The sequence below is a fragment of the Callorhinus ursinus genome, unplaced genomic scaffold (assembly GCF_003265705.2).
Source record: "Callorhinus ursinus isolate GAN/ISIS: 27379988/994484 unplaced genomic scaffold, GSC_fseal_2.0 scaffold3, whole genome shotgun sequence".
Classification (NCBI taxonomy): Eukaryota; Metazoa; Chordata; class Mammalia; order Carnivora; family Otariidae; genus Callorhinus; species Callorhinus ursinus.
The window spans coordinates 32,544,521-32,685,900 of record NW_027397065.1 but is presented as its reverse complement, the minus strand read 5'-3'; the positions used below and the strand labels follow the sequence as shown (position 1 = coordinate 32,685,900).

Below are 141,380 nucleotides of genomic sequence, written 5' to 3'. Positions count from 1 at the left end.
CAGGCTTGAGACCTTGTCTCTCCCCAGAGAGACTGGACATACAGTAAGTGTGGAATTGGCCAGTTTCATCTGCAACCAGCCTGTTAGGATGACAACAATGATGATGTATGGGATGACAGATATTTCTAACTACAGAGATGCTCATTACTGTTGTTATCACATACCTTAAGCGTTTATGGCACGTTTTCCTCTCTGCAACACTTTTTTTATCCACCCTCTCATTTGATTCTCAGAGCTTTCTTGGGCTAGATTATTATTTCCCTCTTGATAGCTAATGAAACTGACACAGAAGCTGGCCTGAGATCGCCAGGCAGATTGGGTTGTGGAAGTGCAGGGGACGAGAGTCGACGCCACCAGAGCCCAGTCAGGGGTCATGTGGGTGGTAGCTTGGCCACATAACTGCCATTTCCCCTGCGCTCTTTGGGGCACGGGAGCTCAGGGGCTGTGGAAATGGAAGGACTAGAGATGGGAGGTAAAGAGCCCAAGGAAAGGCAAAGTGTACCATCAGCTGAACGCAGGGGAGCAAAGCTTGTTTCCCTGCCACTTGCCCAGAGTAGTGCAGAAACCCCAACCCTGGCCTTCCTCCTTTAATGTCACCCGCAACCGCATGCATTCTACTTGTCCCCAGAGGGATCTTGCTTAAGTGCAGATCTAAGCGTGTCTCTCCTTTGCCACAAACCCATCACAGGCTCTCCCTTCATCACGATGAAGTCCAGGCTCCCCAGCATGGTCTACCAGCCTGGCCCTGGGGTCTGGCTTCTCTGGCCCCCATCTCTTCTCTCCTGTCACACTCAGTTTTTTCCCAACCTCCTTTTGCACTGCTTTCTCTGCCCAGAACACATTTATGATGCTCTCCTTAAACTGAACCCTCTCTGTGGAATCTTCCCTGCCTTCTCCCCAGAGACCCAGGAGCATCCCTCCCTCCGCTGCTAGCCCACTGCACTTGGCCCAGCCCTATTTCTGGCTATCTGTCTGCTCTGTGCCCTGCCCCAAGAAGCTTCTAGCTCCTCCAGGGCACAGGTCACGGTCGATGCCTGTTCTCTGACCTCTCTTAGGTGTCTTGCAGACTTTGAACTTAAGAGGATACATTTGTATGTACATGTAAAAGTGAAGCGAGTGAGTGAACTAGTGAATGAAGAACAAATGAGCCTGAGCCAGCAGGAAACAGGACCTTCCGAGGTCACATGGAATGTGTCCCGTTTCTCCCTCCCTCTGAGAGATGCTGCCCCTCCATAACTTGACCTCTAGTGAAATGAGAGGCAAGAAGGAAGGTGAGCTGGGCTTCTACCTGGCCACTTGCATGGAGGAAAGCATACCAGGATTGAGAGGCAGAGACTGATCCTCTTAGCTCTGTAACCTCTGATTTCTACCCACCCAGAAGGTTCTCACTGAAGCTTTTGGTGGTAGAAACTCTTCCTCAGGGCACTGGGAGTCTTGGCCAAGAGTTCCAGCCTGCAGCATTATAGGCTTGCAGAGTCAAAGCTCTTTGTCCAGGAAGAGCCCTCACGGCTGTTGGCACGACATAGGGGTAGAAGGTGAGCACATGACAGACCTGGGATTGGGGGGACCTCTGAGCCAAGGTCTTCATTTGACTCTGTCTTCTAGATGATGTCTGTCCTCATGAACACCATTGTCTTTGAAGACTGTCGGAACCAGTGGTCAGTATCCAGGCCTCTCCTGGGGCTCATCCTGCTCAACGAGAAGGTGAGTGTGATTGCGGGAAGGTCCACAGGAGGTGGTCCCTGGGAGGAGGGAGAAGCTGTACGCCAGGCCGAGCTGTGACAAGAAGAACAGAAGGAACAATGGAGCTTGAGCTGGAACCTTGAACTCTCTGGGGCAAGGCCATATTCCCCCAGAAGGCCCTTCCCCAAAGGCCTCACATCTTCTTCAAGTAAGTGAAGGCCTCAAGACCAGCTCTTCTGGAACCCAGAGCCCCCACACGTTGGGCAGGTGGTTTGCTCAGTAGTGCTTCAAGTTCACCCTCATTCCCCTACCCCGTTTCCTGTGGAATTCCGAGCTACAACTCGGCTCCTCTTATATTTGGGATCCTCACTGCCCTATGTGGTCGTCGTCCCTTCAGGGACTCACTGCAGAGCCAGCACCCTCCATCTGAGAGCACAAGTCTCCAGCTCATAAGTGCACTCACCACCTGGGGCGGCCTCCCAGGCCCTCCAGCTTCCTCCTGGACGCACCCCCATCTCCCCGGCATTCAGCAGGAACAGTGCATTACTGCTCGAGAGAATGAATTGTCTATACAATAAGATAGTACTGGGGAGAAAGACAGTGAGATTAGAGGCAGCCGCATACATTAAAATTCAAACTGAAATCCCAGCCTTGGAAGGAAACTAATAGAAGAAGAAAATATATCAAAAAGAGAAGAGCTGTCTCATCATTCACCTGTGCTGAAGTATCCAATTTTAGCCACATTCAATAGCACTGTCATTCATCTTCCCTCGGTGTTATTGTGATTTAAATCCAAGCTCTATAAAAGAGAGCAGTTCTTTTAAAATGATTGAGAGGGAATAAGGGCAAATTCAGTGTTTAGAAAAAGCTTATGACATCACAATATTATACTTTACTGATGGAGGCAATATTTCATGGTTTGGGATGAAAAACTAATAATTTTCTATTTGGTGTGAGTCACTGCATCATTATAAAAGGGAAAAATAAGTAGTTTTGTGCATTCCCAATCTTGTTCAGGAAGACATTGTGGTTTAAGTGTAATGCCTCTGATATATAGTATTTAAGTATTAGTCTGACTACATATTAATTATGTGTGTTTTTGATGTGGGCTGTTTTAATGTATGATGGAAATTAAATATCATGCTGTTTGGGCTTGGATAAACACATGACTGGCAAAACGTTGTCTTTGTGCTGAAATTAAGCTGTTTCCAAAGATGAGGAGCTGTGTGTCGTGTGAGAGCTTGTGTGTGTGTAGAAGCCTGCAGACCCCAGCAGAAGAGAGGGGCTGTGCAGCTCTTTGGGACCAGGCATGACAGGTGTATTTCTTAGTGCAGGAAGGCCCTCCCAGAATGAAGCAAGCCCCTTTAGCACCCTGCCTCAGCGGCGGAACAGACCCAGCCTAAGCCATCGGACAGGGACTTGGGACAAAGTCCGGGGTTGTGTGAGGAGTCAGTCACTAAAGCCATGGATGATGCTGTAGCCTGAGAGAGGACCCTGAGCCTTTCCTCCAGTCACTCCAAGTTCTCCCTGTTAAGTTCTTCCCCTCCGCCTCAGAAGGGAAGAGGCCCTTCCTCTTTTAGCCTTTCTGAGATGAGTGGAGGGGAGAGTCAGGAAGACCTTCACACACTCGGTCCCCCACAGAGGACCTAAATTGTTCAGTGACGGTAGAACAATTATCACAAGAGATCTTTATGAGAAGGGATAATACAGTTTATACCTCGGAATGTATCTGTTGCCTTGGCTTAAAGTTCAAAGTGGTCCTGGACCGAAGCTCCTTTGAGAGTGAGGAGCACTGAGCGGATGGAGCAGGTCGAGACCCTCCCCCACAGCTCTCTCGGGGCCCAGGTTTGGCGTCAAGGCCCTGAGCTGTTCTGTCTCCCCACAGTATTTCAGTGAACTGAGGGCAAGCCTGATAAACAGCCAGCCTGTCCCCAAGCAGGAGGTCCTTGCCCAGTGCTTCAGGAACCTGATGGAAGGAGTGGAGCAGAACCTGTCCATCAAGAACAGAGACAGGTAAGCACTGCCCAGTAAGCTTAACATCTCTGGCTTGTGGAAAATAACTGGATCGTGCTTAACACAGTTCACATATTGATGTGACTTTTCTGTTACACCTTGTAACTGTAGACTCAGTTTCTTTCCATCCAATAAATATTACTAGGTACTCGCTTTAAAAAAAAAAAAAAAAGATTTTATTTATTTATTTGACACAGAGAGAGAGAGCACAAGTGGGGAGAGGGGGGAGGAGAGGGAGAAGCAGGCTCCCCGCTGAGCAGTGAGCCTGATGTAGGACTCAGTCCCAGAGCCCTCGGATCATGACCTGAGCTGAGGGCAGACGCTTAACCGACTGAGCCACCCAGGGGCCCCATTTGCTTTTTTTTAAGCACCACGCTAGGCATTACATAGGGATGCAGAGATGAATAAAATGCAGCCTGTGCCCTTATGCACTCTATAATCCAACAGAAGATATGAAAAATAACTCACTGAAAAGGTCAAAAGAAGGAAAGCTCAGATCTGCTACGAAGGATGAGGGAAGGCTTCCCGGCATTTGAACAAGCACAGGCTTTGAGGTTAACCGGACTCCAATTTAAATTTTATCCCTGCCTTCTACAGGCTGTGTGGCAGTGAGTAAGGCAGTCAGCTGCTCTGGTCCTCAGTTTTCTCACCAACAAAATTGGTTGTGATATTGAAATGACAGAATGTTGTAAAGCATGGTACCTAGGACATACGAGCCATTAGCTCTTCCTCTGCCCAACCTTTAAGAGTGGCTGGTTTTACAAAAGTTGCCAATGAGATCTAAATGAAAGGAACCCAGACTTATCAGGTATGCTTTCATCCGTTCATTTATTTAGAGTAGAAAATTTTATTGAGCATCTACTATGTGCCAGGCGTTGAGGATACCAGTGGTGAACTAATTGTTCAAGGTTTTTGCTTCACAGAGCTTCTGATGGAGGAAACAGACCATAATGAACAACGTAGACAGAAATTGTTTTTCAGGGGGTTGGGGTGGGAGGCACTGCCTGCACCATCCTTTTATAAAAGTGACAACGTTCAGATGCTTCACCATTTGAAATGCGAGTCATCAATCATCCCAATAACCACAGCAGCGTGTGGTGGAGTCACCAGTCTGGGCTCTGGCAATAGAAGGCTAAGTCCCATAGGCTCTGCAAACACACGCTTGACTGCTCGTCCCGTGCCACGATCCTCTGGCAGGCAGAAGAGATTGAATGAATGGGGACTCTGCAGGTGCCTGTTGGGGGGAAGATTGCATCACTTGAGGCTTGGGAATTTGAGGACCCCCTCCTGAGCTGCTCTGTGAAATGATGCCAGACTGCCCTCCCATTTAAGACAGTACAAATGCTTTCCATGTGCTGTGCACTAGGTCGAGTACTTACGGGCATTGTCTAAACTGATTCAGTAAATTCTCACTTCCCACAATCTCATGAAGTAGCTACTCCAGTCGAGCACCAAGACAAGAGGTTAAGTGTTCATCCACGATCACTCTGCTAAGTGGTGGAGTCAGGATTCGAACCCAGGTAATCTAGCCTGGTTTTCTCATCTGCAAAATGAGGATACGAATACCTGCCTTTGGGAAGACTTGTGATGCTTAGATGAATTTATATGTAAACTCAACCCAGTGCCTGGCACATAAACTTTGAATCATTTCTTTATATTCCTTACCATCTGTGTGTAGTTTGACTTTTAAGAACAGTTTTTAAATAGTACGCCCACCAAATGTGCCCCTTACAATGGTCCAGGTGTATCTGGTGGTAAGCCTTGTTTTCCAGGAGGGGAAGGAGGGAGGGGGTGTTGGTGGCAGAACAGTCGTGGGGCAGTGGAGGTGGGAGGTGGGAGCTTGGCCAGGATCTGGGGCTCTCTCCAAGGTCCTGAGCTCCGCAGTGGCTTTATCATCCAGAGGCTCACACCACCTCGGCCTTGCCACTGCCCCCCGCCTTTCTTCCTTTCTCCCCAGGTTCACCCAGAACCTGTCCGTCTTCAGAAGAGACGTGGCAGAGGCCCTGCGCAGTGATGGCAGCACCGAGCCGTGCAGTCTGGACATGATGAGCTGACCGCCTCCCCCGACCATGTGCCAAGCAGCCTTTACCGAGAGACTCTTGTGCGTCTGGGTCCCAGGACAGTGATGTTGGCTAGCCCAGGAGAATCTATTTTTCAAAACAAACAACAACAAAATCCCTACCTTTTTATAAGTCTGGCCTAATTATAAGAATTTATAATAGTGCACAATGTAAATTCAGTCTTTGCTCTGAGAAAGCAAAAGATGGGTTTTCAGTCTTTCTATAAAATACCATTATCTTTGTTCTTATAATGCTCTGAAAGGGTGTAGAAACAATATTTAACCAAAGAACTTAATAAACCAGGTTTGAACCTAAGTCTGTACTAGTTAATGGTACTCTGTAATCAAGGGGGTGAATGTCTTGGAGCTACAGCCTTCAGCGTGGATCCTGAGTTGAGACAAATACCATTTGAACCCGTTAAATTAGTAGTTTGTTACGAGTCTGGAAGAGGCAGCGTTGGGGTCTCTGAGCTGTGGGCCTTTAGAACGAGCCTGGGAGCACTCCAGAGCATCCCACAGGACTGCGCACAGCCCTCCTGGCCTCAGCAGCATCTGATAAAGTTGAGAGACAGTAACACAATTAAATGACTTACAAACAACGTTTGCTTTTCACTGGCATAAATCTGAAGTGGTTCAGTCTAGAAGGATTAAGCCATGCAGTTACTGGCTGCAGAGCTATTCCCTCCGAAGGCGTTGGGCAGCCCTGCAAGAGGCGCTGGGTGGGGCGGCACCCAGTCCTTCCGCCTCCATCTATCAAGGTGCCTAGTTATGATATATATTCGAAGTGGCCCTGCCTCTTGGGGCCACACAAAACAGTGCTAGGTGCTAAAGTTCAGATTTTCAGAGGACGAAGAACAGCTGGTTTCCATCCCTTCACAAAAACTCTTACTACCGTGGGGGTTGCAACTTAACCCAAACCCCAGGACATGAATGAAGGAGGCCTTTCCAGTTTGTGGTAGACTGTAACTAGGCTATTAATTTGAGACTGCCCCTGTCATATGGCTTTTGTCTCTTACTGCTCTGTCCTCATGGTTCAGGCTTGTAGTAAATATTGTGCCCTTTATTGCTAATAAGACATGAAAGGTTGGCCTGACTGGTGAAGAAGAAGTAAATCCACAGGCTCCTGTTATAATCACGTTTCCCAGACTAGTGTTTCTTGAAACCTTTCTTGATAGTTGAGTTTAGCAACGGGCTTGTCACATCAAAGCAAAGTCACCCAAGTTTATCTCAAAATGTTTCTCTTCTGTACATGAGGCCAGGAAATCAGGGAAATGTGTGTTACAGAGAGGGTTGCTTCTGGTATTCCGTAGATAAGCAAGCCTTGGCCTTACGCTATACTTCATTAGCAGTGGGAAATGTGATTTTCCTTGAGAAGGCAAACTTTAAATTTATAAAACATCAACTATTGGAAGAAGTCTGACTTGAGAATTTCTGTTTCTTATCCCACAAAAATGCTTCATAGATGGCCTACCCCATTCTGACACTCCTTTACAAAAGCACCACCCCGTCTGCATTGAAACACTCACAAGAAAATAAGAGTGTGCCCTTGCTTTTCTTTGCCACACTGCCGAAGGCCACCTGGTGGTTTCACCCCAGCCAGGGAAGGCTCCATCAACCTTGGCGTTGGAGAGCTGCTCCTACAGGAGGACTTACCAGGCCTGCCCCCACCGCTGACTGCAGCCTGCTCGTTGTCATGGGGGTGGGGGGGGGGGGGGGTTCCAGGGCACGCGGCTGGGCCGCACACAGGCTGAGAGCAAACAGCACACACTTAACAGAACACCTGCCATGCCCCTTACATACGTTCTCTCCCTCGGTCCACGCAAGAGTCCTGTGAAAGGAGACACCATTACACCCACTCTGCAGATGAGGACACGAAGGCCCAAAGGTGGTACATAGCTTGCCCAGACCACACAGGTGAGATCCGAACCCATGTCTCTCTCACCTCAAAGCAATTCCTGGTTTCTTCCAAGAAGACGTGTATTTCAGAACGGTGAGTTGAAACCAGTTAATATTTACATCCACTTCTATTTGTTTTTCTGAACCCTGTCACTACATAACAAATTACCACAAAATGTGGTGGCTTAGAACAACATTGATTATCTCTCAGTTTCTGAGGGTCAGAAATCTGTAGCTGGGTCATCTGCTTAAGGGTCTCTCTCAGACTGCCATCAGTATTGTTGGCCAGGGCTCAGCTGGGCAAGGACTTGCTTCCATGCTCACTCGCAGTTAGGAGTCAGTTCCTCATGGACTGGCGGTCTGAGAGCCTCAGTGCCTTGCCCAATGGGCCTCTCCATAGGGCAGCACACAACATGGCATCTTGCTTCGTCATAGCGAGCAAAAGAGAGAAGAGACGGTGCTGCAGTCTGGAAGTCCAGCCTTTTAGCTAATCTCAAAGGGGGCGTCCCCTCGCTTCTACTGTGTTCTGTGAGAGGTAGCTCACCGGGACCAGCCCATACCCGAGGGGAGGGGTTACACAAGGGCGTGAATACCCGGAGGCAGGGGTCTGCGGAAGCCATTTTCAAAGATGCCTGCCACAGCTCTCTATCCGGTCTCTGCTGGAGAGGTTGAGTTTGGCTACCCGTTTCTCCTTAGACACCTGGAAAGGAATCCTGATTTTCTTTGGAGGGCTCAGTTCCATTCTGTGCCCTAAGGACAAAAAGGGGGTAGGGAAGCTGGGATGTTTCAGGAGCACATTATACTGCACGTTGCGCCCCAACCGAAGCTGTGTGGGAACCACGCCCCCACCCACCACCTGTCCCGGGAAGGGCTAGCGGGGACTCCTGGGCAAAAAGTTCTCCAGAGAGACACCTAAACTGTGGAATCTACACAAAAGAGAACCAGGTGGATCTGTTATGTGCTCGAATGCGTTCACACGTGTATGTAACACATTCAGCAACAGAAAGAAAGAAACGGTGCAGGCAGCTCTGTGGGGCCAGAGTGGGGGTGAGGCAGGAGGTGCGAGCCAGGCCGGGGCACCTCGTTCGCCGGAGGAGTCTGCTGTGCAAACATGCGCGAGGGCGGGGCTCTAAATCTAGCCAACTGCCCTAGCTGATACTCGAGCAAGAAACAGTGTGAAGGGCGCCTGGGTGGCTCAGTTGGTTGGGCGACTGCCTTCGGCTCAGGTCATGATCCTGGAGTCCCGGGATCGAGTCCCGCATCGGGCTCCCTGCTCAGCAGGGAGTCTGCTTCTCCCTCTGACCCTCTTCCCTCTTGTGCTCTCTATCTCTCATTCTCTCTCTCTCAAATAAATAAATGGAATCTTTAAAAAAAAAAAATCTTAAAAAAAAAAGAAACAGTGTGAAGGTGTTTTGACTTTGCTCAATGTTTGCATTCCACACTGACTTAAGAACCTGACCCTGAGAAAGCTGTATCCTGCTTGTGTTCTAGATGTTTCCATTTTTCTGGGCTTTCCATTCAGGCTTCTCTTGGTTAGGGGGGGCAGGTAGAGATGAGGGAGCATGATGTCCCTGCACCATGTGATGATTCCCAACTGCCCAGAAAAGCCCTCTCAGCCCCTAGACTCCCCAGACTCGCTTCCACTGGCCCTGCCAACCTGGAAGTGCTGTTGGGTTATGGTACTGGAGGTCTCTTTCAGCATGCAAAACAGGCCTGGTGTATAGCCACCAGCTGAGACCCCTGACAATTAGTTACCCACCAACAGAGAGTTGAGCATGAGAACAAAGAATAGGATAGTCTGGATGAGAGAAATTGGCGAAAGTGAAAAATCTGGCATATGGGAACCCTATCTAGATGGAGGCTAGTCCAGCGGTTGGGAGGGCAGTAGCATCTGGGAGAACTCAGCTCCTTACAGTGAGGAGGGAAAGAGCACCTGGAGAGGAGAGCAAGGTGAGTAGAAAGGGAGAAAGTAACAGCTTCAATGCGAAAGTTGAATGATTACAGCCACTATATCATTTATTGAGCACGCCCTGAGCACTGCAAAATTGCCATCTCATTTAAATTTAATGTTTCCCAATAAGAATGTCAAGTAAGCAGTAGTATCCCCATTTTAGAGATGAGAACACTGAGGCTGAAAGACTAACCCAAGGCCACAAAGCTAAAAAGTGGACAAGCCGGGATTCAAAGTCAGGTCAGCCGGATTCCAGAACTCATGCGTCTTTTCCTCTCTCACCCCTGAAGCTGGGTACATCACCACGGGGCTCCAGGGACAGTGGGTGGGGAGGTGGGCCCGGAACCCTCCACGGCCCCCAAATGAAGCTGGACACTCTCAGAGAAAGGCCAGTCCAACACCTGGGCTCCTTGAGTGCTGTGTCGATGGCTTCTGCCACCGATTCATACTCCTCCCTGAACTTTATAAAATCATTCTTGAGACTTTTTAATGTTTTATTGAGGTGCAAGTTTACGATGACAGCAAACCTTTCAAACTACAGCAAGAGTAACCTGCCTCCTTGGCATATTAAAAAATAATGGCGGTGTCGGTTTTTACGTCCCATAGTTTGGATTGCTGATAAGAGCGCTTCCTTGACAAGATTCTTTTTGAGGTTTACAGAAAGCGTAATAAAATATGTAAGTTACATTTCCACAAACAAAAGCTATAACATAAGTTATTTATAAGCGTGAGATACAAACAGTATCACGATAAATAAACCATAAAGGGTACCTGCAACATCCATCTTAATGTAATTTGCCCAACCAAAGTGTTGAAACGAAGTCAAATTTACTAGAGAAATCTGTCAGAAAGAGAGGAAAGGTGTAGAAGATGAAATGGAGAAAATGGCTGCTGGGTGGTGGAGGGAAAGAGCAGAGCATGAGGTCAGGGGTGGGAGTACTTCAGAAGGTCCCTGCACGGGGCCACCCTCGGTGCCCGTCCTCGCCCCCCAGTGCCTGAGGGCCCTGGCCAGTCCCTGCCCCCTGCACACGCGGCCATCTGCGCACGGTCCCCGCTCACACGCCCCTTCGCAGCCTCCAGCAGCCCCTCTTCCTCCCTGTCTCACACGCACCCTCTGTCCTACCCCCAGCCCCCCGGCCAGTGTCTTCATGTGGCTGCCGGCCACCCTGCCATGCTGGGCCCTCCTCCCGGCCAGGGCCCCGGTTGGACTCAGCACAAAGATCCTGGGAGTCATTCATGGCTCCACCATAGATAAAGCCGTGAATGAGACAAAGTCTCTGCCTTCAGAGACCCGCTGAGCAGGATAAATAAGAGGGGTCCCGCAGGTGAGGGAGGCAATGATGAAAATAATCAGGGATGGAGAGTGACAGGGGAGGGGGGCTGCTTTGGAGGGTGCTGGACTGCGCACAGACCTGGACGAACTTGGATCCCTTTTCCTCTCCCCTCATCTTGCTGTGTACTCTTCAGTTAAGCACCACAAACTCTCATGATGATCCTCCAATGGCCCCAGCCCCAACACATGGAATCAAATGCCGCCAACACTCTTCTCTCCTGAAGGAAATCTCAGGCCAGTGGGGGTTGGGGGGGGGGGACAGAAGTGAGCCCCTCCATGGCCAGCCCTCACCCCTGCTCCTGAGCTCCTTCCCCCAGCTCCTCCACAGATTTGCCGTCCCCACTCAGTCCAGTGCCTTGGAGCCTTACTACCTGCTCCCAGAGTAGAAATGGGAGTATGGGGTAAAGGGAAAAGCATGGGCTCTGGAGTCAAGACAGTCCTGGGTTCAGATCCCAGCTCCAGCCTTCCCAGCCGCATGCCCCTGGACTTCACTTCCCTAAGCCGACTGTCCTTTGAGTCTCACGACCTGTGCTGGGGAGGCACAAAGAGCACACAGTACCATGTGGCCTCTGCCTTTCCTCCAGCTGGCAGAATCTTGGGCCCTTGAAGGCCTCCTCTGGAAGGTTCTTCCCCTAGTATCCCCATCGTGGGAAGGCAGCAATGAAGAGCTTAAACTGCCTTACTCCCACTATCAGATGGGGAAATTGAAGCCCAAAGTTGGGACATGGTCCAGAAATGTGCATAAGTGCTCAGCACATAGGTGTTGAATAAGTGGATGAATGAGTGAATATATTTGGGCAGGTGTCTTTAGAGCCTTCCATCCTGAGAACTGCCAGTGCCCCTAGAGATTTCTTAAATAGGGTGTGCGAACCAAGAATGGAAGGTGGACAGGTAAGCAGCCTGTGTCATGGTACGTGTGCCAAATTATGTGTTTGTGTCTTTGTCTATGGAAGTAGTCCTCAGTACTTTCATCAATCTTTCAAATAGGATTGCGGACCCAAGTATGCGTAAGAGCCCCGATTCAATCTCTACCCCATTTCATAGGTAGGGAAATGGAGTCCAACTCACAGAAGAGGTCGGTGGAAGAGCAAGACTGAACTAAGCTGGCCTCCTGCCCATGTGCAGTTGGGAATTCCAACATCCTGTGTCCCATCCCTGAAGCCACCCCTCTCTCGTCTATGTCTCCCAGCAAGGCCTCCAGCAGTTCTTCCCTTCCTCCCAGCTTCTCCATGGGGAAAAATGGACCATGCACCGCATTCTGGAAATCTTTCTGGCCCCCACGGCCCCGGGATCTCAGAATTTTCATTTTCTGATCTCCCTTCTGGTGCGTGTGCATGTGTGTCTGTCACTGTTCAGTTGATAGCAGGCAGGAAGGGACAGCAAAAAATTACAATCTCAGGAACATCAAATGCACATCAAAATGCATTTGGGCAAAAAGTGCTTAGAGGTAAATGTATGACCTTAAATATATTTATAAAAAAAACAAGAAATATTGATAGAAATTAAATTTTCACCTCAACAAACGAAGAGGAAAATAATTAATAAAAATAAACATTCCGCAAAGAGATGGCATAAAAAAAGAAGGAACTAAAAGTCTTCTCTTTAAGACCCATAAAATAGACAAACCTTTGGTAAACATGATAAGAGAAGGCACAGCTCAGTAACACTGAGAATAAAGAGCAGAGGACGTTAGCTCAGATTCGCAGGAGAGTTTGGAACTATGAGAGCATCTTCCCACAACATTATAACAATGAATTTGAAAACGTGGATGAAATGGACACTCTTCTGGGCACTGGCTGCCAAATGTGAGCGATCATCAGAATCACCTGGAGGGCTTGTGAAAGCAGATTGCCTAGCCCAACCTGGAGTTTCGGATTCAGTAAGTCTGGGCTAGGGTCCAAGAATTTGCATTCCTAACAAATTCCCAGGTGCTGTTGCTGCTGCTGGTCCAGGCATATACTTTGAGAACCCCTGTCCCAGGGACTACTATCTGCCCCCATTTACGCCCCTTCCTGGGCTAACAGCTCTGCTCCGTCTGGGCTGGAAAAGAGTAGTTTGTGATCAGTGGCCCAAAGCGCCTACTGCTGGAAGACGGTGAAACCAGGCATCTCAGAAAGCTGGGACCCGGAGAGGGGGGGGTGCCGCTGGTGTGAGGCCGACTTCTGTCCCATGTCTGGCGCTGCTGGGTGCTTTCACCCAGACGGGCTCATTTAATCCCACAACGTTGGTGCTGTTGCTTTACAAGACTAGCAACTGAGGCACAAAAAGGATGAGTGATTCCCCAAGCCCACAGCTGGTAAACAGAGGTCAGAATCTGATCCTTACGCACTGGACCACTCATCGTGTGTGCTCTCGGAGCAGTGTTGGCCACACCACCCACTTCTCTTTAATTCTATGCCCACATACCTGTGTGGGGTGCGCCTTGTTATCCCAATTTAACAAAGCCAGGAAGTGGGGAGGACAGGCCTGGAACCCGGGGCTTGAGAAGCCAGAAGGGAAATAGATAGAGCTGGTCAGGCGCCTACCTAGCCCTGGAGAGCGGGACTGAGAGCCGCGTGAACTCTCTGACCCAAAGTTCCTTCATCAGGTAAAAAATGGGATCAATAACAGCCTTTCCTCACAGGGTTGTTGTGAGGAATAAGTACGTGCTCAGCCCCCTGCCTGGCACACACTAAGTTCTCAACCTACCGTGGTTCTACTGCTGTCATTAAAGTTATTATTATATAATCCGGTTTCTCACAGGCTTGTCCACAAACCTTATCTCATTTACTTCTCACAGCCACCCTGGGGATAGCTATTACCCTTCCTGTTTTACAAATAAGGAAAAGGAGGCTCCAGGAGAGGCAATGAGGGACCAAACAGCCCCAGACCACCAGTGGCAGAGCCTGATTTAGAAGCAGGAGGCCCCCAGCATGGGAGTAATGCCGTCTCCTCCATTTGAAGGTCCTTGGATCCCCAAAGGAGCAAAGGAGGGCTCACCCCGGGCCGGGGCCGGGGCCGGGCACCCTCCCTCCTCACCTCTCACTCTCCAGTAGCCTCATTCTCTCCACCCAGCAAGAGCCAGCAACTTGCCCAGGGTCACACAGCAGGACGGTGACCTGACTCAGGAACGCAGGCCTTAAGATTGCAAATCCTGAGGCCTCTTGGTCATTGGGGGCAGATTATTAGGAAGAACCCCCAACATGCTGCCTCCTGCCCTTCCGGGTCCTCTGGGACTGATCCCACTGGTAGACAAATACATTTTTCTCTTCAAGATACTGAGACTCTGCAAATAACATAAAACTGCAAATAAATAAACAAGAATCATCAGAATAATAGGTCAACCATCCCCTTGGGGGTGGGGGTGGGAGGGCAGCCAGGCAGCTCAGTGCCTACTATGTGTCAGGCCCTAAGCCCTGCGCTCTCTTAGTATCTCATTCAAGGCTTACTGACAATCCTGCAATGCACACACTGCCCATTTTACAAACAAGAAAACCAAAGTCTAAAGATAGGCAGTCACTTGCTCAAGGTCACGGAGCTAGAAAGTGACCGACCCAAATGAGAACACTCAGTTCTGGGTAACCCTGTCTCCGAGCTCTCACCACATCCCCAAGACAGGGTGAGAGTGAGAGGGGCCCGGCCAGGGGTGCAGCAGTCAGTTTGCACCTAATGATTTTAGAATTCGTGGGTAGACAACGATTCTGTTGTCTCCCTCCAGGGTAGACAGCCGAGGCTGGCGCTGGGGTGACCGCCCAGCGCGCGGTCCTGTCCCGTCCTGTTCACGGTCCCCCTCGCCGGCCTGGACAGTCCCCGAGGGCGTGAGCGGAGCAGGGAGGGAGTGGTCCCAGCGCCCAGGCTGGCCTGCAGCGGGAGAGACTCGCTGCTCCCGTTACCCAAAGAGATGCTGCTATTTGCTCGAATGATGAGCCGCCCCCGCGCCTCGCCCCTCAGGGACCCCAGGTCCCCACACCTGCCGTGCCATGGGCGGGTTCCCACTCGCGACCACAGTCCCCATCCATCCTGCAACGAATTTCGAGGGGCTGGAGCCCCGCTCCCCACCGGGCGACCCTGGGTCCCTAGACCAGCCGGGCCCCGCACGCGTGGGCACCTGCGAGTCACACCTCGGTCCGCCTGGCGGGGGCCAGGGAGTGTCTCCAAAGTAGCCCGGGCGGGGGTGAATTCTCCCCACGCGGGTCGGTGTCCTCGGGAGCGCGGAGCATGCTGCAGTGCTCCCCTCACCCCGCGCGCTGGGAGCGCGGAGCTTGCGCCGGGTGGTGCGCTCCTTTCGTTGCTCCCGTGGCGGTGGAGTGTCCAAGAGGCTTCCGCGGATTCCACAGGGTCGTTCCGGGCTTGCAACTCCATTACAATTGAAAGGATTCACATGGTTTGGGTTTTGCCCAGATGAAAAAAATTTGGAAGAAAACGAAACACCCCTCCGCAAACGACAATCTCACCAGCAGAGCACCCTGGCCCGCCCCGCGCTGTGGCCGGGTAGCGGCCCCGGCCGGGAGGAGCGGGGAGCGTCTGCTAATTGCAGCTTCGTTAGATTTCGGGTTTGGGAGGCTGCGGTTCGGGCGCTAATATCCGCCGCCCATTATCCCGGCTAATAAATTTGACCTATTGTTCGTTTGTTAAAATGATGTCACCTTGGAACAGTCCCTAAGCTCCTATTTCCATGAATTAGGCCTTTATTGAAAGCCGGGAGCCAATGGGAGGAGAGAGGCTTGTTGATCGCAGCCAATGGCTGCGGCGGGAGAGGAATTAGCAGCGGAAACTCCAGGTTCGGTTCAAGAAAGATGACACAGAGCCTGTCGGGCCCGCGCACTCTTGGCAAAGTTTCAGTGCAACGAGAGGCGCCGGGCGCTCCATGGCCGCGCCGTAACAGGGACCCAGCCGCCTCCCCGCCCAGCCCAGCCCAGCCCTTCCGCCCGCCCAGGATGGAGGCGCCCGCCAGCGCGCAGACCCCGCACCCGCACGAGCCCATCAGCTTCGGCATCGACCAGATCCTCAACAGCCCGGACCAGGACAGCGCACCAGCCCCGCGGGGCCCCGACGGCGCCAGCTACCTGGGAGGTCCCCCCGGGGGCCGTCCGGGCGCCACATACCCGTCTCTACCCGCCTCCTTTGCCGGCCTGGGCGCGCCCTTCGAGGACCCGGGATCTTACAGTGTCAACCTGAGCCTGGCGCCCGCCGGCGTGATCCGAGTGCCAGCGCACAGGCCGCTGCCCGGGGCTGTGCCACCGCCTCTGCCTAGCGCGCTGCCCGCCATGCCCTCCGTGCCCACGGTCTCCAGCCTGGGCGGCCTCAATTTCCCCTGGATGGAGAGCAGCCGCCGCTTCGTGAAAGACCGCTTCACAGGTGAGCAGGGCCAGCGAAAGGCACCGGGCCTCGGCCCTCCCGGGGCCAGAGGCGCCGCGCCCTAGGTGCTCCACTCTGGGAAACGATTCCGGAGGCCCAAGCGCGTCGGAGGCCTCAGCGCCCGGGGCCCCGGGCAACCACAGGGGGGTGGAAATCAGGGAGTTTCGGGGAAATAAGCCTACGCCCAGGGGAAGAGGGGGGTAACTCCCGCCCGGCTTGGTGCCGCTGGGGACGCGAGGGACCAACGAAATAGCGGAGCACTCTGCGCCCCACCGGGCGGCACGGGGTCCGCATGGGGCCTGAACGACAGTGGAGCCGGGCTGGGCTTCAGGGGGCCTCCCGTGTCTCCGCAGCGGCGGCGGCCCTCACGCCCTTCACCGTGACCCGGCGCATCGGCCACCCCTACCAGAACAGGACGCCGCCCAAGCGAAAGAAGCCGCGCACGTCCTTTTCTCGGGTGCAGATCTGCGAGCTGGAAAAGCGCTTCCACCGCCAGAAGTACCTGGCCTCCGCCGAGAGGGCGGCGCTCGCAAAGTCCCTCAAAATGACGGACGCGCAGGTCAAGACCTGGTTCCAAAACCGGAGGACCAAGTGGCGGTGAGAGAGGCCCGGCTCGGCCCATCTTGCACCCGCCCTTCACCCGCCCCGCGCCGCAGCCTCGCGCTCTCCCCATTCTGTGCTACCCGCTACCCGCCCTCCCAGGGCTGAGCCTCCCCCGCTCCTTCCCAAATTTTATCTCCCTTCTCTCCTTCCCGCCGGCCTGCGTATCTCTCTCCTCTCCCGCGCCTCGGCTTCTCCTCCATTCTCATCCCTGTGTCGCTCTCGTGCGCCTCTCCAACTCTCGGTGTTTTCTTCCGTCTCTGCGTCCTTTCGGTTTCCTCTCACCTGCACCTCCACCAGCAGCCGCGCCACCCCCCACCCCACCCCGGGCTCTCTCGTACTCCCCTAATCCCTCCAGCTTGCCCTCTGGGATTTCCGACAGTCCGCGCGGGCTCCATGTTCCCCCTCTGGCTCCTCATCCTGACTCCAGCCCCGTTATTATCCGATCCCTATTTCCATCCAACCCGTGAACGGCGAAGCGATCGCGTTTTTGAAGAGAGGTTCGAGAAGGGCCTGGGAGAACTGGATGAGGCTGACCCGGCCCAGGGACACCGCGCGGGCAGTTGCAGAGCCAGCCCTCCCACCCGCGGACCCTAGCGACCCGACTGTCCTCAGGGCCGAGTCAGTTACACACACGCCCTGTCCTTATCCCGCAAAAGAAACATCTTTGTTGTTGGCGAAGCCACAATACCCGGACGTGCAGGTGGGCAGCGGGCTGAGTCCCCTCCCCGCGACCGCCCGACACACAACAAAAACAAACGATGCCAACCCACTCCCCGGACGCGCGGGGCTCGAGCGCACAGCGCCGGCAGGGGTGCAGACGGGTCCTGCGCCTCGAGGCTCCCGGCTGGCCTCCGGCTCTCGGGAGGGCCGGGGCCCCGCCGGCAGCCCCGCAGTGCCGGGTGCATGACGGTGCTGTCCCTCTCCCTCCCCCGGTGCAGGCGGCAGACGGCGGAGGAGCGGGAGGCGGAGCGGCAGCAGGCGAGCCGGCTCATGCTGCAGCTGCAACACGACGCCTTCCAAAAGAGCCTCAACGATTCCATCCAGCCCGACCCTCTCTGTCTGCACAACTCGTCGCTCTTTGCTCTGCAGAATCTGCAGCCCTGGGAGGAGGACAGCTCCAAGGTCCCCGCCGTCACCTCTCTGGTGTGAGCCACCAGCGCGCACAGTGGCCAAGGATCGCCGCCCCCACCCGGCGGGGCGCCCCGGGCCCCCAGCCGGGCTGGGGGGGGGGACCCGAGGCCGAAAGGCACAGGGGCCTCCGAGCTCGAGTAGGCCCCGGGGCGCGGCCGCATCCCCGCCGGCCGCGGAGGGGGGCTGGGCCCGGGCTCCGCGCGGCTGCACAATCCGAGCCCCCGCCCCGCGCCCAGTCCCGCCCCAGGCCGGGGCCTGACAAAGAAAGCGCCTTACGTTTCTCCGCCCCTCGCCCGCACCCCCCGGGCCGGGCGCCTGTATTATACTTTGTACTTTTGCCCAAACGTGTAAATAATAAAAGTTTTGGCTTTTTTCTTTAGAAACCGGCCACCTGCTTCCCCTGCGGGGGCCGCTGGAGGAGGGGCGGCCGACCAGGTGGCTGGGGGGAGCGCCAGGGCTGGAGCACCCTGCGTTTAGGCTGGGTCCACTCCTCTCCTTTTCCGTTCCTTTTATTTAAGTCGTTTTATTTAATAAAAAAGTTAGCTATTTCACTTAACGCCGCTTTTATTTCGTTTTCGTTCCAATAATGCTCGGCAAGCCCGGCCCTGCGCCCCACCCCATCGGCGGTAGAGGCCGAGCCGCGGTGTACGGGGGCGCGTCCACCTCTCCAAGCTTCGTCGGTTTTCGCCTCAGCTCCAACCCCGGCCCGGGGCCCCGGGGAGGATCCGCCGTGCAGGTCAGTGCGTGCCGGCCGCTGGCAGTTTGGGTGCCGGCGGGGTGGGGCGGACATGGGAAGGGCACTCAAGGCCCAGAGGTCGAAGGTCGGCGCCAGGCAGGGTTGGGGATGAAAGCTCCCCCCAAGCCCGGCGGGTACTTAGGTCGTCACAGGCCAGACCCAACTAGGGGGTGAAAGGCACCGTGACCTCGACCTTCTAAGAACTCGGAGCCCTTCCCCTCCCCACCCCCCCACAACCCACTGACCTCCTCTTTTTCCAGTGAGGCCTCAGGCCCTGGGCGGACCCAAAGACTGGCAATAGGGGATCTGGGCGCACTGTGGGCGGGCGGTGTGCACAGAACCGGCGCACGTCCTGGGTCTCCAAACGCTCGGTGTCTGAGGAGTAAGCGCGGGGCACAAACCCAGAACATGGGCACACTCTTGGTTTACGTGGGACCGCAGTTGGGGCGTGACGTCAAGCGACGTCACCGCAGCCTGGCGGCGTCACTCTTCAGGAGAGGGGCGGGGCGCCCCGAAACCCTGGAATACCGAGCCCAGGTGTGAAAGCAGGGAGGCCCAGTCCACCCAGCTTTATCTCGGCTCGAAAGCTGGGAGTTTTGGGGATCACGGGACGGGCGGTGGGTGGTCCCTTCCAACAAGACACACGCCGGAAGCGTTCGTGAACATTTCCTCTTGCTCCCTCATTTTTTCCCCCTTTTATTCGGTCTTTTAATTTTTTTCTTATTTCTGGCCTCTCCACGATGTTCTCTATTTTCTACTCTATTTGTTACTCTGGGTCTCCGTGCTACTATAACTTTTGCTTTTCCTTTACAGTTTTATGTTTCCCTGTATAGTTCGTTCACTGTTGCTTTTAGTTTCCCCGACACTTGCTTTGTCGTATCCTGCCGCCCCCCGCCCCCCGCTCTCTCCATTTCTCACTCTCCCGTCCTCTGTCTCTCTCGGGGTTTCTTTTCCTCTCTCTCTTCCTCCTTCCCCCCTCTCCTGTGTCCTTTTTGTTTTCTTTTTCTGCTCTCAGAATCTCTTCGCTTCTCTTCCTCTGTGTCTGTCTCTGCCACCCCCTCCTCCTGACCGGCTCCCATTAGCTTCCTGAGGCGAAACAGTTCGGGGGCTGTCCCACAGGCCCTAGGGCCACACACCCCCACCTCAGCACACCGCCTTCCCCCCCCCCCCCCCCGGGCCAAGCGCCACCCTGAGGGCTCGGGGATTTGGGCGCCTTCGTTTTACGCGGGCTGTGGGATCGTCTTCCCTGGCAGGGCTCCAGAGACGGGAGGGAGTCTAAGAAACACAGGCGGAGCTCCCATGGTTGCTGCCTTCACCTCCACCTCCAAGCCCTACCCGCCCACTTATAGACACCCCCAGAGAGGAACTAGAGGGACTCAGACCTTCAGGTCCCTTCCGGCAGGTGGTTTCTGGAAATGCTTCTCTTTTCTTCGCTAAAAAGCCCGATGAACGCCCCTATCGGGATGGGAAACCTTGGCCTTCGGGCCCGGGACTTAAACATCTAAGAACAATCTTTGCCTTTGCTGGCTGAGCACCTCTTCCCCGGGGACTAGCGTTGCTTTCCAATTTCCCTCACTTTTTTTTCTTTTTCTCTATAATAAGGCATAGTGGTTTTGTTTTTCTAAATTATTTTTGTTGTTTTGCCAGGATGACCCTCAATTCTTGGGCCTTTTCGGGGAACACACACACATCTTTTTCTTCCTTCCTGGTGCCTCTGGTCTCTGACCCGGAAGCTCGCCCGGGGTCTGCGTTCAGCCGAGCTCCGGGATGGGGACCTACACAGTCTTGCTTCGGCTCTCGGGGACGTCAGTATGTTTCCCTACCGGGTGCTTCTGGGGCTTTTGCCCTCTCTGAGCGCTTTGCCCCAATCAAGCCTTGCCCAGCCAGAGACTAAAAGAGTCCCTCTGAGTTAGGGGGCTGAGCCCACTCATGTGGGGCCGGGTCGCGACTGTGTGGCGCCTATGCCCACCCAGAGCAGTGTGGGCGCCCCCAGGGGGTAGGACAGATTGCTGGACGATGCAAGGGTGTTTAGTGCCGAACCCCCTCCTCCCGATGGGCAAGGCCTGGAGGTTGCCATTTCCACTGTGGCTGTGTGGGACTAGAGCCCCCGAACGCCCTGTTAAGGGTCACAGCTCCTACTCCCCACCCCCGGTAGGCTGTGAGGCAGAGTGTCGGCGCAGAAACATCCAGATCAGGATGTTTCTTAGCTTACACTAAGACTGAGTGTAGGGGAGAGAGAATCTGGAATAGGCTGGGAAGCCCACCTGGACGCTTTCTTGGCGATCCCCTCCCGATATTAGACCCCACCTCTGCCGGAGGAAGTGGCCTTGGCTCCAGAGGCAGCAGGCGCGTGTGGACACCCAGCCCCACCATGGAGGGAATTAAGGACCAGAAGCAGTAGGCCTCTGGGTGAAGGCTGAAGACCGATTCGCCGCCCTTCCCCAGGGCCTTCCTTAGCCTCGGTTCAAGCGTCTCTAAAGCCGCGCCCATTTTACAGATGTAGGACTGGGAGGCAAGAGTCAGCTTGTCAGCCTGTGCGACCATTCTCCCGGGTTCTCCTCGCGCGCTGGTTTTGGGCAGGCAGGGAGGTCTGGACCCCAGGCGTCGGCCAAGAGAGGTGAGGCTGCCCTACCCAAGGGCGAGGAGTTAGGCTGTGCTCAGCTTTCCCTGAGAGGCTCCAAAGCCGGTAGAGTCTGCGAGGACACACCGATCAGAGAGACAGACAGACTTGCACGTGCGTGCGCGCGCACACACACACACACACACACACACACACACACACAAGCTCTGGGGCCGGCTTCTCACTTCCCTCAAGTGGGAACGATTCTCCTTCAGCAGCAAGCAACCTATACAGCACCAGCTGGGGACAGCGAGCTTTGCACGCAGTGTGGTTTAGGATGACCCACACAACATTTCTGCAGGGTTTGGATGCCCCACACCACTTTGCAGTTGGAAAAATGAAGGATCAGAGAAGTCCAGAAATTAGTTCTGGGTCGCGCGGCTGCAGCGGACCCGCGCTCTCGTTCTGCGCCCCCCCCCCCCAAACCAACGCTCTCCTTCTAATACTTGGGAGGAAAGGGGGACTTGGCCTAGTGAGGGCTGGGGCGACGGCCTAGGGTGCACCTGCAGGCACCCCGACACGAGGTTCGGGGTTATCAGTGGAGCCGAAGGACCTTCCCACCCCGGCTTGGGCGCTGGACTGCGCGCGTTCCAAGGGCACCAGCGCCTCCCGCCTCCCAGGCTTGCGCACGTTTGCCCTCGAAGCAGGAGCGGGGAGACTTAGCCGCTGCCACTCCCAGCTCGGCGGTGAGACTCCCGAGGCCCCGCAGCGCCCCTGGGCTGGGCGACCTTCTCCTGCCTGCGGGGCTTCTCAAAAACCTGCGGCCGAAGGACGCAGCCTTGTCCAGGTCGGGCCGCCCGCCGGCTGCGCCTTTTCGGCGGCCGAGGCCGGTGCAGCAGAAGGCGATGCGCGTCTCTTACGCGGCGGTCTGGCTAGGCGCTCCGGGTTAGGGGCCTCAGAATATGGCCTCTCACCTCCCATCGAGACCGCCAGGCCCAGAATGGGGCCCAGGCTGCGGCAGCGCTGAAGGTTTCTGGGAACCTTCGCCAAAATCTCACCCTCGGCCTCAGCGCAACTAAAACACAGGGCGGCGGCGTGGTGCAGCCGCCTGCATTCTGGAGTGGTGAAGGGTTCTCGACACTCAAGGCGGGTTTCCTAGTGGGAAACCCGCCGGTAGCGGCGACGCCCCACATTTGCAAGCATCCTGTCTGTTTTGAGCATCTCCTCTTAGCGACGCCCAGACCCAGTCGCACTTTCTTGTGGCTCAGAAACTCGCAAAATCCTCACGGACTTGCCACAGTGATCGGTGCCTTCCCTCTTACCACCCAGCCGCGGGTTGGACGAAGTTCTCCGCTCAGCTCCGTCGCTCTCTTTCTGTATGGCCCTGAGCGAGTGGCTCTGACTCTCTGCGCTTTGGTTTCCGCATCTGTAAAATTAGGGCTATATAGTCACTAAGGAGTCTTCCAGGGAAAATAAAAACCCGTGGCTTATAATACAACTGATTACCAGCTTATTATGAGAATAAAAGCATTTTAAAAATATATTTATGGATAAGAAATCTAATTAAACACCTACTAAGAATGTAGGTGTTTAATCAAAGGTGTTGCTTTTAGAGAGGAAAGGGCAGGAATAGGGCAGTGTCCCCCAACTACAGACATTCTGCCTGTCATCACTAAAGGTGGAGTCGTTGGCTGAGAAGTCATCCCGGAATTTGGGCCTGGCTCAATCCGTTAGACGTGTCAGTATCCTGGTGTTACCTTGAGATCAGTGGCCATATCTGACTCTTGCTTCAGTTAAAATGATCAGATAAAGTTGTTCTCCTTAAGTGTCAGACCGGCTGCCAATTGATAAGTTAGTTATTAAACCCCTCTCCCAGTTGGTGTGAAGAGGAGGTGGGGTGGAAGAAGAAAAAATACATTTGAAGAGAATATTTGATCGGAGGTTTTCCCACCTTCCAACATCCCAGTGATCCCCCAGAACAGTCCTGTGTTCCTATTCTACAAAGAAGGGAATTGGGGAGCAGAAAAGGCAGGAGACTCGCCCAGGCTCACCTTGGGCCCCTGGAACTCGGCTCTGGACTCAAAGCTCCTGACTGCCTGCCCAGCCGGCCACAGATCCCACAGATCGCAGCCTGTTAACGCTCCACCGGCTACCGGGTCATTAGAGAGATTTGTGCTGACCCAGACTCCCCCGATGTTAAAGAAGCCAGCCCCCACGCTGGCCCGCTACCTGCAATGTACTGGTTTCGCTATCAAGCCTTATTGATCGATGGATTTATCCCAGACGCACTGAAACTCCGGAAGGCCTGGAACCTGGGGGCGCACCCTTTGCTTCCTTCATCCCCTGCCCAGGAAAAATTCACTCCTTCCTCCTGCTGGCAGAGATGCAGCCAGCAGGAAAATGCAGAGCGCTCCAGGAAAAGACGCACCCCTCTGGCAAAGGTCTGCCCTGGGGGGGGGGGGTGCGAATAGACAAGACCCGCTGAGCCCCTGGGGCTGTAGAGCGCGGGGTGGGCTCAGAGGGGCACCCTTGAATATCCAGTATGCTAAGCAGCGCGTGTTCGCACCTGCTGTCTGGGGTGCCACAGCTGGCACACTTTTGTTCCTAGGAAGTAATGGGACTAAGGAGGAGGGGGTAGGGGAGAGCCGAGAGGACACCCGACTCCGGGGAAGACGGGCAGACACAGGGAGAGGGCCCTGGGAGGGGTCCTCTTTATTAATGACTCTAGCCGCAAGTTGGTTTGTTGCAGGGGGTGGGTGGGCACAGTCTGAGCAGGGATGGGGTCCTACACCCACCCAGTCCCCAGCCCCTGGAGACCCCTCGGAGGCGCAGCCACCTGTACTCTCCCATGGTGGCCAGGCTGCGAGGGCCCGGCAGCTACCATCTGATGAGAACGTCTGGTGGAATCCTTACAAGGACGCTAGGAGATAGGTACTACTGTAACCCCCATTCTACAGATGAGGAAACTGAGACTGTGCAGAGTGTGACACAACATTCCCAAGTCCTCTGATGCCAGGACTCTAACCCAAGCGGACTGAGTCCGGCTCACTGGCTTTTACCCAAGAAGGTCCCTCAAACCTCCTTGTTATTAAAGCCAATGTCTTCAAGACTGTCAGAGGGAATTCTGGCTGGCTTGAAAATTATCATCCCCGAACAGCTTCAGATACAAACCAGAATATCCTGGGTTGTATTTGCAAGAGTATTGTAAACTGTTATTTCTCTGTGGAGCCCCTTAAAGGTGGCTGGAAGGTACTGGGTCTTCCACTTTCCCTAAGGGATTCAAAGGTCTTCCATGGACCTCTCCCCAAGCCCAGGCTAACCAAAAGAGTCCAATGAGCCTCCCACGGGTGCTGACGAGCCATGGTGTACCCCTCAGCTGCTGGACCCTGAGGACATCCGGCCGAGGAAGGGAGGTGGCACTGGTATGTGGTTTGCCTCCTGTACCAAGATGCCCACAGCATGTATGCAGCTTTCATTGACCTGGGTTAAAATCCCAGTTTTACCGCTCACCAGCTGTGTGGCCTTGGATGAGTCACCTTGCCTCTCTGAGCTTCAGTGTCCTCGTCTGTACTTCATAAGGATAGATCTTCCTCACAAGGTTGTTTGAGGATTAAATGACACAACCCATTGAGCATTTCACCACCAGGAGCCTGACGCACAAGAAGCCCTGAGGTACATTCACTATACTTATTTTCAGTGGTAGATGAATTTTCACAAGATAAGTTGTTCTTGTTCTCCTCCTAGAGAGAAGAAAGCAAACTCGGAGAAGATGAGTTGCTTGCTCAGGGTCAGACATTAAGTGATGGAGCTAGAATTCAAACCTAGTTATGTCAGAGTTTAGAGCCCTGACTCACTCTGTCTGTGTAATATCTCCCCTTTAGAGAATCTTCTAGACTGTTGAAAATCCAGATTATCCTAAGTAAGAGTAACCAGGTTCTCTGCTGCCTTCTGGGGCTTCTGTTTACTTGGGTCGCTGATGATTGGCACACTGCAACAGCCCAGTATGTGCCCAGTACATGTTTATTAAATAATAACAGTAAGTAGCGTTTCCAGAACATCTGTGGGCCAGGCAGTGGATTAAGCATTTTACACAAGGGATCTCATTTAACTCTTAAAACAGACCTAGAAAGTAGGTCCCATTTTGATGATAAGGAATTTGAGTCGGGGGATGTCAAACAACTTACCGACATCCAACAGGGTGTGGATTGGAATCCAGATGTCTGGACTCCACAGCAGCGAGAAACCCAATCTGTGCCGAGTGCCTACCAAGTGCTAAGCATCATCCTCGGGACATCACTTCTATTTTCTCACACAGTCCTGACAATCATCTTTTAAAACAGTTTTGGACCCCATTTTACAGATGAGAAAACTAAGGCTGGATAACTTTAAAGTGTGTTTGTCCAAGGTCACATAGCTGTCCGACTACAGCGGTTCTCTATTTACTGGCCCAGGATGCTCCACTCTGTTTCAAAGTTGAGGTCTTCAACCAAAGTTGGATTGCTCTATGGAGATGGGGGCAGCCATGGCTATGGGAGGTGTAGTTCTCACACGAAATAGGAGAAGTCTCATGGCTTTTCCCACAAGGAGGCCAGGCAAACTTGCTATTTCCTGACTCTCTCTGAGGGAGGGGATGTCAGTGATATATTGTGAGCAGACAGTGTTGAAGTGTCTGGAGGTAAGATGAACATAAATAGATAAACCGGGGTTGGGGTGGACAAAAGGCCTGCAGGCCTGCTCCTGGCCTGCAACTACACAGCCAAGAGCCTTGCTGGGAACTGTCCTTGTTGCTTTCAGCTTCCCCTCTCTCCTCTCCTAGCCTCCTACCCCGCTGCACTATTGGAGTCCACCCCCCACCCCACCTTCAGAAGGAGCTGCTTTAGATGAAGACCCAAGGCCCCTTATACCTTCGTGTTCAAAAGCAGGGCAGGGAGCATCTATGTTACTCAATTGCAACTAAGATTTAAAGATCAAGTAAGATGGATTGTTTTGTTTTTCCTCAAATTCATCAGGTAAAAAGCAAAAGACCTTGAGCCTGGAGTTACAAAATCCTGAAGGTCAAGGTCTGCGCTGACATCTTGGATTTGTTTCTTCCACATACACCAGGTTTAGCCAATCTCACCACGCACTGTACCAGACAAGCTTCTCCTGGGCTCCATAATGCTCAGCACACTGGGCACTTAGTAGGTGGTTCAGTGAGTCCTGGCGACCGTCCTACCCACAGCTTGAGCTGAGGGGCAGCCAGCAACCCCGCCCCATCGGGCCGTGCTTGGTAAGCAGAGGTCAGAGTCTGAGTCCTTCTCTGCAGGAAGGGCACCATGAAGAGAAAGTTGAACCTACACTTTATATAGTTTAAAAATGATTTGTCAATGGTGACAATTTACAAAAATATATTTCTGTTGTGGCAGCTCCCAATCGCTGGGATTTATGGCTTCATCTCTTGGATTTGAAAGCATACCCGCATGCTTTGGCAAATGGGAAAATGTATGAACAATTTGTTGGCTTTTTTTTTTTTATCAAGTTTCCCCAAATATGTAAACTCTGAAAGTGCCTTATTCTTTTTAAATGATCATTCATTTGTCTCCAGACTCTATCTTTTGGCACAATTTATTACTCTCTATTTCAAAAAACTTAAATGCATTTTGCATATTAGCACGTAACTCTTGTTCCTGTCTCCTCAGTTGTGGAAAGGGCTGGATTGCTTTTATAAAGAAAAAAATGGCTAATAAAATTGGCCTCAGCACCATTGCTCTGCAATTCTTATGAACAGTAAAGTGGTACTTACCGTCATTGATGTTAAAAGCTATTTCTAAATTATGGTGCCATTTATTATCTCTAGTGTCCAAAGTAAGTTTAAATGATGCTTATAATTCATGTTTTACCAAATTTCCTTTTCCCCCCGAGGATACCTCTGATTAACTTATGCACATTAAAGCGCTTTTTAAATTCTTCTTTTATTGCCATTATGCTCTGAAAATCTCAGCGATTCTCAAAAATGGGTAATAAACTTGAGATAAAATGCTACAGTTTTAGATCAATGCTGACATATCACTGTGGTGATTTCTACAGAGCTAAAGTGATAATGCTTCATATTTACGGAATATATACTAGGTTATTACTACAGTATTACCATTTTGTTCTAAGATGAAATGAGTAATTTACCAATTTATTAAACTGTTACATTTAAGTATTGCTTGGGACATTACCACCCCAATCTGTTTACTTAGCTTGAAGAGTTACCATTAAGATACCCTGTTTATTTAGGTAAAATTTGTAATCATCATGCCTTCCATTAACCAACTTATTTTTCTGCAAGGCTAATTGTCTGGAAATGAGTTTCTTCTTATTTACTGTGCTACATTCTGCTTAGCTGGCTAAAAACGTCACCCCAGCAAGAAGTGCTAGGGAAATTAATAATACATACAGAGAACAGTTTTAATTAGTATAATACCAAATGTTAATAAAAGATTTATGACGCCGTTAAAAAGTTCTAACAGAAGAGATCTTAACAGCTTCGGGCTTAATTTGTCAGGAGAGGACGACCCTCTTGTGGGAGGCCAGATTTGGGAGATTCTCAGAAGCTGCTGGAGCTCCCGGGAGCACTGGATGGAGGTGAGAGGCTCTGCCTTTAGAAGGGGTTTGCTGGGAGCTGAATACAATGGGTGCTGAATGCCAATTCTAACTTGAAAGACACCAAGTTTTGTGGAGAGTAGGAGAGGAATACAGGCCAGCCTGGGGCCCTTCAGAGACATTTCCTGGGGCACCATCGTCTTTAGGGAGTTGGGCATAGGACCGTGAGAGACTCGGATGTTGGTAGCTCACAAGCTACGGGAAAAACAGACCAACGTGGAACTAGGGAAAGCACGAATGATATTCACCGAGTAGGGTGTGCCCTTTGCTTACATACATCTAATGCTTACAGCAGACAGCTAGCATTATCCTCATTTCTGGGCTCAGGATGTAAAGCCCTTGGAAGGATAAGGCCCTCACCTGAGGTTATGCAGCTAGGGAGTAGAGCAGAATTTGAACCCGGGTCACTGGGAACCTTGCAGCACTGACTCCTGCCAGGCCAGGCAATACCAATGTGAGAGGCGAGCAACCCCATTACTCCTCTGCACCTTTGTGCACATGATGTCCGTCAGGTGGGCATCCAGACGAGCAATGGGTTGTTTCCATTTTCATCTGGGTGGGTTGGTGCGCACTCATCCTTCCTCTGTCCTGCTGCCCCAAAGGAGCAGAGCTCTTTCTTTCTGTGCTCATCTTCCCTACTGTGACATGAAGGCAGGAGCCATTTCTTACCTTCTTTAGATCCTCGGAGCCTAGTACAGAATAGGCTTTTAAAAAAGATTTAAGGGACCGGGGGGAAATGAAGTGAAAAGGAGAGATGCATACAACTTCTGTTCATAGAGCTCCGGAGAAATAGTGACCCGAGAGAGAGATATTCTGTCCGATTGTAGGACATCATGCATCCCCCGCCCCGCCCCCAAGCCCACACAACCCCAGCTGAAGTTTAAGAGGCTGTTTTCAGTACCCACTTTTCCAGCCCCCAAGAGCCAGGTCTAGGAGTGGCAGGAATCCTTTGTAGGGTGAGCTGGTTCTTTCCTAGCACGCATAATAAAAACTTGACCAAGCTAGCTACTTTCCTAACACTCTCCAATTTGAGAAACTCCATGTGATGAGGCTCTTGCAGGCCACTGATTCTTTTATCTTACTCTTGGTTAAAAGAGAAAAACAAAAAACAAAACCAACAATAGTTCTTGGACAGAAGTTCTCCAGGATATGCAGCAATCAATACAGCCTGGGCTCCTTCAAGAAAAAGAAACAAAAGGGGCACCTGGGTGGCTCAGTCTGTTAGGCATCTGCTTTCGACTCAGGTCATGATCTCAGGGTCCTGCGATGGAGCCCCTGCTTCTCCCTCTCCCCTGCTTATGCTCTCTCTCTCTCTCTCTCTCTCTCTCAAATAAATAAATAAATAAAATTTTTAAAGAGCGAGGGAGAGAGAAACAATATCTGAGACCAGCGCCAATATCTGAGGCTCACCTGAACCCCTTGCTCTTCCCAGCTGTTCCCTCTGAGAAGGGGTTTTGGTCGTTCAGTGGATGAATGCATAAACAAATTGTGGTCTATACGCACAAGGGAATATTATCCAGCCATCAAAAGGAAGGAAGTACCCATACACCCTACAACCAAGATGAACCTCCAAAACATTGTGCTAAGTGAAAGACCTCAGGCACAAAACGTCACATAGTCTATGATTCCATTTACATGAAATGTCCAGAAAAGGTAAATCCCTAGAGACAGAAGAGAGACTGGTGGTTGCCAGGGACAGGGGAAGGGAGGAATTGTGAGTGATTACTTAATGGGTTAGGAGTGTTTTTTCTGGAGTGATGAAAAGTTCCAAAACTAGAGCGAGGTGGTGGCGGTACAACATTGTGAATACGCTAAATGCCACACCGAATTGTACGGATTAAAACAACAGTTAACTATATGTTATGTGAATTTCACCTTAAGTTCTTTTTTTAAAAAGGCACTGAAGGGGGCGCCTGGGTGGCTCAGTCGGTTGAGCCACTGCCTTCAGCTCAGGTCATGATCCTGGAGTCCCGGGATCGAGTCCCGCATCGGGCTCCCTGCTCGGCGGGGAGTCTGCTTCTCCCTCTGACCCTCCCCTCTCTCATGTTCTCTCTCTCTATCTCATTCTCTCTCTCAAATAAATAAATAAATAAATCTTAAAAAAAATAAAAATAAAAAATAAAAAGGCACTGAAGGAATACTAGTATAAGTGTCCAAAGCTCCATGTACCTGCGTGTTCATCACAGCAGTGGTTGCGAGAAGGAAATGCTAGAATAATCATATGTCCATCATTTAGAGATTGGTCACATAAAATAACATCATTCATACTATGGAATGAAAGACAACCATGAAAAGAATGGGAGAAATTGATAACCACTAGCATGGAGAGATGTCCAAATGCACTATCAAGTCAAACAACTGAGTTGCAAAATCATATGTATGTGACATCTCAGTAAAAAAATGCACCTGCTGGTGTGCCTTATATCAGCATAGGAGAAAAATCTGAGACGATTTGCTCAAGTCCCTGTTGAGGAAAGAATGCCAGAGTGGGAGGAGGCTTTCATTTCTCAAGGTACTGCATGGTCATTTACAACTTAAAGATTTTTGGAAGATAACTGTTTTGAATTAAGTCAAAAGCTACAATAATGTCTAAGAGGTAGAAGAGCAGTAAAGGTAAGAGAGAATGACCCGAAGCCCTGCCACCTAAACCTTTTTTTCAGTTTATATGGCTCAAAGTCTTTTGATTTTTTTTTTTAAACACATAGGACACCAAGATTTAAAAAAACAAAAAATGATGAAACACGGGAAAAGTAAGACATCAAAAGATGACAGTGGAGGCTAAGCAGGGCCCGACTGGGCCTGTGGTTCTTCTGAAGCCCGGCATCGTGCCTTGAAAATGATAGGCACTCACTAATGTCCAACTCCCCAATTTTTTAAAGACTTAAAAACGTACTCCATTTTCTGTCAGAAACCAGCATGGACACATTGAATGTAAAACGTTTATGAGACAAAACGGTTGTTACATGTGCAAAGTGTGAGGACGCTTTTTAACTAAGCAATTCTGGAGGATGAATGCCCAGGGAAAACCTTCTTATCTCAGTTATTGGGTATTTGCTTCAGAAATAGTTATTCTGAAGTTATTGCTTCAGAAGGTATTTTTACCCTAAATGACTTGGGTAATTATCTCCAATCTTTCACTTTGTTTTGACTAGCTCTGCAGACTGATTTGAGTTCAGAGGGATATCAGTTACTTCAACGAAATAATCTTTGAAATTCATTCTGCAACTCATGATTTTGTTTTGTTTTGTTTTTCAGTGGCTTTTCTCAAACAGCCAACATCTTAATTTCTGCTGTCTTATCCCTTTTCAAAAGATAGTGGTCTTAGACTCTGGAGAACGGAATGGACCTCAGTGGGTCCATTTTGTGTGTGTGTGTGTGTGTGTGTGTGTGTCTGTGTGTGTGTGTGCATGTATGTTGTGTGGTGGCATATGCATGTACCATGACAGCCCCCATGTCAAATTTTTGATGCAAAAGACAGCTAATTTTTCTCTCTTATTTTCAGTGTATTATTTTCTGTGGGCTCTAAATAATTGATAAGGAGGTCCCTTTCCATAATTAAAATGGATGTCCTTACACGTCAACACCAATAGCTTTTCCAGTAATGAGTGAATTTAGATACATGTTAGGTCTGGATGGGTTGCTGTGCAGAGTGTGCAGAGTGGGGACTAGGGGCTGGTGGGAGACACAGGGCCGGTGCAATGCAGATGACAAGAGAGCAGAAAGGACAGAAGCCTGGGAGATTACCTGGAGGAAATTCCCTGCCTGGCCCCAAGGTCACCTTGAACAAGTAGGTGAGCCAGGCATAGAAAGGCATTGTTAGGGCAGGAAGTTTGAAAACATACTTGGTGCCATTTGGAATCTGTTCAGTTTCTTTTGTCTTTCTTCCAACCCTTAATGCCCTCCCAGTGTTTTACCTTCTTACTGACATCTCCCAGTTGCCCCTTTCCTTGATCAAAACCTGCTGCTGAAATCTTCCCTGGCAAGGCAGTGTGTGGGGGGTGGGGGGTGTGTGTGTCAGTAGAACCCTTCTAGGTGTGGTTACCATCTCACAAACATCCGAGTCAGTTCATTCACCTTTGGGTTCGACAGACACTTCCTCCTCCCCCACCAGGGGCCCTATGCCGCTGCCAGTGCTGGAGACATTACGAGAAAAGGCTCCCTGTCCTGGAGGAACTCACACAGAGGATGGGCAGACAGACGGGGCTGGGGGGAGCAGGTTAGGTGCGAGGACCGGGCGCAGGGGACACAGAGGGTCCCAGAGGATAGACGCTCTGTGACCGTGCAGGTGGGGCTGACCCAGTAGAAAAGCTGCCCCCCAGACAGGAAGTGGGCAGGGTGGCCGGACAGCGTGTGGAAAGGGGAAGAAGATGGCAGACAGCTGGGTAGGCGAGGGTCCATTCATGGGGGTTGAATTCCTTGTTTAGGAGCTGCAACAATCAATCTGTGTGTGTCACTAGGCGTGGAAAGACTTTACGCAAGGGGGTGTGTGTGTGTGGTGGGAGGAGGGCTGTGGAACTTTAGGGAAGTCCCTGGGGGCCCAGGGAGGAGGGTCTGGAGGTGAGACTAGAAGCAGGACTGAAGGTTCAAGCTGTGAAAGAGGGGCTCCCAGAAAGGGGAGGTAGGATGGCACTGGGCTCCTGAGACCTCCTCCCAAGTGAGAAAGAGAGAGGAGAGGTGCGGCAGGCCTGAGTGACAGAGACCAGGCGACTGAAGAGGACGGTTTGCAGTCCAGACCTCCCTGAAGGCTCCAGTCACAGTCTGACAGGGAGGCGGGGCTGGGAAAGAGATGGGGCAGGTTCCAGCCCCAGCACCCGGCCCCCGGAGCCCTGTGACCTGGGGCAAGTGACTTCACCTCTCTGAAGCACAGGGTCCTTCCCTGTGATTTGGGCATTACCATACCTGCTTTGCTGCTCTCCGCCCACCACATCCTCGCTGCTGGATGCAAAGCAGGGCCGATTATTTTCTGGAGGCGGAATAGGCCATTCTGCAAATGCACTTACAGAGGAGCCCACCCACCGGCTTCTAAGTACAAGAGCTGAGGGTGGGCTGGGTCCGTGGGGGGTTCACCACCAAGCTCTCCTGAACAAGAACTTTGAACAAGGAAAGAGAAAGCCAGTCTGGATACACTCATTTCGAAGCAGACTCTTGTAAAGCAAAAAAAAAAAAAAAAAAAAAGGCGGCAGGGTGTCCATGTCCATTCTGGCAGAAATACCCGAGACCACAGATGCATTTGCCCGCCTGCCCCCGCTGTTCTCTCTGTCTGTCTCCCTCTGGCCTCCTTCAGACGGTCTTGGCTTTGATACCGCCAGCTGACTCCGGAGAAACGACAGGCAACTCAGAGCAGAGGGCCATAGGGGAAGGAGCCTGGAGATAACTCTGGGAAAGGGGGCCCGTTCTTGGATGGTACCAAGCTCTCGGCTCCGAGAACAAACAGGGCTGATGCTGATCCAAACTTTGAAAAGGCTTTTTACAAAGCAGCCTTGCCGACACGTTAAAGATGCGTAGCCATTTATTTGATTCATTTAAAATATGCTTAACGCTCCAAGGTCCCTAGGAAGATTTTCCAATGGAAACAAACAAAAAGATCACCATTTAAAGAGAATTTCGGCATCCAATTTTTCCTTTAAGGAAAAAGACAAAGAATTTCTTGCCTTGGCCAAAAGTGGGCCTTTGGGGAACTGCAAGAGCTGTGGCGGATGACACACTTCTCCTGAATGAGCCCGCAGGTACCACGGAGGGGATGGAAAGACTGTTATTAAGGGTGGATTAGTCATGGAGAGGTCAGCTGACTAGCTCTCAGAAATAGGAGCATTGAGTTAGTGGGCGACTACAAGCGTTTTGTCTCAACAGAGAAACTGTTAAAAGGGGGAAAATCTTCATGGCTGCACCTGCCAACTTCTGTGTAATATATGGCCTACTTGCAAAATATTGCACAAGAAATCTGGCAAAGACCCCAGGCTGTTCTTTCCTTCCTTGCTCCTGTGTATAGCCACCTGCCCCATGCCCCCACCTCCGGCCCCAGCACAGGCATCCACCACCCTCAGCCAGCAGCAAGCAAACCCCGAGTCTTCCATTCATAAAGCAGCTCAGACTGTGTTTGCCATAAATTTAGCTTCAAGAGCAAACCAAGCAAGAGGATGCTCACCCTAGTGACCATGACACTGCACTTCCGTCCTTTGTATCACTGCTGATGTGAATGCTACCACCCGCATGAGCTTACTGGTTCGTGTGGCGGCTGACTCTCTGAAGTGACTGCAATTGTGCGCACAGGGAGGTGAGTGCCAAGGGGACTGGATGTGGGTACGGGGACACCAACAGCTTGGCTGTGTCATCTTTCTCTTTTTTTTTGATTTTTTAAATTCTTTTTTCTTAAGATTTTATTTATTTATTTGACAGAGAGAGAGAGAGACAGCGAGAGAGGGAACACAAGCAGGGGGAGTGGCAGAGGGAGAAGCAGGCTTCCCGCGGAGCAGGGAGCCCGACGCGGGGCTCGATCCCAGGACCCCGGGATCATGACCTGAGCCGAAGGCAGACGCTGAGCCACCCAGGCGCCCAAGTGTCATCCTTCCCCTTGGGACCCACACCTGTGCCCCTCAACCTGCGGGCTCTTTCCCTGGCCATGGGAGCATGTGCCCTGTTGCCCTCCAAACAGGGAGCTATTGCTTATTGCCCCCAACCAATAATGGGCAGGGCGCAGATGGATTAGTACTCCAGCTGCCTGGCCCTGGGTCGCGAGGCATATTCTCTTGTCTCCTAGAGGCCCCCAGCGACGCTGAACTCTGGCTGCCGCAGTGGGAACTAGCGTGCAGACACACCTTTCGTTGGCTGACTTCCCTTCCTGTCTCACCTCCCTATTCTCTTGCCGCTGTCTCCTGGGATCACTGTCAAATAATTCCTTGTACCCCTATTGTTGTCTCACGGTCTGCTTTTGGGGGAACCTGAACAGAGCAACATGGGGTTCCCTACACACAACCCTCTGAAACTGCTGTCTCTGACCAGAGCAAGCTCATATGGTTTCAGTAGTAATTGTTCGTGTGTAAGCTCTTTCCTGAGGTGTCTGATCTGACGTCCACGAGCACAGGCGTAACCCTGTCCGTGAAGCTACAGGCTGTGGGCAAGAGCAGTTTGGTATGTCCTTTGCCGTGTATGTTTTCCTCCCCCGATGGACAGCTCAGGCTTGTCATTGGTGATGATTACTTGGCATCCCATTGTTCTCACTCTCCCTGTAGGCAGAGCCAGGGCCATGGGCTGGCAGCCTGTCAGGGGCCCCACGCTCGCAAGAGTCCTGCACTTGGTTTTAGTGCTTGACTGTTGCCATCTTGGAATACTTAATTTTTCAGCAAGAGGCTCCTTATTTTCACTGTGTGGTGGGCCCGCACATGGTAGAGCTTCCTGTCTGCATAATTTAGATGATCCTGACTGTTGAGCATTCCCCCACCTAATATTCTTCCTCTTTAAATAGGCCAGTGCCAACAATCAAGGAAGACAATATTATCCAATTGGCCGAGACCAAAAGTGATGCTCTACTATTTTGGCAAGAGTAGGGGAGACAGGCGTTCTCATACACTGCTGGCAGGAGTGTTAATCGTCCAGCCTTTTTGACAATTTGACAATATCGTTACTAATTTAAAATGCTCATTCCTTTAATTGACTGATTCCACAAAGAGGTCTTTATCCAATAGATACACTTCTATGTTTCAAAGAAGTACATACGAGGTAATTCAATCCCAGCACCATTTAAAAAAGCAGTTGATTGTAAATAATCTAAATAAATATCAATTGGGAATGGATTCAATAACATAGGGAATAATGACATCATTGAATACTACACAACCATTAAAAAGATGGACTGATAATGTAACCATCTCCATATACATTGCAGAGTGAAAAAGCAAGTCCAGCACGAGGTACATGCCAACTTATGTTTGTACAAAAAAAAAAAGATGAGAAGGACTAAACATTTTTAACACATGCATAGGCTGACTCTGGAAGGAAGGAAGAGCTAGTTTCAAGACTGCTGTGAAGAGGGAGCTGGGGAATGGGAGACAAGGAAGGAGGACAACCGACTGTTGACTCCTTGGACTCTTTTTTTGGTGTTTTAATTTTCTTTTCTTTTTCCCTGTATTTTTGAAATCAATTCCAAACATTTGCTACTTTACAATGTTAAAAAAACGAAGGGGGGTTGGGGAGCCAGCAAGAAAGTTAGCTAACAGGATGCCCAGCTAGCCAGGCAACCCTTCTGCTCTGACTTCAAGCTTGTGGCCCGGAGCCACCAGGACTCCAGAAAAGCCGCAGCTCATTTCTGGATTGCTCTGTCAACTTCCTCCGCTCTCCCTCTGGGGCGGCCCCTGTAAGGTCCCAAGCGACAAGTCTTTTGAAATCCAGAGGAAATGAAAACCTTTTTTACCGTTCTTGATGAGTTGGTACACTTTTCTCTGCTTTGAGAACAAGTGTGTAAAGTGATTGTGTCTCCTTTTAATTTCCCCTCTTTGGCTGCCCGGAAGCTCACAGACAAATTCTGAGCTCAATTACATGTTAGCCACATGAATGGTAGGTTAAAGGCTCTACTCTCCTGGGCGTGATTTTCTACCCCTGTGATATGTTCTTTGATCCTGATTCTCTATTTATATTTGGATTGATTTTATTGTAAATGGGCAAGGATAGTATTTTGGATTTTCAACTGCTCTTTTTTCCTCCCTGTATGTCCTTGTGGCTGTGCTCTCCCCACCCCCTCCCTCATTCAGTCCAGAGCAAAATAAGCCCAGGTGGCATCTGTGCCTGAGGGAAGGCATGTCACAGTAGGACGAGAAAAATCTCTTTTGAGTTTCAAAGCCCAAGCTCTGTGGGACTGTGGGCCCGAACAGTGGATTTGAGAAGGGAGATAATGAGTCCACAAAGCCAAGCTGGCTGAAGCTTCTAGGCTGGAGCAAGAGTGAGCAAAAGGCAGTTGAGAGTTAAGGGAACAGCAGAAAACCCAGAGTGCTGTGGGAACTCTGTCCCACGGGACGCCTGGACCCTGCTTCCCACTCAACTTACAGAGAAAGCACATCGTGGCCGAAGTGGCTGTGTAGTTAGCTAGATGGGCCTGAGACAGCCTCGCAGAAGGGCCTGCACCCCAGAGGGCACAGGAACCGTGCCCAGGTGGGGGGCACCTGGATGAGTGTGGTGACAGGGTAGGAGGGCAGCGTCTGTCACGAACCCAGGACCAGCGTTGGAGCATGGTCATCACCCCCGGTGCTAGCCTGCAGGACAGGGGCTGAGGACAAGCGTCTGGCCAGCCTTGATGCCCTGTAGCCCCCAGATCTGAGAGCAGCCCAGAGAAACGGTGATCTGACCGAGATGAACTTCCTGCCATAGAGTGGGACTGGGCTCCTGAAAGAAACTGAGTTGCCTGGTAGAGAAACTGTCCCCAGTCTGCAAAATGTTGAAACTCTGAACCCCTCAAAGGAATGCGAAGGAGCAACAAATGAAGACAGCTGAATAAAGCCTTATCCTAAAATGAATCCTTTCCAGACCCTTCTATACAAGGGAACCTGGGACAGGCTGCACCCCCCTCCCCCCTCCAGGAGCCCTAGGGTAGTCCCTCTGATAAAGGTAGAACTTCCAGGCTGGGGACACAACTGGATCCGTCTCCCGCATTTTGATGGGCCAGGAAGCAATCTGACTCATTTCCTACCCTTCCTCGATAACAAATGCTTTCTGAATAAACTGGGCTGCCACCAAGCACAGTTAATGGCCTGGAAGCTTCCCAGGTGCTCCAGGAAAGAAGAGGCCTTTTAACCACAGTTTTTGGCCTTCATAACTAATGTCAGCCTTAAATGCTCTTTGGAATAACAAATGAATGCCTGTCTGAGTCTGAGAGCCTTTGCTAACTGTGCTCCCAAGCTTTATTATTTCGCTGATGGAGACTGCTTTTGTCATCTGGAGCAGTCTGACCCTTAGTTTACCTGTCTTTCAAATGAGCAGAAGAATAATTTCTTCGTGGGGGACTGATGCTGAGCAGATGTTCGCAGAGCCCCTTAGGATCACCGGACAGGTCTCCCAGTAGAATTGAGGTTGTTGTTATGGAATCATTTTCCTTTCTAGTTTTGATTAAAAAAATGATCCATGTGCATCGACGTACACAAATGTGTCACTGTGGATGTGGGCACGCACATTGGAGCCACCACCACGCAGATCAGAGTAGAAGCAGGGTGTCGCCACAGCAAGGCTCTCTCGCAGCCCCAAATTACACAAACGGAATACCTGGTGGGGGGGGATCTCCCCCCCCCTTTTTTTTTAATGGAGATGTTCCTGACCTTCGTGCATCACACATTTGTGGTGAGAGGGTGGGAGAGGCAGCCTTATTCGCCGTGTGGCAGTCTCTAGTGCCCTCTGCTGTTATTTGGGAAACAAACCCTTCTTTAGGGAGTCATCAATGTCTACCGCAAGGAAGGAAAACCAACCAGAGTACTGGAACCAACAAAGTTTCCACCTGAATTTGGTTGGCCCTGTTTGCAGTTATTTGGGTCGGAGCACAGGGATCCCCCACGGAGCCTAAGGTGTCCTGCTACGCCGGCCTCGGTGTTCACCCCACAGATGGAACTGCCGTGTCTGGGAACGGAAAAGCAAACTGACCAAATACCAAGACTCGCAGGGACTGGAAGAGCGTGCCTGCATATTTTTGGAGAGATCGTTAGGAGGGTAGTCTTGGCTGGCTTCGATACAGCCCAGAGCTGTTGTGTTCTGAGGGTTATTTATTCATTTTAAAATTTGCTTTAATTTTATTTTTTTGTCCATCAGGCAAGGCAAGGACACTAATTTGGCCCCGTGGTGCAGCATTCTTCGCTGGATGTGCCCCCCTTCGCCTGTGCCTCTCTGTAACACCTGGGTATGGCCCAAAGATCAAGTGCGCATTTACTCTGGAAGTGAACAGGATATTTGCCCATTAATTTCCACTCCAGTGCTCTAAGCCCCATATAAGGCACGGTTAATATAATCTCACTTTAGATGACACTCGGAGGAGCAGGAAGACAATTTGTGGGGGGAAAGGAATAAGAGGCAGTGCGCATTTAACGGGAATGTTAATATTTACTCGTTGCCGCACTTGGTATCTGGGAGGCTGCAAAGTCACTAAGTGGGGATTACATCTTCAATTAAGTAGTGGTAGCAGGGGGAGTCAGTGATGTTTCACAGAGGGAAACTGCCGAAATCATACTTTAAGGAGAATAATTTTTTTAAAAGCTACAAAAAAAATTGAAATAAAAGCCCGAGGGGAAAAAATAGAGGGAACATTTCTGTTTAGGGAATCCTAATATTTTGGCTGAGCACATTATGTAAAATTAAATACTATTTTAAACCAAGGAGATATAATATCTAATTAAGTTTTTGTGGTTGATGGGCTGAGAGAGGATTGTGATTGTTGCATCCATTGCACTGAAAGAAGTAGAAAAATTAAATAACACTGTTCTATAGTGACTTTCACCCAGACATACAAGCAGACTTCCATATTTCGCTTTTACTCTGCCCCCTACCTAGGACTCACTGAAGGCATGAAAGAGAAAATGAAAATGTGCACAAGGAGCTCATTAAGCCTTATAAGTACCCCAAGGAGTAGGAATCAAGAGTTGTTAGCCTCATTTCCGAGCTGTGACCATGGGTTCTGTGGGGGCCGAGGGATTCTCATCCAGGGTCATCCTGTGAGTCCAGGGGTGGAGAAAGAGCAGAACCACTAACATCCAGCTGTACTTGGAACTTCTGCTCGGGAATGCTCTCTGCTCTACAGTAAGAAGAATGTCAAACTTTGGGATGTGGAGCCTTCTGTTATTGATCAGAATTACCAAGAAGCACTAAGATTTTAAGGCTATTTGGAGTCTTACAGGGATTTCAGTGTAAAATGTGTAGAAACCAAAGGCAAAAGATTAGTTTTTAAAAGATGTTGACTTCTGAGACTAATTATTCCATTAGGATATTCAAATACTTAATAAAATAGTTTTAAACATGAGATATATGTGATTTTCAATGGGTGATTTTTAAAAAAAAACTTAGATTGAAGATTTATTTATTTATTTGAGAGAGAGAGAGAGAGAGAGAGCGCTCCTGCAGGAGTGGGGGGAGGGGCCGAGGGAGAGAGAGTAGGGAGCAAGGGCAGAGGGAATCTCAAGCTGACTCCCCAGTGAGCAGGGACCCAACATGGGGCTCAATCCCATGACCCTGAGATCATGACCCAAGCTGAAATCAAGAGTTGTATGCTTAACTGACTGAGCCACCCAGGTGCCCTGAATAGTGGGCTTTCTTTCTTTTTTTTTTTAAAGATTTTATTTATTTATTTGACAGAGACAGACACAGCGAGAGAGGGAACACAAGCAGAGGGAGTGGGAGAGGGAGAAGCAGGCTGTCAACTGAGCAGGGAGCCCGATGCGGGACTCAATCCCAGGACCCTGGGATCATGACCTGAGCCGAAGGCAGACGCTTAACGACTGAGCCACCCAGGCGCCCCAATAGTGGGCTTTCTTAAACTGAATTGAAATACCTACAAAATACCGAAAGACAACGTAGACAAAGAACTCCATGTGCGAAGACTGAATATTTCAATCATATTCCTTAGTTTTTCCCTTAAATTTACCATCACAGATGTACAATTATGGTATAGAACTATCCACCATTTTTTATTTTATTTTAAGATTCTATTTATTTATTTTTTTTTGACACAGAGAGACACAGAGAGAGGGAACACAAGCAGGGGGAGTGGGAGAGGGAGAAGCAGGCTTCCCGCGGAGCAGGGAGCCCGAGGCGGGACTCGATCCCAGGACTCTGGGATCATGACCCGAGCCGAAGGCAGACGCTTAACGACTGAGCCACCCAGGCGCCCCATCCACCATTTTTAAAAGTTTAACCTTTGGCAATATCTATTTTGTATATAGTTCCTGAGATAAATTAAGCAGGGCCACATTTAATATTGGGGGGGGGAAGAACTCTCGGGACATCTTCATATCAAGTTGAAAGAAATTTGGTCAGAAGGCCATTTGAAAGGAGAATATTCAAATTACAGTTCGGCAATAAAGAAGTAGTTTAAATAATTGAAAATAAGGAATGAGCTCTGAGAAGTCGCTCTTCGGTGGTCGTTTTTGTTTCAATTGCCACAGCGAGAAGCAGGTTTTAAAAATAGATCACTCACCAGGGCGGAGCGAGTGTCTCTGACAGGCACTTGCAGGCAGGATTCTAGAAATTCCAATCATTTAACAAATTGCACCATTAAAAGTCATAATAGGTCTAAAAGCCATTCTTAAAAGAACTTGCTAAGTAATTTGACCTACATAATCATCTTGTTAAATTCATTTGATATCATGAGACAGTTAGTGAAATATGCATAGTACATTATATTAAAGAGAAAAGTACCCTTCAATTGGTATCTGATGTGCACTTTGCAATCGCAGCTATTAGTTGTCTATAAAACTCCTAGACATGATTTGATTTGATTTTATTACTGTTATATCATTTTACTTTGTAACATATAGGGGTGGAGATTACAGGTCGGCTATTGCTTACTAGGAAATATTTAACGAAGGATGTTTTATTTATTAGCATAAAGAGACACAGTGGATTATTGGGTGATTAAAGTGATGATGTGGCTGCCATACTTGTCAAAAGTATAGCTCTAATTTAATAGCAAGGCGACAGTCAGTCTCTGAGTTGATCTATGCCTGAGCAAACTGGCTCTGAAAGCAGGACATTGCCCACTTAAAAGGATCTTTGTAAATTTCTATAATTGCACATTATCAAAAGCAAAGAGCAACAACAATAAACCCACAGAGTGATTTCTCAGTTTTAAGTTTACTTTCTATCTGCCATGAGCCCCTGCGTTTTATCTTTTGCATTCCTAATATCCCAAATCAATAACAGAGAATGATATTTAATGTTACTAATCTATGTGGAAAACACAATATTTTTACACGAAGTAAATTGAGAAGAGAATTCAATAAAGGGAACAAAGGAAGAAAGGAACTACGTTTATTGATTGCCTGCTTTGTGCCAGGCTCTGAGCTAAGTGTTCTACAAAGACTAGCAGACTATCTCATTTAATCCTCCAGAAAGCTGCAAAGTGAATGAAGAAATATTTATTTTTAAATTTTGAACCGCACACATGTTTACTAATTTTTTCCTTTGTTTTCCTTTGGTTTAATGTCACTTAAGCCCACGAGTAATACGTATCATCAGAACTACTTCACACCTGGCTGGGGGAGGAGGGAAATGTTGCTAATATCACTTGTCAATGAACACATTTACTGCAATTAGTGTCCATATTTTATCTATTCTTAACTCTTGCTCAAAGAATACTTAATCAGAATTTTACTCTGCATATAAATAGGCATAAATATATCCTTCCTGAAATACCAGCTCTTTGCTACTCATTGTGAATTTAAAGAAAGCTTGTAAACCATAAACTGTATCACTTAAATCATCCATTTGTTAATATTTGTTAACTGCATTATTTGTATTTCAGGACAAATTTAGTGCTATTTCAAGGTAAAATATTACAGAGTCTCATTTGTTTTAGGTTACAAGCCAAGATATGGTACAGACCCTTTCTTAATTATTTTACTGTGCTAAAAGCTAAAATTGACCGGGTACATCATAAACCTTCCCTGGGCCTGAGGAGCAGTTTAGTTTCACAGCGCCCTCTGCTGTATTCTGTTAGTTTAGCACTCTCCCAACTCAAACAGAGAGCTGAACTCAGCGAGGAGACAAGCCGAGAGTCAGGGCAGGTCTGGGTCAGGTCCTCAGCCATCAGGGTTCAGAACTTGAATACTGACTGCGAACCCAGGTCCCAGCAGGCTTAAGAAACCAATGTGCCTGACGGAACTCCCCCCAGGAATTCTCTTTCCATCTCCATCCTCTCCCCCAAGCTACAGGGGCTCCTGCGTCCCACTGCCTCCACGATCTGAAGGGCATCTCACATTCTGCACCTCCAAGGAAGCCCTGTTGTTTCACCACTCCCAGCCCAAACATGCCTTACCTCCAGGTCTTCTCACCTCGGTTCATGGATCACCACTCACTCAGCCCCCAAACCTGGGAGTTGTCTGTGATTTCTCTCTTGCCCTCACCCCACCTATGGAATGAACAACGAAGCAGATATAGGATGCAGCATTTCAGGGTATTAACTCACCATGGAAAACAGAAAAGCATCTATGAAAGCAGGAATAATGTCACCGTGTAATTTCCAGGTAGGTTGACCTACACGGAGAGAGCACAAGGCCAATTTACATTTTCCTGTCCATCTCTTATCTAGGTATGATAGATAGGATCCCTTTTGATTCCCACAGCCTCCATCAGACCAGGTGGGGAATACGTTAAGGGATCTGGTTTTAGGTTTCTAAGGGATAAGCACATTCCTTCCTTGTTCTCTGAAATCGTATACTGGTTATAGTTTCTTGGAGTAGAACTGGACTGCCGCCAAGCCCACCAGTCTGCTTACGGGCCCCCTCATGGTGTATTTCACCTCTTTGTGTAGCTCATCTGTGCCCTTATGTGTGGGATCTTTCTACTGTCACTTGCTGAGGGTAATTTTTTCCCTGTTCTGAGAGACCTATGTGGCCCCTTTGACCACTAATGTTTACCAATCAAACTTGCCAATCATCAGGGATCTTCTAAATTATCTTGGCTAGTTCGATTTTTACAGAAACCATTAAGGGGCGCCTGGGTGGCTCAGTCGTTAAGCGTCTGCCTTGGGCTCAGGTCGTGATCCCAGGGTCCTGGGATTGAGCCCCACATTAGGCTCCCTGCTCGGCGGGAAGCCTGCTTCTCCCTCTCCCACTCCCCCTTCCCCTGCTTGTGTTCCCTCTCTTGCTGTCTCTCTGTCGAAATAAATAAATAAAATCTTTTAAAAAAATAAACAGAACCCATTAATATATAAGCTTGTAATACACATTTTGATAACACATAGAGAATTTAAAAAATAAACATCAGGCTAATCCTACTACCCAGGGATAACTTCTATTAACACTTGGATGTATTTTTTTAAACAGAGTTTATTTTTTAGAGCAGTTTTAGGTCCACAGCAAAATGAAGTGGAAGATACAGAGATTTCCCATAAACTCCCCGCCTCCTCCCCATCCAGCCCCACCCCCCAATATCAGCATCCCCCACCAGAGTGGGGCATTTCTTATAACCAGTGAACTTACATGAGACATCCTGGTCAACCACAGTTCAAGGTTTACTCTTGGTGTTGTACAAGTCTGTGGGTTTGACAAATGTATAAGGTCTGATACATAAAAATAGTCCTGAAAATCCCCCATGTTCCTCCTAGTCATCTCTCTCTCCTTCCTAACCTCTAGCACACTGATATTTTCATCTTCTCATATGTTTTAGTCTCTTCTCTATGTATATGTGTGTATATTAATATCACTACAAAAGTGAGCACATACTATGCATGCATTTATTTTCTGTTTTGCTTTCTCTTTTAACTTTTAAAGCTTTATATGATGGAAATTCTTTTTTTTTAATTTTATTTTATTATGTTATGTTAGTCACCATACATTACATCATCAGTTTTTGATGTAGTGTTCCATGATTCATTGTTTGCGTGTAACACCCAGTGCTCCATGCAATATGTGCCCTCCTTAATACCCATCACCGGGCTAACCCTTCCCCCCACCCCCTCCCCTCTAGAACCCTCTGTTTCTCAGAGTCCGTAGTCTCTCATGGCTCATCTTCCCCTCTGATTTTCCCCCCTTCATTTTTCCCCTTCCTACTATCTTCTTCTTCTTCTTCTTCTTCTTCTTCTTCTTCTTCTTCTTCTTCTTCTTCTTCTTCTTCTTCTTTTTTTTACATGTAATGTATTATTTGTTTCAGAGGTATAGGTCTGTGATTCATCAGTCTTACACAATTCACAGCGCTCACCATAGCGCATACCTTCCCCAATGTCCATCACCCAGCCACCCCATCCCTCCCACCCCCCACCACTCCAGCAACCCTCAGTTTATTTCCTGAGATGAAGAGTCTCTTATGGTTTGTCTCCCTCTCTGGTTTCATCTTGTTTCATTTTTTCCTCCCTTCCCCTATGATCTTTGTCTTGTTTCTCAAATTCCTCATAATATGATGGAAATTCTTATTTACCTATTTATTTATTTGACAGAGAGAGATACAGCGAGAGAGGGAACACAAGCAGGGGGATTGGGAGAGGGAGAAGCAGGCTTCCTGCCGAGCAGGGTGCCCGATGTGGGGCACGCCCAATGACTGAGCCACCCAGGTGCCCCAATATGATGGAAATTCTTAAGCATATGTAAAAATAGGAGAGAAAACTATAATGAATCTCCATCTGCCCAACACCTGGCTTCAATAATTATCAACATTTTGTTAATTGTATTTCATCTCTCCCTCTACTGGCTTGCTTTTCTTTTTTCCTGAAATATCTTGAAACAAATCCAAAGAATCATGTCATTTCACCTATATGCTGAAATATGTATATCTATAAACTGCCTTTTTCATTTTACATGACATCATGAATATTTTTCCATGTCATTCACTATGGTTTAAAACATTTTTAACAACTGCCAAATATTGTCATTGTGTGTGCCACAAAGCTTTGAGCGCATCTCTGATTATTTCCTTAGAATATATCTGTATAAGTAAATAATAGGATCAAAGAATATGAGTTTTAAAGGCACAAAAAACTTGGTCGTATTAACTTACATTCCAATCAGTGGGATGTGAAAGGGCGTGTTTCCTTGAACCCTCGAGGTATTACCAATTATATGGGTCAAGGTGCCATTGTAGATAACATAATCTACTCTAGCTGGAAGCCAAGATTTATTACTAGTTATTTTAGGTCAGTAGAAGATTTGGAAGAGTTGATTGAGCTCCCAGGAATGAACTCCAGAACCACAGTTTGGAACTGGCTCACCAAGGCAGCCACCCCTGCCATCTTTGGGAAGCTGGGAATAAGAAAGTTGTCATCACAGTCGCAAGTTCTAGGTTCCTAGTGCTTTTCTCATGATTTACACGATTAAAATGGATGCCTCTCCAGCCCCCAGCAAAACTGGAATTGGACCCTGGGTCTTCTACTACAAATGCCATGAAAGTCCAAATGCCTCTATGATCTTGCTAGCAGAAGCAGAAGAATTATGGTTTGTGTCTTATAATACTGGTTCTTATTGTCCACATTTCATATGGGCACACTGCTAGACTGAAGGTAGGTCATCTGAAAAATTACAGCTGTAAGAGAGTCTGGGAAATGTAGTATTTTGCTTTTCAGTTTTTACCAGACAGCAAGCCATTACACAAAGTGGCTGAATGGAGCTGAATGAGCCAATCTGTAATAATCGGCTACAGTCCACCCATTTGGCAACACAGCATCTGTATGTAGTCTTCTGTCAATAAATCTTCCAAACAAAGGGGTGCACCTTGGTGGTGCAATTGGTTAAGATTTTGACTCTTGGTTTTGGCTCAGGTCATGATCTCAGGGTCTTGAGATTGAGCCCCGCGTCAGGTCTACTCTCAGCGTGGAGTTTGCTTGAGAGTCTCACTCCCTCTCCCTCTGCCCTTCCCTCTCATGCTCTCTCTCTCAAATAAATAAATAAATCTTAAAAAAAGAAATCTTCCAGGGGCGCCTGGGTGGCTCAGTTGGTTAAGCATCTGCCTTCGGCTTAGGTCATGATCCCAGGGTCCTGGGACCAAGCCCCAAATTGGGCTCTCTGCTCAGTGGGGAGCCTGCTTCTCCCTTCCCTCTGATGCTCTCTCACTCTCTTTCTCTCAAATAAATAAATAAATAAATAAATAAATAAATAAAATCTTTTTAAAAACATCTTCCAAACAAAAATAATAACCAAAATCAACATACTTTCCTAACGGACTCATACCTCCTACAAACAAAAATGAGCTCATCCCCAAAAAGAAACCCAAACGTCACTGCATCCATCTCTAAGTGATTTTCATTCCTCTTCCAGTATAACCACATACTGATGCCCTGTAATCTAAGTGCTAAATGATAAACTCTGTATTAAATATTTGAACTTGCTCTATGTAATGTAGTAAGTGAAAGAGAGAGGGGGGAAAAATGAAATAGTATTATGTATGAAACTTGTGATCATGGATCTCATTTCTTCAACTAGTCATGAGATATCCAATACCAGTCAATAGTCAAAGATGTTCTAAAACTGGTTTATTTGATTCCGAATCCAAACACGGCTGTGTGGTCTCACGAGTTTCTTTTATTTGACGAAGGCCTCACTCATCCTTTTTGTGTTTTGATTTGTGGCAGAAACCAGGTTATTTTTTTAAGTGTGGAATGTTTCACATTATGTATTTGGTGGATTATTTTTTCTTGATATCATCTAACTTATTCTACTATACCCTGTATTTCCTGAAAGTTGGTAGCTATTCTAAAGACCTGATTAGACTGAATTTTGTTTGTGGACAACAGGAGCTCATGAGCACCCTTGTGTACTTCCTGCTGCATCCCGTTGTCTGTTATCCTTCTTTCAGAGAATCTAAGATTGATCAGTGGGTTCAGGTGGTGTGGCCCTGGTCCCTCCATCATAAAGACGCTAAACATTTCTCCTAATTATATGAATGTTCCTTGAGATCATGAACTGGACCTATTATTTCATTAAGGATCAAAATTGATGATTTGTTTAATTCTACCAAACTCATGAATCACTGTAGATCTGTAGTCCTGGCCATCTCTTTTTTTAGACAGAATCAAAGACCAAGTGTGTATATAAAATCCTATATATAATAGCAGACATCACTGTCTGTTATTCCTCAATTAAGACTACCAGATTTAGCAAATAAAAATATAGGACATCCAGTTAAATTTGAATTTCAGAAATATTTTTTTAAATTTAAGTGTTTATTTTATTTTATTTTATTTTAAATTTATTTATGAGGGTCAGAGGGCAGAGGGAGAAGCAGGCTCCACGCTGAGCAGGGAGACCGACATGGGGCTCGATCCCAGGACCCTGGGACCACGACCCTAGCCGAAGGCAGATGCTTACCCGACTGAGCCACCCAGGCACCCCTATTTTATTTTTTTTAAGATTTTATTTATTTATTTGAGACAGAGCAAGACTGAGAGAGATCACAGAGGGAGAGAAAGAAGCAGGCTCCCTGCTGAGCAGAGAGCCCTATGTGGGGCTTGATCCCAGGACCCTGTGATCATGACCTGAGCTGAAGGCAGCCCCAAATTTAAGTGTGTTTAAAATATTAAAAAATAGGGCACCTGGCTGGCTCAGTTGATAGAATATGGGACTCTTGATCTTGGGGTCATAAGTTCGAGCCCCACGTTGGGCACAGAGTTACTTAAAAAAATAAATAAAATATTAAAAAAATAAATGGAGGCATATGAAAAATTTTTTAAGAGTTTCCTTGAGCCAGAATCTATTTATATTGGGCAGCATCCAATATAGCAGATAGAAAGGAGCTCCAAGGAGCTGTACAAAATGAAAAACTTTTACAGGCAGAAGGGAGCAGGAACAAGGAAGTTATATTAGGCAAACAAGTGGGTTGGTTATTGTAAGGTTATTTTCCTTTAGGGGATGGCAGGGGTCTATCAGGCAGATTACCTAACTAGCACTGATCAGGAGATTCCTAATTGACTGGTTCACAAAGATTCCATTTCTGGGAGACCTGAAACTGTAATTGAATTAAATCTTGGTTTGGTGATGAGGGGCTTAGCGTAAGTGACTCTATTTTGCACCTGTTGTCTTGTTTTTAACAGAAATTTGCAGGGTCAGGGTCAGGGTCAGGTTAGGGTTAGTTGGGGCAGTAAAAATCTGGAAGTGGACAGTTAGAGGAACAGAGAGAAGTCATTAGCCAGGGACCACAAAGAGCAGCCAATGAAGAAATCTTTGTGCCTGGTGTTGGACTAAAGTTGCAAAAGGTCAACAGGGCTAGAAGTGGGAAATAAAAACTGAATGAGAAGCAGGAGAGAATGGGGATACACTGGAACACAGGAAGACATACTGGAACCCACATCTGTTTTTCAGAGTCTCCAACCTTGATGCCATGGGTCACCTGCAGAAGAAGCTGGTGCCCTTTGCCGTGCACCTCGCCCAGGACACAGAGGAACTGAAGGAGAAAATACAGAGGAGGAGCCAGCAGATGAGGGACAAGGTAAGCACATTGCAGCAACACCTGGAGCTCCCCCATACTGATCTTCAGGCCCTAATGCCTGCTAGTTTGCTCTCATCTTCCAAAATTCAGGCATACTTTTCTTGTGACCAATCTTAAACTATGAGTTAAGGGAAGGGAATTCCAGGTAACATAGCTCCAGTTTAGCCAGGTTGGTACCCTACAAAACCACCATAGTCCACCTTACCTCTATCAACCATATTTGTCTTTCAAATAAAGACAATAGCAAAATCATGCTTCTAGCTAACATGTTGCAAGTATCCCTCATACAATAAAAAGCATGTTAACCCTCTCTCAAAAACAGATATAAAGGCCCATCTTTTTTGCAAAGGATTACTTCCTCTAGGTGGGTCACACTCCACCTTTGATACCCTGTAATTTAAATACTGAGTTATTGAGTTGTGGTAGTTTTTCATTTAGTTTTATCAGTAGGATACAGAACTAAGATGCATCCCAGGGAAATGACTGCATTCCATACATAGTCCTCCTTACTCACAATGTATTCTAGTGACCCAATTTCCCTTTGATAGTCAAGATCACTCACCCTAGTCAGTACAAAAACTCCCGTTTTGCCTGAGGAGTCCACAACGGTCAGGCAGCAGTCTCAATTCCCTGTTTAATGAAATCATTGCTATAACCTCTGGTGGAAGCCTTCTTTCCCTGGGAACTAATATCTCTAGACCAGCTATGTTAAGAAAATGGGAGGCAAGACATTTGTTAGGGATCACTAGGGGTGGAAATGGAAGGGGCTCTTCTCCCATTAACCATTCTTGTTTTTACTCCTTGATTTCCACAAATCCTAGCTATATATTAGTCATTGATTTGGTGCATATACTGCATAATGGAGAACATTATTCCAGCCCAACAAGATGTTACCATTTAGCTGAGAATGTAACTGAATCTTCACAGGCCATCCCGCCATTCGATGTGGCCATATGATGACAAATATGGAACCAGAGCTCCACGGGCATCAGTCCACTGCATCACTTCATTTGCTAGGAAGATCCTTTGTCAGAAGAATGCATTATGGAACACTATGACAGTGAAAATATCTGTTAAGTCCATGGATGTTGGTTTTGGCAGAAGCACTGTAGACAGGACAGGCAAGTCTATATACAAAGTTAGGTGTCTACTCCATTGAGAACAACATGCTATCCCTTCCAATATGGAACTGATCCATTGAAAACAATCTAACATCTTATGACTGATGGATCCCTTGGGGAAATGGAGCCACACTGGAAGCTCATTGTTTATATTTGCCATTGGCAGATGGGGTTGTAAAAGTCCATGTTTCCATGACCATGCATTACCTCCATTTCTGCCACTTTGGCCATTTTTCCCATAAGCTTTTTGAGCAGGGACAGGAGTCATGGGAGAAAGAGGCTGACTAATGTTGGCAGAACAGGTCATCTTGCCCATATGATAACTGAGCAGAGAAGAATCTCTGCTGAGGTTGTTCTTTGATAAGCATTCACATAAAATACAAGTATCTTCATATCCTGTGCCCTTTTGGAAAGCTCTGCCCATATACCTATCCCCAGACCTCCTTGGCACCGATTTTCTAATCATGCTCCTTTCAAGTTCCTGACTATCCAGCCAAACAACTAGCCAAATACCCGTGAATCATGGTAGATCTGTCGCCCTGGCCATCTCTTTTTCTAGGCAGGACAAATGACCAGGTGCACTGCTTAGAGTTCCGCCTACTAAGAGGTTGTCTCTTCTTCACGGTCCTTTAGGGCCGTACATGAGTGTATCAGTGATGTAATTAACCACTCCAAAACTTAGTGGCTTAAAATGACAACAATTTATTTTGCTTGTGAATATGTTATTTGGGCCTTCAGCATGGCTGGCTCATCTGTATTCCATGTTTGAATAGTCAGTTTTGGAAACTTAACTGAGCTAGTCTGGAGGATGTACTTTCAATCTGGCTCAATCACACAGCTGGCCAATTGGTGCTGTTTGTTGGCTGAGGTGTAGCTAGGACTGTAGGCTAGGCCTCTGTTCCTCTCCAAGTAGGCACATCCACAGGTTGCCTGGGCTTGCTCATGGTGGCTAGGCTCCAAGAGTGAGTGTTCCGAGAGCCTTGGGAGTCACATAACATCACTTCTACCTTGATTCTGTTGGTCAAGGCATAGGTTCAAGGGGAGGGTACATAGACTCCACTTCTTAAAGGGGGGGTGTCAAGGTTCTAGAAAAGTACATGGAATAAGACATATTATTGTGGCCATCCGTGGAAATATAATCTGCCATAATGCAGATTGAAAGAAAGAAGCAGGAAAGTGAGAAGAGGACCATGGGCACCTGGGTCCCTTGCTCATGAAATTCACCTGTGTCTTCTGAATTTACCTGAACCTGATCTCATCTGAAAATGAAGTGCCACTACGCATGTCTAACTTTGATTGGTTGAGTGAGACAACACTTGGTAACCAAATGTTTAGTTGCCACTAGTGCCCAGAGCAAGCCATTCTCAAAAGGATAGTTATCTGTAGAGGATGACATAACTTTGTCCCTAAATCCTAAGTGTCTGAGCCATGAATCATCTATGGGGGCTTGCCAAAGTCTCCATGTGGCATCCATATGTTCCACAGATACTTCAAGCACCCATTGGATCTTCTGGGTCATGTTGCCCAAATGGTGGAGCAGCATCACAACCTGGACTTACTGTAGAACTTTCACTTGTTCTGAGCCCTACTGAAACCTGGGAGCCTTTTGGATCACTCAGTAAATATGTTAGAATAGCACGGCCAAATGAGATATATGTTGCCTGCCAAATCCAAAGAGGCTCACTCAGCATTGAGCTTCTTTCTTGGTGGTAGAAGGGGACAGATACAGAAGTTTGTCCTTCATGTTGGAAGAGATGTTTTGATTATGTCCCAGACCACTGGACCCCTAGAATTTCACCAAGGTGGCAGACCCCTGAAATTTTGTGGGATTTATTTCCTATGCTCTGGTATGCAAGTGTCTTACCAAGATACCTAGAGTAGTTGCTACTTCCTGCGTACCAGCTCCAAGCACCATGATATCATCAATGTATGAATCAGCTTAACGTCCTATAGAAAGGCAATCAAGGTGCTTCCAGACTAGATCATGACAGTTGAGAGTTGATATAGCCCTGAGGTACATTGTTGAAATATATTGGTAGCCCTGCCGGCTGAAAGTAAACTATATTTCATGGTGTTAATTAACAGGTATAAGGGGGAAAAAAGCATTCTCCAGACCAGTAGCTGAATAGCAGGTCCTGGAGATGTGTTCATTCACTCCAGAAATGAAACCATATCTGAGACAGCAATGCAATAGAAGTTACCACTGATTACACTTATGATAACCTACTGTCATTCTCCAAGATCCATCCATCCAGCTACCTGGTGGTGATTTGGTAATATTAGACCCCTTCCACTCTATTTCATTCTGCCAAAACCAGTGAGTCTGACTTGCTGAGACGAGATCCCACATAATATCACCTTGGACCAAGAGGCCCACTTTATGGTACTAGAGGAGTATTGATGGACATGTAACTATAGGAGCTATTGGTCTTAGCATATACCACATCACCCCAAATTCTAGACTAATAGAACATTGGAATGGCCTTTACAAGATGCAGCTAAGTCTGAAGATAGCTCTGTAGGGCTGGGGTACTGACCTTCAGATGTGATATAAATTGCTATTATATAAATTGTGCTATATATAAATTGATACCCTATAATTTAAATACTGAGTTATTGAGTTGTGGTAGTTTTTCATTTAGTTTTATCAGTAGGACACAGAACTAAGATGGAGCTGTTTTCCCATTAGACAGAATACGTAGGTCCATGAGGCACGGAATGGAAGCTAAGAGTGGTCCTCTGTCCACCACTTTCAGTGGCCTTCTTAGGGACTCTGTACTTTTCATCTCTACAACTTTAGGTTAGGTGCATCTAGAGGCCTGCAATGAGAGGGTAGGGTAGGTGGAGAGAACTTTTATTTACTGTCCATCAGGGGACAATAAATATTCTACTGAACTTAAAGCTCTGGCTGCTACTTGGTCACTTTGACCTTCTCATGACAGAAGATCAGCAAAGAAAAAAGTTATATTGTCAGGAGTAATTGACCTTTCTCCTTCTATAGGGATATAGAGTCGCTTTGACATAATAGGAAAATGGAGAAACATGTCTGTAACTCAGGGAATCCACTGGGTATCTCTTGAGGCTGCCATGCCTGGTTTTAACTGTGAATGGACAATTCAGGAACCATGGCCTGACAAGCACACAGTAAACAAAGGCTCAAGCCACTTGGAGTGAAGGTCTAGAATGCCCCAAAAGACAAGCAATTCAGAGTAATGAAAGTGCTAGCAGAGGTGAGAGGGAATCTAGAACAGGTGAGTAGCAGAAGGAGATGATAACTATCAACTATAGCCTCAGGACCAACTATAGAAGCAGAGGCTGTAGCTCATTCCACGATCTCTCCTCTTATACAACTCTTTGGCTAGAAATTGTGATGATCCACCCTCCTGAAGAATCACTGGTTTGGATCTAATGTGAAGCACACAAGAGTAGTGCAATTGCTCATATTCTCTCTATATCCTCAGTTTCCTTTATAATTTTGGGGCACGAGCTCCCATGTGCCTTTTCTTCCAACAGCCAGCACCTGCATCTTTTTGTTCAAGGGGTGCCCCCAGATTGCTGGCACCATGGTGCCTTTGGGCACAGAGGGCCAAAAGTGTTTGGGAATTTATAATTCCCACTCCCCTCCCCCACCCTCAACACACATACCCCTGCCCTTAACCAGTCACTGATAGCTCCCTTGGTCCCCATCAAGACAGTGTAAGTCTTGTCTATACTGTCCAGAGCTCTCTTGTGGAACTGAGCCAAAGTTACCCTCCATAGCACTTCACTAGCTGTCACACCCTGGCTTGGCTTCATTCCCTTCTCAACCCACTTCCCCACACTCCTGCCAGCTTTTCCTGGGAGCACTTCCTAATCAGTCACCTTTGTTTGAGTCCTTGTCTCAGGGCCTGCTCCCAAGATCATCCTATATTATTAGGAGGTTGGAGTAGGGTTATAAAAGCTAATTTGCAATATTTTCTACCTTCATTATACATACTGATTTCTTGTGGATCCTAAACTTTAGTGACCTAATCCTTATGACCTATTTGAATAATTCCTCATAAAAAATGCAAAGATAGTTTCCAAGTATACTATCATTCTTTCTGCTCACTAATTCTACTTATACCACCCTCTCCAAAAGAAAATAATACTTTTTTATTTTTTATTTTTATTTTTTAAAAGATTTTATTTATTTATTTGAGAGAGAGAATGAGATAGAGAGAGAGCATGAGAGGGGAGAGGGTCAGAGGGAGAAGCAGACTCCCTGCTGAGCAGGGAGCCCGAAGCGGGACTCGATCCTGGGACTCCAGGATCATGACCTGAGCTGAAGGCAGTCTCTTAACCAACTGAGCCACCCAGGCGCCCGAAAATAATACTTTTTTAAAGAGGCAATATTCTTAAAGAGGGATTAACTTGTGGATGGTATCATTGATTCTTTTAATTATTGTCATATGGTAGGCCAGAAAAAAAAAAAGGAAAAAATGATCAGACCTAGAAAACAGATAAAGAATTCAAATAGCGTGAGCTGCTTTACTACAGTCTTAATGTAGAGGCATTAGTATTTCCTCCCTCCCTTCCTTTTGTCCTTCCAGTCCATGGGTTAGGGGAGCATGCAAAAGTAACATTAGTTCCTTACCCTTGAGAAACTCACTGTGAGAAAAGAGAGTCATGTAAATACAGTAAAACATGGTGAAGTTTATTACTGGAGGTCAATGGAAGGAAGTCCCTTCTTCTAATTAGTTGAAGCTTCATTGCAGCAAATTTTCTCCATCCCAAAGGAAGCTGTTTGGGGACATCCTGAAACCCATATACACTACATTTCGGCCACTTGATTGTCATCCTCACCTATGGTGGTCCTTACATTTGCTCTCATTGAACTCTGTTCTCTCCTCTCTACAGCTGGAAGTCTCAAGCAAAGGTATGATGAGAAAATGGATTTAAAATATGTGATAACAGGGGCGCCTGGCTGGCTCAGTTGGCAGAGCATGTGACTCTTGATCTCAGGGTTGTGAGTTCAAGCCCCACGTTGGGCATGAAGCCTACTTAAAATTTAAAAAGAGTAAAAAAAAAATGTGATAATAGAAGAGTCGAGGGGAGATGGCAGATTAGGCTCATCCTTTGATCTAGCCTCCAATTTTATATTGCATAGTCTTTGCATGGCACATTTTTCAGTTAAATACAGTTCAACCAATCTTCTTAAGTCTCTTCAGATAATGCCAAAGTGAAATAGTGGAAAGTACATTTCTTAATTCAAAGGAAAGTTTTTCAAAATCTTCTTTGGGCAGGAGGACTGAAAATATAGGAGGATGGTAGAGAAGAGGCAGTAAGTTCTGATAGATCAATTATCTTTATCCCATCTTATGCATTTATATAAAATTATTTTTCTTTATTTCTAACAGGTTAACATAGGAGAGAAGTGCTGGGCTAAATGGTCCCACTCCCTCTGCAGAAACCATAGTCTGTTGGGTAATGATCTGATGGCAGCCCAACAGCAGAGGTAAACGCATGGCTTAGGAGGCAAGCAAAGGTCTGTTTCTCCCTTTCACTAGGTATGGTTCTGGGGAAGTTAATTAACTTGTTTAATCCCATTTTCATATCTGCAAAATGGGGATTGTTATGGGTTGCATTGTGTTCTCCAAAAATTCGTATGTCGAAGTCTTAGCCCTGAATACTTCAGAATGTGACCTTATTTGGGAATAGGGTTGTTGCAGATAAAATTAGTTAAGTTAAAATGAGGTCATACTGGAGTAGGGTGGGTCCCTAATCCAACACAACTTAAGTCCTTATTAAAAAGGGATATTTGGGGGTGCCTGGGTGGCTCAGTCAATTAAGCGTCCGACTCTTGATTTTGGCTCAGGTCATGATCTCATGGGTCATGGGATAGAGCCCTGCATTGGGGGGGGGGGTCCATGCTCAGCAGGGAGTCTGCCTGAAGATCCTCTCCCTCTGCCCCTCCCCCTGCTCATTCTCTCTAAAATACACAAATATTTTTAAAAAGGGGGGTATTTGGACACATACACACACACAGGGAGAATGACACATGAAGATGGAGGCAGAGATGAAGATGTTTCTAAAAGCCAAGGTACCGTCCCTGCCAACACCTCAATCTGACTTCCTGCCTCCAGATCCACGAGACAGTACATTTCTGTTCTTAAGCCCCCCAGTCTGTGGTACTTCATTCCAGCAAGCCTTGCCAACTAATACAGAGATTAAAACAGTTCCAGCCCTATAGAGTTGTAATGAGGATTAAATGAGATGATGCACAGGAAGTATTTAATACAGTGGTTGGCCCATAAAAAGTACTTAAAAACTGGTTGCTATTATTACTGTTTAGAGTAGATTAATAGACTCAACCAACAACAAACATAGCTACTGGACCTGGACCACTTCATATCCTGAAGTTGCCTCTTCAGTATTCACTGAATGACCTACAGGATCCTGAATTTTCTAGCCATGTGCCTTGGGTACGAATAACCCCTTCCTCAATTCCAGAATGGGTTCTGAGTGGCTTAAACCATTCACTGGAATTCTCCTTCCATTTCCACTCCCACAGGGACTGGATGACACGAACAGGTAACCTAAGCCTGAGACAATCATCACATAGCATTTCTCAGGCCATAGATGGGGGTGAGGGGGAACCTGTGACCTAAGAATTAGAGAAAATCCCTAGACTTTTCTTTGACAGTTTGATGAAGGATGTCTCCACCCTCTCAACCCCCAACCCCAGATATTAACAAAAAGTTTGTCTGTGTTAGTCTTATGAGGGAAATCAAACCATGAACAGAGCCGACGAGGGTGGAGCAGAAAGTTATAGTAATCTTGATGACACCTTATACCGCTGTTTGTCAAATCCTACCTGAAAGCTGCTTTGTATCTTTTTTCCCTGGTTAGTGTGAGTCTGAGTTGGGTTCTGCTGTGAATGTGGCATATTTAATGGGCAGAACTTGGTAGGAGAGCAGCAGGAAGTAGCTTTATTCTTTCTCACCGCTTACTCTTTAAACCTACTTGGTCAATTCTCCATTCTCCATCTGTGTGGTTTACTGAGCAGACCACTTAGATTTCTGTCACTTTCAGGTATTAGAATAGTCTCATATCAGGTGCCAAAAATCTGGGTGGATTTAAGTCAGAGCTTCCATTTCTGGTGTAGATGAAATCTTCTGAGGCCCATGTAGGCTTGAAACCTGTGGGAGTGAAGGAAAAGGGTGGTCTTTTTTTTCTATTTCTTCACTATGTTCACTCCTACTTCTCTATGCTTCCTGCTGCTTCTAGGTGCCCCGGGTCAGGATGGAAAGGAGGGACGGGAGGAAGCAAAGCAGGGTCTAACTCGATGGTGGTGGTTTAATCTAGCATCACTGTCCTCCTGTAGCAGATGCCCAAATGCTGGCCTGGGGTCTCATGGGACGCTTTCATGGCTTCTTCACAAACTGCCCCTGATAGGGCACAATTGCCAGGTTGGGCATTGTACCCCCTGGTCGACCTTTCAGAGGTCACTCCCCTCAGCATCTCTTCATCTCTCTATGAACTGACATGGAGCAATTTCTAGGACGAAAAGAAGCAAAGTGTAAAGAGTGCCCATAGTATGCTACCTTTTGTGTAATGAAGAAGGGGAAAATACGAAACTACGCATGTATCTGCTCAACAATGCCGTGTAAGCCATGTGGAGTTTAGACAAAAGGAACATACACACCCTTGGCTCTAATGGAAGCGAACTCATAAATATTCTCAAAATCTACTTCTTTGTTTATATTGTTTTCAGTTGAGAGAATTGCCACGTTTGATCACTTATTTTATTTTATTATTATTTTTTAAAGTAGGCTCCATACCTAATGTGGGGCTCAAATTCACAACCCCAAGATCAAGAGGTGCATGCTCTACAGACTGAAACAGCCAGGTGCTCCTTGATCATTTATTTTGATCAAGTGGCAATCTTAAATAATTTTTAATTAACTTAAGCTTAAGTAAAATTATAGTAAAGTCTGTTTTGGTATAAATAAAATATTTAAATTAAAAATAATGGTGTGAGGAGCAACAGTGATGCAAGATGGCCATCAGCCACCATGGGCTGGGACAATTTATGAAAATCAAATATACAGTCTTAAATAACTTTAATACCCAGAAGCACCTCCCCTTTGTAATATTTGTAACAAAAATGAATATGAATGGAGTTAATAGTTTCCATGGAGTGGTGGACCCAAGAGCTATATCAGTGCTGGCAAAATGGCAGAATTCATAATAGCATCAAAGTTGTCCTGCAAGAGCTTTGGTGCCTAATGATGTCTAAAGAAAACATGAAACTCCCTCAGCCGCCCGAAGGACAGTGTTACAGCAATTAATTGAGAAGAAAAACCACAGTCCTCCCATTCAATTTAAACAGTCTTCCACAATTTTCCACAGTTACATTTTCTAGATACATCTTGTAGACCTCAAAGTACTGGAAGGGAAGCTCCCATTCAAAGGCAATTTATATTAAGATATTGTAAATGATACTAATTTTTTTAAAGATTTTTATTTATTTGAGAGAGAGAGAGAATGAGAGAGAGAACACGAGAGGGGGGAGGGTCAGAGGGAGAAGCAGACTCCCCGCTGAGCAGGGAGCCCGATGTGGGGCTCGATCCTGGGACTCCAGGATCATGACCTGAGCCGAAGGCAGTCGCTTAACCAACTGAGCCACCCAGGCGCCCCACAAATGATACTAATTTTTGGTCCATTTGGAATATATGTTGTGCTATAAAAAATAAAATAATGTATTAGTCTACCTACTTTTTAATTTTTCAATATTTTATCATCTGCCTTAATGTTCTTGGGGAATATCAGTCATTAAAAACTACTTAAAAAATGTACACGAGGGTACACATTTTTCCTTTTGCCTCAGGTTCCAATATGGCTCAGCTCTGTGGTCATATTTATTTAAAAATTTGATATGTTGTCATCACAGATTTTTTTGCATTAATTTTTATTTTAAAAAATATTGCATTAAAATATTATTTACTTATTTTTAAAGATTTTATTTATTATTTTGGAGAGGGATAAGAGAGCATGAGTGGGGGATGGGCAGAAGGAGAGGGAGAAAGAGAATCCCAAGCAGACTCCACACTGAGTGCGGAGCCCAATGAGGAGCCTGATACCACAATCCTGAGGTCATGACCTGAGCTGAAACCAAGAGTCGATGCTCAACTGACTGAGCCACCCAGGCACCCCTAAAATCTTACTTATTTTGACTACAGATTCCTCCCCCCTCAATTACTGTGAGCAAGGTGAGTTCCTTACCCTAATGTGGTCTCTGCATCTCAACTGTGCAAAAAGAAACACAAAAAGGATAAACCAAAAACTAATGAGATTGGTTAGGTACAGGCAGTGGATGGGGATAGGTTGGAAAGGGTAAAGACACCTCTCTGAGCAATCCTTTTTATATATTTCTGACTTTTAGAGCCATGCAAATGTTTCATATACTAAAAATATGAACAAAATATAATCAACAAAGATGAGACAAAGCCCAAAATGGAATGAATATACACAAAAACCTAACTGTACTGAACAGAAAAGAACCAACCTACGTAACTTTGGAAAAGAGTAGTTTGACTCTATACACACTAATATCCTCTAAAGCCAAAGAAAAAATAATTGAGCACAAATACTTTACTTAGTAGTTTGTTTCTATCACAAATATGGATTAGTACTCTTAAACTACTTTATGTATATTGAAACCAATAAGTAAATGTATTGTGGATAGTGAGAGCCCGGTTTCTCACTGTCAGGGAGAGCAGTTAAAATAAAGAAAGGGATAGGCTGAATGAAACCTATGATGCAGGTTTGGAATTGGAGATATGAACTAATTGTGTGTGTGTGTGTGTGTGTACATATACATACAATACATGCAACATATAAATACACACACACTTACAGATACAGGACTTCCTACTGCCTATCTAGCACCTATCACTTGATTTCTAAATACCACTATCCAGGGAATGGATCTTTTTGCTTACTGTAACCTCAGGCACAAGAATGACTTGCTGCTCCCCTACAAGCCCTGTGTTCCCTTCATTTACTTGCTTATTTTCTTTTCCTTGCCAGAACATGGTTCCCCTCACTGATGCTTCAGGAGTCAGCTCAAATGCCATCTCCTCTGGAAGGACTTCTTAGTTCCCCTGAGTCGGGCATGAATTGTTTCTGAATCCCAAGGCATGCCACCTAGTTTGTACACTCTTGAAACATGTAAGCTTATTGAGATACCTCAATAAAGCTATAAGGAAGAAAGAACTGACAGTAGCAGCTGCTGGCCTGGAGGAGGAGCCACTGGTATTCTCAAACACTGTTGTGCAAATGTAAATTGCTACAACCACTTAGAAAAGCAGTCTGGCCTTTTCCTATAAAGTTAAACATACTATTACCGCATGATCCAGCAATCCCACTCCTGGACAGTTACCCAATTTTTTAAAAAGATTTTATTTTATCTATTTGTCAGAGAGAGACAGAGAGAGAGAGAGAGGGAGCGCACACACAAGCAGGGGGAGCGGCAGGCAGAGGGAGAAGCAGGCTCCCGACTGAGCAGGGAGCCCGATGCAGGACTCGATCCCAGGACCCTGGGACCATGACCTGAGCTGAAGGCAGACGCTTAACCAACTGAGCCACCCATGTGTTCCAAGTTACCCAATTTTTAATTAACATTTATATAGACATCGGTATCAGTATAAGAATGTGCATAGTGGCTTTATTTGTAAATGCTAAAAATTGGAAACAACTCATAAGTCCTTCATCTGATAAACTGATAAACTGCAGTATATGTAGTATAGAATACTGCTTAGCAGTAAAATAATAAACGACTGGTACATGGATGAACCCCAAATTCATTATGTTAAGTGAAAGAAACCAGACTCAAAAACCAATGTACTGTATGATTCCATTTATATGATAATTTAGAAAAAGCGTAACTATAGGGAGAGAAAACAGATGAGTGATTGCCAGGACCTAGAGGTGATGGGGTGAGGTTGACTACAAAAAGACCAGGGGACTTTGGGGTGATGAAACTTATCTATATTGATTGGAGTAGTAATTGTACAACTTTATGTACTTGTCAAAACTTGTAGAACCGTACTCTAGAAAAGGTGAATTTTACTGTATACCATTCAATCTCTTAAAAAAACAAAGCAATAAGGGCACCTGGGTGGCTCAGTCGTTAAGCGGCTGCCTTCGGCTCAGGTCATGATCCCAGGGTCCTGGGATCGAGCCCCGCATCGGGCTCCCTGCTCAGCGGGAAGCCTGCTTCTCCCTCTCCCACCCCCCCCACTTGTGTTCCCCTCTGTCGCTGTGTCTCTCTCTGTCAAATAAATAAAATCTTTAAAAAAAAACAAAAACAAAAAAGCAATAAAACAAAGTTACGGTATTGACCTGGAGGTTTAATTTTCAAGAATATATATATGTTTATTTTTTTTAATATTTTATTTATTTATTCATGAGAGTCAGAGAGAGAGGCAGAGGCAGAGGCAGAGGGAGAAGCAGGCTCCCCGCCTAGCAGGGAGCCCGATGCGGGACTCGATCCCAGGACCCTGGGATCATGACCTGAGCCGAAGGCAGACGCTTCACCATCTGAGGCACCCAGGCGCCCCAAGAATACATATGTTTAAAGATGTTTATCATTTGGGGCTCCTGGATGGCCTTGTCGGTTAAGCGTCCCATTCTTAACTTCAGCTCAGGTCATGATCTCAGGGTCATGGGACAGAGCCCTGTGCTGGGCTCTGCACACACTCAGCAGGGAGTCTGCTTGAGATTCTCTCTCTTCCTCTGCCCCCCCTTCCTCACATACACACACTCTCTCTCTAAAATAAATAAATAAATCTTTTAAAAATAGCATGTTTATCATTTTATAGTCTACAGCATTGAAAAACTAAAAATAACCCAAATATCCAACAATGGAGAAGTGGTTAAATAAATAGGGTATAAGACAAGTGCAAATTAAGTCCACACCCATATCACTTATCTATAAGATTGGCAAAAATCCAAAAGTTCCACAACATGCTCTATAGATGATACTGCGAGGAAACAGGCTGGTGGGAATACAAAATTTTACATCTCATGTAAAGGGGAATGGACAACATCTAGCAAAAATCCTACACATTGTGGGAGCTGTAAGGCTTCATGTCTGATACTGCAACTTGAATTCTGCAAGGCAGTCAGTCAGGAAGCATAGATGGATATATGGATATAAAATGAGAGAGCACAAGGACAAGCCATCCACAGACATGAGCTGAAACCCATGAGGACAGACCGAAACTGATGCCAGTTCTTCCTCCCTCCAACCTTGAGGAACTGGGTGTCTTGCAGAAGGTGGTGTCCTTCTCACTGAGCTAGATATCCACAAGGCCTAGGAGCTGTAGAAACTGAATGACAATGCAAGGGGAGGTGGGGCCAACAACAAGGAGTTGTAGGCCTGGATTTTGCCCTGTGCCAAACCAGTGAGCCAGTAAATAAGCTACGATGTGTGTTAGCCACAAAAGTACCTGCCCCAAGCTTCTGGGCCTGAAAACCAAAATGGCTGCAGCTTCTCCTCTGCCCATCAAGTTTCATGGGAAAATATCTCTTGTCAACCACCCTAACTATAAACATAGAGGGACGCTCAGCCTAGCCAAGTTGACCCATTATAATGCCGCGAAAACCTGATAAAAACACAAACTGATGCATGTAGGAGGCTCTTCATTGCTGTACCAATTGCAAGAGCACACAACTGAAAACAACCCAAACGTCCGTTAACAGGGAACTGTAACCAGTAAACTAGAGTACATCCATACTGTGCGGCTATAAAATGGGATGTGAAGGAAAAAAAAAGCCTTTATATGCTGTGCCATGGAGTGATGTCCAAGATACGCTGCTAAGTGAGGGAAAAAGAAAACAAGAGATGCAAAACAATGAGTATAACATGTTGCCTTTTACCTAAGAAAATATTTCCCAGTTCTGTCCATTGGAAAGTCCTAGAAAAACAACTAACTCCATAGCAACAAGCACCATTCCACAACTAGAATGTGGTCTCTAATCCCATTCCCACTAAAGGGATCAGGATCCTTAAAGAAATGGTTGAATCCAGGTTGGGGGTAGGAAATGTATAAGGTAAGCCTAGAATATTCCTTTTTTTTTTTAAGATTTTATTTTTATTTATTTGACAGCAAGAGAGGGAACACAAGCAGGGGGAGTGGGAGAGGGAGAAGCAGGCTTCCCGCTGAGCAGGGAGCCCGACGAGGGGCTGGATCCCAGGACCCTGAGACCACGACCGGAGCCGAAGGCAGATGCTTAACAACTGAGCCACCCAGGCGTCCCAAGCCTAGAATATTCTATCATACTAGAAAGTAATGTCATTTCACAAAGACATTAAAGCCAACTTGAAGGGCATCTCACTGCCAAAATTTTTGAGCAACAAAAAAAATTATTGAAATAAGTTGAAATACTAGCTATGTTAAAATTCATGTGTACGTGAAGATGATAAAAAAAACTTAGTCATCTTCATAGGTAAAACAAGTAAATGGAAGATACAATCACTTATGGACTATTTTTCAGGGTAGCCAAATAGTTGATAAGGGCAAGTTCTCCTTTATAGAAGAATTCTTGTTAATAAATGCAGAGAGAGTGATAAAATTAGAAATAATGAAAAGAGGCAGTGATCAGTCAAAACTTAGGTGAATGGAGAACTTCATAAAGGAAGAATTAGGCTGACAATAGCTGAACATAACACCATAAAAAGAGAGGCAACCAGACAGTATCTGCCTCTTGTCGCAACAGGATGTATTCCCACCACCTATGAAGTGTTCTTGTCAGGAAGGTGAACACGATTCTGGTGAAGCTTCTATATCACAGCTGTCCCACAGAAACCTTCTGCAGTGATGGAAATGTTTTTATGTGCTATCCCATACATAGCTATTTAGCACTTGGCCAGTGAGACTGAGGAACTGACTTTTACATTTTAGTTAATTTTAACTAATTTAAATTTAAGTAGCCACCTGTAGTTAGTGGCACCCACTAACCATTTGACAGAGCAGCTGTAGTTCTGACTGCTAACTTAAAGAAACTACAGGGGATAAAGGGACATGTTAAGTGACAACACGTCTTCCTGCGTAACGTGTCGACCTTGTTTGCATCCTTATTCAAACAAACCAACTGTGAGACAATCAGGGAAATCTCAACTGGCTAATTCATAATATTAGTAATTATGTAAAATTTTGATTTCGATCATAATGGTATTACATTTAGGTTTTGAGGAATTGTTCTTATCTCTTAAAGATACATACTTAAGTATTTATAGATGAAAATATACATGTCTGGGATTTTCTTTAAACAATCTGGCAGAGGAGAGACTAACAGTGGGAGGGTATATATGAAATAAGAGTAGTTATATGTTGATAACTGTTGAAGCTGAGTGATGGGTATATGGGTATTCAACAGAATATTCTAAATTTCTGTGATGGTTGAAAATTTCCATCACAAAATGCGTTAACAAATGAAGGAATAAATAAAACCTGGAATTAAAACAAGAGCATATATGTACATCCTATGGACTATTTTTTTTTTTAAGATTTTTATTTATTTATTTGACAGAGAGAGACACAGTGAGAGAGGGAACACAAGCAGGGGGAGTGGGAGAGGGAGAAGCAGGCTGCCTGCTGAGTAGGGAGCCTGATGCAGGGCTTGATCCCAGGACCCTGGGATCATGACCTGAGCTGAAGGCAGACGCTTAAAGACTGAGCCACCCAGGCGCCCCCATCCTATGGACTATTATGCAGCTCCTAAAAAGAAAGCAGTGGGCCTCAAATATTATATCATGGAAAGACAGCTAAGTTACATGAAATCAAGAAGGGAAGTTGAGGAATAATTGCTATGGTTTGAATGCTTATGTCCCCACAAAATTCCTATGTTGAACTCCTAACCCCCTTGGTGATTGTATTAGGAGGTGCGGCCTTTGGGAGGTGATTAGGTCAGGAAAATGGAGCCCTCATGAATGGAATTCGTGTGCTTATTAAAGGAGTCCTGGGACGCCTGGGTGGCTCCACAGGGTCTGGTGGCTTAAACAACAGAAATTTATTTCTTAGTTTTTGAGGCTGGGTTAGGATGCCTGCTGATTCAGTTCCTGGAAAGAGCTCTTTTCTGGCTTGCAGATGGCTGCCTTCTCCTACATACTCACATAGCTGAGAGAGACAGCAAGCTCTGATGTCTCTTCCTCTTCTTATAAGGGTACCAGCCCTATTGAATCAGGGTTCATCTTTATGACCTCATTTAACCTTTATCACTTCCTCATAGGCTCTGTCTCCAAATACAGTCACATTGAGGGTTAGGGCTTCAACAGATAAATTTGGGGGGGGGGAACACAGACATTCAGTCCATAATATTTGCTAAAGCATCATTTCTTACAGTAAAATTATGGAGATAATTTTAGTGTCCATCAATGGAAAAATGGACAGGTAAATTATAACATACCCATATTATGTACTAGTGTAGGGAAATGTCCAAAGGTATATATATATTTTTTATTTTTTTTTAAAGTAGGTTCCATACCCAGCATGGAGCCCAATGTGGGGCTTGAACTCACAACCCTGAGATTAAGACCCGAGCTGAGATCAAGAGTCGGATGCTTAACCGACTGAGCCACCCAGGCACCCCACCAAAATATATTCTTGAATAAAGCAAGCAAATTGAACAAAGCAACTTGAACAATATATGAATCATCCACATTAAAAAACATACAAAAGACCCTCCAACTATATCATCTCTCTCTGTATAGATAGGCAGATAGTCTGGAAGGAAAAAAGTCACACACAGCTATTAGTGGTGACTAACCCTTGGGGATATGGAAAGAGAGGCACTTTTACTTTTCCATTCTGTATAGGCCTAAATAATTTTAATTTAAGAAGTGAGCAATCGTTATATTTGTAAATCTGAAAAAATGCGATAGTTTTTTTTTAACTGCTTGATTCCACGAGATAACAGCTAGACTAGGTGCTTAAAATATTTAAAAAACAAATGTATTTATTTATATGAGATATGGTTCCTACATGGCTCAGGCTCTGTGCAGAGCTGCATTTGAATAATCATGGCCCAGAATCCAGAAAGAAAGTACAAAGTAGTTCCAACTGATACTAGCATGGGCTCAAAGAATACTAACCTCTGGTCCTCCACTCTCCTATAGCTCATGAGACTTTCTCATTCTTTCTCATGCCCAAATCTTTTTTTTTTTTAAGATTTTATTTTTAAATAATCTCAAATCCTCTGCTTAGTCCTCCCTCAGCTCTTTACATATATATCCTTCTAAGTTTCAGGATTTTCTCTAGCGATTGGCCATACTCTGCATCTCAAAGGATCCAAGAACCAGATTGGTGAAGACTCTTCTTCAGTTGGGGGTGGGGAACAGCTTGTTCCCTTTCACATATTAGTTTCACTGATTTCTCTAGATTTAGAATTATGATTCTGTTAATTAATAGTTGATTCACCTGTATTATAGTTTATCTTCCCAACTAGATTGTATTTGGAGAAGGTGGGGCACCGCTCTCACTATTTTTATTCCTTCCACTATTTCTTAAATTATTTCATCTGTTGATGTAAACAAGATAATTTAGGGGAATCCTTATAAAGGCACCAGTGCCCAGAGGCTCCAGGGGTGGGAGAGCCTCTATCAAAATGTAGCTTTTTTTTTTTTAATTTTATTTATTTGACAGAGAGAGCACAGGCAGGGGGAGTGGCAGGCAGAGAGAGAGGGAGAAGCAGGCTCCCCAAGGAGCAGGGAGCCCGACGCCGGGTTCGATCCCAGGACTCTGGGATCATGACTTGAGCCGAAGGCAGTCACTTAACCAACTGAGCCACCCAGGCGCCCCAAGATGTAGCTTTTTTAGAATAATTTCCAAACTCACTCCCAAAGAGTCTAATTGAGGTCTCTGCATTTCTTATAAGTCATATGTTTTCCTCACAGGTCAGAACAGGCTTAGCAGTATTAAAGATTAAGAACTGCACTGCCTCAGAGACTGGACCCCCACCTATCCCTCCAAACTCTTTTAGAGGGATGTTAGCATTGACTTTGAGCTAGAGCATCCTGTCTTACCACTTCATCCATTTGGGCACTTGGCCCGTTTCCTTGTTCCCAGAGTGGGTATAGTCACATCTGCCTCAAAGGATCTTACATAGGGACATATTGTGGGTATGCAGCCCTTTTAAAATCTTGGGTCTGGAGAAATCAACCAGGCTTGGTTCTTGCCCTGCTCATATGGAAGAGGTTCACTCAGTCCCCTTTAGGCCCCTAAATGACATAAAGATGAGGGATTTCAACTTCAGAGATGTTTCCTCAGAAAAGAAAGAGCTATAAAAGCAGTAGTCCGGACAGTAGCTACATCTTTTCTCCCCAACAAAGAATAATCGGTAATCCACTGTTCTGGCACCTGAAGCTCTAACTTTGGGTTAACAATGAACTCTGAGCCCAAGCCTTTAGGTAAGTTAAAATCCCAGGCGGTTATGCTTGTCTGGAGGCCTGAGAGGCACGAAGTGATGGAGAAAGATGAACCGAACTGCTCTCTGGCTCACTTACAACCGGCACGCCCTCCATACCTAGTACCGTTAAGGGTGGCCGTCGCCATTTTGCAGGGTGGGCAGCGGAGAATCCCGGCGCTAGGCCGGCCCGCCAGAGCCGGAGAGGACGTGGAAGGGTTGGAGGGGGGTAGCGCGCGCTACTAAGGGAAAGCACGCGTGCGCACAGGCGGAGGCGGCGGAGGGGTGGGGCCGGGGTACGAGTGCGCGTGCTCGGTGGGAGCCCGCGAAGTACCTGGAGGAGGTGGGGGGCGAGGTAGAAAAGAGTGGGGTCGAAGAGCGCTTGCGCGGGAGGGCGACCGTCCGGGGAGGGGGGCTCCCGAGCACGCGCGCGGAGACGGGACTTAGGAAGCTCTCGCGAGATCTTCACGTTGCTATATATGTGCGCAGGGAGCCCGCGTCCTTTCCCTGGTGTGATTCCGTCCTGCGCGGCCGTTGTGTGGAACAGTAGTCGTTTATCTCCGTCCGCCTTCTCTTCCACCTAAGTGCGTGCCACCACCCCATGGAAGATTCGATGGACATGGACATGAGCCCCCTGAGGCCCCAGAACTATCTTTTCGGTAAGTGCTGGGGGGTTGGGGCGAGGCCGAACAGGGCCTGGTGGCTTTGGCGGGGCGGGGGGGGGGCGGGAATCTTCCTTAGGCCTGGGCTGGTAGGGAAAGCTAGGCAGGCTAGAGGCCTGAGGGAGGGAAGCGAGGTGCCCAGGCCTTGCAGCCGAAGAGATGGGAGGTCAAGAGAGGAGAGCTGGAGCTCGAAGCGGTGGAAGGAGGGGCGGCCTGAAGCCTGGGGCAGGAGCGATCGGAGGCCCAGGGCCTGAGGTAACGTAGAACCAACAAGCTGAGGATTCGGCTTTGCCTGGGGGCACGCGGTAGAGCCACGGGCATGATTTCCTCTCGGGCTGTGTGATTTCGTAGGCTTGTGATTCCTGACTAGTGTCTTTGATGCTGGGCCCAGGCTTGGTGCTGGAGGTTGTGGGAGTCCGTGGTGTGGAACATGGTCTTACTTTCTGGGGGTAAAGGGTATTTAGAGCCTGGCGTTGTCCTTAGGCTTCAAGAGTGCGGAGCTCTAGCGCCGAGATTCAGCCCTGGTCCCTCGGCCGGTGGTGGGGGGAGGGGAGGTGCGGCCGGGCGTGAGGAGGCCGCAACCGCTGGGAGCACGTGGTTGCCACGTGGTTGGGGGGAGGAGGGGGTGTGGGCACTACATCCGGGTCTCCCTGGTGTCTTGTCACCCCGGAGCCTGGCATCCTGGGGCTTAATTGAAGCTCTTGGGCGGGAAGTGTTCGGTGAAGTGGCTGGTAGAGCCAAGATTCTGAAAGTCTTTGTTCAGTGCTTAATATCTACGATGGCAGTTCTCATTTATAGAGCTTTTTTTTTTTATCTCACATTGAGAGATGGAATTAGCCCACTTTGCAGATGACGATACTGATGCTCAGAACTGAAGTGACTTAACGAAGGCGGTACTTGTAGGTAAATAGAGACTAGGTGGATCTAAACCAAGAGCCTTGCCTCTAGAACTGGTGCTTTATTTATTTATGGAGGGGAGGCTGTTGGAAACAGCCTTCTGTGCCGCGTTGAGCAAACAGCTTTTTTGAGAAGATGGGAAATGTGTGTAGGGTTCAGTTTGGGTCAATAAGAGCTGGTACTGTTTTGGAATCTTCCCTCCCCTCTCCAGAACGCAGTACCATACATAGTAGAAAGAGGCCAGCTTTAGTTTTCAGTCTTAATGAAATTAACTGTAAGCCCTCTCTTTGTCAGGCTTGGAAGTTAAGTGCAAATCCTGCTCCACATTTGTTTCTTTGTGTATCATGCTGATATTTGTTAACTGAGATAACATTTAGGCATCTTTGTACCCGTTACTGTTAGATGGCAATTAAATGGAATCATTTAATTAAAATGTTATTCCGATGGTACATCAAACAATTGCCTTTTGATGGAATGGGAGTAGATAACTTGCACTATACATTAAGGTTTTAATTCCTAACCGTTTTGAATAGCCAGGGTTTCTGATCAGTTTATACCCTATTTTTGTGTTAATCTTTTCTATTGGAAATATCCCTAGGATGTATCTATTCTTAAATATAATTTCTGAGGATAATTTAATGTACATCATTTCTGTTGATTTCAAAGATGGGATACTGACCCCTGTAGCAAGTTTTGGTTCTTTTACATTTGTAGTTTTTCTCTTGTAAGTATAAACTGTTCATGTAGGTGTTCGTGTAACCATTCTCATTTCTAAATTTGCCACTTCTCTTGGGTGCTTAGGTAGGTAATTCATCTTTTTAAACAGTAGGATTTTATCAATATTGTACATCAGACTTAGTTTCAGATACTGGTTTCACTTCCAGATTTACTAGATCTTCAAGCTTGTTTCTTCCTAAAAACGGTAATTAGTGTAGTTGAAAATGAAATACTGTTTAGTGGGAAAGTGGAATTTATAAAGCTCTGTGTGGATGTTATTTGATGTTTACAGACATTTGTGTTTAAGAAATCCAGGAATAGCTACTTCTGCCTTGCTTCCTGGTAGCTAGAACAGTAGAAAACTCGTTCAGAGATTAAGTGTTACCTTTTTGGTTGTCTTTAAGTTTTCAGTGTTACTTTTTTTTCATTACAGGTTGTGAACTAAAGGCTGACAAGGATTATCACTTTAAGGTGGATAATGATGAAAATGAGCACCAGTTATCTTTAAGAACGGTACTTAAATTTTCCAAACTACACTACTTTTCTTGATATCAGCTTATTCCTTTTTGTGTGACTTAACACTTTCGTAATATCTTATAACTGAGTATTGTATATACATGATAATGTACCTGTGGTATAAAACTTGGCATCTTTACCTCTCGTTTGGTAATCATGTGAAGTTCAGTCACACTACTGTTCATCATTCCACATTTATGTACTTTGTTTCTTTGGCTGCATTATAAAACCCTTTAGGGCAGCGATGATTCTTTTTTGTACTCCCCAGTAAGGCCTGTAGCCTTATTGCCTAACTTGTGGTAGGTGGCCAGTAAATGTTAAGTGATCCATACTGGGGGTAGCTGATACCTACAACTATGCCATCAAACATATTTCTCTGCATTTGTTCAAATGTGTCAAGTATGAGAAATTGATTGGCAAGGTGACATAAAACTTGAAGAAAATGTGTACAAATTAGTTTTCTTTCAGTGGTGATAATAGGTTTATAATTGCCTTTTTTATTTTTTTTTTTGAAGACAAATTTTGGGATTGTAAAATAGAAACTTAAGCTGAAATAACTATCTTTGTTCACAGGTCAGTTTAGGAGCTGGTGCAAAGGATGAATTGCACATTGTTGAAGCAGAGGCAATGAATTATGAAGGCAGTCCAATTAAAGTCACACTGGCAACTTTGAAAATGTCTGTACAGCCAACGGTAAGGGCACTTAAACTTTGGGTTTTATGTCAAGGTCTAATTGTATTGGATTAAAGTAGATGTCATTTAGGTTACACCAAGGACCTAGAAGGAGGAATTTCCTTTGGTTCTTCTAGTAGCAGTAGCTGTGTCTTTTGTCACTGTGGTGGTGAATGATCACTCTTGAACATAGTGGTTTGCTACTTGTTTGTCAGAAGTGGAAAAACAGGTTCACTGGTTTGTTCATTTGGTTTATGAGTTTGCTTGTAATGCCTATAAACGCAAACATTTTTCTAAGTCTGTTGTGAACAGGTTTTTATACCGAACCTTTAACCTTAGAAGTTTCTCCTTTTTAGGTTTCTCTTGGGGGCTTTGAAATAACACCACCTGTGGTCTTACGGTTGAAATGTGGTTCAGGGCCTGTGCATATTAGTGGACAGCACTTAGTAGGTATGTTATTATGTATTATGCTGTCTATCCTCAAATGCAGTTGCTTTGTTCCCTATTTGAAATTTGAAAAGCATGTTTAGTTCTAATACTATTGTTTTTGTAATTGTTCAAAATGGAAATAACTGGAAAAGCTTTTTTTTTTTTTACATTTAAGACCTAGTAGAATATTAGCCTTGAAAAGTACTTTTTAAAAAATATTTCTGTTCCCAATTTGCTGTTTTTCTAGTAGTCTTTGTTTTTAAATGCTCATTACTGTACGTTATGCCCCTTCTTTCTGAGTTCTTGCTTGTTGGTTGAGTTTTAATAGCAGCTAACAAATTTTATTTTAGCTGTGGAGGAAGATGCAGAGTCAGAAGATGAAGAGGAAGAGGACGTGAAACTCCTTAGTATATCTGGAAAGCGTTCTGCTCCTGGAAGTGGTAGCAAGGTTCCACAGGTAGGTGAAATTACTGCAGATACCGTATTCTGGCCTTTACTTTTGTGATTAAGGTCAGCACTTAATCATGATTTTAGGGGTGTGTATATGTTTATATATATATGTGTACTTTTTTTTTTTAAGAAAAAAGTAAAACTTGCTGCTGATGAAGATGATGATGAAGATGACGACGATGATGATGATGATGAAGAGTAAGTATGCTTTTAGAAGCTTGACAGTTGTATGGGGAGTAGTTTATGAAAATTAATTACTACAGTCATCCTGTGAAATTAATACAATTAAAGGGTAAATGGTCTGTGGTTGTCACATTGAATTAAAATAAATGAATTAAAGAATATTTTTGGGATTAAGAGCCTTTAAAATGCTGCAGTGTATTACAAATTTTCAAAAGAATATGCAGCATTTCCCAAATGTATTTGACTAGATACACCTTTTTTCTGAGGAAGATTTAGTGAATCTCTGGTAACAAGTCTGTTGGTACTTTTTTTATTGAATAGTATATCCTAAGTGGTTGGGTAGAAAGCATCTGAATGGTTCCAGCTACATTCATTTTTTAAGTTGTCACTTGATTTTTTTCCCCCCATAAAGGATTTTGGCTCATAGTTCTTTAGTCCTTACTGGTAAAGTAAGATTCTTCTAAAAGAGATTAAGAAGGGGTGCCTGAGTGGCTCAGTCTGTTGGGCCTCTGCCTTCTGCTCAGGTCATGATCCCCCAGGGTCCTGGGATCAAGCCCTTCAACGGGGGATCTGCTGCTCCCACTGCCCCTCCCCCTGCTCGTGCTCAGTGTGTGTGTGCATGTGCGCGCGCACTCTCTCAAGTAAATAAAATTTTAAAAAGATAAAGATTTTCGAGGAAGATTTTCGAGGAGGATTTAATATTTGGAAACAATTTGATGATAGATTTATTAAACTTGATCAGGCTAAGGTAGAGTTACATGCACACTACAGAATAAAATGCTGTTTGTAATTGGTCTTTCCTATGTGCAGTAATATCAGTAATTTCTGTTAAGTTGAACTTCGAATTACTTGTCAGCTTTGTTCCTGAGTTCCCAGGTTGGTCCATATGTATTTATTGAAAACATAATTCAAATAAAATCTAAGAAAGTCTGATCTAACACATACTAGGTAATGATCAAATATGAGAGTTAAGTTTTCAGTAACTTCAACTAGCCAAGCTGGTAGTTCTTAAAAAAAAACCTTTGAGCATGAGAGTTGAAGGCAGAAAGTAGGAAAAGACAAAGTTGAATGCTTAAAAAACTCAAGATTACCCCCCAAACAGTGTAGTTGGTGTTTTACTGTTAACTAGTTTTGAGAATAGTTATCGTTAGTCAGAATTAAAATGATATACCCCAAGAGAAGAATGGGAAATGGACTAAAAAGAGAAATGAGGAATATGAATGGTGTATGTACTTAAATTTTAATTTAATTTAGTCCTTGATTTTAAATTACCTTTGTGTAGGTTTACTGTTTATGTCCAGTAGCATATTCAGTGAGGAGATAATCCCTTCTAGGAAGGCTTTGGAGTAGGACCCGATGATTATCTTGATTCTGCTGGGGTTTTGAAAGATTTCTGGTCTTTAAAATGGGTATATTTCCTGATATAACCACAGTGTAGAATAGTTTTGTGTTCTTCCTCTAAGTTCCCTCTAAGTTGTCTTCATGTTTGGTAGTGCGGGAGGAATGAAATAAATACATATAGATGTTAATCAAGGTCCAAATTTTCATATAAGGGAAAAAAGGGCGGGTAGTCAGATAAATGTATAGGTAAGGATAGTTATTTTAAGACTGATAAAATTGGTTTTATAGAAATCCTTGTTACCTTGTTTCTAGTGTGGCAAGGAACATACAGGGATTGGGTCCTAAAGTCAAAATTGACAGAATCACTTTAAAGGACCTATATGTGTGTGTGTATATATAGCTTTACACGTACTACATGATACTAGGGCATCATATTAAATTTACCCCAGTTCTGGAAAGATGGGTGTTTTCTTTGGTGCACAGAGATGAAGTTGATCCTGTTTTAAATTTAGAGACTACGTAATGTGGAAAAGAAAAACACTGCCTGGTATAAAAGTTAGGTTTGTGAAGTAATTAAAGCATGAACTAGAGCCACTATTAGCTAATACTTAAATGGACTTCTCAGATTAGATTTTTCCTCCTAATTCACCTATTTAGAATTAGAATGTACTATTCAGTGGTTCTGAAGTTATATTGCACAATTGTGCAGTCATCACAATTTTAGAACATTTCCTCAAAAAGAAACCATACTATATAACCGTTTATATTCCCCAGCTCTAGTCAACCACTAACGTACTTTGTCTTTTATAGATTTGTCTATTTTAGATATTTCATGTAAATGGAATCGTACATACAACATGTGATTTTTGTCTTGAGTTTTTAAGAACCATGCATGTTGTAGCATTACTAGTACTTGTCTTGATATAATTAAGTTGTAAGAGGTTTTTTTATGTTTGGGGACAAGCACCTTATCAGATACAATTCACAAATATTTTCTCCCATTCAGTGGATTGTCTTTCCGCTATTGAGTTATGGTATTCTTTGCACAAAAGTTTCTTTCTTTATTCCCTTCTTTGTAATTGAAGCGTAGTTGACCATACGGTGGTCACATTGTATGTGCACATTAGCTTAAATTTTTGTTTTTAATGATTTGTGAAGTCCATTTTATTTCTTTGGCTGCTTGTGCTTTTTGGTATTAAACCTAAGAAGCCATTGCCAAATCTTTTGAAACCTTTACTATGTTCTATATTTAGATTTTTGATACATTTTGAATCCATTTTTGTGTGGTGTGGTTACGGGAACCAACTTAAATTCTGCCTGTGGATTTCTAGTTGTCCCAGCACCATTTGTTAGACTTTTTTCACCATTGAATTGACAGTCTGATCACTGTTGTTGAAAATAATTACTATAAATATATGGGTGTATTTCTGGACTCCTCAGTTCCATTGATGTGTGTCTGTCCTTAAACACTGGTAAAACATCTTGATTTCTGTTGCTTTGTAGTTGTTGTGGGTTTCCTTTGAAAAAACACTTAAGTGAATCCTCCAACTTTGCTCTTTTTCAAGATTGTTCTTGGCTGCTTTGGGTTCTTGAATTTTGATACAGATTTTAGGATCATTTTCTACAGAGAAGCTAGCTGGGACTCTTCAGGGTTATGATGAATCTGTAGATTAATTTGGAGAGTTGCTACCTTAGTAAGAATGTTTCCACTGATCTGTGAACATAAGTTGTGTTTCTATTTAATTTCTTTAAACTGCGATCTCCAATTTTTATATTTTTTCATTTAGTTGTAAAAGAATACAATATTTACCATCTTAACTATTTTTTAAGTGTACAGTTTAGGAGTACTAGCCATATTCATACTGTAGTAGATCTTAGATAACTCTTTCATCTAGTAATACTGAAAATAATACTCATTGAATGAAAACCGCTCATTTCCACCATTCTCCAGCCCCTGGCAACCACGAATCTATTTCTGGGTTCTATAAAGACTATAAAAATTACTTTAATGTCTCATTAAGTGGGATCATACAGTATGTGTCTTTGTGTGACTGTTCTGTTTCAGTTAACATAATGTTTTCAAGGTTCATCCATGTTTAACATGTGACAGGATTTCCTTTAAAACTGAATATTCCAGGGGCACCTGGGTGGTGCTCACTTGTTTAGGTGTCCAACTCTTGATTTCAGCTCAGGTCATGATCCTCAGGGTCTTGAGGTAGGACCCCACCCCCCCCCAGGCCCCATGCTTGCTTGCTCGCTCGCTCTCTCAAAAATCTGAATATTGTAATAATAACTACCAAAATCTGAATATTCCATCGGTTGTATATATGACATTTTTTATGTATTTGACTGCTAGTGGTTATTTGGGTTGCTTACACCTCTTGGAAATTGTGAATAATGCTGTAATGAAGATGAACATGCAAATAGCTCTTCAAGATCCTGCTTCTAAATCTTTTGTCAGTCCCCCAAAAATTTGGAAGTTCTTAATGTCTTGATTGACTTAAACTTGTAGGTTCATCCAATTTCTGCATATGCTTTTTTGGCTTATGAGTGCATGGAATCAGTAATAATGACTCATTTCATTTGTAGTGATGATGATGATGATTTTGATGATGAGGAAGCTGAAGAAAAGGCTCCAGTAAAGAAAGTAAGTAGGATACAATGGTATGAGGTTGTCCGAAATAACTAATAACAGAAATGATGGAAATTTTTTAGTGCTTTTCACTTGTTTTGTAATTAACAAAAGCTGGCTTGGGAGGATTTGATGATCTCATACTTAAATTAGTCCTGAGTAGGGTTTTCGTCCTAAAAACTTTCCTAGTGTTGCAGAACAATCTATTTTCTTTATCCATGTGGCCTTCTCCCGCTTTGTTAGTTCAGAATGACTGTCTTAGCCTGACTGCTGCTTTTGTTATGTGGTTTGGGGAAGTTTTATTTGCACTCATGTCTGTTGTGTAGGAGGGCATTGATTAAGATTAATTTCTAATTGCAGTCTATACGAGATACTCCAGCCAAAAATGCACAAAAATCAAACCAGAATGGAAAAGACTCAAAACCGTCAACACCAAGAACAAAAGTAAGTGGCAACATACAAAAACATAGCTTTCATTGAAGTAGTTAGAAAAATTAAAAATTCTCCTGTGAAAGAAGCTAGTCTGAAACTTGACATTGTTTGGAGAATACTTGTAATTGGTGTCTCAAAGAGCTAAAGTGTGCTGGCTGGTAATTATTGTCCTAGATGTATGACTGCTGGCATTCTGGTGGAGGAGGGTGCCAACAGAAAGATTTTTATTGCATTACAAACAGTTGTGTCCTGTAAGGAGTTGGTTGAAAGTATTATTTTATGGCATAGTGTAGTTTTTCAACCCTGGCTGTGTGTTAGAATCTAACAGCTTAAAAGAACCACAGTACCTGGGCTTGGAGATTATTAGAAGCCACAACATGGGCCTCGGGCATTTCAAATTGCATTTACTTGCTTCATCCTTGGGGCCTTTGGGTTTCAATTTTGAAACCTTTTTAAGTGTAGAACTGATCTGGTGTGGAATATAAAAGCAAGCTCAAACTATTCCTATTTTTTACAAGGAAGGATTGTAAATAAGAGTGATTTTCTTGAGAAAAGCCAGGTAGATAGGGGATGGGTCTTAAAAGAGCTGTACTCTAAGGACCTTTTTAAATTCATCTTTTTTTTTCCCCCCAGGGTCAAGAATCTTTCAAAAAACAGGAAAAGACGCCCAAAACACCGAAAGGACCTAGTTCTGTAGAAGACATTAAAGCAAAAATGCAAGCAAGTATAGAAAAAGTGAGTAAAGGGATCTTTCCTGAAAAACTAGATAGGTTTATTCCTTCCTCTGTTAAAATAATAACCATTGTGAAGGCTTGGGACTAGATTATTATTTTTTATTTTTTATATACCTGTCTCGTTTTGTTTTCAGAAATGGAGTTTTTTATATTCATTTCTAATCATGATTTTTCATGTGTATTTGAATTTATATTTCCTTTTCTTTTATAAAAGAAATACAAGTAAGTTTTAAGATTCATTCTGACCTTCGTTCAAGTTTTCCCTTGCTTGTTCTTTTCTTAGTTCAGTAGTTTCCTTTGTTTTTTTTTTTTTTTTTTGGTTGTAAGATGCTACAGAACCAGCAGAGGGCGTTTGAGTCTTTTATAAAATTGCAAGCCTCTGGAAAAGTGGAGACTGGTTGCTTGTTGGTATAGTTAAAAAAATACTCATGACTGACTCTAGTCAAACATTTTCCAGCAAATTTGAGTCCTTTCTATTTGCATTTTATACTAAGATATTAGTGGTCGATATATGTGATATCTTGAATCCTTGATATGCTTTATTTAGTTGCCTTGTGTCTTAGTGGGAATGTGAGAAGAAATTAGCTCTCGTCCTGCTGCTTTTATTGATTGGGAAACTAAACTTACTAAACCTTAGTGAACTTGGACTTGTAGAATAATACGGAATAAACAGTTTAAATGTCTTGAAACATTTGACAACTATAATTTTGTGAGTTAAAATATAAGACCCCAATTAGTGAGAGTAAAGGTGGGATGGTGAGGAAAAGTTGCTGACTCCTTTCCTCATGTTTTTCCTGTGCTTTCTAAGTTTTAACTTGGCTTCAGTAGATTTCCTTGTGCAGTGAGGAGTCAATTGGAAAAATAACATTTAGAACCCGAATGTGTGTGTTTTTGCTTTAGTACTACTGTATACCTTTCTAGTTTCTGGTATCACTGCTTTATTTTTATCCCTTGCATACAATGCTAAAATGACATCTTTTAGATTCCCCCCCCCCATTTTAATATGGTCCTATCTCCTTGGTTTAATTACAGGCGAATTGAACAGTCCTGGGCACTACTGGTAAATTAAACCCAAAGCTGGGGAGAGAAAAAGGAGAGACAAATATAGTCCCTACTGACTGTCATCAACAATCCAGACTGAAGTCTCAGATCCCCTTTCCTGATTGCCACCCACCCACACCCCCTTCCAGGCTGGAAGCAATCTCATTCTTGATCTCCCAAAGCACTTTTCTTGTGACTGCTGTGATTCAGTGACCCCTTACACTTGGCTTTCTATGATGTGTGCATTTGCCTCACCTCTTTGACAATGTTTTAATCACTTTTGTATCTCCCTAGCTGTTCAATAAATATTTTAATGAATCAAATAAGAATGTATGTGACAATAATTTAAAAATGGAAATTACAGTGAGGTTTATTTTCTAGATTATAGAGGCAACTTAAAGGATCTTACACCATACCTCTTGATCACTAGCCTATTTTGTGCCATGATTTCTTTGGCATTCTGAAACCTTGATCTTTTAAAATGCATAAATGCGTAGACGATTCAGGTTACAAGGAAAATTAAAATTTAGTTATCCAAAGAGCAAACAAAGAGGATATACTTAGTATATTAAATAAGATTATTCAAAAGTAGTAAGTGACAAACAATGTTGATTTCTTTGTATATGGTACTCACAAGGGGGGGGTATACATTTATATTTGGTTCTGGGTGGTATGTAATAAGAGTAGGCGATCAGATTGACATTTGAGTCCCTGAAGAATCTGAAGTGTAGCTTATATTTTGTATTTTTAGAGTGGTTGGAGAGAATTTGAAACTTTGACAAACCTATCAATATGGGAATACTATGAAAGATCTAGGTTTTTTTCTCTCATTTAAATGCAATTGATTGACGTATGGCGTATTATTAGTTTCAGAAGTAGAGTTCAGTGACTCATCAATCTTCTATAATACCCAGTGCTCATTACATCACTGTGCCCTCCTTAATGAAAGACCTAGGTTCTAAATATTGTTGCCCAGTAGGTGTTTCTGGGCCTAAAAACAAAGCATTGAAATGAAAGAGTTGAATGAATATGGAATGAACCAATGATCCATGTAATAGCATGAAAATCTGTGAGGAATTTGATAATATCTCAAAAACAGTGTTTCTGTACTTACCCTTAATAATACTTTTGTCTCCTAGGGTGGTTCTCTTCCCAAAGTGGAAGCCAAGTTCATCAATTATGTGAAGAATTGCTTCCGGATGACTGACCAAGAGGTAACTGAGTTTTCAGGAGAGATGACCAAATCCAAGTATTTTATTGTGATTTATTTATAATTCTTTTAGTTTAAGTGTTGGCTTCTTTTAAAAGGTTCCTAACCACAGACAGCACTTCAGATTAAATACATGGGAACTTAAGAGTTTAGTTGGCAGAGATTGAGAAGATGACTCTTTAAGTACATTTTTCTCAACTTTTTATATAGTTGGTAAATTATCTCTTGGTTGCTGAACTCACCTTTACTTTTGGTACTCTGTTGGCTAAGGAAGATTCTGTGGTTTTCCTTGCTGCTCCATTTGAGTACTTGAGGTAGTCTGGACTTTGCTTTCTTGTGCATTGGCAGAGACCATTTCCTCCATAGGTCTTAGGGGAAGCACATTTTACTAAAATCAACCTAAAATGTCAAATCTGGAAGCAAGAATCCAAATTGTAGTTAGTACTCAGTATATTAGTTTGAGTCAACTGTTAAGTATTGTATTTCTTACACATTTTGTCAATAGAAAAAGTTCATGCATTTTTACTGTCTTATTTATGGTTGCTGACTCAGATTTTAAAGGAAAATGTAAAAACAGGTAAGGTTGGTTGCTAGGTGTCTTGTATATACAGAATATTCTGTGTTAAACGGTTTTTGTCAATCCCTAAGCTTCAAAACTTTTTTCAGTGAATGAAGAATTTTGTCAGTTTGAGCTAATTTTCTGCCATTTAGTACTTAGATGACTTAAATGGCAGCACTATTTTTCTCCAGTTTGAAATGCTTTCAAGTGTTTCAACACTGTTTACTGTTGTTGAGTTCAGCCTTTATTGACATGGCGATGAAATTCAATATCACACTCTTTTGGTTGCTATTCTGTTTGTGTACATTTGAACCCCAAAATGCAAGTGTGAATTTTCTGAGTAGTGGATATTTGTTAAACAAAAATGCTTGTGAAACTGCAATATGCAATTGTTAGTTCAATATTGCATAGTGGAAAGTAAGCTGTAAACCAGCATTACTAACAAGGAAGCATAAGACATGATTTCTCCCACTAGTACCAAAGAAAGTGGTGAAATATAATTTGCGATTAAGAAAAATTCAGGGGAAGATAAAATAATAACCAAAGTTGTAAAAGGCCTTCCACACAGTGTATTTTCAGTCTTGGCAGCTGATGACTGAACTCACTGCCTTCAGAAGTATTTGAGTCTGAAATTGGAAGCCTATTTTCAAGTACAAGGGTGAAATTTCTACAATATTAAAAAGTAGTTCTGTTTATTATTACAGAGATTATCAAAACTATAAATGCCTCATGTTTTTACAGCATACCCACAGATAAAGGTCACAATGTATGAAGAAATTTTTCCATTGCTTGTGTAATTTTTTTGTGAAAAAGAGTTGCTTATGAGGATTTGGCTAGTAAAATCCCTTCCAGGTGGGATTTAAGAAATACTAGCAAATCTTTGCAGAAGCTCTTGAATTAAAAGTTAAAACAATTGTACTGCTTTTTGTGGAGAAATGACAGATCAAATTTGGTGAATATTTATGTAAAGATACAATGTTTACTAAAAGTGATGATTCTATAAAAGGTGTTTTGCTGTCCTCGTTCTACATAGTACTACTCAAGTGACATCTGATGTTTCTTTTGACTGGAGTGTCATGTGATTGTTCTTAAACATTTATATTGAACTGAATGAATGGGGGGGTTGTGAGATTTACTTATGTTTGATACTCAGTTCTCTTGTGTTTGAAACCCAGTGGTTGTTGAATAATAGCAGTTGAGAGAATCCTATTTATTTGAAGCACTGAAATCCTACTTTTGTAGAAAAGACTCCAAATGTTCTTAGTTTTAAATGGTTCATTGAATAAAGCCTACTTATTTCTTATATATAGTTTTAAATATCTGTTTAGCAGTAGGATTATGTAAATTCAGAGACGATCAAAGAACTCACTGAAGTACACTCCTTTGTTTAAAGGAATTTGTTAAATCCTGTAGAATTGACAAATATCAAGACTTTTTATTTATATTTTTAAAGATTTTTTAAGAACCCTCACATCCATCACAGGGTTTGAACCACAACCCCAAGATCAAGATTTACATGCTCCACCAACTGAGCCAGCCAGGCATCTCAAGATTTAAAAGAATGTTATTTATGAAAAAGAAATGCCAACTTGAAGTGGATAATTAATAACTAGTTAACTGAGACTGTCATATTTAAAGAACGATTCTTTTATATGGATGTGAATACTAGCATGAGAACAAGTATAGGTTTCATGATGTGTCAAAGGAGGACATAGAAATGGACAGGGATACTTTTGTCAGTAGACCACATTAAATCATTAGATTTTAAGAATGGAAAAGCAGATTATGTCTTGGAAGATGGGTGTTAAGTGATTTAACAAACCCAGATAAGAACAAGTCTGAGTAGTTAATCTGGTGTGTTTCGAGTAAATAAAATTTTTTAGTATGTGTTCCATAGGCTTAGAAATAAATGTGTTTAACTGTGTGTTCTGTATTTTTATGTGCTAAATCTGGCAGCCCTAAAGCAGATGACATTGGCCAAACTGGCCTCTACTCTTGAATTTCATTTATCAAGCTGTTACATACATATTAGTACCATTGACTCTGCTTAGAAAGATTCACATGATTTTATGTCTGATTTGAAGTATTTGAAATTAAATTGTCTGAGTATAAATTTCCTTGAAATCAGTTCTTAATTATGTAGTGGACCTTTTTGGTGGTAGGATGAAAAATAGATACGTTGAACTGTACAAAGAGACATGGTTTAATTTATTGGTGTCTATGAAGTGTTGTGGTTCTTTAACCGCATTTCTTTTTTTTCCAGGCTATTCAAGATCTCTGGCAGTGGAGGAAGTCTCTTTAAGAAAATAGTTTAAACAGTTTGTTAAAATTTTCCGTCTTATTTCTTTTCTGTAACAGTTGATATCTGGCTGTCCTTTTTATAATGCAGAGTGAGAACTTTCCCTACCGTGTCTGATAAATGTTGTCCAGGTTCCATTGCCAAGAATGTGTTGTCCAAAATGCCTGTTTAGTTTTTAAAGATGGAACTCCACCCTTTGCTTGGTTTTAAGTATGTATGGAATGTTATGATAGGACATAGTAGTAGTGGTGGTCAGACAAATGGAAATGGTGGGGAGACAAAAATATACATGTGAAATAAACTCAGTATTTTAATAAAGTAGCACTGTTTCTCTTTCTGTTATTTACCCTTCTTATACTTTGTCAGAGAAATAAATGTACATAGTTAAAAGTGTCAAATAGTACCCTAAAATCCCCTGAGAAGCAGTCCCTGCCCTACCCCTCCAAATAGTTCTGCTTCTCAGAGTTAACCCTTCTATTTTTTGTGAGCATTTAATGTTTAAAGCTTCTCACCTCTTGATAACAGATGATAATTATGACCATGCAAGCATGTTTCCAAATGTTCAGTCAAACCACCTATGCACATTAGCCCAGTTTTTACTGGTAAAATGTGGCATGTTTACACCTTGCAGCAGCTTTTCTCAACTTGGGTTCTTAATCTGAACGAGAACAGAAAATGAATTCCTGTTGACTGTTTTTTGAATTTGCCCAAAATAGCACATAATTTAAACATTTTTAGATTCATGGGGAAAGAATTTATTGCATGTAGTGGTTACAGGAGGACATTCAGGGGCTAATCCTTGGCATCTTTTATCTGTTTTACCCTGTGCCAGTTGCATGATGGTTGTGTAGATTACTATTCTTCCTCTTGTTTTGCTGTGGTGTCTCCGGGTGGTTTGCTAGTATATGAGGAGGTATTTTCTGACTACTTTTAATCTTGAAAAGTCAATTTTTGACATAAAATTCAGTGCTGCTAAATCTTTTCCTCAGAATTTTAATTGTGCCCTTTATGGCTTAGGCTATTGCCGTTTTCATGTGTTGTTTTGTATATGACCCGTTTTCCTGAGAACTGATTAAGATTGCCCTCTTGCTGGTTTCCTGAAATTTTATAATTTGTCTTGTTCTGGGACCTGGGTAGACTGGGTCTGTTCTCCACAGATTCTCCTGTTTGGGGGCATGTTCTTGGGAGACTTTGCTCTCCTGCTTAACTTCTATCTGTTCTTGGGCCTTTTGTTTGATGCTGTTGGATGTTTTTCATCATTCCTTTTTGTTTAAACTTTAGGAGAAAGGACTATTTTATGTCTTCAAATTTGTGTTGGTTGTATTGTAAATACTCTTCCTTGGTGTTTGGGGACATACATAAAGTTTGAAGGAACGCTTTTCACCCCATGCATTGTTTACTCTTTTTTTCTTTCCTATCTTATATTGATTAGGAGGATTGCTTTCTTTGATTAGGCTGTAGTTCAAAATACTCTGATGGGAATGAGCAGATAAAAGGCTGATGTCTTTTAATCTTTGGAATGGTTTTGGTAGAGCAACCTTATTTTTTTTTTTTATTTTACTTTTTTAAGTAGGCTCCACATCTAACTGAAGTGTTGTGGTTCTCAAAAGAGTCAGAGACGCCCTAGGGGCTGAGCCAGCCCAGCAGGTGCTCTGAGTAACCTTACTTTTGGGGGGTGGGAAAGGTTGGTGCAGTACTGTCTTTCTAAATCCCACTTTCCAGGCTTCAGGTGCCTCTTCTAGTCATTGACTTCAGGTTTTGGTTTCCTTCATTGATTATTCCGTTTCCTCTCCAGGGTGTCTGTCCTTGTAGCTTCTCTCCTTTTATATCTTATTTTAATGGAGATTCAGTTGGAAATGGTAAATGTTCATTGTTCTTAATTTCACTGGAAAGTACCTCTATTTTAAATGATGTTTTTACGTTTAATGTTTAAAAGATCATGTTTTAAATTCATAGAATCTCAAAATGCTTAACCTGCACATGAATTTGAAAAAGTTACTAGTGTTAAATAGTGCCACAGTATTAACTAAGAACTAAATACATTAAAGATGAGTCATTCCTTCCCTAGATAGTGTTTCACATCACAGTATATGATGATGTATATTAGGTAATTAGTTACTTAAAATGTTCAGAAGTAGGTGTATATTTAGGTTTTAATGACTTAACCAAAATGTAGGTCTGATAGGTTTATTATTTGAGTTGCTTTGTGTAGAAGTTAACCCTTGGGCTTAGCTGATGGGTACTTAATGTAGCAGGAAAACCAAAAGGACTTCTCCCCATTCTGAGAGAAAGCTATTGGCCTTACTGGTGGTCCTGTTCTTGCAAGTTCAGTTAAGCTGATCAGATCCATCTTTGTAAAAGATTGAAGGTAGGGCATGTTTTCTTGTGCCTCCAAAGTCACTTAATAGTGCTTGGTTTGGTACTGGACCTCAGCCAACAAAATATGGTAATCTGAAAATTGAACTCCTAGGCTTGTGACTAGAAATTCTTTAAAAAACACTTTGGTGCAGTGCAAACTGTTAAGTGAGATTGGCCATACTTATATCAATATTGGTTTAATTGCTAAAAATCATACAGTTGTACTTAGGGAAAACAAAAATTTTAAAGTATTTTTAGTTTCTAAGACTAATGAGAAAATTACTTCCCTTGTCCCTAGTACTAATTTTTTTTATTTATGGAACACCTGGGTGGCTCAGTTGGCTTAAGTGTCTGCCTTTGGCTCAGGGTCATGATCCCAAGGTCCTGGAATCAAGTCCCACATCGGGCTCCTTGCTCAGCAGGGAGCCTTGCTGCTCCCCCTGCTTCTGCTCTGTCTCTCTGACAAATAAAATCTTTAAAAAATTTTTTGTCCGTGAGTGCACAAGCAGGGGGAGCTGCAGGCAGAGGAAGAAGTATCCCCACTGAGAAGGAGCCTAACTGAGCCACCCAGGTGCCCCTAAAGTACTTTTTGATGGAATAACTATATTTCCCTTTGTTAAGCCAGTCTGTTGAATGTTTAATGGCTTATTCTTTAGCAATACCATTCACTATTTTGCAGGCATTTTCTTTAAAATCCCCACTTGTATTGCCTCTACCTGACTTTTGAAAAACATTTTAATGTTCTGTTCTTTACCAGTTTTCAGAATGATACGTTGATGTTTTAGCAACCTCCAAAAGTAGTGAGTTTTTTTTTTTTAAAGTAGTGAGTTTTAATTAAGTACTTTGGATTCAGATTTTTATGTATTGGTATTTCGTTCTTACATCTTTTTTGGCTGATGGAGTCCCCTTCAAGCTTGTTCCTACCATCACAGACTCTAGTAGTCTGATAGTGTCTTGCTTTCTAGTGAGAAAATGTTCCAGGTTCATCTTCATTTTCTTTCTCAGACCTGGAATGATCCATTTCTTGCAAAGAATGGCAGGGATGCCTGGGTGGCTCAGTCAGTTAAGTCTGATCTCAGGGTCCTGGGATCGAGCCCTGCATGGGGCTCCCACTCCTGCCCCTCCCCCTGTCTTGCTTGCTCTCTCAAAATTCTTTAAAATAAAAAATGGCAATTAGGAACTGTCTGGGTGGGTGGTGCTCATAAGCTTCACTTTATGGATGATCAGATCAGACTGGAAAAGCAGTGGGGAATTGTCAGCATTTGGAGGGCAGTGATGGCACTTGGGTAACTTGAGGGAAGCTTCTCTTCATTTGATACTTAATCGTGTAAGGTTGTGTTACTTTAATTTCAACCACAGAACATAATAAGGCCATTTGGGGAGAGCAGATCAGACTCTAAATGGACCCATGCAAGTAATAGTATGAGGTTTATAGTTAGTCATAAAGCTGCAGAAGCTCCTATGTGGTCTTGACAACCAGTAGCTTAATGAGGGAGAGAAACCGTCCAGGTTGTGGGGCTTTTGTTTGAAATTGTCCAAGAAAAGTTGAGGGTCGCATACACTGAGCCTCTGAATAAAAGGTAGTGGTCTGGGCTCTGGAGAAAAAGGATTAAAGTTTAATTTTTTAAAAATTCCAGTATAGTTAACAATAAAGGGTTAATGTTATTTCAGAGTCTAAGGCTACCTTCCAGCCAGTTCTTGCCAAAGAGCCAGTTGCTCCCTGACTCATGCATTTGGCAGTAGAGGTCCTGTTTAATGCTGTGAAAGTTCTAAGAGCTGGTTTTGAGAAAATTTTAGAGCCTCGTCTGTGCTAAGGGTCTGTCTACTCTTACCAAACTACTTGATCCTATTGAAGGCTTGAGGCTCTGTTCTGTGTTCTTAGGCTGGAGGTTCTCCTATCTGTATCCAAAATACTTGTATTCTATAGACTCCCTGAATTTTGTGAGTCTTAAATTGGAGAAAAGTAGAAAATGTCAGGTTGCTGTGCTGTATATTACTTTCATACTTGAAATAGATAGGAATCTAAAACATTTAACTACATACTGTGTCCCAAAGTTCTGGTTGTTTAGGATTAGTAAGCAAAACCGTTAACTTGCCCTGCGGGGCATACATCCCATTGCACTAGCAGTCAATATACATTCTCAACTCCCTTTAAATTTTCAGTCCCACATAAGACAACAAGGGGGTTTACAGATGAGAATCTGCTCAGAAAATTGCAAGTTTACTAGCTTACAACGGGGAATTTGATGTAGCCATGCAGTCATCCATCCCAAACTACAGTTGCCTGGACTGGTAATAGCCTTCTTGGCCCCCCAAGTACCATAGTCGGACCATTCCAATTCATTCTTTACTTTAGCACCTGTGATAAAGCTGTTGAAAAGCAAATTCATTCTGACCCTTAGTTTCAAAGCCTTTGACAGACTAATTGCCAAACATAATAGTACCTCCACACTGTTGAGTACTATTTGGCAATTAAAAGAAATGATAAAAGCAACAATGAATGAGGGTGAAATCTCAAAAACATATAACAAAAGCTGGACACAAAATAGCACAATAATACATGGTTCTATTTACATTACACTAGAATCTAGTGCCAACAAATTAATGTTAATTTGGGATCAGCAATGGGTGTGGGGAGGATGCCTTAGGTGTTTACAGGGTGTCTGGGTGGCTCAGTTAAGGCCTTTGCCTTCAACCTAGGTTATGATCCCAGACCCTGGGATCAGGCCCCTCATTGGGCTCCCTGCTCAGCGGAAAGCCTGCTTATCCCTCTCCCACTCCCCCTATTTGTGTTCCCTCTCTTGCTTTCTGTCAAATAAGTAAGATCTAAAAAAAAAAATGTTTACATAGATCTTTGTTAAACTCTGAGCACTTAAAACAGACTTAAAAAAATTGTATATTAAGTAGTGCCTTTAAAAAAGGCCTTTGGCTACCTATTGGCCTCTGAGAGCCTATGAGGCATGATCAAGTATTTGCCTGTTTTTACCCTGAACTTTTGCCACTCACCCTGGCTATTCCTGCCTGTTACCTAGCTTTTTCCTACCTGTAGGCACTTGGTGTCTTTTGCTTGGAATATTCCTTTGCGTGGCTAGCTCTCCTCACCTTTGTGCCTTAGCCTAAATATTACTAAGAGGTATTCTCTATCCCACTGGTTTTCTTCAAAGCACTGATAGGCTAGAATTTATCTCTTGACTTCCCTTACTTATTGCCCATTTTTCCCGAAAGTGAAATAGCTTTTTTAGAACAGGAACTTGTCTGTCTTCACCCATGGCCTTGACAGTAGGATCAATAAATCGTAATTGAATGAATTGAGAAGTGACTACCAAATAGTGGTACATACAAAGTTAATATGAATGTGTCAAATTCAGATAGGAAAACTCCATATAAAAATCATGTATATAGTAAGTAAATAGGTATGTGAAAACTAGATTTGAGATGTAAATGGTAAGAAAAAATGTGGTTAAATGACGAGTTGGAGTTAAGACAGAACCTGACTGGACACCTCTTAAGCTGTAATGATACTGCCTCCCTACTTCATGAAATCACAAAGAAAGTGAAAATCTGAGAAACATAATTAATAATGGCTAAAACCTTTGGAGCCTTTATTATGTGCCAGACTCTGAATGACCTCATTCAGCAACTGAAAACAACTCGAGTTGTTACTGTTCTTAGCCATGGTTTGTAGATGAGGAAGCAGAGTCTCAGACTGTTACTTGCTGGAATTTATAAGTAAATGTTGGAGGCAACATTCAAATCCAGGATTTCTGACTCTTGAGTTCATGCTCTTACTCAGAACTGTTCTCTTGACTGGACTTTTTTGGTCAGTCTTTATTTGGGTGATAAGTCTTATTTGTGAGGTTGACAGACTTTATGTGAACATTGAAAAAAATTGCAAGCATTTTACCTAGAAGATAGTTATATACCCATGCCATTTAAAAGTAATAGAAAGTAATAATAGTATAAGCAAGACTAATTTTGGCAATGAGAATGTCTTAAGTAAATTCAGCCCAGCCCTTCATACAGAAGGTTTCCCAGACACCCAGCAGCTAGTTTTCAAAAGGTTTTCTGCTCTTGTGTCTAATGCTGAGACAGAGGCAACCTGTTGAAGAGCCTCTGCTTTGAAAGGGAACTTCAAGAGCTTGCAGAGAGGGCTGGTGCAGGGAAGTTATTTCCTGTTTGACAGCAGCTACCTCAGTTTATGCTCTAGTACAATGGGATTATCAACCACTGCCAATGACCAGGTTTTTAACCAAATAGTATGGATTCCTGAATTTTGCTTTTTGAGTTTTTTTCTCACTATGACCTCTCCCATAGCTTCAGGCCAAAGGACAGCCCGACTGTCGGCGGCATATGACAACACCTACATTTTGAAGTTGGTGGAAAGGACGGGAGTGTTGCCCCTGAAGCGGGGAGAGGCGGGAAGAGGAGGGGAGAGGAGATATCCTCACTGGAGTCCTGGTTAAAGGAACTAAACCGTTTAGTATGCAAACGGAAGCTAGTCTCAGCCAGGTGGCCGGCGGAGGGCCTAGAGTGGTCGCTGGCCAGAGTCCTGCTGGTTGCTCCCTGTAGCCCTCCCGGGCTGGATTTGCAGTGACGCCTCGGGGCCGCTAGGTGGCAGCCGCGCGTTTCCAAAGCTGGCTCGCCTACCTTGAGAGCCCGGCTGGGAGCCCGAGAACCGACCCGAGAGCTCTGGAGGGGGGTGAAGGGGAGAGAAGTCCTGGAGACCCCCCACCCCCGCAGCTGCAAGGACGGAGAGATCAGAAGGGGTCTCAGAGTGCCAGCCGTCCGAGAGGGCATCTGGGACACGCCACGGTCCTGCGTGGACTCACAGGGTGGGCGAAAGCGAACCCCCTTAAACGGAGCCGCCCCGGGGGCTGGGCCTGACCCGCCCCCTCCCGGCTCCCCACTCAAGCGCTAGTGGGTGTGAGTGAGTGCTAGTAGCGAATGTGGGTGAGTGAGGACGCTCCGCACCTAACTGCGTTCTTGGGGACCGCCGCCTTCCCAATTCGGGCAGCATTTGCGCCGCGGCGCGGGTCATTGCGCCTGGGCGCACAGCTCCGACGGCTTCCAGCGCTCACCAGCTCCAGGCTCGCGGGCTCTGCCCCTTCGGAGCTGCGCGTCCCGTCTCCGAGAGTCTGAGCGCCTCCCTCTAACCCGGAGCCGCCAGGAGGAGGAGGAGGCGGCGGTGGAGAGGCCGCGGCAGGCAAGCAAGCAGGCTGGGCCGCCTTTGATGTGGGCGCGGCGCACCCAGCCGAGCTGAGCGCCCGTCCGGCCGCGCCCCGAGGGGGGAGCCCCCGGGCCCCGCATCCTCATTGTGCCGACTCGGGCCCGGGCCCGCCCCCGGCCCCCCGCCCCCTCGCCGCCCGCGCGTAGAAAACGCCCCGGCCGCCGCCAGTGGTGGGAGGCGGCGATGCGCACGGCCGGAGAGACGCGTAGGAGGAGACATGAGCCGGCGGGCGCCCAGACGGTGCGGCCGTGACGCGTTCCTGCTGCAGCCGCGCGCCCCGGCCCTGGAGCGCTGACCCCTGGCACCTAACAGCCCCGCGCCCCGGCCGGAGATCGCGCCCCAGCTTCCAGCCCCGCCGCGCATGCTGCCCACGGAGTGAACCGAGCAGCCAACCTCCCGCGGACGCCCGGACGGCCGGCCGGACAACCAGCAGTGAGCAAGCTTCCCCGCACCAGCCCGGCGTCTCCTGCACAGCGGCGGCCACCCCGTAGCCCCCGCGCCAGCCCGGAGGGCGCAGCGCTCGGGAGGAGCCGCGCGGGGCGCTGATGCCGCAGGGCGCGCCGCGGAGCGCCCCGGAGCAGCAGAGTCTGCAGCAGCAGCAGCCGGCGAGGAGGGAGCAGCAGCAGCGGCGGCGGCGGCGGCGGCGGCGGCGGAGGCGCCCGGTCCCGGCCGCGCGGAGCGGACATGTGCAGGCTGGGCTAGGAGCCGCCGCCTCCCCCCCGCCCAGCGATGTATTCAGCGCCCTCCGCCTGCACTTGCCTGTAAGCGCCCGCGCGCGGGGCTGCCTACGCTGCCTGGCCGTCTGTCCGTGTGCCTGTGACTCTGTCTGCCCGCCCGGCCGTTCGTCTGACTTTCCGGCTGCCTATCCGTCTGTCTGTCCGCGCGCCCCCCTCCCTCAAGTCCCACTGACCACCTCTCCATCTCTCTCCCGCAGGTGTTTACACTTCCTGCTGCTGTGCTTCCAGGTACAGGTACGTAGGATCCTGACTCTGACCTCCCCCTGCCCCTGCCTAGCGGTGCAGGTCGACCCCCTTCCCCTGGGCCGCGCCCCCTCCCTGTGCCCCACCCCTCCTGGGCGCCCAGCCCAGTGCACCTGTTCCCAGGGCGCCAAAGGGCGGCTCCGCGCGCGCCCTGCGCCGGCGGGGGACCAGCCAAGGGCAAGGGGCTCTGTTGCAGGGCTCAGACTGGCGCGGCCCCTGTCGGCCTTGGCTGAGAGGAGATCCCCGGAGCCAGCGGACTCAGCCGCTGCAGTGAGCCCAGCTCCACGCCCCCTGCCCACAACCGGAGAGGAGTTGGGACCTGAAGATTTTTTTCTGCCATACGTCCCTTAATATCTCCGTTCGCTCTTCCAAACAAAAAGGCTCCTTTGAGCCGAATGGATTTTGAGTCCAGGGAGAAAGCTTCAGTTGTAAATTACTCTGTGGTTTCAAAGGCGTTTGCAGGGGGGGAGAGAGAGGGAGGAAGAGACAGAGACAGGTTTTGGAGAGACTAGGTGAGAGATAGCAGACGGACGCTTGGGCTGAGAGGCCATTGCCCTTGAAGCCGCTCCAGAATGGGCCACGCTCCGCACACCCTCGCCCAAGGTGGTGCAGCCCTCGGCTGATTCCCCGCCTTGCTCCCCGCTCGCTCGCTCTCTGTGAATCAGAAGAGGGCTTGGCGCTCAGCCTGGAAAGCACTTGCTAAAATCTGATCTGTTACTTCAGCAGCTTTCAGACTCGGGAAGGTCTTGGCACGCAGACAGTTGGAACGCTCTGGCTTCCAAAGCCGTGGAAATGAAGGAAAAGGGGGGGGGGCGCAGAGAAAGAGAAGAGGGAAAGAGGGAGCGACTTCAGCCCCGATTAGAACCAGACCAGGGCTGCCTCAGCATGGTTGGAGGGGGGGTGGCAAAGGGAAGGGAAATAGAAGTGCCGGCTACCCTAGCCCTCCACCCACCTAGAGCTGCAAGGGAGGGGCCTTAGGGGGAGCTGGACTGGGGCCAAAAGAGATTATCTGCCCCTTCCCCCTCTGGGTTGAAGGCAGGTGTCCTCACAGGGTTAGAGACGATGCTTAGGTTTTAGCCTTTGGGGTTCCAGAGGTGCCCCAAAAGAGCCTTGAGAGGGGAAAATGGTGGCTCTCCCAGCTTTATGGCATAACGAATGTTGTGTGTGTTGAGTGCTTTTGAGCCCCAGTAGCCTCTTTCAGTGTTTGGTGTGGTGCTAGGTCTGCTTACCTCCGCTTCCACTCCTGGGAGAGAATCGTTACCATCAGAATGGACACTGGGCTGGGGGAAGCTAGTTGGGGCTGGGGGCTGTGAGGATGGATGGATGGACGGACGGACAGACGGACAGACGGACTGATGGGTTCTTTCCCCCAGCCTTGGCCAGGCTGAGGTCCCCAGTGACTCCTTGAATCAATATAACTGGAGTCAGTAACTTAAAACTGGCTGTTTGCCAAAGCAGATGTGACCCTGTGGTGGCGGGGGCAGGGGTGGGGAATGGCTGGTGTCAGAGAGAGGCCAGTGCCAGGCATGGCCTGCCTGATTTGCAGCTGAGTCCGCAAGCAGAGGGCAGGCCCCAGGGTCACTCCAGAGGATCTGCTTGTCTGATCTGGGTGAGAGCTCTTTTCCTGCATGTTGCACCTGGGGATGGGGGACTACTGCTATGAGCATGGAGGTAGAGATCTGGGGACTTTGTTGCTCAGGCCTCCTGCAGCCTGCTGCCTCTTGGTCCTTAAAGCAGGGCCCAGGAGGGGTTGCTGCAGCATCTTTGTGTTCTCTGGGGAAGCACGAGGGAGGGAACCTGGACTCTGCATCCCACCTCGACCTCCTGGCCTAGAGCTAGAGCCAGCCTCTCAGGAAAGAGCTGGGTGGTCCACCTGGGTTAGGACTTCAGGCATGTGATGGAGCGTCCTCTACCCGCTCTCTCACCTCTTCCTATCTTTTCAGATTTTCCCCTCCACACTGCCATAAGACTGATGTATTTAACCCTTGGTCCCTGCACCCATAGAGTATCTAAGGATGTGATCATGGAGGAGGGCATGCCCCTGATATGTCACACCAAAATGGTGCCCAAATGTGCTCATGTTTTGGAGAGGGCTGTCAGCGCCCCACAGATTTTCAAAAGCATCTGTGAGTCCTAAAAGATAAAGAAACGGCAGGCTCATGTCCCCATTCATGGTCTAGGAACAAAGATGGTGTGGCCATTAGAGGTAGAGATGAGGGGTGGGCCTCAAGTGTTCGTTGCTGGGAGTGTGAAGTCTGCTCCCTGCTGAGGAGGTGTTGGGCAGGCAGAGGGGAGAGCAGCTACCTTCCTGGCAGGGCAAGCTTAGAGAGGGTGACAGGAGCTCCCTTGGTGAGCAGGGGCGGGGGAGGCCTCCCTGCACGCCGGGAAGAGCTCAGAGCTTTGCAACCTGGTGGACTGGGCCTGAGCCCCAGCCTCATCTTTCCTCATCATTTGTGAAATGGGTGGCCTTGAGGCTGAAGTGGTACATGATAGGTGTGGTGGAAGAAGGTTTGGAGATTCTCATTCACCCAGGAGGGTACTTTGTTCTGCTGGGAAATGGATGTACCTCTGCCCTTCCCATCCCCCCGCTCCCTGGTTGTGCGGGGACTGCTCCAGTCTTAGCAATAGAGTTTCTGGTCTCTTCCTTCTCCCCCTCCATCAGCCATCAGGCCCAGAATGGGCCCCCACCTCCAGCCACATTTTCGAGAGAGCACAACAGTCAATGCCAGACACTGCCTCCCCCCACCACCCCCCATGGGGTGAGCCCCGCCCCTGCTGGCCACCCCAGGAAGCAGGAAGCTGGGAATTTAATAAAATCCCTTCTCCACACGACTTGGGACACCGCGGATAGCTCAAATCGGAAGAATTTTAAAAATTTCCGAGGGGAGCAGGCGGCGTGACCAGTAAATTGCTTTTCTGCACTTGGCTGAGCGCTGACAATGACACCGGGCTGGGCCTTTCACGCAGCTTGGCCGGCACCTGCCTGACATTGTTCCTACCGCCAGGCTCGGCTAGGTCCTGGCCTTCCCCAGACAGGCCAGGCTTGAGGCGGGCCAGGAAAGGGGGGCTTCCACCACCCACCGCTTGTCCCTCCCACAGCACCTCTTCCTCTCACCCACCGCCCAGTGTGTTCAAGTTTTGAAGTTTCCTTTCATGCCCCCGCTTGACCTGACCACCCCCCACACCTGGCTTCCTCTGTGAGGTTTAAAACCTTTCTTCTAGCTGGTTAGAATAGGAAAGCCAGAGACAGAGTCCTTTGGGACATGAGGAGGATGGAGAGCTGTCCTATTGGGTAGCACTTTTAGTTTCTTAAGACAGTGACATCATCCATCTGTGTGTCCAGTCAGGTATTCATTCAACAAATACTTGCTGGAACCCCACTTCTTGCTGGCCTTGAGAACAAGACTAGTCAGTTTCTGGCCTCAAGATGCTCCCATTCTAGAGGGGAGAGTTCCTGTGATCCTGCCTCCTGAGAAGTACGGGGCGGGGGGCACATCCTGCTTCTGTCCAACCAAGTAAGACTCCAAGGCTCTTGCATCCAGAAGCTTGTTTCCTTCTTCCTGTCCTTCTTCCTCCTGAAGTAGGTGGGCTAATATTCCTACTTCACAGTTGGAGAGACTGAGGGACAGAATGGGGAAGGGATTTGTTCAAGGCCAATGCTAAGACTCAGGACTCTGGATTCAAGATCTTGTATTCTTTCCATGACACCAGGCAGACTTCTTCAGAAAGAATACCAGTGGGGAAATGGAGTTCCAAGGGGCATGCTAGGGGTTCTCAGTGAGAGCTTCCTCTTGGATTCTCACTGATAGGATCTCCACACTACGGATGATCAGAGCCTGGATAGGTGTCTCTGACGGAGGGCACCTGACTCGGAGTCTGCAGGCCCTGATTCTCCTAGAATGTTTTGGACTGAAAGGGTCCCAAAGCCAGAGGTGGGTGTCTAGGAGGGTAGGGCCTGGGGGAGTCAGCACTCCCCTCCCGGCTTCATTCCCAGCAGGGAAGGGGAGAGGGCACCCTGCCAGCTATCCCTGCAGCCTGAGGTAAGGAGGTGGATTGTTAAAATATCTTGTGGTGGCACCCAGGGTTAGCGGGCTTGGGGTAGCTCTCAGGGCACAGTAGGCCCCCAAAGGGAGATGGAGGGCAACAGGGGGGAGATTTCCTAGCCTCAGCAGGACCTTCTGGTTCTGCAGGAGAGGTGTAGGTGTGGGAAATCAGGCTGCAGGCCCATCAGGCCGACAGCAATGCTGGTAGCCACCACCAGGCATGGTGTGCTCACGATGTAACAGGCAGGCCCTTTCTCACCTCATGGAGGCTCAGCCTCGCAACCAGCCCGAGATCAGGGAATTCTGCCGACAGGAAAGTGAGGCTCAGGGGCATGAAATAACCTGCCTTTCGCCGCACAGCAAGAGAGAGGCAGAGTGGGCTTCGACTCTGGGTCACCTGGCTCGAGGCTTGAGGCTTATGAAACAGCAGTATGAGGGTTCAGGGGTGTGCCAGCCTAGTTCCAGTGGTCATCCTGCCTTATCTTTGCTGTATGACCTTGAGCAAGTTACTTAACCTCTCTGGTCTCAGCTTCTGCATGTGTAAAATGGAAAGAAAACAATCAACCAAATAATCCCTGGCTTCCTACAGGTGGAGAGCAAGGGTTAGGGCACCGGCCCCTGTGTCTCTTGTTTTGGAAGGGCTCCCTTGCCCCCCTACCCGTGTCGGTGTGGTAAGCCCCCTTTCCCCAGGGCACTGTCACCTCCTGGTGACTAGGACGGGGGAGATGTGGATTGGTTCCTTTCTGGGAGCAGGGGCTTTCTGTTCCACCTCTGTGTACCCCATTTTTTTGCTGGGACACTCAGGGATAGGGCAGTGCCAAGGGCCTTGCCAGGCTGGCTCGGGCTGGGAGAGAGCCACTGAGCCTCAGAGAGGGTGGAAGCCTGTTGTCTCCACTTTGGGCCTGAGTGTGGGGACTTGTTCTGGAACATCGGTGGGTAAATTGGCCCCTCAGGCTTTAATCAGGGTTGCTGGTAGGGGCTGGGAGATGTTTGTGGTTTATTGCTCTGACATCTTAATGGCATAATGCCCATGGTCCATTTAAAACGCTCCTGTGCCAAAGATGGGGCCACGGACAGCAGAAACGCTCTCAGGACCCCTGGGATCAGTCCTGGCTTTGTCACTGGCTCATTGGATGACCTCCCTCTCTGGGCCTCAGTTTACACACATGGGTATCAGTGAGATGAGCTAGCTGACTTCTATGGAGCTTGAATGCATGGGCTTTGGCATAGGAGAGACCTAGGTTTGAATCATGTCTGTGCTGCTGGGCAAATTTCTTAATATCAACCCTTTGCCCTTCAGTTTTCCCCACCTGTAAAGTGGGGTGATGAGAGGGACCTACTACTTCTTAAGGGTTACTGTGGGGGCTAAGTGAGATAATGCACACAGAGTAGCTAGTACAGTGGCTGGCACTCTGGAGATAACTGAATAACCATAGTTGTTGGATCAGTTACCTGCTCTGTGTGTGTGTTAAGGGCGTACCATTCTGCAGCATGCTGAGGAAGGTTGGGAGGGATGTATTCCTTGCATCAGTGGCCTCAGGGCTCCTCTTGTCTAAGTTGAGAGCACAGGCTCTAGACTTAGGTTTGCACCCCTCCCAGGCTGTGTGGCCCTGGGCAAGACCCTTAACCTCTCTGAGTCTCTGCCTCCTCATCACATGGGAAATAGGGATGATAGTACCACTACCAGGCCTGTTGGGAGGTGTAATTGAAGTCATGTTTTGGGCTAGGTATGCTGTAGTTACTCAGTTATGATGCTGCTCCTCATTAGCAATCAGCAAACATTTATGGGACACTTGCTACATGGGTGGCCTTGGACTGGATTTTAGAGGGGATGCCAAGAAGGCATCCATTCAGCTTTTCCCTCAAAGCATTCCCTGCGAAGAGATGACTGACACTTCGGGCAGCTTTATTCACCTCCCTTACCCCCATTCCACCTCTGCCTTGGAACCCCTTTGTACTTTGTCACTGTCACATGACCCAGTGTGTCCTCCATGGGGCTCACAGGGAAGCATAGGAGCTCAGGCTCTGGATCCAGCCCAGCAGATCCCACCCTGCCTTGGCCACTTCATAGTCTCATGACTGAGCAAATTGCTTGGCCTCTCTGTGGCTCATTTTTAATGTGGGCATTAGGGTAGAACCTCCCTCTTGGGGTTGCTGTAGGGGTGAATTGTGGTCACCCCAGGGGAAGTACTTGGCACAGCACCTGGATCATTATAAGTGTTAAGTAAATGTGAGCTGTAGTTAGGCATTTGACTTTGGTGTGTCGAGAGGCCTGTTTGTCTAGCAGCTCGTGGTTCCTGGAAGTCAAGGGAGGCTGGACCCATCCCGAGGGCCCTGCGGCACCTGGCACAGACCTGGTGAGCAGGATGAGTGTTGAGTCAGTGAGTTGGAGGGGCCCCAGAGAAGCTGGGGCCAGGCAGCTGGATTTAGGCTCCTTCTGACACCAGGCTTGGGGCAAGGGGGCTCACGACCTATCCCAGCCCTTGGGGACTTGAGAGAATCTGAGGGATCTGTGCAGGGGTACAGGGGCTCAAGGGTGCCATGGGTACTTTGGTGAAGGGCCACAAAACCAGACTGGGGACCAGAGGATCTGACCAGGGAAGATGCCCCATTTGAATCTTAGATTAGGAACAAGCTGGGTGAAGACATTGTGAACCTGTGTGCATGCATGTGTGCGTGTGCTGTGCATGTGTGTGTGCTGTGTGTGTGTGTGCTGTGCATGTGTGTGCCGTGTGTGTGCATGTGTGGTGCGTGCGTGCGCTGTGCATGTGGGTATGTGTGTTGTGTGTGTGCGTGCGTGTGTGTGCATGTGTGTGTTGTGTGTGTGCTGTGCATGTGTGTGTTGTGCGTGTGTATGCTGTGCGTGTGTGCACGTGTGCGTGCGTGCGTGTGCATGTGTGTTGTGCGCGTGTGCGCACATRTGTGTGTTGTATGCGCTTGTGCTGTGCGTGTGTATGTGTGGGTGTTGTGCGTGTGTGTGCTGTGCATGTGTGTGTGTACGTGTGTTGTGYGTGCGTGCATGTGTGTGCATGTGTGTTGTGTGCGTGTAATGTGTGCACGTGTATGTGTGTGTTGTGCATGCGTGTGCTGTGCATGTGTGCTGTGTGTGCATGTGTGTGTGTTGTACGCGTGTGCTGTGCGTGCCTGTGCAAGCGTGTGTGCATATGTGTGTGTTGTGCGTGCGTGTGCTGTGCGTGTGTGGTGTGTGTGTGTGGTGTGTGTGTGTGTACATGTGCATGTATGGAAAAGCCGTTGCAGGCACATGGGACATCTCTACATGGAAGCAGGGAACAGCCTGATGTGCTCAGGGGACTCCGAGCCAGTTAGAGCATCAAGTTCAGGAATAGGGGTGATGTAAAAGGCCATGGTGGGCGTTGAATGCTGGAATAAAGGGCTTGTTTATTATCTTGTAGGCATGCCGGACCACTCCCCACCCACGTGCTTCAAGGGACAGGGAATTGAAACAGGGATTGGAGGGAAGGGGAAAAGAAAGAAAAGAAGGGAGCTTGAGTCTTTAGGGGTCCTGCCTCCTTCACCCAGCTGGCTTCAGGGTTGACTGCTGGAGGTACCCATATTGACGATCCTGTAGGGAGAAGGCTGATGTGTGGGGAGAGGGGCTTCTAGTTAGCTGCCTTGGGTGGCAGCACCTCCCTCCCATGCTGATGCCTCAGCCCTGCCAATCAATACATTGATAGCCCTGGGAGCTTAATGGACAGGCTGGGGGTGGGGAAGGGTCCTTCGCAACATCACGATTCTGGCTGGGTTGGGTGTGGGGACTATGACAGGAGAGAGGGGAGAAGCCTGGAGCTGAGGGGTGAATGGGAGCGTGAATCTGAGCCAAACTCACATCCAGGGGTGGGATTGGCCTTCCCCCTCCCTTTTCTGTCCTCAGATGCCAGCTGGGGGAAATTCATGGGCTCTAGAGCCAGAGGTGGGTCCAGATCTTGGCTCTGTTGCTTTGTGTACAACATCGTGGGTAAGCCACTTGGCCTCTCTGTGTCTCCCTTTGTCGTAGGGATGGTAATCATTCTGACCTGCCCAGGTTGTGTGAGGAGGAGGGAGCCCATGCCTGCCATGTGCTTAGCCCAGGCCCTGACACAAAGCAAGTGCCCAGCAAGTGGGAGCCCGCGTTAGTCTCAGCCTCTCAGAGAATAATCCACAGCACACTGGGGCTGGCAGCAGCTCCTGGGCCCGAGTCCAGGCCTGCTCTCTAGGAAGAGTTTGGGGAGCTGCATTTTGGGGAGGCGAGCGGGGCTGACTTTACCAGGGCCCACTCCTGGAGGGGGGACTTGAGAAAGTGGAGAAGCTCTGAAAGCCCTTGGCGGGGCTGGCCACACTGCTGCTGGAGGAGGCAGGCCGTGGTGGAATGTGGCCGGAAGTCTGGGGGGCTGCCCCTCCGGGGACCGAGGAGACCCTCCCTTTCTGGGCAGGCTGCCTGGAGACAGGGGCATGGATTGTAGGAGGCCTCAAGGATGGGGACCTGGGCGGGAGGGGGCAGTGTGACCCCATCCTCCTCTGGAGTAGGGGGAGTGAGCTCAAGGCCTTCAGCCCTTTCATGTTTAATCCCTGCTCCAGTCCCTGCCCCCCCCCCCCCCCCCCACTGTGGCTTGTGGCCAGAACCCGTTGCCATCCTGAATTGAGGGAGGGGAGGGGGTGGAGAGAGGGGAGAGTGAAGGCTGGCGAGGGTGCAGTGCTAGAGTGCTTGGGCTCTAGGCTGATTCTTTTGCTCCCTAGCGCGCCTCTTTGGACATGCGATGCCACCTCCAAGCCTCAGTTTCCTCTTCTGTAAAATGGGGACTGTACTCGCACCGACTCATGGGGCCACTCTGGGAATTACGTAAGGCCATTGACCTAAAGTGGTTCTTATGCTCAAGAAGCAGTGGCTGTTGAGAAAACAAAACACAAGAAAAAAAGAAAAAGAAAACAGTTGTAGTTGTTCCTTTCTCTGAGGTAAATGTGATCTGCAGTCCCCATCCTGTCAGTGAGAAAACTGAGCGTTAGAGAAAGCAAACAAATCGGTGGTCAGTCCGTGCTAGTCATCGTGTTGAACGTGTGTGGTGTGTGCGCCGAAGTGATGCATGACGAGGCGGACGTCTGTGGAAGGTGGCGGTGCGGCCCGGGAAGAAATAGAAGCCCCCAAACATGTCTTCAGAACAGGGGTGGGTCAGTGAAGCCGAAATCTTCAGCCAGACGGAGCAGGGGTGGCTGATGGATGCCCCGGTAGGAGGGGACCTGGGTTGATGTCTGGCAGCTGGCATTGAAATCACCCCATGGAAGGTTCACCCCAAGGTGCCTAAGGGGAGGGGCTCAGAAGGTAGAAGAGGCTAGCCGGTGAAGGACCCCGAGTGGGCACCGTGCTGTGGGCAGTGGGGAGCCAGGCCGAGTGTGCCTCACCCTCAGTGTTAGAGGGCTGTGTCCACAAGGATGAGACTGCAGGCCAGGCCGAAGGCGGGCAGCTCTGTCCCACTGGGCGCCTTGTCTGTGCCTGGGCCTGGGGCCTCGGCACACCCCGGGGGACATTTGAACCTGTCAGGCCGTTGATGCCTCTGTGCCATTCCTGGACTGGGGAGTGAATATTCCCACCAGAGCCCAAGCTCTCAGGGCGGGGAAGGGGCTGGCCGGAGGGGGGTCTTAATGAGGGGTCTTGGGCTGCAGGGGGACCCCACTATAGGCCATCCTGCTGTGGGAAAAGCTGCTTTGACCCAAAAGAGAAGCTGGGGTGGGAGGAAGGCAGAGTGACAAAGGTGCCTTCCTGTGCCCAAGGACACGTCCTGGATGTACCAGCCTGCTCACCTTGTGAGAGCTGCAGTAGTCTCGTTCCGACTGCAGCTTCTCGACACCCCAGATGATTGTGCCCCGGCGGGGGGGTGTTAGCCTGCGGAGAGCAGCTACGGCTGTTCCAGGAAGGCCTGGAACACAGTCCGCCTCCTTCCCCCCCAGGCCCAGTGACCTGCCACCCAGTGAGCAGGAAAGCAGGAGGGAAAGAATGTTCCTGAGGCAGACACTAGAGCTCCACTTGCCCATGTTCCAGCTCCGTGGCCCTGGAGAAGCGCCTCAGAGGTCCAGTCTCTGTAGTGAGCTCCAATGGGTGCCCACCTCCAGGACTGGCTAAGGAGGCGCCACATCTAGAGGGCTTCCTAGCAGAGCGCCTGGAACAGAGGAAAGCTCAGCAACTGATAGCTTTAGGAATGCCCCTTGCCACCCCTCTGTGGGGCACTCTGCTTCTCTGGGTAGTAAGTGCTGGAGCAGACTTTGGCCTCCAGGTTTCCCTCTTTCTAGCCACAGTCATTTAGCAAAACTTCGCCGGGCACCTCCTGGGGCCAGAGCTGGAGACCCCAGGATGAGCCGGAGAAGCTGCAGTCTGAGGATGATAAGCCATTATAGTGTAGTGTAGGTCTGGGACCTTGTCAGTTTAGCTTTGGGGCCTCAGTTTTCTCATCTGTAATGTGGGATAATATTTCCGCCTTGAGGATGAGACCCTAACCCGGCTGGGAGGGTGGGGGGCAGGAAAGACTTCCAGAGGAGGCACCTGAGGGCAGGTGTCAGCTGGGCCGAGGGGGCAGGGTTTCCTGGGCAGAGGACCTGACCTGCGCAAAGGCCTGGGGCTCCCCAGAGGTCTTGCCCAGGAAGCCCAGGGGGTCTCTCTGCCTTTTCAGAAGGATGGACTCTGTTTATGTGTCAGAGGCCACCCCTGCTACCTCCCTTGGGCAGGATATGACCACAGAATGTGGCTTGAATGGTGGAAGCTGGGCAAGATGAATTGTTCCCTCCACATCCTGGGGAAGGGCCACTGGATAGCCCCTGCTGACCCTGGGTCACCCGCGCTGCCTCTGTCCAGTGGGCCAGGGAGAAAATCGTTAACAGGAGGCTGGCTTCTGGGGCAGGGCAGCTCCCCTTGGGGACCCAGGGTAAGGAGATTGGTTTGACCTCTGGTCGATAAGGTCTCCTGTGAGCAGGAGGAGAGTTGGAGGACAGGGAAGGAGGCTGGAGGCCCGCCCTTGGGGGAGGGAACAAGGCCAGGCTACCTCAGGAAGTCATTCTGGGGAGGTCGAGGGCCATGGGCGGGGGGGTCTTCAGGACACGTGCCCACCAGGTGTGAACCTCAGGGGGCACCTCCCTGAGCATCGGGCTATGAGAGGAGGTGGGTCCCAGGTGTCAGACCCTGGCTGTGAATTGGTCACAGGGGCTGGCCATCGAAAAGAGTGAGAGGGAAGGGTGTGCACCCTTGGTGGGCCAGGCGCCAGGCCCCGCACCCCTGGCTGTGTGGCTAGAAGCAACCGACTTAACTTTCCTGAGCCTTGGTTTCTGCATCTGCTGAGTGGAGGTGATGAGCATTCCCAATGTGCGGGGTTGTCTGGAGGGTCAGGGGCAATAGCGTCTTCCCAGACTGAGTGTGTGCGGAGGTGCCCTGTCTGCAGGGATGGGGGTGTGGTCTGCTTCTATTTCCAGAGAGGCTCTGTCTGCAGGACTTCACTGTGAGCCTCTGAAAGGGCCGCCATGTGCTCTCCTAGTTATTGCCTCCTGAGTACTCGCTCTGTGCTGGGCACTGTTCTAAGACTTTCTACATTTCATCTGCGGAGCAGCCTGTGGGGTGGGTGACATTGTCACCCCTCTCATTTTCTAGGGAAGCTGAAGTCCAGAGGGGTTGGTAACTTGCCTAGGGCCCCTTAGCGAGGGAAGGGCACACCCTGGGTTCTGACCCTGGGACCTCCTCCTGATTGTGCTGGTGGGACAAGTGGGGCCCAGCAAAATGGGGCTGGAAGAGGGCCTTTGGAGCCATAACTGGGGCTAATTTTGCCATTGCTTGTTCTGGGACCTTGTCAGTTTAGCTTTGGGGCCTCAGTTTTCTCATCTGTAATGTGGGATAATATTTCCGCCTTGAGGATGATAGTGAAGGATAAATAATGTGGTCCAGCTGGAGTGCCTGTGGGGCCCAGGCTAGCCACAGGGGCCATGTGCAGGTCAGCCTGGGGACAGAGACCCTGGGCTGGGCATGGGATGTAGTAATGAGGAGAACACGGTCCCTGCCCTCGGGAGCTCACGACTGAGAGGTGAGACAGATGCTTGCGCAGCCCTGGTCCCAAGAGCTCTGCAACAGGCTGCGTGGGCCATGCTCTCATGGGAGTGGGGTCCTGCCTGCCCAGCATCCTGTCGGACCTCGTGGGCACACAGAACAAACCAAGAACACTGTCTGGGCTTCAAGAATTGTTCAGCTTTATGGTTAAGATGGGATGGGACAGGCATACATTTAGCAGGGCCTAGGTAAACCTAATTTAATAGTAAATGGAATGACAGGACTCCACATCTTTTCGGTGTTCATTTGTTCATTCATTCATGCGTTCAACAAATGTTTCGAGTTTCTGCTGTGCTACATGCTGTGGATAGAGCAGTAAGCAAGAAGGAGACAGCCCCAGCTTTCATGGTACTGCCAATGTAATGTTGGGGGGAGACAGACAAGAACCAGATAAGTAGATGTTATGTCAGGTTGGTCAGTGTTAGAAGGAAAAAACATAGCATGGTAGGTAGAGAGATGGAGAGTGACGGGGTGGGGACTGCTTCAGAAAAATAGTCAAAGAAGGCCAGTCTCAGGATGTGACACTGAGCAGAGACCCTAATGAAGTAAAGGAGCCAGAATGTAGAAATCTGGGAAAGAACACTGAAGCCAAGGGAAGAGCAAGTGTGAAGGCCCTGAGGCCGGTGTGTGTTTTGTGTTTGGAACGCTCAGTGGCACAATAAGGCAGCCGGTATAAGGGGGGGTGAGGGAGTAGTGAAGGGTGAAGAGGGGGCTCATCCTGAGGACCTTGAGGCTGTGGTCCTCACGTTTGTCTAAACGTGATGGGAAGCCCCAGAGAGTGTGGAGGGGGAGCATTACTCAAGGTGTTTGGGTTTGGTGGAAGCCAGACAACCAGGGGGCAATAGTGGGAACAGAAGGCTGGTGAGGAGGTGGCTTCAAGTTGTCCAGGTGAGAGGTCGTGTTCGGGGAGGGAGACTGGAGAGATGCATGTTGGCATAGCCAGAGACAGCTTCCCGGAGGATGTGGTCAGATGTGAACTAAACCTCTGGGGATATAGGGAGTTTTGGTGGGAGATGCAAAATGAAGTCTTCTCCAAGAGACGCCAGGGGTGTGGGCGAATGCCAGGTGAGGGTGCTTGCTTGTGGAGAGGAGAGCCCCTGGCATCAACTCCTGGGGCACACGTGACAGTGGATTCTGGCCCTTTTCTTCTCCGGGTGACTTGCCAGGCCTTTGTCCTTCCCTGCTGTGCACGCAACCAGCCGTTATATGCCCTCCATCCTTCTCCCATCTTCATACCGACTTTGATCCTTTACTCCCCACTTGCTCACTTTATTCTCACGGCCACCCTGGAACGTAATCAGGGTAGGGGCTCTGCTTGACTGTTTCACCGAGAAGGAGTCTGTGTGCCCAAGGTCACAGGAGAAACCTCCGCTCTGTACTTCTTGCTTTAATTTGGGGCTTTGGTGGAAAGGCAGAGCAAGCTTTGTTGTCCAGTAGACCGAGGCCTGCTTCTTAGCTTTGCCACTTCTTGGCTGAGCCACCTCGGGCAGCATGCCTCACCTCTCTGAGCCTCGGTTGCCTCATCTATGAGATGGGGATGGTAACAGAGCAGGTACGGGTCTGCGCCGGGGCCTGGTCCGGAGCCAGCACGGAGCGGGGCCCTGGCTCTCTGGTGTGAAAGTGACTCCCACGTGCAGGGCACCCGGGACTTCCGAGGTAGATCCCTGATGCCGCTCTCCCTGGCCAGGTGCTGGCGGCCGAGGAGAACGTGGACTTCCGCATCCACGTGGAGAACCAGACGCGGGCTCGGGACGATGTGAGCCGTAAGCAGCTGCGGCTGTACCAGCTCTACAGCCGCACCAGCGGGAAGCACATCCAGGTCCTGGGCCGCAGGATCAGTGCCCGCGGCGAGGACGGGGACAAGTATGGTAGGTGCCAGCCCCCCCCTCCCTCACCGTGTGCCTCCCAGCCCTCGGGTTCACATCCCAGGTCTGCCCTGCCCTGGCTGTGTAACCTTGCTCCTGGCACAGCCTCTCTGGCCCTCCCGCACCTCCTCTGCAAACTGCAGGTGCAGTCGTGTCTCTCGGGAGAGCCTTGGGGGGAGTGCTCACCGCTTTGCCGGGAAAGGTCGTGGGTATCCCTGGCTTCCCTGGGCACGGCCTAAAGCCAGGAGCTGCTCCCCACGGCACTGCTTCGCCAGCCCCGGGTTCGGGTGCTCAGAGAGGTGGGAGCCTCCAGGGAGTGCTTTCTGGATGCTGCTTGCCGTGCGGAAGTCAGCCTGGTGTGAGTGTGGGTGCACATGGGCACACATGGGTGTGAGCACGGGTATGTGCTCTCCTCCACACCTGTGAGGAATGGTGCTCGTAGCGCTTGGGCTATCTCCCCTTTGACCTGCCCTTGACCCTGAAACCGCTCAGCCCTCCTCTGGGGTGTTTGGGAACCATCCCTCACCTGGTGCTGCCTCTGCAAGGGGGCCGGGAGGAACGAGACACCCTGCCTCCCTGCCCACCCCACCCCCCAGCTCATACAGACCCTCAGCAGTGAGAGAAACAGACAGGACTCCACTTTCCCAGAGCCTCGAGAGGATTCTGGGGACCGGTGCTGAGCAAATACTGACCCTGCCCCATGGGTTCTTACCTTCTTTTTTTTTTTAAGATTTTTTAAATTTATTTATTTGAGAGAGAGAGAGAGAGAACGAGCAGGGGAGAGGCAGAGGGAGAAGCAGACTCCCCGCCGAGCAGGGAGCCCGATGTGGGGCTCGATCCCAGGACCCTGGGATCGTGACCTGAGCCGAAGGCAGACACTTAACCGACTGAGCCACCCAGGCGGCCCTGGACCTTGCCTTCTTAAGCCAGGTTCTGGGAGGTGTCCCAGGGTCCCCCCCCCACACACACCTTGGGCAGGGGAGCTGGGGCTGCGGGTGGCCAAGGCGCGGGGCTGGGGCTGGGGCTGGGGCCCCGGGTATGCACTGTGGGCCTGCCAGCCTGGGCTGTTCTGGGATGATGCCCCGCTTGCCCGCCGGCCCCTTCTCGTTGCAGTCAAGACATGACAAGAAGACAAATAATTTCTTGGACCTTTTATCTTGGACCCCATTCATTTTCCCTCCGCCCCGGGGCAGGACTGACCTCATGGTAGGGCCCAAGTGTGGCAGCTGCGCCGTCACTGGGGGCTGGGGTGGGCCGGGCCGGGCAGGGCTGCGTCGGGCTGGGCTCCCCGACTCCAGGCCAGCTGCCTCCCTTCTTCCTGTGCCATCACTCTTTACAGGCTCCATTCTCCTCCCTCCCTCTCTCTTTCCCCTGCTTCCCCTCTCAGTCTTGCCACTCCTGCTTTTCTCTCGACCCCTCTCTCTCAGTCCTTCTCCCCTCCTTCCTGTGCTCACCCCTTCCCCTCTGTGTCTGTCCATCCCTCTGTCTGTCTCCCCCCCTCCCCACCATAGCTGTCCTCCCTGCCTCCCTCCCTTGGATCACAGCTTTCCAGTCCCTCCTCCCCATGTCTCCCAGGTCCTCGGGCTGCCTCTGGGGGTGGGGGGGGCCTCTGTCTCTTCGGGCCACCCGCTGTGCTGGGCGGACCCAGGTGGCGCTTTTCCCTGGGATCTGCTGTCCAGTTGCTGCCAGGGAAGGGGCAGCTGGCTGGCCGGGGCCGGGAGGGAGGTGCCCTCCTGGGGAGTCCCCGGAGCTCTTGCTGGCCCCTCCAGGCCTGGTCTGAACCATCTGTCCACGCCCCGAGACAGGAGGTAGGAGCTCAGGAGGGAGAGGAGCCCAAAAAAGGCCACCCCCTCTGTTCGGAAGTCACTTGCCTCTCATTTCCTCTGCCTGAGCCAGACAGAGACTCAGGGGATCACACTTGCTGTGTGACATCAGACAGGCCCTTTGCCTCCTCTGGGCCTCAGTTTCCCATCTGTACAATACAAGGGTTGCATACTAGAGCAGTGCTTCCTAAACATTAACATGCCTGGGAATCACCAAGGGATCTTGTTAAATGTTGATGTTGATTTGATGGGTCTGGGGTGGGGCCTGAGCTCCGCATTTCTAACGCGCGCCCAGATGGTGCGGATGGGCCACACCTCGTGTATCCCGGAACTAGCTCATTTTGGCTTCTCGAGCCCCACAGGCCCCAGATTGAATCTTTCTCTCTCAAGGAATATGTTTATCACTTCTCCAAGCCCCCGCCAGGGCAGCGTGGGGCTTTGCTGGCTGCTGAGGCTGCTTCATTTAAGTGTCGCATTAGAAACGCAGATGAGGCAAAGGGACCCCATCTGTGAGCCCCGGGAGAGGAAGTGAGACAATGGAGCCAATTGAGGCTTCCAATCTAGATAATCAATACAAATATTATTGGGAGGGTGATTTATGTGGCCAAGCCAGCCTGGAGGATGGGGCTGCGGTAGGGGCCTGCCCTGCCTGTGGGGGATGGGCAGCCAGTAGTCTCCAGTCAGGCCAGGCGCCCCACCCCAGGCAGTGGACAGTCCCTCCTTCTCAGGACTCTGTGCAGCTGAAAGAATGATGCAGTCTGAGACTTGCATTCATATGCAGCTATAATGCAGTCTGGGAACCTCAGCAAACACCAAGTATAAACAGGGGCCCCAGAAACACCTGGAATCTGGAATCCCGACAGACACTCGGATTCTCAGATTCAATGGCATCCTGAGGTGTTAGACTCAGGGCAGGCACAAGGCACGGGCCCACTTTAGTCGGGGGCTGGCCCAGGAGCTCTTGGCCTGCTTTACATCTTTACATCCGGGAGCAGTCTTTGGTGAGATCTGAATAGATGTAAATCACACCCTGCTCTTCTGCAAGAGGATCTCCCCAGGGCTCCCCAAAGCTTTCCCCCCAAGCACTCTAAGGTGCCTGAAGGTGGGCCAGGTGCTGGAGGGACAAGCGTGCTAGTCAGGAAGCTGAGGGTTTCGGGAAGGGGACAGCTGATGAGCCGGGTAGGGCCACCCTGCCCACCTAGGATGCTTACATCTGGCCCTCCTGCCCTTGGCCCTGGCCACCTGTGTCGTGTAGGCAGTGGCTCTGTTGCAAAAACAGCACCAGGAGGCAGGACACCTCGTTTTTTGTTGCCGCTCTGCCACTGAGCAGCCTGCGGAGCTTGGGGCAAGCGTGTCTGGCTCTGGACTTAGTTTCTTCCTCTGCCAAGTGAGGATGAGAAAGGCCCACTTGACTTGCCTCTGAGATTGATGCATTTGAGCCCGGGGTGTGGAGGCATTAGGTCCTCCTGGCTGCAAGGGGCCGGGCTGCCAGTGACAGAGGTGGAGTTTTAGAGGAGGAGGCTGGGTTGGGGGGCGGGGCACAAACTGAGTTTGCCTTCAGGGAGTGGGGAGGGACCCCGGTGGTGGGAATGGCGGTGTGGGGGCAACTCTGCTTTTATAAGCAGTGTGACTGGATATTCTTTCCTGTTTTCATTTGAAAAAAGGGTTTTCTACTTCAGAAAATAAAAAGATAAGAAAGCCCCCAAACTCAGTGTTTTGTAGTAGGCCAGCCTCCCAGGACTGTGCCCAGAATTGCCCCCAGGCAGGCCACTGGAGGGGCTGTGTCAGCCAGGAAGTTGATCTTTTGAGGGGATGAGAATGTAGACTCCGAATTCGACAAGATTTGAACCCAGCTCCATCACTTGCGGGCTAGAGATCTCGGATCTGAGTTAGCCTTTCTGATCCTCTTTGCTCTTCTGTGAAATGGGGTAATGGAAATGAGAGCATCTCTTATGCTCACAGATTGTATGATTATTAAAGCAAAAAATTATGAATACTAACTACTTGAACTCACTGCTGTTGTATGGGTGTGGGGGGGGTACTCGCATGGGCTCTGGTAGAGGTTCCCCTCTCAGGAACTGATTCCTGGGGCTCCCAGAAGGGGCCAGGTCTCTCTCGCATCCGTGGGGCCCTGGTATGTCAGCTGCAGGCCTAAGAGCCTTCTTCGCCATGATTCCAAGCAGCAGGTCGGCCTGCTCTGGCTCCTGTTGGGCCCGAGGAGGCAGGGTCTTTGGACCTTCTTGCTGGGTGTAGTCTGATCTTTTCTCAGTTTGAGCTGGGGTCCCTAACTCACTCGGCACAGAATTATTGAGCCCTGGGGATACAGTGGTGAGACACACTTGGTCCTAGCCCTCACGCTGCTCCCAGGCCAGAGACCCTGCTCCATCTCAGGGGCTGACTCTGAGTAGGAAGAATCTAGTTCTCTAACTTCCAGTGTGACCTGGGGTCCTTCCCATTCCCTCCCTGAGCCTGGGCTTCCTCACCATTCATGGGGGGCTGGGTGAGGGGTGTGGATTTAGCACTCCGCTGGCTTCCTCGAGAGCTCAGGCATGGATTCGTCTGTGATTCCAGCTGTGGTACTGCTGTGTGGGGTCAGGAGGAGTCAGCCCATCCCAGCATGGGCCTGCACCTTCCTGCTCAGCCTTGCCCTCCTGAAAACATGAGCTCCTTGAAAGTAGTGGCCCTTTTGCATGTCCCCATGTCCAGTACAAGGCTTGGCAGAAAGCAGGTCTGCACTTAAATGTTGCTGGGTAAATGAATAAAATAATTATGGGGTAACTCCAAGCATGATCTGGGACTGACTTGTGTGGCTCACGCAGGAAGGTGTGTGGGGCATTCCAGACCTTTTGCTGAGCAGATGACAAGAGTGAGGGGAGTCCTCTGGTCCCATTTCCCTCATCCTGGTACCTGCTGGAGGGCTGTGTTTGAATAAGGAGCAAGGGCTGGTGTGGCTGATGCTGCAGAGACCCCCTACTCTCTGAGTCAAATGCCCATAGTCCATATGGCAGTCTAAAATGTGAGACTGTGTCACTTCACTCTCAAAGGCGCTTGTCTCTCGGAGAATTAAATCCCAATTCTTGGATCAGCCCAGAATGGCCTGGCTCTTGATTACCGCTCCAGGCTCGCCTCACTGCCTCTTCCTTGCCCACTCGGCTCGAGCCCCACCCACCAGCCAACAGGCCAGGTGTGCTCCTGGCTAAGGGCCTTCTTTGCATTTGCTGTTCCCTCAACCTGAGGATGCTGTTCTCCCAGATATCCTCATGGCTTGCTCCCTCATTTCACTCAGGCTTCTGTTCAATTTTCTCCTTACCAGAGACTTGCTGTCTCTCTCTCCTCAAGGACATATTTTTCTTCCTAGCATTTATTGCTACTAGGCATTCTATTACATATTTAGCCTTTTGCTCTCTGTCTCCCCCGTTATAATGCAAACTCCTCGAGGGTAGAGGGCTTTTGTCTATTTTGTTCGCTGCTGTATCACCATGCACAGAGCCAGCCACAAGCAGGTGCTCAATATATGCTTGATGAGCCATGTGTGTGTCTGGGAGCGCTCCCCCTGGGGCAGGTGCCTGGCCCAGAGCTCAGGCACACAAATTGGTGCTCCCTGCCTCTTCTTCTCCCAACCTCTCGTCCTCCCTTCCATCCTTCCAGCCTCCAGCTCTGCATCATGCAGTGCGGGTATAGCGAGCAACAGACCTGGCTTCCCCTAGGGCCCTTGCAGCTGGGAAGAGGCATCAAAACCGCTGCCCTTTGAGCTCATGTCCCATAACTTCTGTCCCCAGTGAGGAGTGGTCACCCACACCTCGCTGACTCTGCAGCTGAAATAGCCACACTAGAGCTATGGCTAGGATTAAATATAGCTCCTGATCAATCCTATTGATTTTTTCCCTCTTCCTTTCCAGCAAGCCCACGTGGGCTGCAAACCTCCTTGGGGGACTTTAGGAGAAGGGAACTTTGGGAGAAAGGCTGTGTGTGTGTGTGTGTGTGTGTGTGTGTGTGTGTGTGTGTGTGGACAGTGATGTAGAAACATCTCCAGAAAGCATTCCTTCTCCCCGCCCCTTCCTCTCCACCTGGTCCACCTTCAGAGGGACGAAGGGAGGATTGATTTGCTCTGACCTTCCCGTGCCTTTGGTGGCAAGGACATTTCCTCGCTGGAGGACACCTAGAGAGTGACCAGGCATGCAGTCAGCCCTGGAGCCCTAGTGGCCCGCCAGCTGCTGGTCATCTCACACAGGGCCCTGAGGGGGTCCTGGCTCCCACACTGCTCCTGTAGGTCTTGGCGGGGGGTTGGTGAGGCTGAGGGTCGGGGGGAAAGAAACCCCCCTTCTCCAGCTTTGTTCTCTCGGGCTTCCTCTCTTTGGTTCCTGTCTCCTGTGTCTCTCTTTGCACTGTGTCTCTGGTTTTTGGCTGCCTCTCTGTGTCTTTCCCTGTTGTTGCCTATGCTTCAAACCCAAAGTCTTCAAAGGGAGGCCCTGGATCACATGCTGGGAGGCCCAGGTAGGGAGTCACACTGGAGTCAGTCAATCAGTTCAGTCAGTCAATGTCACTTCCCTTTTCCCGCCGTGGCTGGCCTGCAGGATATCTGTCCCCTTCTGCCTACCTCGGAATCTCTGTCTTTCTCAGACTAGCTCTGGAGTTACTCAGCCAGTGTTCAAATCCCAGCCCTACTCTGTGGCTCTGGGCATGTAACTTATCTGCTCAGGGCCTCAGTTTCTTCATCTATAAAATAGGTGTTATAGTCCTTACCTCATAGGATTGTGAGCATCTAATGAGGCACTGCACATTCAGACTAAGCACTGTGCCTACAGATGGTAAATGCTCAAATAAGTATTTGTTGGGACCTTTAAATTATCATTGTTATTTCAAGCATTTAAAAAAATAGGGAAGGAAGAAGGCAGCACGAGTTTTTTATAGAAAGGGCACTGTGGGCATCTCTACCAATAGTCCCTCTGCATCAAGAAAGTGAGGTCAAAGCAGAGACCTTCCCTGCCTTCGGTGTTTACTCGCTTACTCCCCCAGGGGAGGGACTGAGGCAGAGGGAAGGTAAAGGGAGTGGTGGACAAGGTAAGACCAAGACTCCTGGGCTAGGCCGCCTGGGTTTTAACTCCATCACCGTGTAACTTGGGGACTCAGTTTTCTCACCTGTAACATGGGGATGATAATCACAGTTCTCACCTTGTGGGATTATTATGAGGATATTATGAGTGACAGAATGCGTATAGTGCCCACTACATCATAAGCTCTAAATAAATGGAGATTACTGATAATATTTCTAGAGGGGCAGAACTGAAAGGGGCCTTGGAGATCACCTGGGCCTGGCCCGGAGAGGAAAACGGTTTTCCCCTCTGTCACATGGCAAGTCGGAAGATGTGATAATAATCCTGAGGCTGGGGACAGGTGGGTGGGAGCTCAGAGTTCTAGTGAGTGGAAGGAGTAGCACCGGCCAGTGGGGAGCGGAGTGGCCAAGGGCATTGACCGTGGAGTCAGACTGGGTCCTAACATCTGCCCTGCTTTGACCAGCTGTGTGCCCTTGGGCAAGTCCCTTTACCCCCCTGAATCTTGTTTTCTTTAACTCTTACCTTAAATAGTGTTACTCATATCTACCTCACAAAGCCATTTATGCATTTACTAAAATTTACTTGTTGATCATTTCCTGTGAGCCAGATATGGGCGAGGCTCTAGAAATCACAGTGGTGTATAAGACAGATAAGGCCCTGCTGTAGTGGAGCTTACCTTCTGGTGGAGAGAGACAGATAAAAAAAAAAAAAAAAAAAAGATAGCAACTAAGACCATCTGGAGAAGAGCTCTGAGGAAAATGGAGCAGGGGTGGGTAGAGCTGGACTGGGGAGGGCGGTAAGACATTGGACGGTGTAGCCAGGAAAGGCCTCTCTGAGGAGTTGACATTCGAGTAGCAACCTAAGAGAAGAGAAGCCTCTATGGGAAGCTCTAGGCAAGGCAGCCTCCGGGTAGAGGGAATAGCAAGGGCAAAGGCCCTGAGGCAGGAGTGTGCGTGGTGTGTCAGAGAGGAACAGCAAAGAGGCTTGTTGGCTGGAGGGCTGTGAGTGAGGGTGGGATGTAGGAAGGATCAGTAGGGGCTGGAGCATGTGCACCATCTGGGTCCCCATGAAGAGGCTAGATTTTATTTGGGTTGGAGATCCCTAGGAGGCTTTTAGCAGGAAAGAGACAAAATTGATTTTATATTTTTAAAGGATCTCTCTGGCAGAGAGAGGAGGCTGCTGAGTTGTGCAGTCTGGAGGGGATGCCTAGAGAGGAGGTCTGATGAGGAGTGGAGCCAGATAACTTCCCAGACTCCTCCTGCCTGACCTGGTACAGGCCTTGAGAATGGAACTGAGCCCAGCTGAGGTTTCTAAGCTCCTGAGAGTTGCATGTTGGGGGCTTGGGTCATGAGCAGGGGGGCCATGATGCTGTGGACGAAGTAGGCTGTGGAGCAAACCTGGCCTGGGTGGGGGGGGGCGGTCTCTCTCTCTCCATCTCTCTCCATCTCTCTCTCTCTCTTTTTCTCTCTCTTTCTGAGAACTGCTGCCGCTATTACTCCCCGCAGACTTTACATAATTCTGGCCCGGCTCCCTCCTCATTATGTCATGCACCCAAGTGGAGTCTAGGTCACTGCAAGGCCTGCTGCAGTCGGGAAGAACAGACTGCTGGCTCCCCGGCATGGCATCTGGAGCAGACCTTCCCCATGCTGGGGTGAGGGCAGCTATCTGTGGTAGGCTGTGACTGATGAGCATTGAGGGATTGGCGGGGGGCAGAGGACTACATCTCCCCAGAGTTGGGGGCCCTCCCCTAATGCCCAGGCCCCAGCAGAAAATTAGGCAGACCTGATGGCAGCCCCTCCTGCTGGGTTGCTTCTCTGAACCTCAGTTTCCTAAACTATAAAATGGGGACAAAATCACCCAAGCTCAAGGTGAAGTATAAATTTCAGTGGGCTCACGTTGGAGCCAGAATGGTAGGAACTGTTCTGGGGACAGAGGTCCAGGCATATGCTGGGAGAGGGACAGGCTTCCCCTCAGACTCACTTGGGGTTTCTTGGGCCATAGTCCTGGGGTCTGAGCCCCTTTCTATAGTCTCCCATCCTTACCCCTCTCCTAGGCTCTGTCCCAATCCCAGAGCGAATCAGAATAGGGGTGAGCCTCCCCTTCCCCCTTGCACAGATCAGGAGATTGAGGCTGGGGGGAGGTGGCGTGCCTGGCTCAAGGTCACACAGCCCAGCATGAAATGGAATCAGACCCCATAAGTCCCAGCCCAAAGCATGTTCTGATGCACTTCGCAGGGTGGGATGCCTGTGACCCTGGAGGATGCTGAAGAAGTTCAGGTCAGAAGGCATGCCTGGGAAGACAAGTTTGGCTCTACCTCTGCCCTTTTACACACATCTGATTTTTTTCCCACTATGCTGTGTGTGTGTGTGTGTGTGTGTGTGTGTGTGTGTGTGTGTAGGGGAAAAGGATTTAGTTTTGCAGTTACTACAAAACTTAATACAATAGTTACTTCCCTCACCTGGCCTCTGAGAACAGGTGCTAGGTCCTTTCTGCCTTCCTTTTGTGGAATCCTCACAATACCTTTTGAAGATTAAGGATGATTATACCCATTTTACAGGTGAGGAAACTGAGGCCCAAGAACACATGGTTGGCAAGTGGAGCCGAGATTTCATTCCCAGATCTGCGCGTTCCAAAACTCTCACCTTTCCCTTACATGTGCTGTCTTCTTCACCCCCCTGGGATGGGGGACACTACCGAACCCCCTGACCTCCGTCCTGTGTGGTGCCTGAGCATTTCGAGGAGACACAGAAAGCAAGCCCCAGGCTGCTCTGATGTTTGGCCCTGGGTTCCCAGGGAGAGTTACAGGGAGTTTGAATTAAAGGGGAGCAGGGAGGATGCGGGGCTTGTAACCCCCTATCTCACTGTTGCTTAATTTTCTTGACTGTGTTTACTAGGGATGGGGGAAGGTGGAGAGAAGAATGTGCCTCCCCCTCCCTCCCTGTTTCTAGAATTACTAAATTCTTGTTAGATCTTTAAATTTTATGTAAATTCTTCTTATTTTCCTTGGAAAGGTGGGGTATCATATTTTAATTAGTAGTGGTGTCAAAGGAAGGCTAGATTAATTATTGGAAATCCTGAGTTCCAGATGGTTTTAATTTTCACAGCAGGGCACCAGGGTATATATTTTTAATTTTTTTTTTATTAAAATCATACCTAGTGTATTTTAGGGGCACCGAGGTACACGCTTTGTGGCTCCAAGGATGCCCTATTTAGGGCTATGATTTTTGTTATGGAGAAGCAAGTAAGTCCCTTGTCACTGAAATTAAAAGTTTGTGGGTGAGGGAGGGGCAGGTGCTGGGAAGCAAAGGGTCAGAGATGGGAGGGTGAGAATGGGGGAGTCATAGGCAAGCGGTGGGAGGGGGTGTTGGGGAGGGAACCAGGCATAGGAACTCAAGGCCAGAGAGGAGAGAGAGCTCAGAGAGTGTGTGTGGCCTACTGAAGTCACACAGCACCGTACTGGGGAGAAAAAGTGGATTGGCAGAGGGACGGGGATTAGGCACAGCATGCCGAATCAAGGGACAGTCACCCTTTGACAATTTGACACCCTTGCTCAGTCAGGGCTTTGGGGGATCAGCTCTGGACACCACCCTCTCCTAAGGGAGGTTCTATGGAGAGTGGGTCGTTTAGTGTGGGGTCTCCTACTTCGAACCAGTAGGGTCCTGACTGGGACTTCTGGGCTCAGAAGTTTCCGCCTCGGTGGCCTTGAATGAGCAAAGTAGAATATTCTGAAGATAGCCTCCATTCCCGGGGCCTTAAACCTCCCCTCTCTGGGCCTTCCCCACTTTAAGTTACAAAGGTGTGGCGTGGGGAGGGGACATAGAAGGGGTTCTACATGTTTGCCCTGGAGGGAGGGGCCTTTGACCTAAATTTTGGAGGCAGTGGCTTGATATCCCCCAAGGCAGGGTGTGAGCATGCCCGTGCAAACTCGCATGCGTTTTTCTGTGCCCTCATTCTAGAGACTGCTACTTCTCTGGGGTTATTGGTGGCTGTGTGTCCTGTTCCGGGAACAGAGATGAGGGGCTGGTGGGGTGGGTGAGAGGAGAACACACTGATCTTTAGCCACAAGGGGCAGAACAACCCTCCAGCTGGTGCCATGTAGGTCCCAAGTGGAGTCAAAGAGAGGCTGGGGGTGGAGAACACAGGACGGAAGGCTTCTCCGGCTACCTAAGGGGCAGGGTGCCCCAATGAGACCTGTTCAAAGCCTCCCCCATGCCCAATGTTGGAGCAGTGAGGGGGTCCAGGGACAGGGTCAGGGATCATGTCGCTGAGCCTTTCAGCCAAACCATTGCCCCTGGTAAAAAAAATGTGTCTTGTTCTCCTTCTGCCTTTCGAAGCCCAGCTCCTAGTGGAGACAGACACCTTCGGTAGTCAAGTCCGGATCAAGGGCAAGGAGACGGAATTCTACCTGTGTATGAACCGGAAAGGCAAGCTCGTGGGGAAGGTGAGTGATGGTCTGGAATTCCCAGGGTATTCGGGAGGGTTCCCCCTGGTAACACTGGGTAGCTGGAACAGGGTGTTCAGGGCCTTGTCAGCCCCAAATGGAAAACAAGCCCGGTGAGTGTGTGTGTGTGTGTGTGTGTGTGTGTGTGAGAGAGAGAGAGAGAGAGAGAGAGAGATTCTGACTGTAATCTCTTCCTTTAGCCCCTTCTCTGCCCCCACATCACAGCCTGCCAGGCTGAGGTATCCATGGCCATGACCTTGGGGAGGTCTGATCTCTCCTGCTGGATGTGGACCCCCAGGGACTCAGGGGCTCCCTGCCTGCGTGTGTCTGCTGACTGAGAACAGGGAAGTGGCAGGCCGAGGGCTGGGGCCGCAGCATTGGTTGAACAATCGCCAGGGCTTTGCAGAGAAGCCTGGACCACGCTGCCTCCTCAGTGCTGGGCCTCATGGTTCTAGCATTTCAGGAAGATTCTGTTACTTTGGAATAGGCAACAGAGCTGCATGTAACAAATTAGGGTGGCGTGTGGGTATGGGGGGTGGACCCACATGCCTGGGGCTCTGAGTTTCCACGGGTGCTTCTTGGTGTCCCCCTTTTTTCCTGGGTGTGCCTGTTTGTGAAGTTCATACACTTGCTTCCTTTGGGTGCTCCAGGGGAAGGTGTTACTGGCAAGTAGCTACCTGGTGCTCATGCCCTGTGTTCTCTTCCCTTTGCCGGGCCCCTACTCACCCCCATATCTAACTTGTAAAATGGTTCTGTTGGGCAGGTGGAGTGCGGGGTGCAGGGTAGATCCTGATTCTAAGGAGGATGGCTCTTCCTGCTCATGTGCAAGGCCCTGGCTGGTGATTTGCATTTATTACATGGTCTTGGGAGGAGGAAGCAGGGCCCCGATTCCTGTTTTAAGCCATGGTTTTGTTTTCCTGAATCCCCCAAATCTTCTCCTTCTTCCCCTCCTCCACGCCCTAGTGGCTGGGGAGAGTGCAACAGGCCAGGGACTTGAGTCAGGGTACCGTTGCTTCTTATTTGTTAACAATAACACTACCAGTAGCTTCTGCTAATTGAGCACCTACTTTCTGCCAGGCACTGTGCAAAAATGCTCCCAAATAATCCCATGAGGTCGCTACCACTACCATCCCCATTTCGCAGAGGAGAAAGCTGAGGCTTGGCGCCGTCCGAGGCACTTGTCCCAGGTCCCACACTAGAGCGCCGCGGGATCCCAAGCCCGGTCTGGAAGGCAGAGGTTCCTGCCGCACTGCCCTCACCAACTGAAGCTTCTCGGGGAGCACAGGAATAGTAATCCGCAGAGCGTGGCTCCGGGATGCCGAGGAGTGGTTTTAATTAGTGATTCACTTTCCGCGTCCCGGGGCGGCCGGCCGGCGAGGGGATCGGGGCAGGGGCGGCGGGCGGGCCGGGCGCCGGGTCCCCTGGCCTGGCCGTGCGTTTCCTGTGGCGGCGCGGCCCGGCCCCGCGTCAGGCGCTTTGTTCTCCTGCCCGCCCGGGCCGCCTCCCAGGCCCAACCTGCCTGCGGCTGGACGCTCGGCTTCCTTGCCTCGCGGCTTGCAGGGCGGGCGCGCGGCAGCCCGCAGTGCCCGGTGCCCGCGAGCCCCTCCCTCCGGTCTGCGCGCTTCCCGGCAGCTTGACCCCAGGGGGGCCGCGCTGGGGTCAAAAGAGCAGCCCCGCTCCCCGCCGCCGGCCGCCCACCGCCCGCCCGCCCGCCGGCTGGCCGCTGAGTCACCGCTTCCACAGGAGCCGGCTCCGATTTCCTGCCCCCTCGCCCTCTCTCCCGTCATTAATATTGGGGACGGTTCAGCTGGCGCTGGCTCGGCCAGGCTCGGCGCAACCCGGGGAGGGCCCCCTCCTTCCTGCACCGCCTCGCGGCAGCGCCCCCCATCCCCGTACAGGCGCGCCCGTCTTCTGGGCTGGCCCCCAAATCCACCTGCCCCAGGATGGCCCTGGGCAGGCCCCCTGTTGCCCTCCGCCTAGCCCAGCTCCCCTCACTGTCTCTGGCCCTGGTAGCTAGAAGCCACAGGCTCTTGGGGTGCTACCTCCTAGGCAGTCAGGCCCCAGGGTCCTGGGGTTACCCTTGCATTGTTCTTCATTGCTGCCACTGCCTCTGTTGTGGCTTTGTCCTTTCACTGGAACTGTTGCCCCAGCTGCCTCAGGAGTCCCAGCCTCAGGCTTTTGCCTTTGCCCACTACCCACCATCAGCTTCCTAAAGCGCATCCCCTGTCTTCCACCCCCAACCCATCTCAGAACCCATCCGTGGGTCCACACCATCTACCAACTACCAGAGAAAGGCCACACTCCCTGAGGAGACCCACAAGGCCCTGGGGAGCGTCCCTGGCCTCACAGCCCTGCCACCCATCCTTGGGTTCCTTAAGCCCTCGACACGTGGCACTGCCAACTGCCGATCCCTGGGTGGGGCGTTAGGGCTTTGTACATGCTGATCGCCCCTCCCTCTGCCCATCTGCCCTAAGTCCTGCGCAGCCTTCAACAGCTTCTGGCCTCCCGCACCCCTCATACAGCACACCCGCCCTGGAGCCCACAGTCCCTCACACGGTCCTCTGTTGCCCGTCGCTAACCCGAGTTGTCACTGTTTGTCCGTGTGCCTACATCTCGCAACTTGACTGAGGGCTCACAGAGGTTTGATTGTGGATCCATCCATCCATGCTCTGTGTACCGGGCCACAGAGCTGCAGAAGCACCAAAGAAGTAGAAAAATGGTCTTGATTTCTGAGGATTGTCTTAACCCACAGCCAAAATTATTCATGTCAGGCCAGGGCGTCAAGTGCCCTAACTGCTGAGCCTCGGTGTCCTCATCTGTACAATGGCGATGATAATGCTGGCATCTGGTGGGCACTTGATAAATATGCAGTCACTTCCTCTTTGAAGCCAGGCCACAAAGTTACTCCTTCACCTGTGGAAACCCTTGACACGGTCAGCTCAGGCTCTGACTCCTTTGCAGGGGCCTAACAGGTTAGCTTTCTTGGGTGCTCTTGACCTGGGTGCCCAGCCTTGCACCTCTTTGGCCCTCCATGCATCGAACCCCCAACAGAGCCTTTTCAGATGTTCTGGGCCCCTGTCTGTAGCTCTCCTGTACTATGACAATCATATACCAACGCTCTGCCCCGCGTCCCTGCATGCTCAGGTAGCCCCCTTCCCTTTGCCATCTTTCTGGACCCCACATCTCTCTGGCCCAGGAGGAAATACATCCTTTCATTCCATAAACACTTGTTGAGTATGGAGCACTATGTGCTAGGCATCCACCCCTCCCAATCTCTGAGGATTCAACCCAGATCGATGATTTTCTGATCTGCCCCCACCTGAGTGATCACTGGTGAGCCCTCCTTGGGGCAGCACAGGGCCACCCCAGACCTTTCAGGGCAGAGGAGTCTCCTGCCCACCACCACACCTTTGGGAAGACTGCTTTGGTTGTAAATGACTGAAGCCCAACTCAAAATGCCTTAAGCAAAAAAAGGAATTTTTTGGCTCACATAACTACAAATGTCCAGGGGGTAGTTCTAGTTTCAAGTAAGACGGGATCTAGGGGCCAGATGATGTCATCAGGATTCAGTCTTCAGATCAGATAGAGGGAATAGGACTCCAGTGTGGAAAGGAGGAGGTTGGAGGTTGGAGGTGGGGTTGGAGGTGGGGGAGAGATGCTCAAATTCTACTTAATCACCGAAGTTCTGCGATGGGATATTCACTCACTCTTTAATACTGATGATCTGCCTTGCCCGAACCCATTGCGTCAACATTTTTGGGGGTGAGGCCCAAGCACAGGTGTTTTTTTTTAATCACTGCAGGCAATAAGCAGGGTCATAGAGGTAGTCAGGAACAGAGGTGAGGGTCAAGGCCAGGTGTGGTCTGCCAGTAGCTTCAGATCTGCTGTGTCTGAGCTCATGGGCGAGGTGGGGGGGGGGTGTCCTGTGACCATCACGGGTACCATGGATCCTCCCAAGGGGCTCCCGAGCTCTGGGGTGCTGGGAATTTTAGCCCTCGTAAGTACACCTGGACACATACAAACACAGTGCCAGGCACTCTGCTTGCTCCTTGCATGTCTGAGACCTTGCTTCACGCTGATGGCGGCCGTGTGGGCCTGGGGAGGGGAGGTAGTTTTGACAGACAGTGCCCTGCCCTCTCTTCCACACTCTTTCTCCTCATGGACCTCTCTGGAACTGGACAGAGGAGAAAGGAGCTGCAATGGCAAATGCAGGTAAAAATCTGGCTCTGCGTCTTACAAGTCCCGTGACCTCGGGCAAGCCGTTTTGCCCTCTTTGAACTCTGTTTTCTTCTAGCAGGGAGAGTCTACCTGAGCAAGTTCAGAGGATTAAATGTAATAATGCACGTGGAGATGTCGGACCTATAACTGACAAGCAGGAAATGCTGAATGAGCGAGTGAATGAAGGAGTAGGGAGCCTAAGTGGGCCAGGCCGGGAGCTCTGGTCCTCTACGTGCTGTGTCCCTTCCTCAGCACACCCCCAGGAGGGCCTCCCCTAGCTCACGACAGTCTCTGGGACACTGGTGAGGGATCCAGAGGGCAACATCCACTTTCTTTTAGAAGAAAGCCTTTTGAGGGGGTCCCTGCCAGCATTTCCATCCCAGAACTCTCCTTTATTCAACCACAAATGCTCTGGGTGCCCGAGACCTGTGCTGAGCCATTAGGGCAACTGACAGGTGGTCCTGACCTCCTGAAGCTCTTGGGCTAATGAGGAGGCAGGGAGGTATAGGATTGCTCTGTTGCGGGGTGGGAGGGGGAATGGGTGCCAAGGGGGAGAGGATGGAGTATGTGAGTCCAATAAAACCTGATGCTTGAATGGAGTCTTAAATGAAGAAGAGGGAGCTGGATGGCAGTGAAGGAAAGCTTCCTGGAGGAGGTGGTTACTGAGCTTGACCTTGAAGGATGAAAGCAGTTTTCCAGGTAGTGGCAGGTAGTCTATGGTGGGGAGCAGCATGGTGTATGGTGTAGGCTTTGTTCAGTTTGCTGTGACTGTTCCATCGAGAGTGACCAAGGGACCTGGACTTAGACTGGATAGGCAGCTTCCAGAATAATCCATGGGGGGCCCAGAGACCACTGCCCTCTACCTGCCTTGTACATATGTCCCACTTCCCTCACAAGAGTCCCTCACGGCTCAGCCCCTGCCAGACACTGCCCTCTGGGTCCCACATGCCTCCCAGTCCCACCCGGTGCCTGCTCTGTAGCCTCCTCGAAAGATCTCGGCCTCCAGAGAATGTTTTCTTACCCTGTCTGTCCCTTTCTGCGAAGTTCAGCACTTTGTCTGCAGGGCCCAAGCTTGCCCTCCACTCAAAGGTGAACGTTCTTGGAAGCTCCAGCCTGTTTTCCACTTCAAACAAAAGGCTGGAGCTCGCACCTCAGGCACCACGCACAGCCAGACCGCTGGGCTTCCAACTTGGCCGGGCATCCGTCCGTAACGAGGAGTGGGCCCAGCCTAAATTTGGAGATGTTAGTTGGAAACTCGAGTGCTGCTAATTCAGGCCTTCCAGCTTTGTGTGCTTCTCACTCTTCTACATGGAGCAATTTGGCTGTCTCAGGGAGGAGATTCAGAGCCCTGCCTCCCACCATCCTTTGTCCAGCTCTGATCCAGGGAGGGAGGCCAGAGCCATCTGAACCACCTGCTCTTCGGAAATAATTTAGCAATTTCCTATTGTGTATGGGACTCAAGTAGAAGTATCATTCCTTACCACATATCTGTGACGCAGGGGTCACTGTCCCGGTTTGGTCAGACGAGGAATCCGACGTCTAGAGAGTGGAATTAACTAGCCTGAGGTCACATAAGGAAGTGTTAGAGTTGATTCAGCTTCTGACTCCAAATCTAGGACTCCTTGCCCGGCATCCCTTGTCTCCTAGGGAGTTCACACATCTGCTGGGGAGCCTGAAGTCTCAGAACCAAAGGCATAGGCTTTGGAGTTTGGCCATGCAAAAACTCTTTATTCTTGGAGGTCCCCACCCCTCTTCACACCAAACATTTAAAATGCACCATATCCCACATTAAATGTGATTTAAATGTAACTGTATTGCAGTGGAGTGGCAATGGCGTAGCTGACTTCATATCAGGTTTTGTGCACGCCTGCAGGGACTCCTTTCTGTTGCAGGTGATAGAAAATAATCTCAACTACTTTAAAGGAAATGAGGTAATGAGCTTCAGATTCTGTTTGGTCCCGAGCCCAAAGGCTGTGACCAGAACTTGGTTTCTCTCATTCCCTTCCTCTTGGCTTTACTTCCTCTGTGTTGGCCTTATGGTCAGACAGCGTTTCTCCTCATTGTGGTAAAATGGCTGCCTTTGCTTCAGCCTTACATGTTCCTCAAGTTTTAAATCAGCCTATGTTTTGGGGGATTGGACAAGGGTCTTGAGGAGCACTCTGATTGGATGGCTCAGGCCACGTGCCAAGCTCTGCAGCAGTCACAGGAAATAATGTTTCATTGGCCAGGTCTGGGTCTCGTGTTCTAGTAGAGTTGAAGCGGAAGCCCCTGGCTATAGCATCCTGAGTGGGGAAGGGATAGATTCCTGAATGACGGTGGGAATTAATTACCTAATTGGCGGGTAGGGAAGGAGGCAGGGGCCAATATGACAAGTCCACTGCACAGATCCAGGAAGTGAAATTACTGGGGACAAAACTTGGGTCGGGCCCTCTACTCTACTGCCCCAAGCCTCCGCCACCTGCGCACACCCTGTCCACGTAGCTCTGCCCCTCACACCCACCCTCCCCTTCTCATCTCCTCCTTTTCTCGCCTCCTACAGCCCGATGGCACCAGCAAGGAGTGTGTGTTCATTGAGAAGGTCCTGGAGAACAACTACACAGCCCTGATGTCCGCCAAGTACTCTGGCTGGTACGTGGGCTTCACCAAGAAGGGGCGGCCGCGGAAGGGTCCCAAGACCCGGGAGAACCAGCAGGACGTGCACTTCATGAAGCGCTACCCCAAGGGACAGGCAGAGCTGCAGAAACCCTTCAAGTACACCACGGTGACCAAGAGGTCCCGGCGGATCCGCCCCACGCACCCCGGCTAGGCTGGCCCCACCGCAGCCCCCCAGGCTGCCCCCAGGCCCACACTCACACTCACAGAGAACTGCATCAGAGGAATATTTTTACATGAAAAATTAGGAAGAAGCTCTATTTTTGTACATTGTGTTTAAAAGAAGACAAAAACTGAACCAAAACTCTTCGGGGGGGGGGGAAGCGATAAGGATTTTATTGTTGACTTGAAACCCCCTGTCTCTGACAAAAGACTCACAAAAAGGGACTGTTGTCAGCGTACAGGTGCTTGTCTCTCTCTAGGAACAGACAACTCTAATCTCGTCCCCAGAGGAGGATTTGAAGGAGGAAAACGACACTCTGAGAAACCAAAGTCCTTTTTCCCAAAGGTTCTGAAAGAAAGAAAAAAAAAAAAAAAAAAGAAAAGAAAAAGAAAAAAAAAGAAAAACAAAGAGAAAGTAGTACCTATCCCCAGACTCCCCCTTTCTTCCCAACCCCCTTTCCCTGCCCCAGACTCCAACAAAAATCGCTCTCTGGTTTGCAGTCATTTATTTATTGTCCGCTGCAAGCTGTCCCGAGACACCGCGCAGGGAAGGCGTGCCCCTCGGAATTCTCGGCGCCTCGACTTCCGACGACAGACGGCCTCGTCCAATCAAGTGACCCTGCATTGCTCGCAGTTCTGGAGGATGCTGCTATCGACCTTCCGTGACTCACGTGACCTAGTACACCAATGATAAGGGAATATTTTAAAACCAGCTATATTATATATATTATATATATATAAGCTATTTATTTCACCTCTCTGTATATTGCAGTTTCATGAACCAAGTATTACTGCCTCAACAATTAAAAACAATCGACAAATTATTTAAAAAAACCATGAGGTGAGTGGTGGTGGGGGGGCGGGGCTCAGGCAGGGCGGGCCCCTTTGTGTTTCGTTCTTGGTGGTCTGCGCTCTTGGCTCGGAGAGCTGGGGCCTCGCTCATTCATTCGTTCACTGATTGACACCCTCGCGCCTGCTCCGCGCACTGCTCTAGGCACTGAGAACGCAGCTTCAGACCTAGGGATCTTAACTTCCAGACATCCTTGCCCTCAGAGAGATTACATTCCCATGAGTCATTGATTGGATGACTGATTCAGGCATATACGTTCACAAACATTTGCTCGCCATCTCCTGTGTTCTTCCATGCACCGGGTATTTATCAAAAAACACACCAGAAACATGCCAGCCTCCAGGGGACTTCACTTAGTCACCGATTCATTGCCTCGTTCATTCATTTACTGATGGAACCCCTCGTTCAACAAATATTTATTAAGCACTTCGCTAAGTGCCAGGGCACTGCTTTAGGTAATGGAAATTCATCAAAGAACGAAACAAACCCAAAATCATGCTGCATGGAGCTTATAGTCTCGGGATTATTGCTTGAGTCATTTGCGGAACCCGCATCTGGGTTTTGCCAGGCACAGGCTGAGCAAGGCGGCACTGGGTCCCCTTCTGTGTCTGGTGGTGGAGGTGTCAGAGGGCCCAGGTCAGGGAGAGACCTGGTGTTTCTCTCCTTAGACTCTCATGGGCGGGAGCGCAAGGAGTCTGTCCGCCTCTTTAACTTCCAGGGGCCCTTTCTTCCAGGTCTTCCCCCCGGGCCTGGCCGGGATGTAAGGGGAGAGGCCGGCTTAGTCTTGGGGTGGGAAGCAGATTGGGCAGGAGGTTGACTGAAGAGGAGGATGCCTCCTGTGGGGTCCTGCTGCTGTCAGCTGCCTCCCTTGAAATCACCTCCTGCCAAGACTGGCCAGGAGAAGTCCCCAGGGAGGCCCTACAGAGAGGAAGGAACGAGGGGGGCAGGAGAACCTTCTCTGGCTGAGCCGGGGCTTGGCTTCTGACCTGTGTGCTCTCTCTGCAACCCACCTCCGAGCTCCGGCCAAGCACAACTCTTGGTTCTGTCCTTCCTCCCTGCATGATGAGGGCCTCTCTCCATCCCTGGGCCCCATCCCGTGGGTCCCGACACATTTGCTCGGGGCTTTGTGAAGCTCTTTCAGGTGCACGATCTCATTGTGACCTCAGGACAACCTGTGAGGAAGATACTGTCATTATTCCCATTTTATAGATGGAGGAGACTGAGGCTCAGAAACATTTAGCAGCTTCCCCAAGATCACAGAATAAGAAAGCTGGGGCCGGTGTCCAAATCTTACACCCCCCAGGGTGGCAGTAGCTGCCACTTGGTGAGGCCCTCCTGTGTTTCAGACGGCCTGCTGGGGACTTTACAGGGCCTGCCTGGGCCTCACTGCACATCCTGGCGTGGGACATGGGTACCCTTGACTGAGGCTCAGAGAGACCATCAATGTGTCCAGGGCCTCAGTGAGTGGGCGACTGAGCCTGAGAGCCCCGGGGATAGTAATTGTGACGGTGGTTGTCATTTCCTGAGCACCTACTGTGTGTCAGTTCCTTTCACACTCTGTCATTTAATTTCAACAATAACCCTAGGAGAAGGGTGTGCCCTGTCTTCTGCACTGAAGGTTTCAGAGATGTGAAATGACCTGCCCAAAGCCATTCAAGCTAGAAAATCGTGGAGTCAGAATTCAATCAATCATTTATTTATTCATCCAATAATATGTGTTTAGTTTACTCTGTGCCGGATGCTCTTCCAGAGGCTAGAGATACAGCAGTGAACTGAGCAGAGCCCCTGCCCTCCTGGAGCTTACATTCCACTGGGGAAAATCAATAAACCAAATAGACAGAGTATATGTCAGATAGTGATACATCATAAAATAGGGAAAAATAAAATAGGATGAAGGGGTAGAGAGGGATGGGGCTGCTATTTTAGACAGAGTGCCTCTGGAGTGGGGGGCACAGGCAGACACGGGGGAAGAGCGTTCTGGACAGAGGGAACAGAGTGCTAAGGCCCCGAGGCCTGTCACAGAATAAAGGAGGGCCTGGAGGGTGGAGCATCGTGAATAGGGGAGGAGGCAGAGTTTTGAAGGGGGCCAGACCACCGCTTGGGGAGTGAGACGGAGAGGCACATGTGATATACCTTACACTGTAAAGGGACTGCTCTGGCTACCGTGTGGAGAAGGATGGCGGTTTCCAGCCTGGGACCGCCCGATGCCGTAAGCTGGGCTCTCACCACTGCCCTGGGCTGCGGGCTCTGCCCACCCCTTCACAGGCCGCGGGCGCCTCCCACACGCGGCACCTTTGCTCCATCTCACGGAGCAATGAGGCCGGCGTTTATTCTCTTTTCTTGCCCCTCTGGAGACTCCCTGTCTTTGGAAGATGCAGGCCCAGCTTCTGTTTACTCTAGGCAGGCTTCCTGGATAGTTCCTGAACAATGGGAAATATGTTACTGATAGGCACAGTGGACTGGCGGGAAGATTTCCCACCCACGGATGATGTCTTAGGATGCTCGCTTCACGGAGGAGCCAAGTGAGTGTTTCCACAGTCCAGCTGAGGAGGGAAACCTTTTAGAGCACCTATTATGTACCAAGAACAATCTTGTTGAATCTACCCAACAGTCTTTGGGGTGGGCATCTTTAGCCTTACTTTATAGAGCAGGCTCAGAGAAGTGGAGTCACTCGCCTGAGGTCACACAGCTAGTCAATAAAAGCACTGGGATTTGAGCCCAGGTCTGGCTGATCCCTACAGCTTGGAGTTCTTGGCACCTGTCCGGGGTTTCAGTCTCTCCCACCCCCGGCCCTCCCTATCCTGTCTTGGTGTCCGTCATCCCTCAGCCCACCGGAAGAAGGAGACAGATAGAGAACACATTCCCACGTCCCTGATGACAGCTCCTCTCCTACCCTCCTGGACCCTTTCCAGGATGTCAGTGTCACAGAGGGTACAGGGATCTGGGACCTAAGGCACCTGAGTTTATTTTCAGCTTGGCTGCTTTGGCAGCTATGTGACCTTGAGCAGTATCCCTCATCAATCCAATTGTTTTCACCTTGCAGGTCACTGATGTAATGTTCAAAAGAGATAGCCGAGCAAATCATTGGGGATAATTCCTGTCCAGGAAGAGCTGGAAGGCACCCAGGCAGGTGTTTTACCCTGTCTTCTCTCCATTTCCCTTCAACCTCATCACTTTAGAGAGGAAGCAATCACAACCCAGACAGAGAGCGACCTGCTCCGGGGCACCCAGCGAGTTAACGACAGAGCCCATTAGATGACCAGTGAATAGTGATGATAGTGATTAATAAACACACTGGAGTATGGCAAAGGGAGATGAGTCAGGGCTCTTCTAGGGAGTTCAGGGGCCAGGATGGTGGCCAGCCAGGTCCCTCTTAGCATCCTTCCCAAATTTGCTTCTTGACCCAAGGAAGCAGAGGGCAGGGAGGAGAGGGCTGAGGTTTCTTGGTCCCAGACCCTACCCCTCTGCTCTTTATCCCCATAGTGGTACCATGTGACCAAGTGCCAGAAGTGAGTAAAGATGGAGCCTTACCCTAGCATTTTAAGGGGTCAGACTAATGGGACTGGCCCCCCAAAGGGAAAGAAATGGGTTTGATGATGAGGGTGCTCGCTCTACCTACCTGCCCCACCTTTGGGCATTGTTTGGATTCAGTCTCCTTCCTCCATGGCCACCCATTCCCTGACCACTGGCATAGGACAGGGAAGTGATGTTTATCGGGCACCTACTCTAGACAGACCCTTATGATCATTGATCATAGCTGTATACACACACATCCTGTTCGGGATAGCTCCTTGGTGCAGAGTGAGCTCTTGGTACCCTAGCTATTACCATGATCTCATTTGACTGGTACAAGAACTTGGCAAGATAAGTGTTAGGAGGCCCGTTTTGTAGATGGGGAAACTGAGGCACATAGAAGAACGCAATTGGCCCCAGGTCCCATGGTAGAAAGTGACAGAGATGAGATTCGAACCCAGGCTTCCCTGGTCCCACTTTCCCCTTCCCCACTGTTTCTCTTCATCCCTTTGTTGGGAGTGGAGAGGGCAATAAAGCCCCAAAACCTGGGACAAGAGAAATAAAATGCCCCTCCCGGGTGGGTGGGGAGCACATGAGGACCAGGAGAGGCTGTGTCTGGGGCTGTTCCTGCCAAACCAGGTGAGCCTGGGCAGGGGGAGGCAGTAAAGCCCCAAGCTGTAGTGCAGGAAGTTGGGGGGGGGGTGGAGATGCCCTCCTTGATGCCTGTGCAGCTGGAGCCTAACAAGACGGGGCTGGGATGCCCGGGGCTTGAAAGCCCCATAAACAGGCAGAGCCCTCCCTCCCCAGGCACAGGATTGGGGCTTCCAAAGAAACAATAGTGAATTAAGTGCTAAGGATGTGAAGGCTGCTCCCCAACCATGCAATTAGGTAGTGGGTCTGTTACACACATTAGGCGGGGAGCTGGGACCAGATGTTTGTGAGGCTCACCCTCGGCTGTCCTGTCCCAGAACCGCCTGGCCTCCTGGCTGAGGTTGCCAGCTCTGCGAAGGAGGGAACGTGGCAGGTAGCCCCGGTGTGCGGCCCCCTGCAGAGCAGGCCAGTGATTAATCAGACACTCCCCCCATTCCTCTGGTAGCTTCTCGGACCTAACTAGCACTTGCTAGACTTTCTGCCCACCTCCTCTGCTTGCAGACAGAGCTACTTTTTCAAGGTTCCAGCCTCCCAGGCTGACCACTCTGAGGCCGCCGGGCCCTGGGTTGCCCCCTGGGGTGGGTCAGAGGCACTGGCTGATTTTAAAAGACTGTCACAGACTGAAGTCTCATTTGCCTGCCCCACGCGGGGCTCACTGTCATCTATTGAGCATTAGCTTTCTGTGGGCATTTTACCCACTTCTCTTCTTTAATTCCCACCACATTGCCTCAGAGAGCTATTTTTATCTGCTTCCTACCAATGAGGAAACTGAGGCTCAGAGAAGGGAAGTCACCCGCTCAAGGTCATCTGACTCCCCAACTCTGGCACCTGACGGCTATGACACCACACAGCAGCCTCCCGAGGACTTAGTGTCACCATCGTTTTACACAAGGATAGAGGAGCAGAGAAGTGACCTATTCAAAGTCGTGAAGTTATTAAGTAGTGAAGCCAGGATTTGGAACTGGGTCTGTTGTATTCTAGTATCTTACGTCTCTATTCCCCCCAAACCTCTACTTCTTTCCCGGTGTTATTCGGGATTCTTTCGGTTACAAGTGACAGAAACACGTGAAGACTGACTTAAGCCGATAAGAGAATGTATTGGCTTGTGTAACAGAAACGTGTGCAGGCATCAGGCTTCAGGCAAAGCTGGATCCAAGTGCACAGTCTTCTCTCTCTGCTTTCTGCTGGGTTGGCTTTGTTCTCAGGAGGGCTTTCCCTGTAGTTCCAGGCTTACATCCTATTGGCTTAATAACTTCGGAAGGAAGAGAACATATCTTCCCCAGAGGCTCCAGTAAAAGTCCCAGGGCTGATTCTCATTGGATCAATTCTCTCTCTTGCATATCCTTGAACCAATCACTGTGGTTGGAATAGGAAGCTCCCCTTCATTCCATGATCTGGAGTTTCACTAGGGGAACAGCATAGCTTAAGTGGCCAGGTATAGGTCACGGGCCAGACCCACGAGCTGGAGTTGGGGAGACATGGGCCAGTCCACCCAACCATAAGGTCTGCAAGTTGAAGAAGAGGTGGTTTCCCAAGGGAATATGGAAATGTTCTTATCAGAAAAGAAAAGGGGCAAAAGCAAGAAAAGTCTGTCCCAGTGCTTGCCCACTTGGGTGTGCATCAGAGTCCCCAGGAGGGCTTGTTCATATACAGATAGCTGATCCTCACCCCTGTAGGTTCTGCTTCCATAGGTTTTGGGCGGGCCCAAGAATTTGCAAGTTCCCAAGGGATGCTGATGCCGCTGGACTGCGATTCTTTAAGAACCACTGGTCTGCCCCTTTGACTTACCCTCATTCTCTCCACCATCATTGTATGCTGTGTTCCCATCCAGGACTTCAGACTGGGGACACATACACCCCAGGCTATGCAAGGGCTTTCCAAGAGGTCCATGGGTACAGTCATCTTGAGGAAATCATTTTACAGCTTCTTGACTATCCTGAGTGCTTTCCCCTAACTTGATCTGCTGGAGAATGCTCCCGTGGCTGGCAGGCTCCCCTTCCCACCACTCTTCCTACAAAGCCCCTCCTGCACTTTACAGTAGAAGATGCACCTCTCACCCTGCCTGCATCTCACTGCGGGCATTGCCTGGAGTGTAGGAAACTCCAGATCATGTGATGAAGGGATGATAGTGTGGGGATGGTGCCATGAATCTGTGGAAAGTCCTCATGCTTTTCCTTGTCTGAATATTGGTCTATTCTATCACAGGGCAAATTGTGCATTTTTTTTTTTTTTGGTCCATGTTGGGTTATTCTGAATGCAGGTATATTGCACAGTGGGATGTACTGGCAACTTTTCTTTAATTACTTTGCCTCTTTTATTCCCCAAATGTCCTGGAACTCATTCACTACGAAGCAGTATCTTGTGAAAGGAAAAGAGATATTGGTAATGGAAGTAACTTATTCAGGGCACACAAACTCCTGGGTAAGTTCCATTCCATAACTGCTCATCTATCTATCCATCTGCCTATCTATCTATCCAGCCACTCAACCATCCCCCTGTCTGCCTATTTACCTATCTACCTACCAAGCCACCTTAGAATAACAATATTCACGATTTGAAAAAAACCTTCTGGACGTACGAGTCTGGACCAAGTGCACCCCGCTGTGTTGCTGCTACTCTCAGTGATGAGAAAGCACCTGGTGTGCATCTCATCCATCCTTTCCTTGGTCCGTGGCAAGCATTTTGCCCAATCAGAGCAGGAGGAAGTAAAATGTTCCACACTTACTTCCTCCAGGAGATCTTTGAGTAAAATATCTTGTATCAGATGGAAGTTATTGTTTTATATTTTCTTGAACATTTGTTCAGACTTGTAGGGAAATATTTTCATTTAACTTTTGCAGAAAGATCACTGGCTACTATAAATCCACATTTGTTTTTTACTTGGGTAGAAATCTCTTAGTTGCTGTCACCTGTTCATTTATGCATTCTCGGTGTATATTTATGAGATTTAGCTGAATTTAATTGTGCACGACAGGGATTCTACTGAAAAGATGTAATTTTCAAAATTACTTCAGGGTTTTATGAGTAAAACAAAATGTGAAGAGCCATTCTAGGCCAATGCATGCACCTGGATGCTCTACACCCACACAGAGACAGTAGAGTCTCAATCTGGAAACCCTGGCTCGCTTGCCTATCTTCTGCAGCTGGGAGCACAGAGGTGCCACAACACAGTCCCCTGTGGGTACCCTAAGAGGTAGCCCTTGAGGAGCTCACAGTCGAATGCTGCAAACAGGTGGCCTAGAATGCAGCAAGAGAAGAGTGTATAGACGGAGGCGCAGAAGTTTGGGAGGCATAGAGGACGAGGGCACAAACTGGATAAGGTCAGGAGACTCCGGAAATCTGAAGGGAGGTTTAACTGCAAAAGAGGGAAGGGCAGCCCAGGCAGAAGGAAGAGCACGTGCAAAGGCAGAAAAGACCCATGAAGGTGTGGCAGGGGCTGGTGAGCGGGCGGCAGAGTGGTGGGAGGTGCGGCTGGAAGGGGAGAGAGGCAAGAGAGTCAAGGCTGTGGCTCTCTTTTTCTTTTTTTTTAAGATTTATTTATTTGAGAGAGAGAGAGAGAGAGAGAGGTGGTGGGGGGGACAGAGGGAGGGAAAGAGTCTAAAGCAGACTCCGTGCTGAGTGCAGAGCCTGACACGGGGCTTGATCCCATGACCCTGAGATCGAGACTTGAGCCGAAGCCAAGAGTTGGACGCTTCACCGACTGAGCCACCCAGGTGCCCCAAGGCTGTGGCTTTTGTAGGCCCCCATTTTTGCACGACCCTTCTGCACTGCGCACGTGCATCTGTGTTCACACTCACCCTGATGTGCAAGTGTGTGAACAGTCACACTCTGATGCTCCGCACCAACAGAGCGCCAGGTCGGGCCTCCCTTCCTCCCTCCTTCCTCCTCGCAACGTTTTCTGAGCGCCTCCCTCACACTGGGTTCCTTGGAGATAAAACAATGAATCTGGCATGGTCTCTGCCCCCGCTAGCATCACTGAGGAGACAGACCTTTAACAGTGACTACACACTGTGACAAGTGACACAAGGGGCAAGCACAGCACAACGTGGGAGTCAGAGAAGGCTTCCTGGAGGAAGAGTCACGGAAACCTGAGACCTGAAGAGTAAGAAAGTGTCGGCAGGAATAGAAGGGGCGGAAGGCATCTTAGGCAGGAGAGGTAGCATGTACAAAAACCTGGCTGGAGAGAGGACAGCCTCTGGAGGAACACAGAAAGGGGCCAGGAGAAGATTTATGATTTCAAAGGAGGAGTGGCAGCTTGGCTGGCAAAACCTGGGGGATGTTACTAGAAGATTCACCTTGGGTTTCTGTTTTGTTGGGGGAGTCTGGGGGCCCAAGCTGATGGACACTGATGATCGTTGTGAGTACCACACCTTCCTCAAGTACCTCCAGGGGCTCTAATGGGTCAGGTGTGGTTCTGTTCTTCCCAGACACCACCTCGGGCTTTGAGTAGCCATTGAGCATGATGGCCTGCATCAGTGGTCCCCAGTGAGGGGGACTTTGTCTCACAAGACACTGGGCAGTGTGTGGAGACACTTTCGGTTGTCACAACCAGGGGGCTGCTACCGGCATCTAGTGGGTAGATCCAGGAGGGCTGCTGAATAAACATCTCATGTTGTATAGGCCAGGTCCCACAGCAAAGAATTACCTGGCTCCAAATGTCAGTTGTGCTGAGGTTGAGAAAACTTGGCCTAGATCCATTCTTCCCAGAGGGTGGCAGAACAATGATTTTCTAATTCTCTCATTTCTGTTGTGTTTATCAACTGGGATTCTCCTATGAACTAAGAACTTTCCCCCATCAACTGTTCAGTTACCCCGAGAGGTAGTTCATATAGGAAAGGCAGGTGCTTGACTCTTTCTCTTCATTTACCACTTTCTAGAATAATTAGTTAACTGGCATCCTCCACAGATGACCAATGCATTTTTCTAGTGTCACCATGGGAATTATTAAAAACCTAATTAATGTCTTTTAATCCATAACAGTCATTATGCTTTTTGAAGGTCAAGTTCTTCCACCTTTGGCCAGTGAGTGCTCCTTTGGGTGGCTCTTGTGTTCTTTTGTCGTTGCCCCCAGCACTCTGAGGGGTTCCTTGCTTCCTGGTGTGACAAGATGTCCCCAGTTGATCTCCTGATTTCCCAGCCCCGCCCTGGAATCAGCTATTTCTTTCAGAGCCTGGGTTCATTTTAGTGGAGAATGTCAGGGCTCACAGAGGATGGAACGAGATGGTTCCTATGAAGCTGTTAGCACTGTGCCTGGGATGTAGTGAGCGCTCATCTGGTGTGGTGGTTTTGAAGACAGATTCTCTGCCAAGTTGCTGCAACTCCCTTGCTCCCCTCCACCTACCGCACATTCCAATGCTTGCTGTCTGTACCTCCAGACAGGCTAGGGTGGGGCCTGAGTGCAGTGAGGGTTCAGGTTACCCAGGGGAAGTTTGCAGGTAGTGGCTTTGTTGGGCAGAGGGACCTGCCAGCCAAGAGAACGCGTCCATCAAAAGCCAGGGGAAGGCAGAAGAGAGGAGCAATTAGCTAATTCAAGAGTCAAGGCCTTGCTTTTGTTTTCACTGTCAATTTTCATCCTGCCATAACCTTTGACCTAAGCCTTGGGGCAATTAGTGCCTACTAATGAAGTGATGGTGGGTTTGAACTTCTGCTTTCCTCCCCAGGCTGAGTCAATACTTTGTATTCTAGCACCGGGTAATTGAGGTAAAGGGGTTTATTTAAGCTAACAAATGATTATTTCCCGCCAGAACATCTCCACCCCCGTTTGTGAATTGGCTCTTCAGGCAGCCTGTGTTTCCTCTGCAGCCAAAGCCTGTATTTTATTCACGGCTTCGTCCCCTTGCTCCCTCCCCCTTGCTTCTCTCTCCCTCTTCCTGCCCCCCCTCCTGGCCCTCATAGTTGAATTGAATCCCGTATAACTAGCATTCACACTGCACCTTAGGCAGGCATTAGGCGGGCCTGGCTTTTAGATCCCAGTACAATTCTGGTCCATCCCAGAAGGAACTCACAGCCTAGTGACAAAGACAGACTCATAAACACATTAAGTGACAGGTCATACTGTCGTTTGAGAAGGGCAAAGTAATCCAACAGGTCTAGACGAAGGAGCTGGATGGTGTGGAGTGGTCTTTGTACAGAAGAGTCTAGGAGGGGAGAAAAGACTGGAAACATTTGAACCTTTTAGACATAAGGCTTCCATGGACCAAAGAGGGTCTTCATCCAAGTGGCCTGAAAGGTGCTTATTTAAAGGGTTTAAAGAAATATGGTTTAAAAGAATGACGGCAGACTTCTCACTACAGAATATAGGTTTCGTTCTTGTTCCCTGCTCCCCTGTGGGGTTATGTACTTCAGAGGAGCCCTGTGTCATCTTCGTCCTCAGGGGCTGAGTCTTAATTCATCAAAGCCAATGGTGCTAATTGCATTCCCTTTCCCAGTGTTTGGCTTAATAAGGGACATGCGACTATAGTCTGGCCAATGAGCTATGAGGGGAAGGATGTGGGCAGCCGTGCCAGGGCATGTTTCTAGGGAAGTTTCTTAGCTCTTGTAAACATACATAAGGAAGTCACGATCCTTTTTCTGAATCCGGATTTTGGTGAGGACGTGGTGGCTGGAGCTGTTGTAGCCATATTGCAACCATGAGGACACCTAGCTGCTGCACGGAGGATGGAAGAGCAAGTGATGGAAGAAAACTGGATCTTTGTACAGCCACTGGACTAAGTCATGTGGGGCCTTCCTTGAGAATTCTCATTGTATGAGACAACAAAATGTCCTTGTATTTAAGTCCCTTTCAGCTGGTTGCTAAAGGCTTCCCGAATGATACAGAAGAAGAGGGAGAATTTGAAGAATGTGTCCCAAGGAGAGGGAAAAAGCATTTCAGGAAACGCCTGTAGACAAAGGTGCTGAGAAAATAGGAAATGTTCACAGTCAGTGTATGGAAAGTCTAGTTCTCAGAGGGGAGGTAATATAGGGTTTGGCCATGTTAGGCAGCACCCCGTGTCCCCTGGCTCTCTGCACCCTCTGTCCTTCCGTGCCCACTGAGGGGGGTCCTCTTCTTTATCCAGTCTCCTTTCCAAATGTGCCTGGGAGGGAGATGCAGATAGCAGCAATCTTAGCCTAGATATAAAATGTGTATCGAGTATTCAGTCTGTGCCAGGAGCTGTGCTGGGAGGAAGTGAACAAGATACAATCCCCTCTGAATGGAGCTCCCAGTCCGGTGACAGAGACACAGACGGGAACCTATGATCCTAAACATGTGATTGATTTCAGGGGAGAGCGTTTCAGATGGTTCACAGACTAATATCATGTGTGAACATTAGTTTTTTGTTTTGATAGTTATGAGTTTATTTTGATGATCAATTTCTATATATGACAGAAACATAAATTTTCCTTTAGAATGTATTTAAGGAAAGAAAAAGAGTTAATTTAGGAAAAATAGTTGGTAATGTTGTAAGTGGTGTGTGGATATGGTAAAATTTATGCAAGAATTAAATAATGTGCGTGTGTGTGTGTGTGTGTGTGTGTAATATGTTTGCACAGTCTTTTTTTCAATCATATGAGAATGGATCTCTGTTCTTTTAGGAATTACTGTTTCTGTGCTTTATGTTTTTTCCCTGGGACACACCATGTATATATGACCTTCCCTACACCCGCTATATTCAATTGGTCAGGATTTTCCCAACCATGAAAAGCCCCTCTCTAGTGGCAGATGCTATCAAACATGAGGCTTGGGAGCTGTTGGCCTGTTCCTTGCCCTACGAAGGACACTGACCTGGAGTGACAGAGGCAGGCAAAGAAAAGGAAAAAGAACAGATTTAGTCGATTCTCATTACTCATGATAGTTATGTTCTATAAACTGGCCACAGACTGAATTAGTGACCACTGAACCTTTGCTCCTAGGGGAAATACAGGGCAAGGTTCCTGTGAGCCCCTGGTTGTCACATTTTCATTAACTCATCAATACCTAACCTTGTTTTATTTGTGTTTCAGTTTGAAGACACCTTATTGAATATACATTGTTGACCCATTGACATTAAACTCATGGTCAGCAGCACTACAACTCATGCCTGAATGAAGCCGATCTAACACATGTGTTTTCTCCATAAGGCATATCCTAGCCTTCTTGCACTTAGGATCACTAGGCAGAACTATGGTTGGGGACCATTTTCAACGGTGAAATCACCACCAAAAAACACTAAAATGAGAAAAATGTGGCACTAAATAGACAATGACAAGCAGAGATGAGAGCTGAGATGAGCTGGCCACCTTGTTTGCTCTAAGCTGGGGATGTGTGTGTTGGATGACTCAAATTTTTCACCACTCTGCACATATCCATGAACAACGATGAAAACGCTACAAATGTTGGTTTGGGGGTTGCAAATAAATTTTAGCAAGGAAGTGAATTCACATATACAGAATCCATGAAAAATGAGAATTGATTGGAAGATCGAGAAAGAGTACACTTTCAGCTCTGGTGGGGGTTTGAGTCACTGGATCTAGCTATTTCTCTGCTCTTATGGTTTGAATGTTCATTTTTATGAGCTATTTCAAAGTCCTTTTTACATCCCACCCCCTTTTGTTTTACCCTAAGATGATTCAGTTGGAATTCTGTTGCTTGCAACCAAGAGAGTTCTGACTTAGTAGAGAAAACACTTGGCACATAGTAGGCCCTCGGTGAATGTGGTTCTCTTCCTTCGTGGAATGCAGGGTTGGCTAAAGTAACCAGTGAACATATGTCACAGGAGCAGCAGTGGTGAGGAAAAGGAGGCTTTATAATGTGAAAAATGGGGAGCAACATATTTCCAACTTTTTTACCCTTTGCAGCAACAGCCACTTCTTGCCATGTTCCAGTACAGATGGAAAAGTCACTGAATTACAAACCCAGTTGCAAGCTATTTTTGGTGGAGTTGTGGTGTGTGCGTGTGCGTGTGCGTGTGCGTGTGTGTGTGTGTGTAATGTACGCATTGGGATTCTTGGCCACTGCCTCTGTTTGTATCAGCTGTCAGCAAATCAGAGGCGCCATACACGTTTGTCATAATTCATTACATTAATTAACCACGTTTGAGAACTGGGCGCAGGCCAGAGGGGATGCGGGGGAGGGAAGCCTCCACATTGTTGTGTCTGAACCTCCCGGGTCAGAATTTCCACGGTTTGATGGGCTGCCATCGCCTGCACATGTGTCCCCTGACACTTGGACCTTGATGAAATCATCATGTTTACATCTTTGAATATTCCCTGCAGATGATGCCTGTGGCAGGAAGCCAGAGGCAGAGAGCATCCCAGAACTTGGCTCTGGAGGCCCATCGCTGTACCCAAAAGAGTTTGGAATTACCCTGACGTCCGATACCAAACTGGGCATCCTTCTCTAGCCCATCCCTCTCTGGCCGGTTCCCTGGGCCGGCTGCCTGGCCTAGGTCTTCTGCAGGATTAATGGCGCCAGCTGGAGCACTTTTACTCAAGACCCAGTGGGGTGAAGCCATCGTCTCTGCATGACCCCCATTGAACAGTGGGTAAATGGTGCCATTGCTGAACCCAGCTGCCAGTCTCGGACCCTGCAGGTAACTCTTGACTCTTGCCACATCCAACCAGCCTCCATATCCGGTTGGTTCCCTTTGTTACCATCTCTGGGGTCCTTACACTCTTCAGTTGTGCTTTGCCACTGCCCAGTCTGGGCCTCTCTCACCTCTTACCCGGACCGTAGCACCAGCCTCATCTCTGACTTCCTCTTTAACTCTTTCTCCCTTCCATCTTTCCTGCAGGCTGCAGCCAGAGAGACTTTTCTGAAATGCAAATAGAAGCAGGTCACTCTCTGGTTGCTTTCCCACTGACCTTGAGATTCTTCACAGTGGCTTACAAGGCCCTTCCAATCATTGATTCCTGTCCACTTCCAAGCCTTATTCTCTGGCCTCTCTATCAGTTCTACCAATAAATTTCTTTTGCCTAAGTTAGTTTTTGTTCCATGCAACCAAAGACTCTTGAATCATCGGAGTTTCTATTTGTTCCATATGTGAGATTAAGAGCAATTTTTTTTTCAACAAAAATGTCCTATGTTCTTACTATGTACTCAGTCACAGGGCCACCAAACGGTGTTTAACTACAGTCTTTCTGCTTAGAAATTAGGCCCTTAGTGATATCATTCAAGCTACTTGATGAAACCTTACCTAAAGTGAGCATCAAAAGTTTTCCAGTGTCTTCAGTCAACAGATTCTCCTTATTTTTGAATTAAATTTTCTGTGACTTTCAACTTGACACAGACATTGAATCACAAACTGTTTTGGAGCAAGGACAATGCCTGCTTCATCATGACCCTAATTATCTAATAGGGTGGACTTTTATTTGTATTATCCAGGCCTATTACCAACCTAAGGACAATCCTCCATTTGGTGATGAGAGTAATTACCCTCTGCACATTATTTACAATTTATAAAGCACTCTCACATCCATTGTCTCATTTAAACCTCTCAACCATCCTGGGAATTGTAATTGTATCATTTTATAGATGAGAAGACCGAGGTTCAGAGAGGTAACAGGCTTGCCCAAGGTTACATGGCTAGTGAGAAGCAGGGCTAGTGTTTAAAGCCTGTCCTCTGATTCAGAACTTACAGATTTTCTTATATTCATGCTTTCATTAATTCATTCCAGAACAGCAAAAATGATTAAATGCCTACTACATTCAGGGATCTTGCTAGGCTTTGGGAAACACATTAGCAAAGAGACAGAATCCCTGTTCTTAAGGAACTTCCTGACTCGCAGGAGAGCCACAGGCGGTGGAGTGATGCATGACAGGGGCATCTCTTCATTCCAAGTCTGAATGGCTGGTCGGGAAGCCACCACTGGAGGAGCCCCCACCGTTCCTGTGTCTGCATCTGTCTGGGTAAGATTCCGATTGCAGGCTTGGGTGGGGTGGGAAGCAGGTTAGAACAGATACGGTAGACTGTGAGCAGTGGAGAACGGAATTCGGCAAGAGGAGATTAGAACTCTATTAGGAAGGGGAATAGAAACAACACATGTCTGCTCTAATTCAGGACACTTGAGCCACTTACCAGATTCCAGGGTTTTCATCAGGAGTTACAGTTGCTATACTCTAGCGATTATTAACTGATTTCACAATTTTGGACTTCAGATTGTTGTCCCCTCCAGTCCTTTGGACTTACTTTGCAACCACCTTCTATGAACGTCACTAGACCTTTTAGGGAGAAGGCAGGGGCTGGTGAGGAGGGTCAAGTCATCTTCTCTCGTCCCCTTCTGCAATAATGTCAATACCTGTGATACCCTTTCAACCCCTCCCATGGCAGCATGATTAGTTGAGTCTAGCATTCTTTCCCATTGCGCCCAGATAAGGACCCAGAACTCGTATTACAGTCCTCCAGGCAGCCACTACCAATCGACCAGAGTTGGCACGTGAGGTGCAACCTATTTGCCAGTCCTGTTTTTGGGACCGTGGGGCCTTGGGAAAATTTCTTCCCTTCTCTGGGCCTTGGTTTTCCCACCTGTTAAATAACGGCCTGAGTGATCTGTAAGGTGCCTTCCAGTTGTGATGGTGTGGGGATGGTAGATCTTGAAGTCACTGGGTGGGAAGTCACCTCCTGGGGCAGGCTTTTAGCGGTTCCCCTCCTCCCTTTCCCCCTCCTCTGGGGCCCTGCAAGACTGGGATGTGGGTAGGAATCAGATCACGTGCTGGGACACAGACTAAATAGTTCCCTCACAACCTGTGCAGGCAACTGCTCTGGATCACCCAAGGCTCTGGGGTGTAGATTCAAGGAGCAAAATGGCAAGGATGGTCGGCATTTATTGAATGCCTACTGTGTACACCCTGGCCCTGACTCTTATCTTCAGCACAACCCTTCAAGTCCATGTTTTCATTCTTATCTGTAAATAAGATGAGGGTGCTGACTTCAGACTTTTGTCCACACAGTGACCTCACCCAGTGGCAGAGTCAGGATTAGAAATCAGAATCACCTGGCTTCCTCAATTCCACCTGCCTCCAGCTAGAGAGGCCCTAAGGATATGGCCTTTGGTACTTCTTGGGATTTGCCAAGCCCTAGTGTCATGCTAGGCCCCCTTCCCCTGGGGTGCCACTCTGTCTCTGCACCCCACACTGTCATTGCCCTGCCCAGCTTCTCCCACCCAGCCCCCAGACTCTGTTCCTTTTTCCTGTCTCTCAGCCCCTCCCCTGGATTCTGTGTTCTCTGTGCCTATTGGCCTGGCTGCAGGTGCCTCACCCAGATGCCAAGAGATGGTCGTGCCCTGGAACTTATATTCTCTGTTCACCCTATAGCAGGGCATCCTTGGCCAATGACTGGTACTGGAACGTAGAAGTCCAGTTCCCATGTCCCGCACAAGCTCAGGGGGAACGTTCATTCCCTCGTTTGTCTGTGGGATCAGGCTGAGGCTGGGGCTTTGCCTCAGTTTGCACCCTGGCTTGGCTCCTTCCCTTCCCTGTTGTCCTCCCAATCTCTTACTGAAAGCAGTTCTTTAATAAATCACTTGCCCTCAAATATTGAGCTTAGAGAGTGCTCTGGGCAAGATGACCTAAGGTACCTTCCTTCCCTCTACTTCCTAGGAAATTACCCAATCATCGGAACTTAGATTTATAGAATTAATTGCAAAGCATTTTTGGATCAATGAGCTTACACAGTTCTTTGCACATGCGGTTCTCTCTGCCTGAAATGCCCTCTCCCTGCCCACTTCCCTGCTGGGCTCGGTTCCATCCTTACTTCCTCTGGGAAGCTTCCCTGCTCAATCAGGTAGGGTTAGCCACTTTCTCCTTTGTCCCCCCACCCCCCCGCCCCTCATGGCAGAGACCTGCTAGAGGAGCATCAATCCTGGCTCCCCAGTTCCCAGCCTCCGGTGCACTGAAGTGGGGCAGTGTGACCGGTTCTAGCCAATGGAACATGGGCAAGTGAGGTACGTGAGTTCTGGGCCAGGCCATAAAATGTTCCGTGCAGTCCTCCATGACGCCTCTCTCTTGCGTGTTGGCCGACATCCAGTAGAGGATTCCAGTAGAAGACTCCAGGGAGGCCTGGATCTCATAATGATTACATGGAGCAGAAGCCCCTGCCAATGCATTGCACCATGTAATATCTTGTTACGCCATCGAGAGGCTGGGATTATTTGTTAAAGCAGCTTGCATTG

General features: G+C 48.2%; 4 protein-coding genes, 1 non-coding gene and 1 pseudogene across 12 annotated transcripts in view; all 6 read left to right on the top strand.

Annotated features, from left to right (window-relative positions):
* RANBP17 (RAN binding protein 17) overlaps positions 1-6,071 on the top strand; it is a 324,967-nt gene extending 318,896 nt beyond the window's left edge. For 5 of the 7 annotated variants that reach the window (XM_073890032.1, XM_025867045.2, XM_025867044.2 and 2 more), the window contains 3 exons: positions 1,606-1,704; positions 3,569-3,696; positions 5,654-6,071. In XM_073890032.1, coding sequence (XP_073746133.1) covers positions 1,606-1,704; positions 3,569-3,696; positions 5,654-5,750 — 324 coding nt within the window. In that variant the 3' untranslated portion in view covers positions 5,751-6,071. Of the gene's footprint in view, positions 1-1,605; positions 1,705-3,568; positions 3,697-5,653 lie in introns of those variants that run through there. The other 2 variants (XR_012377245.1, XR_012377247.1) reach the window with 2 other exon arrangements.
* A 9,780-nt stretch (positions 6,072-15,851) lies between these two features.
* On the top strand, positions 15,852-18,024 carry TLX3 (T cell leukemia homeobox 3). The gene is made up of 3 exons (XM_025866643.1): positions 15,852-16,272; positions 16,626-16,869; positions 17,814-18,024. The coding sequence occupies exons 1-3, from the start codon at positions 15,852-15,854 to the stop codon at positions 18,022-18,024; spliced, it is 876 nt and encodes a 291-aa protein (XP_025722428.1).
* A 37,055-nt stretch (positions 18,025-55,079) lies between these two features.
* On the top strand, positions 55,080-55,152 carry TRNAK-CUU (transfer RNA lysine (anticodon CUU)). Its single transcript has one exon. It is a non-coding gene; the product is annotated as a tRNA-Lys (tRNA).
* Positions 55,153-58,153: 3,001 nt separating this feature from the next.
* Positions 58,154-58,452, top strand: LOC112820383 (ubiquitin-conjugating enzyme E2 variant 1 pseudogene; annotated as a pseudogene).
* Positions 58,453-68,044: 9,592 nt separating this feature from the next.
* NPM1 (nucleophosmin 1) lies at positions 68,045-82,662 on the top strand. 2 transcript variants are annotated; one of them, XM_025867042.2, is made up of 11 exons: positions 68,045-68,229; positions 70,280-70,359; positions 70,936-71,055; positions 71,391-71,484; positions 71,814-71,920; positions 72,044-72,111; positions 76,027-76,084; positions 76,430-76,513; positions 77,135-77,236; positions 79,416-79,490; positions 82,309-82,662. In XM_025867042.2, the coding sequence occupies exons 1-11, from the start codon at positions 68,172-68,174 to the stop codon at positions 82,345-82,347; spliced, it is 885 nt and encodes a 294-aa protein (XP_025722827.1). In that variant the 5' UTR covers positions 68,045-68,171; the 3' UTR covers positions 82,348-82,662. The 2 variants fall into 2 exon arrangements, with proteins under 2 accessions (XP_025722827.1, XP_025722828.1); XM_025867043.2 differs by lacking the exons at positions 79,416-79,490; positions 82,309-82,662 and adding an exon at positions 78,268-78,598 and having other exon boundaries at positions 68,046-68,229.
* A 7,458-nt stretch (positions 82,663-90,120) lies between these two features.
* FGF18 (fibroblast growth factor 18) lies at positions 90,121-124,048 on the top strand. The gene is made up of 5 exons (XM_025866622.2): positions 90,121-90,690; positions 90,864-90,900; positions 104,714-104,894; positions 116,103-116,209; positions 122,967-124,048. The coding sequence occupies exons 1-5, from the start codon at positions 90,659-90,661 to the stop codon at positions 123,231-123,233; spliced, it is 624 nt and encodes a 207-aa protein (XP_025722407.1). The 5' UTR covers positions 90,121-90,658; the 3' UTR covers positions 123,234-124,048.
* Positions 124,049-141,380: the final 17,332 nt, after the last annotated feature.

Bases quoted from the DNA above. Each gene is read 5' to 3' on its own strand.
- TLX3 (XM_025866643.1), top strand. From the start codon at position 15,852: ATGGAGGCGCCCGCCAGCGCGCAGACCCCGCACCCGCACGAGCCCATC. The intron at 16,273-16,625 runs GTGAGCAGGGCC...GTGTCTCCGCAG, and splicing joins CGTGAAAGACCGCTTCACAG to CGGCGGCGGCCCTCACGCCC. The intron at 16,870-17,813 runs GTGAGAGAGGCC...CCCCCGGTGCAG, and splicing joins AACCGGAGGACCAAGTGGCG to GCGGCAGACGGCGGAGGAGC.
- NPM1 (XM_025867042.2), top strand. From the start codon at position 68,172: ATGGAAGATTCGATGGACATGGACATGAGCCCCCTGAGGCCCCAGAAC. The intron at 76,085-76,429 runs GTAAGTAGGATA...TTCTAATTGCAG, and splicing joins AAAAGGCTCCAGTAAAGAAA to TCTATACGAGATACTCCAGC. The intron at 76,514-77,134 runs GTAAGTGGCAAC...TTTTCCCCCCAG, and splicing joins CGTCAACACCAAGAACAAAA to GGTCAAGAATCTTTCAAAAA.
- FGF18 (XM_025866622.2), top strand. From the start codon at position 90,659: ATGTATTCAGCGCCCTCCGCCTGCACTTGCCT. The intron at 90,691-90,863 runs GTAAGCGCCCGC...TCTCTCCCGCAG, and splicing joins CCCTCCGCCTGCACTTGCCT to GTGTTTACACTTCCTGCTGC. The intron at 116,210-122,966 runs GTGAGTGATGGT...CGCCTCCTACAG, and splicing joins AAGGCAAGCTCGTGGGGAAG to CCCGATGGCACCAGCAAGGA.